Source organism: Ammodytes marinus (genome assembly GCF_949987685.1).
Source record: "Ammodytes marinus genome assembly, chromosome: 13".
NCBI lineage: Eukaryota > Metazoa > Chordata > Actinopteri > Uranoscopiformes > Ammodytidae > Ammodytes > Ammodytes marinus.
In genome coordinates this window covers 28487425-28628127 of record NC_137217.1, presented here as the reverse complement: position 1 = coordinate 28628127, position 140703 = coordinate 28487425, and the positions used below count along the sequence as shown (strand labels likewise).

General features: G+C 41.0%; 14 protein-coding genes across 19 annotated transcripts in view; 7 read left to right on the top strand and 7 right to left on the bottom strand.

The window, feature by feature from the left end:
- Positions 1-4261, bottom strand: part of atg5 (ATG5 autophagy related 5 homolog) — a 40635-nt gene extending 36374 nt beyond the window's left edge. The window contains exons 1-3 of one of the 2 annotated variants that reach the window (XM_080039165.1): positions 4195-4261; positions 3001-3168; positions 1462-1589 (exon numbers count right to left, since the gene is read on the bottom strand). In XM_080039165.1, the coding sequence (XP_079895291.1) occupies positions 1462-1589; positions 3001-3108 (236 nt within the window). In that variant the 5' untranslated portion in view covers positions 3109-3168; positions 4195-4261. Of the gene's footprint in view, positions 1-1461; positions 1590-3000; positions 3169-3266; positions 3319-4194 lie in introns of those variants that run through there. The other variant, XM_080039166.1, reaches the window with a different exon arrangement.
- A 716-nt stretch (positions 4262-4977) lies between these two features.
- dctn3 (dynactin 3 (p22)) lies at positions 4978-10151 on the top strand. Its single transcript, XM_080040181.1, has 7 exons — positions 4978-5128; positions 7189-7273; positions 7956-8042; positions 8474-8557; positions 8675-8733; positions 9018-9077; positions 9510-10151. The coding sequence occupies exons 1-7, from the start codon at positions 5027-5029 to the stop codon at positions 9594-9596; spliced, it is 564 nt and encodes a 187-aa protein (XP_079896307.1). The 5' UTR covers positions 4978-5026; the 3' UTR covers positions 9597-10151.
- A 716-nt stretch (positions 10152-10867) lies between these two features.
- etsrp (ETS1-related protein) lies at positions 10868-17908 on the bottom strand. Of its 2 annotated transcripts, none has more exons than XM_080039880.1 (8): positions 17806-17908; positions 17300-17381; positions 15613-15741; positions 15408-15482; positions 14947-15099; positions 14462-14728; positions 13992-14110; positions 10868-12068 (listed from the first exon to the last, which is right to left on the bottom strand). In XM_080039880.1, the coding sequence occupies exons 2-8, from the start codon at positions 17379-17381 to the stop codon at positions 11778-11780; spliced, it is 1116 nt and encodes a 371-aa protein (XP_079896006.1). In that variant the 5' UTR covers positions 17806-17908; the 3' UTR covers positions 10868-11777. The 2 variants fall into 2 exon arrangements, with proteins under 2 accessions (XP_079896006.1, XP_079896007.1); XM_080039881.1 differs by having other exon boundaries at positions 15613-15708.
- A 4460-nt stretch (positions 17909-22368) lies between these two features.
- On the top strand, positions 22369-39626 carry fli1rs (Fli-1 proto-oncogene, ETS transcription factor-related sequence). 3 transcript variants are annotated; one of them, XM_080040299.1, is made up of 10 exons: positions 22369-22504; positions 29192-29412; positions 30642-30808; positions 34637-34840; positions 35333-35419; positions 36454-36522; positions 36659-36724; positions 37038-37085; positions 37636-37722; positions 38561-39626. In XM_080040299.1, exons 1-10 carry the CDS (start codon positions 22487-22489, stop codon positions 39085-39087), a joined length of 1494 nt encoding a protein of 497 aa, XP_079896425.1. In that variant the 5' UTR covers positions 22369-22486; the 3' UTR covers positions 39088-39626. The 3 variants fall into 3 exon arrangements, with proteins under 3 accessions (XP_079896425.1, XP_079896426.1, XP_079896427.1); XM_080040301.1 differs by lacking the exon at positions 22369-22504 and adding an exon at positions 22983-23084; XM_080040300.1 differs by lacking the exon at positions 37636-37722.
- Positions 39627-47313: 7687 nt separating this feature from the next.
- On the bottom strand, positions 47314-49566 carry LOC307259709 (uncharacterized protein; the record flags this gene model as incomplete). Its single annotated transcript, XM_080039654.1, has 4 exons — positions 47314-47448; positions 48156-48289; positions 48659-48778; positions 49515-49566. The coding sequence occupies 4 exons, from the start codon at positions 49564-49566 to the stop codon at positions 47314-47316; spliced, it is 441 nt and encodes a 146-aa protein (XP_079895780.1).
- A 177-nt stretch (positions 49567-49743) lies between these two features.
- On the bottom strand, positions 49744-57366 carry tektl1 (tektin like 1; the record flags this gene model as incomplete). Its single annotated transcript, XM_080039653.1, has 10 exons — positions 49744-49863; positions 49946-49949; positions 51691-51914; positions 52720-52833; positions 53104-53199; positions 53670-53836; positions 54522-54672; positions 55417-55521; positions 56131-56415; positions 57067-57366. The coding sequence occupies 10 exons, from the start codon at positions 57364-57366 to the stop codon at positions 49744-49746; spliced, it is 1566 nt and encodes a 521-aa protein (XP_079895779.1).
- Positions 57367-58199: 833 nt separating this feature from the next.
- LOC307259839 (uncharacterized protein) lies at positions 58200-69925 on the bottom strand. Its single transcript, XM_080039863.1, has 11 exons — positions 69736-69925; positions 68045-68251; positions 66631-67658; positions 65963-66109; positions 64525-64608; positions 63043-63159; positions 62259-62408; positions 61831-61998; positions 61030-61155; positions 60169-60360; positions 58200-59406 (listed from the first exon to the last, which is right to left on the bottom strand). Exons 2-11 carry the CDS (start codon positions 68193-68195, stop codon positions 59302-59304), a joined length of 2268 nt encoding a protein of 755 aa, XP_079895989.1. The 5' UTR covers positions 68196-68251; positions 69736-69925; the 3' UTR covers positions 58200-59301.
- A 1343-nt stretch (positions 69926-71268) lies between these two features.
- On the bottom strand, positions 71269-79375 carry LOC307259301 (lysosomal thioesterase PPT2-like). Its single transcript, XM_080039086.1, has 8 exons — positions 79141-79375; positions 76164-76317; positions 74517-74612; positions 73926-74030; positions 73721-73804; positions 73277-73361; positions 72526-72580; positions 71269-72139 (listed from the first exon to the last, which is right to left on the bottom strand). The coding sequence occupies exons 1-8, from the start codon at positions 79300-79302 to the stop codon at positions 71996-71998; spliced, it is 885 nt and encodes a 294-aa protein (XP_079895212.1). The 5' UTR covers positions 79303-79375; the 3' UTR covers positions 71269-71995.
- A 2649-nt stretch (positions 79376-82024) lies between these two features.
- LOC307259770 (lysosomal thioesterase PPT2-like) lies at positions 82025-91981 on the bottom strand. The gene is made up of 8 exons (XM_080039748.1): positions 91811-91981; positions 90577-90730; positions 87855-87950; positions 87269-87373; positions 85681-85764; positions 85248-85332; positions 84463-84517; positions 82025-83470 (listed from the first exon to the last, which is right to left on the bottom strand). Exons 1-8 carry the CDS (start codon positions 91970-91972, stop codon positions 83327-83329), a joined length of 885 nt encoding a protein of 294 aa, XP_079895874.1. The 5' UTR covers positions 91973-91981; the 3' UTR covers positions 82025-83326.
- On the top strand, positions 91897-110730 carry dhx16 (DEAH (Asp-Glu-Ala-His) box polypeptide 16). 2 transcript variants are annotated; one of them, XM_080039747.1, is made up of 21 exons: positions 91897-91993; positions 94497-94699; positions 95346-95584; positions 96884-97058; positions 97164-97220; positions 97378-97632; positions 98050-98283; positions 98489-98680; positions 99118-99228; positions 99450-99565; positions 100455-100665; positions 101058-101156; positions 102235-102387; positions 102818-102958; positions 103070-103232; positions 103368-103486; positions 105592-105659; positions 106543-106705; positions 107242-107403; positions 109017-109190; positions 109850-110730. In XM_080039747.1, the coding sequence occupies exons 2-21, from the start codon at positions 94502-94504 to the stop codon at positions 109976-109978; spliced, it is 3159 nt and encodes a 1052-aa protein (XP_079895873.1). In that variant the 5' UTR covers positions 91897-91993; positions 94497-94501; the 3' UTR covers positions 109979-110730. The 2 variants fall into 2 exon arrangements, with proteins under 2 accessions (XP_079895873.1, XP_079895872.1); XM_080039746.1 differs by lacking the exon at positions 91897-91993 and adding an exon at positions 93379-93635.
- A 1066-nt stretch (positions 110731-111796) lies between these two features.
- Positions 111797-114379, top strand: rnf183 (ring finger protein 183). Its single transcript, XM_080038930.1, has 2 exons — positions 111797-111981; positions 112785-114379. The coding sequence occupies exon 2, from the start codon at positions 112840-112842 to the stop codon at positions 113776-113778; it is 939 nt and encodes a 312-aa protein (XP_079895056.1). The 5' UTR covers positions 111797-111981; positions 112785-112839; the 3' UTR covers positions 113779-114379.
- A 1214-nt stretch (positions 114380-115593) lies between these two features.
- LOC307259964 (uncharacterized protein) lies at positions 115594-116929 on the top strand. The gene is made up of 2 exons (XM_080040059.1): positions 115594-116416; positions 116512-116929. Exons 1-2 carry the CDS (start codon positions 115667-115669, stop codon positions 116605-116607), a joined length of 846 nt encoding a protein of 281 aa, XP_079896185.1. The 5' UTR covers positions 115594-115666; the 3' UTR covers positions 116608-116929.
- A 1155-nt stretch (positions 116930-118084) lies between these two features.
- Positions 118085-121559, top strand: mgat1a (alpha-1,3-mannosyl-glycoprotein 2-beta-N-acetylglucosaminyltransferase a). Its single transcript, XM_080040070.1, has 3 exons — positions 118085-118456; positions 118840-119787; positions 120233-121559. The coding sequence occupies exons 2-3, from the start codon at positions 119149-119151 to the stop codon at positions 120929-120931; spliced, it is 1338 nt and encodes a 445-aa protein (XP_079896196.1). The 5' UTR covers positions 118085-118456; positions 118840-119148; the 3' UTR covers positions 120932-121559.
- A 1436-nt stretch (positions 121560-122995) lies between these two features.
- On the top strand, positions 122996-130414 carry sh3bp5la (SH3-binding domain protein 5-like, a). Its single transcript, XM_080039219.1, has 6 exons — positions 122996-123623; positions 124427-124489; positions 124907-125035; positions 126816-126980; positions 127725-127898; positions 128172-130414. Exons 1-6 carry the CDS (start codon positions 123384-123386, stop codon positions 128775-128777), a joined length of 1377 nt encoding a protein of 458 aa, XP_079895345.1. The 5' UTR covers positions 122996-123383; the 3' UTR covers positions 128778-130414.
- The last annotated feature ends 10289 nt before the right edge of the window (positions 130415-140703 follow it).

Genomic DNA, 140703 nt, shown 5'->3' with positions numbered 1-140703 from the left:
ATTGGCCTCGGGTGTACTGTGGAGTGGGTAAGACTGTTTTAGTAGCAGGCTGGTATCCCCCCGATGCCGTGCGCTAGCTTGGCACGAGCGCACTATGCAACTAGAAGGACTGAATTAAATGTGTTGAAAACGGTCTCCACTGATAAAGAACACCAAGGCTAACTTGGGAATAAGGCCATATGTCTAAAATCCTGAACTACCCCTTTAAGAGCCCATGGTTAACACCTGCAGAGGATTTTCTCCTGCCTGTATATTAATGCATTTCTTCAGTTAGATGTGGTATTAATACACTGCTTTGGTGTGGACATTTGTTTGGCATTTGTTGGTGAATGTTGTTTACAAGTACACATAGTAAAATAGTTTTAAAAAGTCCCTTGAAACAAATTTAAACACCTTGGGGAGATAGAAAGTACATGTATGTCCAAGAGAATAGCCAACGCAAAAATTTAAATGTATATTCACCATTAAAGGAGAATGTAGATTCTATATAAATACACTCAATTTCTTTTAGGCAAATAACACATATTTGGCAAATAGACAGAAATAAGCAGGTAAAAATCAGTTTGTTATTAGTATTTCCTGATCATTAATTCACTAACAACACTAGCCGACACCAGTTGAAGAATATGCGATTCTGATATAAATGCACAGATTTTCTTGCCGAATAACAAATATTTGGCATATACAGCCCCGGAAAAAAATAAGAGGCCACTCCAAATGTTCAGTATCTCTCGTTTGACTATTTATAGGCATCTGTTTGAGTAGAATGAACATTTTGGTTTTATATTACAAACTACTGACAACATCTCTACCAAATTCACAATAAGAATATTGTCATTAAGAGCATTTCCAAAAAGTGATGTAAAGATGAAGATTTAAGAAAAATCCAGACTGCTCTCTTAATTTTTCCAGAGCTGTATTTCCAAGCGAATAGCCAACGCAAAAATTAAAATGTATATTCACCATTAGAGGAGAATGTAGATTCTATATAAATACACTCCATTTATTCTAGGCAAATCACAAATATGTGGCATATAGACAGAAATAAAACAGGTAAGAATCAGTTTGTTATTTGTATTTCCTGGTAACCACCTGTGACATATTCATGATTTTAGGAGATTGCGATTCTGACATAAGTACACAAATGCTCTTGTCAATTAACAAATTCTGCTCCGGAAAAAAATAAGAGACCAGTCTGGATTTTTTTCTTAAATCTTTATCTCTACATTACTTATTGAAAATGCTCTAAATGACAATATTTTTATTGTGAATTTGGTAGAAATGTTGTCAGTGGTTTATATTATAAAATCAAAATGTTCATTTTAGTCAAACATATGCCTATAAATAGTAAAACAAGAGACACTGAAAATCCAGACTGGTCACTTAATTTTTTCTGGAGCTCTAGATAGACAGACATAAAATCAGGGTCTAAATCAGTTTGTTAGTGGAGGGTTCTCTCACCATTTGAGCGGCGTCCCTTCGTACTCAAACCACATCTCCTCCACGTCCTCGGCCCGCATCACTTTGTGGAAATGCTTCTTCACCTTGTCCGTCACCAGAGTCAAGTAGCTCACCCTCGGCAACAGTAGCTAAGGAAAGAGCAAGCAGCCAATCAGAAGAGAGGACGAGATCGCATCACTGGTTATTATATAAGATTCAAAGTGTTTATTGTTCTATGCACAATAAGAAACATGTTCCTCTCAGTCATACAATGAAATTATTCATTTGTTTTCCACAGACTGAATGCCACGAAGGAAACATGAAAATATGCAGTATACAAGTAAAATATACAATACAGAATATACACTTTACAAGGCTATAAGACTATACTGTTGCCCTGCCTGCAGTGGTTAAAGGTGGAGCCAGCAATTCTGGAGAACGCTTGTTGTCAAAATACGTTTTTGTCAAAATCAGTGAATATCTCCTCATGATCCCACTACCTGACTGTACTGTGTGTGCGCTGGAAAAAAAAATCCAGAGTCAATACACAGCAAAGGATCTGTAAACTGGTATGTTGCTAAAGGTAGCTGTGTATTAAGACTGGATTTATTTTTTTTCAGCACAAACACAGTACGGACAGGTAGCAGATCCTGAGGAGATATTCACTGATTTTAGGGTCTCAAAGCACTGGTAACAGGCGGAGACAGGAGATAGGTCATCGGACCTCTCGTGTTTTGAGGCAAGGTGGATTCAAAAGCCTTGTTTACACTGCCGACCCAAATTCGATTTTTGTCATTGTATCCAGATTGATTTAATTAAATCTGAACAGCAAAAACCCAAATGAAATCCGATTTTTGGCAAATCAGACTCAAACCACATGGCGAGGTGGTGGTTGAAATAATAATGTATCGGGGCGCCCGAGCAAAGCAGTGAGTAGAACACTGTGACGGTTAAAGTCACCTGGAGACCTCGCCAGTGTGAGCGAGTGAGTCGCCGTGCAGAAAAACTCTGTGTTTTGACGGCCAATATGATAGTTGGGGATATTCTGCCCGTTAACGTTGTCTAGGGGCACGGCTTCCGCGATCTGTTTGTATGTCTATAGCCTGATTACACAGAGCCATGTCACCAAACTGACTGCACTGTACAGTGAGCCACTTCCCTCCTTTACTTTCTGTTTTCAGCCAAGTGAGTTACAATCACCTCCGGCGCTTGGACAGCGTTTAATTAAAGCCTCTAATTTTTATCATCAAAAAGGCTGCAGTGTTGTTCAAAGGAAAGCACAGTTGCATCTATCAGCACTATGACTGCTAAATCGATCAATTTGTCGATTCATGCCTCCGACAGGTCGACTCACAATTAATGAGTCGTTTAACATCCCTAATTCTAAAAAAAAGGCCAAAGAGTATCTGTACACAGACAGACAGACAGACAGACAGACAGACAGACAGACAGACAGACAGACAGACAGACAGACAGATAGATAGATAGATAGATAGATAGATAGATAGATAGATAGATAGATAGACAGACAGACAGACAGACAGACAGACAGACACTCACATAGTATGGCTCTGGCTCTCTCTCGGTGACCTCATCCTGGTTGAGTGTGAAGCATGTTGGGATGCGGCCGAACCAGACGTCTCTCAACACGTCCTTGTCATCTGCCATTCTGCTGCTGCGGCTCCCAGAGGCTCATAGAAGAAACTCACACACACACAAGACGGGTCCCTGGAAACAATAGAATAGATTATATTAGATTAGATTAGCCAAACTGTTAGAAATACAATGACATTTTGCTGATGACTCTGAGAATTAGAAGCATTCACTGTTTAGTTGGGTGGATGGATGGATGGATGGATGGATGGATGGATGGATAGAACGATAGAGGGAGGGATAGATAGATGGACAGATGGATATATAGATAGATTTTGATGTTTTTTTTAATTGAAATGTACAATATTTATATACATGGATAGATAAAAGCCCCTATTTGTATTTTTTTCTAAACATTTATAGAGATGTCATAATACTGTGAATTAAATGGTTATGAAAACACATAAGGAAGTATTTTGAAAGCTCATAGAATAGCATTTTTCAACAAAGCAGCATAACTCGTGAAAACACCATCTTTTTTTATCACTTTCTCTGATGCTGCTGCAAAGAAAATGACTGAACTTTCCTCAACAGACTCGTAGAAGATAAGCAGTATCTTGATGAACACATTGAATAATCTATGCTTCCTCGTTAAGTAAAGTCTGCTCTGTTCCCTCCCTACATACAGCCTCCATGTTACATTACAAGCCCAGTCTGTTGTCCAGGCGAATGCGCAGCTATTTGTTTATATGAATTTAGACATTAGTATGTAAAAAAAAATTCAACTTAGTCTTTATTTTCCTCCCAAAATTCACAACCATCTCCCTCGTTTAATAAAACTTTAAGCAACACTAGCTCAAAACCCACACTGCTACGTAGCCTAGTAACACTTTGTAAATCAGGTTAAGGTTAAACAGATACGTCGTTATGATGTGTTAAGGGACTAGTTACTAAGTTATGGTCCAACCTGTCAAACTACGCAGATGTAAAGCAAAAACACCTGACGTTAGCTTCAGAGCTAGGTGAGCTAACATATCGAATAATTCTATTTTTACCATAAATATATAGGTTTTTTGCTTCCTGTGTTTGGCTAGTATTGTCCGCAAACATTATAAATGTCCTGTGTGAAGGTGGGGTAGTTATATGGGAGAGAAAGCTTACTTTTTGTCGATGTTTTGCAGTCGGTTTGAATGGAAGTAGCAGAAGGGCCGTGACTGTCGCTGCTGTCATTCCCCTGCTGTCACCGGAAAAACAAAACTCACTCGCAGTGGAGACAGCGCCTCCAGTAGGAATCTATTAGTACTGCATTGACCACGACAGAGATAACTTTAATCTGAAAATTTCTGAGTTTTTCCCCTATGGTTTCTCCTAAGAATATTAGTATTCCAATAAACTGTATGAATATCGCCCCCTTCCCCTGCTGTCAAATTGTTTTGTTTTTTGTTTTTTTAAACCTACAATGGTCATTATATGCCATCGTTCCATTGTACTAAAAGTAGCCTAAGTTAAATTATTTTGTTAATTTATCATTAATAAATGTTTCTTATTAAAAATATAAATGGGTAAATATATTATATATTGATGATAGCATACTATAAGAAACAAACAACAGTTTCCGCCTTGCAGGTTGCATTATGTATGATGTGACCATTTAGAAAAAACACATTTTCCCACATTTCCCAAAATGCCTGTTTTGCAAAGCACAGATCATCAGCTATAAAGATACAAACATTGTGTGTTTTGGACTACAAATTATCAAATTAATAATTAAAGTTAGTTGGTTAGTTTTATAGTTAGTGTGGTTCGGCCTGATAAAATGTTTACCCTATTCTACTGCAGTGTGTCGCTTTATAAACACTGTGGCCACACTCCAGCACGGTAGGTGGCGGTAGAGTCACTTTAGACGCTATGTGCCGGTAGATAAAAAGTAGTAGAAGAAGACGAATAGGAAGTGAAGGCTGTTGGTTTGTTGTGTCCATTAGTAGCAGCAAAAATGGATAAACAACTTCTGGCAGATGATTTGGAAATGCGTATCGCGTCGCTGGAGAGCCAAATATACGGAGACCGGAGAAACAAGGGTGGAAAGCCCGCCAAGGTTTGTCCTGAATAACCATAATAATGTCTGTTCTGGTGATGGGTGGGCTATTAGCTGCGGTTAGCTTAGAAATGCTAATGACAGCCTTTTCATATTTATTATTCACTTTTCTAATGTCTATTCTAAACTTGATGTATTTTAGTCCTGATGTATTTCATGCCCCTGTAAAGCACTTTGAATGGGCTTGTGTCGGAATTGTGCTATATAAATAAACCTGCCTTGACAAGCCCTGTCAGTGGGAGAAGAGTAAACGCCCTTTTTTATTTTAATACAAAGATTATTCAAAATTAGTTTTATTCTCTTCACTGCTGTATCAATAACATTGGTGCTGTATTCATATTTATACACCAGATAAACAGCTACGCGGTTTAGCTATTTAGCTTCAACCCGGCTATTTGTGTATACATGTTTTAATCGCATTTATTGAAAAGCTACAAAGACATTACCAGCTTCTAATAAGGATATCTCTAAAGTACTAATCTCCACAGGATCGACCAATTTAGATAGCGAACTATCATAAATAAAAACGTTCTAGATTCTAGATAAAGACCATAAACAAATAATAGAGCAATGGGCCTAAGTAGCCTAAGTTACATTTTATTCAATAATTAAATTCCATGGCGCTTTGAACCTTTGTCAAACAGTTCTGATAGATAGATAGATAGATAGATAGATAGATAGATAGATAGATAGATAGATAGATAGATAGATAGATAGATAGATAGATAGATAGATACCAATCGGTATTGGGGGTTAATATTTAAATGTTGCTGTAAATCGTATTGTTAGTGTTCAGCCAGTGAATGAGGCGTTTCATCAGAGTATCATATGATGTGATGAACCCAGTTAACTCACAAAGGACCATTTCATTGAAGTGGATTTGTGTCCTCGGGTTATGTCATATAGTAGTTGTTAGAGCCATATTTTATGTTAGTTTAAAATCTATTATTATATTGATGAATTCCTATTTGAGTTAAGGGATGTTTATGGTTTATTCTTATTTATTTAAATATTAGATTTACTTTGGATTAATCGGGGGTATAGCCTAATTAGAGGCAGCCGGTATAGAGTGGGTGGGGCCACCAAGCAGCCAGGTTAAGAAGGAGGAAAGGAGCCACTGACAGGGTGGAACAGGGGGAATCGAGACTGCTTAAACCTCACGTTCTGAAATGTTCTGTGATAAGAGAAAATAAATCATCTGAAAAGAAGCCACAAGACTCCTGCGTATAATTGAACAGAGTGTGCGAGTCCAGCGAGCGATCCCCTGTACAGTGAAAAGTTTCAAAACTAAGGTTAAAAACTGGCCACAACAGTAGTGGTGGAGAAAGTTACAGTTCTTAAGTCTCCTGCTTCTTAATAAGGTTTTTCATTATTTATTTATAATGTTTGACAGGAGTTGACTTTAAATTACAACTGTAAATGTAATGTTAACTAGTAGAAAAGCGTCTTCGTAATCCAAATGTGCTGAGAATGAGACGTAGACATTAGATATTTCTGTTATAAACTATGCGTAACTATCTACAATATAGATTTTTTTTAAATGCGTTTTAAATCTTGGCATTTTGCATCTATTTAAATTTATTTGGCTTGTTAGTGTGTAGAGCTAGACATGACAATTTGCAGTATGTAGGTCAACTACATACTGCAAAATCTCATGTCCCTGTAAATGTGCACAATTTAAGATGCCATGTTTACTGTTATTGCTGCAACCTGTAGCTCCCTTCTACACTTGATTTTGAAGTGTTGTGCTTGTGTACAACATGTGATCAGTGCCACATAGTATTACACAACATTTCTGAGATATTAATTGAGTAAGTTTCTCTGGCTTTCCTAAACCGTTGTAAGTGACTGACATTAAGTGTGAAGTTAGTGATTCTGGAGAATGATTTGTCAATTATTCTTTTTTTAAAGCAGTGAATATCTCCTCAAAGGCAGAGTATGTATGTAAACAAAGGGCCCACCGTAGCAACATGCCCGTTTACAGAGCCTAGGCTGTGTATATTAACACTAGTAACACTCTTAAGCTTTAAATCTAACCCTGGTGTTCCCCTGTCCTGCAGTGTGTGGAGTCTCTGACCAGGATTCAGGCCGGTTTGACCAACACGGCCAACAAGAGAGAACGAGTCAAAATCCTCCACAAGAAGAGTGAGTACAGCGCTGTGTTACATCAGCCCTGAAAGCCTGTGTTATTACTGCAGTATTACTTTAAAGACCTACTTCACCGGTTGGAATTTGAAGGTGTTTTGAACTCTGAGATCCTATGTAGTATACATGTGCAAACATTTTTGAAACCGGTTCATCCTAGCCTGAGAAAAGGCAGAAAGAGTGTTTTATGGTCTCACTGTCTAACCCTACATTTTACTAGTGTGACGTCACACAAGTAAAAATGTAGGGTTAGGATTAACAGGACAGATTTTATTATGATAGAACGCCAGTTCCATATGGGTGAAGTATTTCTTTAAATGTATTTATTTATCTGTGGAATTAAGGACACTATTTACAGTTATTTAAGAGTCATATTCTGCAGGGTTTGCCATGAAGCTGCAAAAATATTCATCTACAATATAGTTGTATGAATATAGAGTGATTTAACACATATATTAACGTACAAATATCACTTTCTTCTCCTTTTATCTATAAGGCTTAAAGGGCCCCCCTGGCCCCTACTACTTAAATATCTCATGAATAGTCATTCATTCCTGACATAGTGTGCCCACAATGCTGCATAGTGCAGGTGAAAAGTTCAAATTGTGCAGGATGTTTTCTGTAGTCATATGTAAGACTTTCTTTGTTGATATGTCTTGTTGTTGTTGTTGTTGTGCTGCAGTTGAGGACCTGCTGAAATACCTGGACCCGCAGTTCACTGACCACATCACGGTGCCCGACGCCATGAAGCTGGAGTTCATCCTCGCTGGTAAGACGAACACAGAGATGATCTATTTGCCATAGCTTGGTTATTTATTTTTTATTTTTTGTTAACGTGGGGTTTACCTTTTGGGTATTTTCATCTATGGTAAAAGTGTTTACCAATTAAAACCAATTGGTGTGTGTGTGTGTGTGTGTGTGTGTGTGTGTGTGTGTGTGTGTGTGTGTGTGTGTGTGTGTGTGTGTGTGTGTGTGTGTGTGTGTGTGTGTGTGTGTGTGTGTGTGTGTGTGTGTGTGTGTGTGTGTGTGTGTGTGTGTGTGTGTGTGTGTGTGTGTGTGTGTGTGTGTGTGTGTGTGTGTGTGTGTGTGTGTGTGTGTGTGTGTGTGTGTGTGTGTGTGTGTGTGTGTGTGTGTGTGTGTGTGTGTGTGTGTGTGTGTGTGTGTGTGTGTGTGTGTGTGTGTGTGTGCGTGTGTCCACAGAGGAGGACTTCCTTCTGTCCCAGGCTGCTTTGCTGGAGCAGGTCAGCACCATGCAGCCGCTGCTGGACAGCAACTACATCAGAGGTCAGTCCCCCCCCCCCCTCCCCTCCATAGAGGCTCAGTCCTCTTCACAGCAGACCCGGGTTAGAATCCAGGTCGTACTGTGTGTTCACTCTGTCTGTCTGTCTCTCTCGCTAACAGACGTTCCAGAACATGCCACCAAGCTGCAGCGCCTCTCACAGATTCACATCAAGGAACAGGTGACACTCAGCTCTGTCTGTCTGTCTGTCTGTCTGTCTGTCTGTCTGTCTGTCTGTCTGTCTGTCTGTCTCCTTCTGTCTGTCTGTCTATCTATCTATCTATCTATCTATCTATCTATCTATCTATCTATCTATCTATCTATCTATCTATCTATCTATCTATCTATCTATCTATCTATCTATCTATCTATCTATCTATCTATCTATCTATCTATCTATCTATCTATCCATCATTACATTGTATATTTTTTTCATTGACTCCTCCTTGTGTGTCTTGTTTACAGGACCAAACTGAGGCTCAGTCCCAGGAAGTCAAGAAGCTTTTCGAGGAATACAACAAAATGGTACGCTTACATTTTTCATTAATTGAAATAAAAATCACCACAAAGCAAAGTCTAGAGCTCCACCATGTTTCTACAGTAGCACAGAATGGACAAACTTAACAGCCTTACGTGTTTTTAATAAGTGGGTGTCTCGGGGGGAAAATCACCTGTTGGAAGACCAAGAAGAAGTACTATAAAATAAATTAATAGATACATCTTCACCTCATCACTTGATATTGTGGAAAGACTTGAGGCAGTGGTGGATGATGCCATCTTTAGTAACTATAGCTTCTGGTCCTTGAAGGCCACCGTAGCTTCTGTTAATTCTCATAAGTGGAGCAAGGGGGCGTGTGCAATCTAGAATCTCACCATTAGATGTCGCCAAAATACTCCAATATTACACACTGTACCTTTTAATGACATGATAACTAACCCCTGACTTGTGATTGGCAGATGTTCCTGTTGTCAAAGCAGTTCACCCAATGGGACGAGACTTTGAGGAAGCTGGAGGAGGCTAAGGGCATTCGGCCTGTGGAGTAGCTGCTGTACACACACACACACACACACACACACACACACACACACACACACACACACACACACACACACACACACACACACACACACACACACACACACACACACGAGCACACACACACACACGAGCACACACACACACACACAGACACAGATAAGCACGCGCATACACACACACACACATACCTATGAGTATGGCGACGAGATATCGCAACATTTCATGTTTTTTTTTAACAGCTATTCAAATTGTCACTGTAACTTAATTCAATCGGGATATATAACATTTATTCGCCAAATTTACCCACTCTATTGTTCGTTTTTAGAAAAAAATCTCCATTTTAAGGAAATAATCCTAAAAAACACTTGATCTGAGGTGGTTCAAATGCAAGCTCATATTTCTTGTGTGATGTATTTATTTTCTCCAGTGCTGCAAACACATGTAGTATATACAATTTGCGCCTGTAATTTCTCTATTAATATACCTGCTTATGTGTGGACTTACTGGTTAAACTGGAGGTTAAGTTCAATAAATAAAATAAATATTCATTGTGTGTGGAGTGTGGAGTGTCTGTTGTTGCTGTGGTTACAGATTGAAGATTCTACCCGTTAATAACACTGTATCATTTATTTGAAGCCATAATATGTCTGAAATATATGTTAGATAAGTGAAAAACACAACCATGTGACTCGTATTATAAACCATATAGTGTGTTCTTTTTGTATCAGTCAAACTGGAACGTTAACGGACGGTTGGAAATGGTTTCTCTGCGATTATTTATCTATTAACAAACAGTGAGGCCTACAGCTTTTCATGTGTTCATATTGACTTCACTTGTTACACATTCCAACACTGCAAACCGCTCACAAGACATAAGAGTTTTTCTTGCCCTATATATTGTTATTGCCCTCTCACATGATTTGTAAACCTAGTTTTGTCATGTCATAAAGCAGAATTAAGGTTAATACGATAAATATGACTTTTATCTTTGATTTTGCTTGTGTGTGTGTGTGTGTGTGTGTGTAGGCCTACCTCTTTGTAAGTTTTGAACATTTTCCGATTTCATTGGATTGTCACAATACTTATGATGGACAAGTATTCTAAAAAAGTTATGTTTACTTATTTAAGTTACCCCTCCCTTCTACCTTATTCTAGTTCTATGGAATCACAAACAACTTGTATAGAGTGAGTCTCTCCTCACACATCTATGCTTATGTACAGTTTATTTACACAGAACAATCCATCACAGCGGCTAAAACCTTCACAGTGAGTGCTTGAAAACAGTCTCAGTTTATGTCATTCTGATTAGCAACAGAGGTAGACATGAGTTTTGTATGATAAAAATATACATAATAATAATAATAATAAATGCACAAAACTCTACATCACTCATATTAAAACACTATTTACAGATCAAATCATTCTTACAAAAAACACCACATGAAAATAAGGACCCGGATGTTGCATAAAGTATCTAGTAGTAAGTTATAGTGCTTAAAAATGCCCGAGTTCTGCAGTTTATTTGGAAGACATTCATTGTGTAGGACCTATTATTTAAGAGAAGGCCACATATTGACCGACTTCATGATGGTTTTATGAGTTGTTTGTCGTTTTTTTTTATTCCCTGAAAAAATGCAGCAAGCAAATTGACCCTGCGTTCCAATCCCCAATACTTCTCACTATTGAGTATGCCAGAAAAAGATTTAGGATGTGCCTGACTCCCAATACATGCAGGTCAATTGTAGTATGCTGAAAATACATAGATGCCCACTAACTCCAATAGAATTTTAGATTGTTCATCTTTATTCTTGACATTTCTTGATAATATGAAAAAAAATCTTCCTTATCTGACTTTTTTTTTCGCTCCTGTGGCCCTAAAACTCTTCTGTACTTTAGTATGTATTGTAGTAAAAAGAAAAAGTATGTGATTTGGAACGCAGGGTGAGTCTTGCCTGCTACAACCCCTCCCCCACCCATGAGGAGGCTGCAGTTTAGCCAAGGGTTCGAGGCTAAACTGTGTTCACTTTGTAGGCTGTAGTACTCCTTCAAAAAAATGTGTTGGTCACTCCCCAGCCATTCAGCACCAATAGTCTCTGTCAGGCACACACACACACACACACACACACACACACACACACACACACACACAGAGAGAGAGAGTCTCTGCATGTCACCCTGTTCCCCCCTTAGTTCGAGGCCCACGTTTCACTGCTGTGCTCTGACGTTGTGGCCGCCGCCGCCGCCCCGGAGCCCTGCCACGACTCTGCTGTGTTTGTGGGCAAAACGTTCAGACTGGTGAGGACCTCCTGCGCAGTCTTCCCCAGCATGCCCTGGATGTCGCAGGCGAAGCGGTACACGTAGCGCTTGCCGGCCGTCTTGTGGATGATGTTCTTGTGGTAGTAGTAGCGCAGGCCGCGGCTCAACTTCTCGTAGTTCATCTTGGGTTTGTTCTTGCACTGGCCCCAACGCTTTGCAACCTGGGGGATCAACAACAACAAAAAAATACCAAGAGATGAAGAGTTGAACTTTTAGAACTCTATATGCATGGTGGATAGATAGGTATATACTATCTATGGGTAGAATAAGTTCTCAGATCTTTTAAGTAAGGAAACATTTCCCCCATTACAATTGCATGTATTTTAAATTTGTACTTAAATCAAAGTTCAGGCGTGGCCAACTATCAACAAAATGTGCTTTACTTAGCATGCAGTGTTTCACTGTTTTAGCTGCTCGAGGTGGCTCTAATTTAACTTCTTTGTATAGCCTACTGGTCGGTAGTTTAGTCACAATCAACTCAATCAAGGAGTCAGGCTGAATATATGTTATAAGCATATACAGTTAAAGCTATACTGTACGATCTGAGAGAGCTAGCATGATTTGAAATTAGCTTGTCCTCGGAGTTCCGTTTAACTCCTCCCTCTCCCCTCGGGACTCCCTCCCCCACCCCTCGACACACAGCCGTGCACGAGCGCTGCTGGCTGCACTTCCCAATTGCACTGTTTACCAGTGATTGTTAACATTTAACTCACACACACAAACACTCACACATAGGCTACATGCAGAAAAGGCCCCAAAGTTTATAGGTTACAGTGTTGTTATTTCTTATAGAGTGTTGAGATGAGTTTTGTTCAGTGTGGATTACAGTATAGCTGTCAGTTAGTGGCCGTGACGTCTGTCTGGTAAGTTCCTTTTCTCTTCTCTCTCGGTCAGGTGTGTGAGCGCGCATGTTGCCGCAGTAGTCGACACAGTTGAAACGTGTTTATGTGAATCACCCGTGTGTGAGTAAGTACATGCAGTCCCGATCGCTGTTATAAGTTACAGTTTATGGATGTTATTGATGGCCGCGATTCGCAGGTGGCAACAGCTGTTCTAACGTCTCCTCACGAGCGGAATGTAAGCCTGTGTCTCTTTTCCTGCGATCTATGCTGCTGTGCCTGTGAAAGAAGGAAAATAAAGAGCGGAAAAACCATACTCCTCTTCTCATGCTTATAGTCTGACGTTTTTGGCCTTAAGTGGTGTTCTGGCCGACACCTCTGAAGTGAAACCAGTGATAAGCAGATCAGCGCGGTACCGGTAAGCGACATCCACCAGTTTCCTCCGCTACACTAGGCTACATGATGAAAGATACAGAGCAGTAGCCTACTTAAAAATATAGCCTACTATTTAATCTTTGGGTTTTGGGGAAAGTAGCAAGTCTTGTCAAGTCAAAAGGCTCAAGTCACGAGTCATTGATGTTAAAGTCCAAGTCAAGTTGCAAGTCTCTTTACATTTTGTCAAGTCGAGTCTCAAGTCATCAAATTCATGACTCGAGTCTGACTCGAGTCCAAGCCATGTGACTCGAGTCCACACCTCTGGTAACTTCTGTGTAGGTTCCATTGTGTAAGCTTGTTATGCTACTTCCACTAGGTCTAGTCCACTGCCAGGTAGCCTACTACGATATGGCACGAACGCTTTCTCTGCCCTCCGTGAACGCGCTCAGGCTCGCACACAGAGGGGAGAGAACGCGCAGGATTGTGATTGGTTCTTTAGATACGGGTCCATCGTCTCCGATTGGTCAGCATTTTAACAGGTTTATAGAAGGTACAGAATTTGGGGGTTTTTCGTTTCTTTTTCATTGCCCATAAGTCATTTATTGCTGTTGGGGTGTAAAAAGCACTTTTCACAACATATTAAAAAGTGCATATTGCAGATAATCTCCTATGATGCCTTTAATGTCTTAATGAGAAATGTAAGTTGTAGCTACAGTTGTTAAAGATATGAAGTGCACTAAACCAGCACAATGGTTCCCCTATTACGAAATAGCATCAAATGGAAACACTCAAGTAAAAGTAACCCAAATTGTCCTTAGGTAGCCTACACCACTTGAGTAAATGTCTAATTATAAATGAACTGTTCCTTACCTCTGCGGGGTCCGACATCTTAAACTCCCAGCCGTCTCCCGTCCAGCAGATGAAGGTCCGGTTGGAAGAATCCAGAAGTAACTCCAGTAGAAACTGCCACAACTGGATTGGACCAGAACCTGAATGATTGCATGGACAAAAAATGATAGATTGATTAATTTGGTTGCATATGGGCAACTGGGGTTAAAATGGCAACTTATTTTTTTATAAACCTATAATTATTAGTTGTTGCAGAAGAACTTAGATCTCTTAACTTAAGTAAAAGAATAAATATCTGCATATAAATGTTGTGTTGTGTGTACAATTCTAATCTTCATTCAAAATTGTTCCTGAGTATTATCAGCTAAAAGAACTAAGGTTATCAAAAGCGTTATAGGCTGCTATTATACAACCTATGAATTCATTATTATTGCTCGCTACAGAGTTACTAGATTCAAAGGAGCAGCTTATATGACATGACAAAAACTAACCTGGATAAGTGGACATCCCCGGCATGTGTCCCTCCCGGTCTGACCTATTGGGGTGTGTGTTCTTGCGTTTGACCACACGGGGGCAGTACTGGTCTGTGGACTGAGGGCCGTGGTTGGAGGAGGGGCATGAGGCTTGGGGCTGGCCGGGCAGAGGCGCACTGAAGCCGGGAGAGGAGTATCCAGGCCAGAAGGCGGCCGGCTGCCTCTGGCCGTCTGAGTCGTACAGCTCAGCTGCAGAGTGACGTGAGTAGCTCTGGTCCGCCTCACCTGGAAACAAAGCGGTAGATTAGAACCCTGAATTCTGTGTGTGTGTGTGTGTGTGTGTGTGTGTGTGTGTGTGTGTGTGTGTGTGTGTGTGTGTGTGTGCGTGCGTGCGTGCGTGCGTGCGTGTGTGAGCGTGCGTGCGTGCGTGTATGTGTATCACAAGTCTGAGCATGTGTGTGTGCGTGTTTTTAAAATATCCAAAGGTGAGAAACGTGTCTTACTTTGCTGTGTATTTGAGCCTTTTCCAGTCAGAAAGGAGCTGTGGCTGCCCTCCATGGCGGGGCTGAACTGTGCGCTCTGGGGCACCAGGCTCTGGTAGGTCTGTGGAGGCTCCGGGTAGGCTGTCTGTGGCTGCTCTACTGTCAGTCCATCAGCTAATAAAATAAATAAATCAAAAAGACAAAAATAAAATGTTAGTCACAAAAAGAAATGCCTATAAAAGCCTATTTGGTAACACTTTACAATAAGGTACACACAATTGTGTTACCTACTACATATATACATTTGTTTGTGCTATAACACATAAAAAACACTTATGTGGCAGGTAATACTAAAACAAACTATGTTGTAGGTAACACAACAAAATAACCTATGTAGTAGATAACACATATCTATAGTAGGTACTACAATTTTGTGGAGTGTTATCGCCTATTTTTTACATAACCTTGTCCTATAGGCTTACCATGTGGATATGTGGCCCACCAGTTGAACTCTGGGTATGAATCCATGCTGAAGAGGCCAGTGTCACCAGCCGTCACTATGCCATAGAAAAAAAATATGTTAAAAGTAAGTTAAATAATAAGTTAAAAAACACAACAATATGACTCATATTATAAACCATGACAGTGTGTTCTTTGTGTATTCTTTTTTGTATTTTGAGGCTTCACCTTTGGGGTCATAGGGGTGCGAGGCCTTAGGCGGCTCTGTGTAGCTGCTACTGCTGCTCTCTGTGACGTACTGCTGTTGTCCTGGTGCTTTACTGTCTAACAGAAAAGACAGGTCTTCACCAGGGCAGTCTGGAGGTTAAACAACAGGCACAGAGGGGGGTCAGTGAGGGAGGAAGAAGCAGGATGGAGGAGGCTCAGTTCATGCTTGTAAAAGGACCACACCAATGGGTTTTTGTTTATCTCACACGCTTTACATTAGGCCTTACAATGGTTTCCATTTCTTTTCAGCATATGGTGTGAATATTCCCTTGCAGAGACAGTCGAGACAGTGATACGTAGCATTCAATATTAAGCCACCTTTATTTGTTTTTATAATAATTTGGTGTTATTTCATGATTGATGCATCTTTCCAACCTGCTAAATCACAGCTAAAGTACCATAACTTTAGCAGACAATAGGCTAAAAGCAGCTTCTCAAAAGCCTCTCAAGCACGTCTCATGTCTCTGCAAGTCAATTTTCTTACCATGCTGAAATACACTGAAACCAAAATGCCTTAAAGTAAAATTCATGTTTTAAAAAAAATGCTAAATTCATTGCTATGGTCCTTTAAGTTTTAAGTTGTTAATAACAGCTGCAGCAAAAGAGGAGGCATAAAATGATTGTGTAAGTCTCTGTTTTTTTGTTGTTTCTTTAAAAAAAAAATCTTGGATGTTGACAAAAGAAAAAGCAGTTTGTTTACTGTTGAATCAGCAACAGACACTCAAAGGCCCGTGCACCTCAATGGATGGAGCCAGTCGGGAGGAAACGGGGAGGGAGGGAGGAAGAGAGGGAGAGAGAGAGGGAGGGAGAGAGGAAGAGAGGGAGGGAGAGAGAGAGAGAGAAGGAAACGGCAGCGCAGGGAGTGTGTGACAGAGTAGTGTTGGAGGGATGGGGAGCGAGGGAGGAGGGGGCTCTAAATCTGTTGGAGGAGGAAGTCTGGAGGAAAGGATTAGGACAGACAGAGAGGGGAGTGTCTCTAACCTGACCACCCCTGATTCTGTCTGTCTTTGCCTACCTCAGCCCATTCAAGCAGTGTTCACACGCACACACACACACACACACACACACACACACACACACACACACACACACACGTTTGTATGCCTATACTTGTGAGGACATTCATTGACATAAAAAAAATCCCTAGCCCTCTACCCTTACCATAAACGAATGACCTAACCCCAACCCTTACACTCAACCTAACTTAAAACTAATTCATACCTGAACCTAAAACCTAATCTTAACCCACAAACAGCCCTTTTGCAGGCCTGTCACACACACACACACACACACACACACACACACACACACACACACACCCTCCCACCCCCCATTATCCTGATGTAGCCCATGGGTGTGAGCTAACCCCTCTGGTGTCAAGGTCTCATTGAGAAAGCTCTGACAGATGTGATGATACCGTCTGCGCAAATATTTCCTCTGGCCTTCAGCTGCTCAGGTTCAGAGGAAACACATTGTGCTAACATTTAAAAATAACAAAAAAGGAAAAGAAAAAGAAAAGAAAAGAGAAAGCCCTCTGTCTGTGCTTAGAGTCCGAACACTGTATACCGTCAAATGTCCTCATGATATTTGACATAATTGTGATGGGGGGAAAAAACTATCGGTCAGACATGCGATCATATAAACTCACCATAAGACGCAAAGTCAAAGCCAGCCGGCACTTCCTGTGTCCTGAAGTCTTCCGTGTAATATCCAGTCTGGCAAATCTCCATCTGTTTTGAGAGAGTCGTGATTGCAAACCTTTTAATCATCACCATTACAACTCTCACACTGTTGATCACTATCTCAAGGCAGAAGGCCACAGTAAAGGCTAACACTTCATATTATGTTGCAGCTAAAAACAGGTGTTTTGCTTTTGGCAGTGACAGATATAAAAGCAGAATTATCTTCATTTATTTTTGATCACTTTTCTTATAAGACAATGAATCATTTCAGATGTATAATGTCAAATGTTATCAACCCTGTATTTCACAGAACTAAACAACAATCCTCTTACATAAGCCAACTTATCCAGTGGGATCAATTATTAGAGATATTAGGCTGCATGTAATGAATGAAAGACATGACTTCCTGAATTCCTGAATTATTTGAAAACAAAACAAAAAGGCCAAAAATATAATTCCAGGGAAAACCTACCTTTCTTGTCGAGTCCTTGCTGTCTCCCGGTTGTAATGATAATCTCCCAGTACACTTCTTTCTTTCCTCCTGTCTGTCTGTGTCGCTTCTTCCCAGATGTGAATCCCCTATTACTTTGTTTTTAAATGTAGTATTTGCCGCTTCTAGCGCTGTATCAACGAGTGGTCAGTGTGTGGCCGAGACGCGCCCGTTATAAACGCAGCGGATGGTGGGAGGGGCGCGCGCCCGCTGTGTGTCGTGACCAGGTTTGTTTAATATAGAGTGACGTCAGACGCTCCCCTCCCTGACCGCCCCCATCCAGCAAACAGGCAACTAGACATTTCATTCATAAAACACTCAATGAAACCGTAAAAATAGGCTATCACAACTTCGACAACCTGCAATGGTCAAATGAGCAGGCCTATTATGAATAAGGCCAATTATTTCAAATGTTATGAGAGTAGAGGTAGACGATGGAAATACTCAAGTAAAGTATGTAGCCATATCATCAAAGGTGTAGCCTCCTTATGGTGCCTGAGTAAATGTTGTGCTTCATTAGAAATGAACTAAACACACGAGCTAAATGTTCAGTAGGATAAAAGTTAAGATTAAAAACAGAGGATATATCAACTCTATAATATATTTAAAATCTAAATCTAATTAAATACACCTCAGTGTAAAGCATAAATAAGTCATACATTTACTATTGGCCAAAGTCACCACAATAAATCTCTCATATGAATAACTCATTATTGTAGGATTAATCCTATTGAAAAAAGCACAGTCATATCACGAAGTTACGCATGAGTCCCAGTCACACATAAAACACATATCTATAGGCCTACACAATATAGGCTACTGGCAATAACACAGTAGCCTATAACTTTGCTGAAATGAAGTCGCTTTTTAAGTTGTGTAAAGCAGAAAAAGGAAGGCGATGGGATATTTAATTTTGAGAAGAAAATAATAAACTAACTATAGAAACAACACGAGGTGAGTTTACAGCCCTAAAATGGCCTTAAACATGTTTCAAAGCTGCGGTCAACTGATTGTCTTTTTGCGGCCGGACTAAAGTGAGCCGCAGTCTGGGTGGGAGTGATGAAGTGAGCGCCGTTGAAATCAGTTTCTAATGAGGTGGGAGGAAGACAAAAAAAATAAAAATCTCTGTATCTTTAGAAACCATTCGGCAAAACAATGGCCCGTAAAAACACGCGCGCGGACACACACGCACGCACGCAATCACACACACACACACACACACACACAAACAAACACACACACACACACACACACACACACACACACACACACGCAAGTGATCGCTGAAGAAAGTCCGAAATCACGGCGTGAGTGGCTGGAGCAGATAAGGCCGAGCCCAGGGCCTTATATAAACAAACATCTCTGCTATTCTCCACACACACACACACACACAAACACACACACACACACACACACACACACACACACACACACACACACACACACACACACACACACACACACACACAGGAGGGCCAACTCCATCTGGAAAAGTGGAGTTGGGTGAAATCGTGCAGAGAGACGGGAGTCGTGATTGGGAGCCCCGCCTCGAGACAAGGACACAACAGGGATGAAGTTACACAACACGAGGCGATTAACAGCCGTCTGCAGTGAGCCATAGAATATAGAATAGAATATTATACTTTATTTGTCATTGTGCAGTAGAACCATACAACGAGATTTGCTCATGCAGCCTCAAAAACAACAATGCTCACACAGTAAATAGTATAAAATACCTAAAAAAATATAATTAAAGAAATTGTCCTTTTAGTAGGCTAACTTTTAAAGTGCAACTGTGCAACTATGTCAACGCAGACTCACAGCGAGTTAAATTCAGATATTTTGCTCAAGTAAAAGTATTAATATACACTGTAAATATATTCCATAATTATATTATTATAGCACACGTGGAGAATGTTATCAATAAAGGAATAACACATTTGGACATAGGTGGTCTCCACTTGGACATGAAGGGTGAGAAATGGTTATCTGAAAAGTAGCTCCATCTGTCAGATGAATATATTGTGAGAAGAAAGGTTGACATTTTACTATGAGAGGTTTTTGAGCAGAAATAGGAAGCTGCAGAAAATGTATACTACTGAAATAAAGTAGTACTTGAGTTATTAGCCCGGCGTTCTAAATCACATACTTTTTCTTTTTACTACACTACATACTAAAGTACAGAAGAGTATTATGGCCACAGGAGAGAGAAAAAAATCAGATAAGGCAGATTTGTTTAGTTATGTCGAGAAATGTCAAGAAGAAAGACGAATACTGCAAAATGCAATTGGAGTTAGTGGGGCATAGGTATTTTTGGCATGCTGCAATTGACGTGCATGAATTGGAACATCCTAAATCTTTTTCTGGCATACTAAATACAATAGTATGGAAGTATGTTTATTGGAATGCAGGGTAATTGTTCAAAGCTAAAGTGAACTGTCATGGAGCAACACCAAAGCACCAAACCTTTTCATTCAAATCAGAAAAATATTTTAGTGGCAATGTGGTCGTGTGAACTGCCATTTGAACTGAGGACACAAAAGCAAAGGCAGTGTTAAGTCTCTATAGATTTAACACTTGAAGATGTAAACATGAGGCCGAATATGGTATTACCTATTCTGTTCACACAGGCCATTAACAGATGTATTATGGGCTTTCAATGCTTCTGATCCACACAAATGCATTCAAAAGTTGATCTTGTGCTATTGTAAGGCCTCTAGAACAATGAGTCAGTCAAAAAAAGTGGATATCGTCCAAAGTTAGGTTTTGTTTTGAGGCAGAATCTGCTCTGTGTTTCTCTGTGGAAGAATAAAACCAAAAGGAGGGAATATAAAATATCTCAGCTGGCTCCATATCTAACTCAGAAACCAAACCTTTTCCTGCTATAGCTCAAAGACCTACTTCACTAGTGGGAATATGAAGGTTTATTGAACGCGGAGATCCTATGTAGTAGGCTATAAAGGTGCAAACATTTTAGAAATCGGTTCATCCTAGCCTGAGAAAAGGCAGAGAGAGTGTTTTTATGGTCTCACTGCCTAAAACCTACATTTTCACATGTGTGACATCACATATGGTAAAATGTAGGGTTATAGGATTAATAGGACAGCTGGGCCAAGGGAAGACTGAGGAAAGACTGAGGGAAGAAAAACCTCATTCATTATATTATAATAGTGATTTTATAATGATAGAACGCCGGTTCTTTATGGATGAAGTATTCCTTTAAGAGTGGAAAAGTATATTCATGCATGTGTACTCAGTACTTGGTTTGGGCCCCTTTTGCATGAATTATTTCCTCAATTCAAATTCCTTTTCAATGATATTCTAATAATAAGAGTTTCACCTGTATAGACTATTAAACAAAAAGGGATCAAGTTAAAGTGATGAAAGTTACTTTGGACTCATTCTGCTTGGGGCCTCAGCTGAGAAGCCTTAACGCGTCCAGGTCAGGTCAGGTGTGTGTTTGTCTGATTTGGTCTGTTCTGTACACCTGACTATCTATTACATGTCTATCCATCCTGGGAGAGGGATTCCCTTCCTCTGACACTATCACTCAGGTTACTGCCTTTTTGGGGGGCATCACAAGGAAAATGAAATGGTGAAGTGATTGCAATATATTTTTGTATACTATATATAATAATCACAAATATTCCCCTAATCATCAATATATACCACATGCAACATCCTGCCAATATTCACATAAAGAAATAAGAAAAGAACAAAAAAAATCTCCCAATATCTAGTAAGCTTTATCATATTTCTTTATAGATTTTTTTTAATGAACATACACACTGAAAAAACAGCTATATCATATGTTTGACCCAACACACTGCTGAATAGAACCACATGTATTTATGAAGGTTGATTGATATACATTATGCCGGTGTCTAATTTGCATACACATCTGCAGTCCGGTGACTGGTCCTTAATGTGTCATATCATGTCTGCACATTTTGAAGATATTTTCTCAGTTTTGTGTGGATCACAAGAGCTATTTTGGTTTAGATACTTGACTAGTCTCGCAAAGCCAGACCAAACTACAGCAAGTATACTTGACATGCCTTAGTGTCCGCTTTCATTTTCACTGTGGTTAAACTATGATGCAAAAGGCCAGCAGTTGTTTCAGAAAAAGTAAATATCACTCACTCCGAGTCGGCCTACATACTAACGCCGATTTAACCAAATGTCTTCCAACGTATAGTTCAACACGTCTATATGTTAAACACGCAACTAAACATGGATTACTTTTTGTTTTTCCATCCGAGCAGCCATTGTCGGTTTCATGAGAAGCAACTTCAGTGTTAAGCAGTGACTTCACTTCCCAATTTAGAGTGTGTGTGTGTGTGTGTGTGTGTGTGTGTGTGTGTGTGTGTGTGAGAGAGAGAGAGAGAGAGAGAGAGAGAGAGAGAGAGAGAGAGAGAGAGAGAGAGGGAGAGAGAGAGAGAGAGAGAGAGAGAGAGAGAGAGAGAGAGGGGGGGGGAGAGAGAGAGACTTGCCATCCGGTTATGGTCTGTGAGCAAAAAAAAAAATTGTAACTGCAATGGTTAGCGACAAAGAGCCGATGCACCACTGCATGCATTGAAGTGAGGTTAGAAGGCTAGATTTGAGATTTTGCTATAATATTTGCAAAAAACGACTAAATGACAAAGACCGCGAGGCTGCTGCAATGGACTGTACGATAAAGGTAAGCGTTTGGCTCGTTTATTTGACCGCTTCTGGGTGAAAATGACAGGCGGGCCACCCACACTAGCGCTACTGCGTCTGTCTGAGAGAGAGAGTCGAGGCGGTGATGCGAGCTCCCCACTCTTTCCTTCTGGTACAAAATTTCCTCTTCCTTCCCGTTCGTGGTTGTATGTCGGCTCTATAATAACACAACTAACCACTACACATCTTTACGCTCAAGATATAAGCACTAATTGGTGGCCGGCCATACGCGCCAAAGAGGATTTTCCAAAACTCACGCGATTTGGGTCGTTTTTTCTCCCCCGTAATTGTTTAATCGACCTTCATCCCACACCTTACAAGGAGACACAAAACAACAACCATAGTGAACCACGGAGAGTTGAAACATCTTAACTTTTAACGGGTTCACAAATTTGCTTTTCTTTTTTGTTTACTTTAACGGGGAAAAAGTTAACGAAAGGGATGCAGGATTTCACTTGCGCGCACATTAAGGCAGGTGTCCAAGAAGGCGCCACAATGGATCGACTTGGATGCGAGACACTTTTTAACGAGCAGGAGGATCCATTTCCATCAAAAGACTGGTATTTCACACGTTTTGAATTATAACAGCTATACACCTGCTTATCTTATTCTATACGGAGGGCCCTATTTGTTTTAATTGATCATCTTTTAAATTCAAAATCAAAATGCCAATAAGTAAAAAGGCTTTCATGTCAGCAATTGTAAATCGAAGGGGAAACTTTTGGACGAAATAAACATTGAAAAATGCGTATTGCGCAATGAGAGAAAAGGGAAAGACCTAATCTCTGATGAAAGGCCCCAGAAATACACCCATGTTTTTTTTTATTCTTTAACGAATGTGCTAACAGGCCTATACCCAACACTGGCCCGCATAGGCTTTTATTTTAATTTCTGCGATAACATCTTCGTGCAACCTTTCGAACAATGTCGACACAGTATAAATACATATATTCTTTATTTCGCATTGACGATTTATGTTAACAATTCTCTTATAGTTTAAAACAAAATGTACGTCTTTTTTTTTCTCATACGATTGTTAAACTACAGCAACAATTCGTTTGGAGGAAAAAAGGCGCTTAGATAGAGGAACTAGACTAATGTATCTCTTCTTTCGTTTTTTATTTATGTTTTATATGTTTATCGATGCATTTTGGATGGTTAAAGTTGATCAAGTTACATTGTTTGATATATTCTAGAAGTGGGTCGCAATTAAAGGGCCAGTGCAGGAAAATGAGGCCACCTAGAAATACAAACTTGAATCCATCAAAGAGTATAGGCCTACATTTAGACTATATTTCATATTTAATCTATTCTTGGTTAAATGCTGTTTCACACTTACACAAACAAACAATGGTATTCTTCGTTGATGAAATACATGTTATTATTGATATAATTATTGTCTCGCATTCTGTCGCAGCAGATTGTGTGTTTGAGGTTATTTTAAGTCTAATTTATTGCTGCAAACGGGAGCACTTGTCAGGTGTCGTTATCTGAACTCAGCAGGCTTCCTGTCTCAAACCTCAGACTTTCCGCACACATTTCCGCTCCGTGGACTAGAAAAAAAAAAAAAAAAAAAAATGTCGAAAAGGCAACAAAGCCTCGAAGTGGACAAACTGGGGCGTTGCATTGTTTTAACTCGACATTGTCCGCGCTCACACACACACACACACACACACACACACACACACACACACACACACACACACACACACACACACACACACACACACACACACACACACACACACACACACACACACACACACACACACACACACACACACACATACAGGGAGGGTGGGAGAACCGGGCCTGGCCTCACCGTTAACGGCCTGCATATGAGGCCTGTAGCCAGGGCCCCGGGCTGTGTAAAAACCTTATATACTATCTATGGTGAAAACCGCATCGTTGTTTGTGAGGCTCAAAGCGCAGCTGCTCAGGCCTTTTGCAAAAATCAGCTTGCCTTCAACTTTTACTTCTGCTTTCTGCCACTTGCCTCACAGTCTCTCGGCCTCCCTCACACACACAGAGGGCTTTACACAACGGGCCTGTTATTGTAGGCAACTCCTTGTTCTGTGTGACTGTAGCCTTGATGGGAGTTGACAAACCATTTGACATGTTTATTAAACTAGTCCCTGGAGTATCCATGTGTGGTGGACCCACATGTAAACGGGCAAACTTCAAAATAATAATTTAACAATAATTAAAATGTTTGAGATGCATTAGCCTACATTATAAATCCACTGTGAATGGTGCTGCTATAGGTCTGATGTCCCTCCAGGGCAATCATGAAAAGTGTGAGGATAATTAATTGATTAATATCAAAATCTGAAAGTAATGGGGACGAGTGCAGTGCTCCTTATATGAGGGATGGTGATGGAACTAAAATATGTCATCAAATCAGCATCTTTAACACATTGAAAATGTACCGGTTTATACATGTTTCAAAACGCCTTTAATAAAACTAACTTTAAATATGAATCCTTTAACTGGTTCATGCAAAAAGTAGGAGGCCTATATAGTTAACCACATCGTTGGTTACAGTATGTAGGCCAGTGGTTTCCAAGCTTTCTGGGTTGTGACCCCTTTAAACGATGATATTGTTCTCATTTATTTTAATATTTGCAAGAAGTGTGCAGTTGTAAACAAAGTCACTTTTGCAGCAGACATATCTTATACAATACTCTAAGTTGTTATTCAAGCAAAAATGCCCCAAAAATGACATTTTGTTTACTTTTGGATCAACAAAAAACTGTTTTATTACACACCAAACCATACATCTAGAATCTAGATTTCATTATTTATTAGTGAAAAGCTGGTTTTACAACCAAGACTGCTGCCCCACCTCCATTAACATTACATCATTTGGAACAGTTAATACATATACTCCTCCTAATTGTTTTGTTTTCGTTTGTTTTTGCTGAGACATTTTCTTTTGACCAAACTGATTAAAAGTCGATGGAATCCAAAATGAGTGCCTCTGGGCTTTTACAGTACAAACACCTCCAATCTCTGAATTATAACATCACTTCCACCATTTATTATGGCACTCTGTGATGTAAGTATACCTTTTGAGATAGGCCAACTACCAAAAACCTACTTAATGGTTAGCATGTAGCTGAATAAACTGCATCTAATTTGAAAATCCAAGTTGGCCTACATCATGGTGGTATAGATTGAGCCCTTTCCTTATTTCATAGAGATATAACTATATAGGTCCATGTCGTAAACAACCAGTGATCACACTTTTGGGCAAGACTGCATGATGCAACCTGCAAAGCTGCTGACTTCAAAAAAATGCCCCCCAAAAAACTTGGATTGGATTTCTCGCTTGTGCTCTTACAGCAAGTAAAAAGGTGTGTAGCCTACTATCAACGTCAGCGTTTTAGGACATCAAGGTTGGAGGTATACAGCAGCAGCATGAAGCATCAAGAAGAAAAAAGGTCATGTTTTTTAAAGAGTTGTTTTGTGTCACTGAGCAACAAGCTGAAACACATTGAACAGGAAGTCAGTTGTGGCATCAGCGGTCAGGCCACATTATGGTATATTTGTATCAGTGTGCAGAGAGAGAGAAAGAGGGAGAGAGAGAGAGGGAGAGAGAAAGAGGGGGAGTGGGGGGAGGCAGAGAGAGAGAGGGGGAGAGAGAGACAGGGAGAGAGAGAGAGAGTGGGAGGGAGAAAGAGAGAGAGAGAGAGAGAGAGAGAGGGGGGGGGGTGAGAGAGAGATGGAGAGAGAAAGAGAGAGAGAGAAAGAGAGAGGGAGAGAGAGAGGGGGGAGTGGGGGAAGGGAGAGAGAGAGAAAGATGGGGGGAGAGAGAGACAGGGAGAGAGAGAGAAAGAGCGAGGTAGAAAGAGATGGGGGAGAGAGGGAGAGAGAGAGAGAGCGGGGTGAGAGAGAGAGAGCAAGGGGAAGATAAAGAAAGAGCGCGAGTGTGAAAGGCCTACTTGTGGTTGTGAAAGCATGAGCGCGACACTCAATGTGCAGCGTTCTAAACTGAATTTAATGACGCGATAATATCAACAGTTTGAGTTTTGAGCATACAACTACTTTACATTTAAAAAGATAAACCACGACGTATAGCTAATTCACCATCATGTCTTCTCGTAAGAACTCGCTGTCTGCAGCCGTTTGGGCAAGTGTTTCACTTCTGCACAGAGGGAAAGGGCCTCTAAAGGCGCGCTGTGTGTGCGAGGGAGAAACTGGGGGAAAGAGCACAACGCAACAGAAGTATATAGGCCCAAAACCTTTTTATATACTATCTATGCCCAAAACAAAAGCAAATCAGAAGACGGAGAAACACAGGGAGTGCGGCCGGTCTATAGAACTCTGAGCAGGATACCACCAAGTCCTGCTAAACACCTCGTTAACGTATTTTTTAGTTAGCATGAAAAATCACATATCGATCATCAAATACACATGATGCCTATTAAACTCAAGGCCCTTCCTTTACAAACATACATTGTTAACAGTATTTAACATTTAAAGGGGAACTCCACTGTTTTTACAAATCAAAGTCTGTTAACCGGTCTTTGGGAGCACTATACTCCACAAGTGAAATACAAGTTGTAGAGCTTTCTTTATGGCTCAACTGGACAAAGACTAAAAATATTGTCTCAAGTGATGTCACTAAATCCAGTTGCATGCTGGGTAATATATGCGCCAGGAAGGAAAAATAATGGAATTCGATTGACAAATATCTCTGCTTCTGCTTCATCAATTTTGACTTTTGTTTTTAAACCTTCTGTAGTTACTGTAGTTTGTCATAGTAGTACAATATGCTCTTAACATTTCATTTGTTTCTATCATCCGTGTCTTTAACTCTTGAGCTATACTAAATATCCGGTCGGCTAATATTTGTTTGGTGTTAATTTGCTAAAACCGTTTGCCTGAGCAAAAAAGAAAAAAAAAGTAAAAGACAAAAAGGGCGTATCTATTTCCAGAGCAGCAGTAGCAGGTTGCTGAATCCCACACAGTGACTTGTGTATGAGTTTTGTCTGCAGTCTGGAAGGAAATGCCAAACTGTGTGCCATGCATTAACATGTAGTTTACAATGCTCAGGCAACAATAGAGCTAAAAACACACACACACACACACACACACACACACACACAAACACAATGCAAAAGCGGCACTTCAATCACGGGTTAACTCTTCTCGCTGTCCAATGAACCCGACCCCCCCGCTCTCCCCCCACTCCTCTCCGGGCCTTTGGGGTTGTTTTCCAGCTTTATAAAATGACCCACATTTTAACACTGTGTGCCCCCCTCCTCCACCGTTTCCTCTCCCTTGGCCTGTGCCAAAAGGTTCCTCTGCACATGGCGGCCAGGTTTCCTGTAGGCCACTGAAAAAGCACGGCGCTGACGTACAAGGCCCCAAAGACAATGCTCAACTCCTCTAAACAAACACGCACTTGCACCCACTCAGACATGCAGCAGTGGTCCCAGGCAGCGCACACATGCACGCACAGCACAACAACACCTCGGCTGTTTGCCCTCCCAAGAAGTGCGTGGGATGAGAAGTGCCATCTTGGGCTGTGGGCTGTGTGTGTGTGTGTGTGTGTGTGTGTGTGTGTGTGTGTGTTTGTGTGTGTGTGTGTGTGTGTGTTTTTAAAGGCCTCGTTTGTAGGTGCTGAACACAGGAAGAAGGAATTAAATCTCGATTAGACTATACCTTGAGCTAACCCCCCCCCCCCTCCTCTCACCCCCCTGCAACCCCAATCCTAACGACAAACTAAAAAGTGTGGTTAAGCTTTCTGATGTTGTTTTAAGATAAGACAGTTTCATGACTGCGTTCACACGACTTATGCACAGTTTACATTTTTCACTCATTATCATGTTGCTAAGAATTTTTTGATGACCTCCTATCTCTCTGGGTTTTTTTTTATTAGATTAAATAGACACTGTTATAGTTTGAATAAATCACGGGACAATGCCACTGAATTTAGGAACGAGAGATCGCTGGTTTTGGATCTTGACAGAGCTTGGTTTTTTTAGAAATGGTTCCAACACTTTTAAATATTCTATTCATATAGCTCTGAGCAAGTCAAAGGGGACAGGGTGAATTCAAGAACACTGCTAGGAAGAAGTCAATGCATAACATTATAATTGAATAAAGAAAAATAAGAAAAAAACAAAACACATTTAGATTTACAAAATTAGGAAAAGTCCAAACTCCACATTATGGTTATAATATTCAATCAATTGCAAAATATAGAGCTGAAAAAAGGGTACCAAAGTTTGTTGAAGGGGGTTATTCACAACTATTCTACAAACACATAAGCTGTAGCATAAAGTGTCCATATGTTGACATAGATAACACCTCAGTCTACGTATTAAAGTCAATCTTTACATTTGATTTACCATCTTATCTGGGGACCCACTATTTAGGAACTTGAAGGTTTGTTACTGCTACAGCTCTATGGCTAATGAGCTGAGGTTCGACTTCCTTTCCTGTTCACTGAAGCATCTTTGATGGAATAAAACTGAGTGTGTGTGGAAAAAGACAGTTTTTCCAGAGGTTGTGACCCGGCACTTTGGTGGCAGACACTCACTGACCTCTGTGTGTGTGTGTGTGTGTGTGTGTGTGTGTGTGTGTGTGTGTGTGTGTGTGTGTGTGTGTGTGTGTGTGTGTGTGTCTCTCTCTCTCTCCCTCTCTCTCTGTTGGACAGGAAGCGCTGTCGGTGGTGAGTGAGGACCAGCCCATATTCGAGCCGCCCTACGCCGCAGCCCCAGCGGCCGCCGCCATGCACATGAAGGCGGAGATGACATCGACCGCCGACGGCTTCAGCCAGCAGAGCAACAGGCAGAGTCCGGAGCCCAGCGAGCCGGAGTGGGCGGGGCCAGCCGTCCAAAACCCCGGGAAGAGGGCCGAACACGTCAATGGAAGCAGGTGAGTCAGGCCGGGCCGGTGTGTGTGTGTGTGTATGTGTGTGAGTGTGTGTGTGTGTGTGTGTGTGTGTGTGTGTGTGTGTGTGTGTGTGAGGGGGGGTAGCCCACAGGGGAGCACAGGTTCCCGGATTATCTGACAGTGACTGCACCTGTGTTACGGTCCATATCAACATTCTGGGATTTTCCAGACATTAAAATTGTTCACTTACCAAATGCAACACTGTGTGATGCTGATTTTTCCAAATTCTCACAGGTGGAAATAAGGCTACATTTAGTCAACTGCAGTCCTTATGTAAACTTTTGTGTTACATTAGTTGAGTATTAACCTTTCCGGCTGCTTTATACACATACTCCACTATATCTCAGATGATATACTATTGTAGTATTATTATTGTGTGATATGTAAACACCATTCAGGCTTAGTTTGAAACAGACTTTTCTTTATCAAACTTTTTTCACTTGAATCTTGCTGCTGGGAAACAGTTTGCAAACACATTGATCTGCTACTGATATGAGTAAACACTGCAAGAGAGAGAGAGAGAGAGAGAGAGAGAGAGAGAGAGAGAGAGAGAGAGAGAGAGAAAAAAAACGTACACCAAATTGAGAATGTGAAATCTATGGTCTCACTGCCAGAGATTAGCAGCCACTGTAAGCATCTCGATATCTCTAATCATACAGTCAGTTGATTTCCATTTAGTGAGGTCTAAAAATAAATAGAGTAACATTTAAAATCATTATATTTTGTTACATTAACATTTTTGATTGATTGATTGATCAAATTTAATTCAGACTTATCAAATAAAAATTAAACATATCAAAAAATACAAAATTAAATTAAAAGCACAGCAATGCAATAAACAAAAACGATTTTCAAATTATTTCACAAAAAAAAATGTTAATGATCAAAATCACTCATCATCATCATCATCATCATCAACCTTTATTTAAACAGGCAAAAATTGCTAAGAAACAATGTCTTATTTAAGCAATGGCCCCATACACATGTCTATCCCTGTAAAGATAACCATGACTAAAATGCATTCTCCTCTTGTGTGTGTCGTAGCCGGGTAGCAAATGACACATATTGAATTGATATGCCTAAAAAAGGAGTAGGAAGAAGTAGCCTATAAACTTATTTAATCCTACCCCTTTTCCACAGCTCAAAAAATAACATTTATTATATTAGCTTCTTGTGACCACAATGCATTCTCCTCTTATTATGTGTCTTAGCCGGGAGTCTCCTGTTGACTGCAGTGTCACTAAACGTTCCAGACACATGAGTAACGATGGAGCTCCGATGCCGTACCAGGCAGCCTACCCCGAGCCCCGAGTCAGCCCACACACAGCCACCCCGCCCAGCAACGTCTCGGAGGAAAAGAGGGTCATTGTGCCAGCAGGTGAGAAAAGACATCCACATGACCTGGCACTCGCCATCAGTCACCACACATCCACACCACAGCACACCACACACACACACACACACACACACACACACACACACACACACACACACACACACACACACACACACACACACACACTCACACACACCACACCACACCACCGTCATAAGACACTTTCCCAAGAGCTGGCACACTGGGGCTTGTGCAATGTGCCAGTAGTAACTGAATCAGAGATGGGCACGGCATGTTGTTGTGCATCAAAACTCTTCTTCCCCAAACTACTGCAACTTAATCAACAACTGATCTCCAGCACTAAACAACAGCTGGTTCTATGGTTGTCTGGTGAAGCATGACTTTCAAATGAATGTCGATTTAAAGGTGTAAGGTGTAAAGTTTGAATTAAGCACTCAGGACAGTGATGTTAACAATACTTATTTATTTATTTATTTTAGGGCTGTCAAATTATCGCGTTAATTTCGATGAATTAATCACAGAAAAATTAACGCGATTAAAAAAATTAACGCAGATTAATCGCACTTCTATATTGCCCATTGACCCGGTGCAAAAGGGGTGAGACGATAGCGCAGCTGCACTTAGTTTGCGGACACGGCCCGCACGGGATTAAAGAGTAAGGAAAGAAGCATAGAGAGGGCTCTATGGACGTTTTATGGGAAGCTCCGGGCAAATAAGCATGAAGGTAGGAAATTATCTTGTGTTATTCTCCGCAGTGTCTGTGCATTATTGATGTAGTGGGTGCCTAAATAACAATGTAGGTTAAAAACTCTCAGTAGGCCTATCTCTCAATCTTCCGTCTCACTTTTGTTTGCTAGCAGCCTCGTCCCCCCCCCCCCCCCCCCCCCCCGTCACTCTTCCTAGCATATGCAGCCTGCCTTTTTGTCCTCTTTTGTGTGTGTGTCTGTGTTTGTGTGTGTGTGTGTGTGTCTGTCACTATTTTTGGCTATGAGTAGGACGATGGTTAACGAGTCGGCAGTCGAGAGAGAGAGAGAGAGAGAGAAACTGTAGGCTATACAGCTGTTTATAAACAGGCATAAAAGTGTCATATAAGTATGCGATTAATTTAGATTAATTAATCACAGAGCCTGTAATTAATTATATACTTTTTTTTAATCGCTTGACAGCCCTAATTTATTTATTTATTTATTTATTTTAATATTCCTGTAGCTACATCCAAAATCCACATTGTACTTTTTCAGGCTTTGGAAAAGAATTGTGATGAGCCATAACGGACATTAAGTTGTTAGGTTTCTCAGGGATACAACTGTTGATACTTTACTTTTATTTTTGTCAACAAATCCAGTAAAAACAATGATCTATACATGAATGATATGCTAGACGGTAGTTTATTCCTCCAGTGGCCTCATATTTGATCTTTGTTAAATGAGTCTACTGGAGAAATTGCTCTTTAAGCTTTCTGAACAGTGGTCACAGTGGATTTCCCTTCTTCCCTTAACAAAGGACAATCCCTGACGCACAACGTGGAGATAAGACAGGGATGTGTCATTACTACATCGGAGTAGTCAGAGTCAAACATTAGACAAACATTAGTGTATCATGACTAAATGCTACCTAAAAAAATACATCCTGATGACATATAGCACGTTCTCTCTCTCTCACACATGTTCCCACTCCGTTATCATCTCTTGAGACTCTCTTGAGACCACTCCAAATGTTCATTGTCTCTCGTTTTACTATTTATAGGCATATGTTTGAGTAGAATAAACATTTTGGTTTTATAATATAAACTACTGACAACATTTCTACCAAATTCCAATACATTTTTTCTCATTAAGATCATTTTCAATAAGTAATGTAGAGATGAAGATTTAAGAAAAATCCAGGCTGGTCTCTCAATTTTTTTCCGGAGCTGTATATAGGCCTTTTTTAGGGTTGCGTGTTTATGTGCACGTTTCAGTTTGTCATTCCATTGGACAGAGGTGGAGCCGTGGATAATTTAAACTTCAGAGAACGGTGGGACCCTGACCAGATTTGTCAATGAGTCACAGGCACCGAGTTATTCAACTTCATAATACACGGATGTTGCATCACAGTAGCATGTGTTAGGGACAATCAGGACGTAAGGGTGTGGCGGCCGCTCAAAGCCCCCCTTCCTAATATTACGGGCAATTTACAGTCATAGTTTTGCTGCTACTGGAAATGAGACTTTAGACCAGTGATATATTTTTAGTGCTTTACCAAGACATTGAGACCAGTCCCAACCTAAGATGAGAAGTTATTGAAAAGAGAATGTCTTTGAACACACAACTATACACAATAAGATTTGAATAATAGTAAATAATATTGTTTACTTCCTGAATCCTGTAACTACTAGGGAAATGTGTGAGGGCAGGTGGTGGTCTATTGATAAGATACAATAAAATAAGAATTATAAATATTTATTCTAAGTGACTAAAGATTGTCTATGCCAAAGTGATGTTTGAAGGTTCCACCGTGCCACAGTTCAAGAAACAAGATTTGATTTGATTTGATTTGATTTGATTTGATTTGATTTGATTTGATTTGATTTGAAAATGTTATTATTGTGTCATGCATTAGCATGCCCAGCCCACAAGGGCTTACAAGACACCATTATAAAACACAGACAGACCAAAAACCAAAAATACATGCTAAACAATACTAACATTAACGATATAAACCATCCTGACGTTTCATCCATGCTTTAGAAACAAAAGAGGCTTTAACTTATAAACATTAAAGGTAAACAAACATTCCAGAAACAAGAGGGTCCTACAGAAGTTCTTTGAAACTATAATGATTTAATTTTGTATTAGCCCCGTCCCTGGTTAGGACAGGGGTTACATTCATTATGAATGAACAGCACGCAGCATGTCTAAAAACAAAGGAGGAACTTGTAGCCATGTTCACTGTATAGTTTGACTGAGCCGGAGTTCTCCCTACTACTCATTTCACAACCGGTAACATAAAGAATCACAGCTGGTATTGTTGACACACGTTTCTTAGTTGTTTCCGGTGTTATTCAGCACTTCCATGTTCTACAAACAAATCACGTTTTGCCCACAGGCTCATCAGACTGTTTCTGAGTGATGCTCCTCCCTCAATCTATATTATTTTACTCTTCCGAAGAGGAATTTGCCAACAGATCATCATCTCTTACTGTGAAAAAGGACGATCATATTATATTTATATGTTAAAGATATGTCCAAAACGAATTTGGAGTCTTGGATTTGGTATTACAGCCGTTTACAACTGGCACATACAGTAGAGTCACCCTTCATGTTTTTAATACAACACTTCTAACTAAAACCTATGTTTGAGTGGTGGCAGACTTAAGGTGCTTTACTCTGGTGAATACATCATGCCAACTATGAAAATCTGAGTCTGTTATGATCATTTCGGAAGGCCTCCACTTCCTGTAACGTCTGCTACTTCCTATTTATGTGATTATTTTTTTTTAAACCACAACATCCATTTCAATTCAAAGTCCAGATTGTTTATACAAATTCTTTCCAGTTAACATATAGTTTACTGGTGTATTTAAGCTGTATCTGGAATATTTTATTGATAATTGGTATGCTTTTAAAAAGAGTTACGGAGAAGGGGTGGGAAAAAATAAGTGTAAACTTCTTCCCACTCCTTTTTCGAACATGTTATTCCAATCGTCAAGTGTTTGTCATTTATGTATCTAATTATGCTCTCTATTCTGTGTCACATCATTATTTTCTGTATGACTATTTCTGTTTTTTCTTTTACATGTTCGAAATTAAAATGTCAATCAATCAATCAATCAATCAATCAATCAATCAATACTGCTTGATGCCACAGATCCGGAGGTGTGGACCCAGGACCACGTGAGGCAGTGGCTGGATTGGGCCATCAAGGAGTATGTCCTGGAGGAGGTGGACGTCATGCTCTTCTCAGCGCTGGATGGAAAGGCTCTGTGCAAGATGACCAAAGACGACATGATGCGCCTCACCTCGGCCTACAACGCAGACATCCTGCTCTCTCACCTCAATTACCTCCGCCAGAGTAAGGATAGCGTCATGTATTAGATCTCATTCTGTCTGTCTGTCTGTCTGTCTGTCTGTCTGTCTGTCTGTCTGTCTGTCTGTCTGTCTGTCTGTTTGTCTGTCTGTCTGTCTGTCTGTCTGTCTGTCTGTCTGTCTGTCTGTCTGTCTGTCTGTCTGTGTCTCTCTCGCTTTCTCTCTCTCTATTACTAAATAACAGATTAAAGACAAATCCTTAATTGTAGCCCTAAAAGACCTTCTGCATTAAAATGGGGACTGACAACAAATGCTGCTAAAGAAGTCAGTCCCCATGTATTAGACAAGTTTTCAAGGTTATGACAAAAGGGGACAAGAGGACAGCAACATGATTTAATCTAACACTATCCAGTACTACAGAAACACTATATACTGAAACCTCATGAGCTTTGAATAACCACCTCTCAATATGTGTTCATGAAATTCTGATGTGAATTGTGATTGAATATTACTGACTTTTCTGTGGTCTTTGCTTCAGGTAGCCCTACATTCTCCTACCCAACAACCCCCACCAACAACACACCCCCACCACCACCTCAACAGCCCAGACTACAGGTGAAAGCAGGTGAGGTCTAAAACTCTTTCATTGACTCCTATTCATGCACAACCTTTTATCTGAATCAGCTTGTTGTTATGAGTGATGGGGTCCAAGATAGAAGTTGTGTTTATTTGTGTCTACTACTCCTTCATTGACTACTATTTGTTTAGGCTATGTTCTGCTTCATTCATTTGATCTGAATGTTTGAATTGTTTTTGTCTCTTTGTAGCTTGTGGTGTATTTTTATTGTATATCTACTGGTTATTTAACTACGAAATGCCCAACCACACTATGTAGACATATTTCAGATGTGTTTATATAAACAATTGTTTGAGATCCAAATTTTTGTTCGATCTATTTATTATTTCAGTCAAAAAAAGACGTTTGATTTTTCTTCTGTGCAAGCTCATAAATCATCCCACAACCCTCTTTCATATTTATTTTGAGATTTCCAACTAGTCATATTGTCCACATTGGTCTGACTCTTCCTGGGTGTGAATGAAAATCCAGGGTCATACTGTATTATTCAACCCATCAGAAAAAAAACGGCAAAACCACTTGAATGATTTAGCGATTTTGAAAAAATAAGGTGTTAAGTTTCAGAACATTGTAACACAGTTCCAAGAGTTTAAATGGTTGCCTTGAAACAACGACTGGCCTCAGTTGACAAAAACTTTTGACGAGTCCAAAAACTCAACAGCCAGTTTCAGACAGGACACAGCTGCACCGGTACAGGAAATGGGGGGTATATGGGTCCCTGGCTCCTGGGACACAATTCACAATCTTGTGGCGACAGAGGTGGCCCGAAACAAAAGAACAACTTGCCCAAGAAACTGTGGGTCATCTTCAGACCCTCCAAGCTCTTATTATCTCGGGTCTCCATTTACTGACTTCCTTCCCTCCAAGGCTCGAACTGTCCACTTCAAAGGCTCTTTATGCCACGTGCCTGTCAATGTCCGTCTCATCCCTGTGTGTGTGTGTGTGTGTGTGTGTGTGTGTGTGTGTGTGTGTGTGTGTGTGTGTGTGTGTGTGTGTGTGTGTGTGTGTGTGTGTGTTCACAGAGAGCAATTTTGATGAGATCAGCCGCAGGAACAGCTGGCCGGCGAACACCATGACTGCAGTGCCAAAAGGTTTGACAACAAAAGAAAAAATGAGGATGATGTGCATGAAATTGCAGAGAAATCTCTTGATCAATTGATTATTTTGTGAATGACACAGAAGGCCACGTGTTAGGATACAACTATGTGTTTTATTCTGGATATTCAGGTCCATCCATGGAGCACCAACAACACAACACAAGAGTTACAGAGCCTCCTCCAAGACATGTGCAAGGTATGTCATAATGTGTGATATATACTTTATTGATCCCGGAGGAAATTCTGACAACCAGTAGCAGCAAACATACGTAATAACAAAAAACAGAGAACCCCACACACACACACACACACACACACACACACACACACACACACACACACACACACACACACACACATTCACATACACAAACAGACAGACAGACAGACAGACAGACAGACAGACAGACAGACAGACACACACACACACAAGTCTCCAACGATCAAAAAAGGAATACTGCGATAAAGTAGATAACGATACATAACAATATGCTTTTCCTTCTTTACAGACCCGTATCAGACATTAGGGCCCATTTGCAGCCGACTAGCCAACCCAGGTAAGAATCTATAACACCCCAAAATCAACCCACAATGATGACACAAATGAGGCCTTTACACTGTCTGCTTTGGCAACATGAGAGGAGAAGCAACCAAGGGCCGGGCCACATGCACTTAACTTTCCAAAATGGAGTAAAACGTCAGGCAAAACCTGTTGTGTCAAGCAGAATTGCATCACGCTTAAAATGAGACAAGCCCTGCGTTCCAATCCCCATATTTCCTTACTATTTAGTATGCCAGAAACAGATTTAGGATGTCCCAATACATGCACTTCAATTGTAGTATGCTGAAAATACATACATGCCCCACTAAATCCAATAACATTTTGGAGTATTCGTCTTTTATTCTTGACATTTCTCGACATAATGAAAAAAAAAAACTTCCTTATCTGATTTTTTTTCCCTTCCTGTGGACCTAAAACTCTTCTGTACTTTAGTATGTAGTGTAGTAAAAAAAAAAAAAAAAAGTATGTGATTCGGAACGCAGGGATAATCTGGCTTCCCTATCACCAAAACTGACTGTTTGCCCTGCTGTGCTGTTTCCTCACAGAAGGCCAAGCCCTCAGCTCATCCAAGAACCGAACGGGCAAACAAAGTCCCTACAAGCTCCCTGACCCCAGCGCTCACAGGCCTGTGGGTAGGTTGACTGTCTATTCCTCCAAGCCACACAGTGAAAAGGTCACATTTGGTGGCAACAATTAAAATAAGATGACTGAGATGTGTTATGCGGCTCTGGAAAGAAATAAGAGACCACTCCAAATGTTCAGTGTCTCTCGTTTTACTATTTATAGGCATAATGTTCGAGTAGAATGAACATCTTGGTTTTATAATATAAACTACTGACAACATTTCTACCATATTCCAATCGATTTGTTGTCATTAAGAGCATTTTCAATAAGTTATGTAGAGATAAAGATAGAAGGAAAATCCAGACAGGTCTCTTAATTTTTTTTCCAGAGCTGTAGGTGTGTTGTAATACTAGAAAAAAAAAACTGTCATCAAACAAAACTCTTGAGTACTTAATCAAGAGAAAATAATTGAGGAGCTGTCTGAGGTCCTGGAATAACTGGATGCATCCCAAAGATCCTCCTTTATTCAAAACTCCAGCTGCTAATTTTAAAGAGGACCCACTGCTCATGATATTTACACACACACACAGACGATTAAACCCTCAAACATCTTCCAATATCACAAGTGAAAGAATCAAGGGGCTTAGACAATACAAACACTTCACACAGCTACTCATGGCAATTGTGTCTATTCTGTCCCTCATTGTGTGACCATGCAACAATACACTATCAGATTGCTTAAGATTCAAGAAAACTTTATTGTCATTGTGTGTGTTTTGAACACAACAACATTTCTGCCGACTGCTCCAGCTTAGATTTACACAGTAAAAACAAGATATAAAAATAATATACATAATAAAATACTGTGTGCTTAACCCCCTCCCTTCCCCTCTCCCCCCCCTATAGGTTCGGGTCAGATCCAGCTGTGGCAGTTCCTTCTGGAGCTTCTGTCCGACAGTGGGAACTCAGGCATCATCACGTGGGAGGGAACCAACGGAGAGTTCAAGATGACGGACCCGGACGAGGTGGCCAAGCGCTGGGGCGAGCGCAAGAGCAAGCCCAACATGAACTACGACAAGCTGAGCCGCGCCCTGCGCTACTACTACGACAAGAACATCATGACCAAGGTGCACGGCAAGCGCTACGCCTACAAGTTCGACTTCCACGGCATCTCGCAGGCGCACCAGAATCACGGGGCGGTGGACGGCGGCATGGCCAAGTACCAGACTGAGATGACTTATGTCCAGCCCTACCACAGTCACCAGCCCAAAATGAACTTCATGGGGGGCCACCCTGCACCCATGCCCGTCTCCCCCAGCAACTTTTTCGCCCCACCGTCGACCTACTGGAACTCCCCCAACAGCCCCATCTATCCCGGGTCAGCCATGGCCAGGCATCCAGCCTCCCACCCCCACTTGAGCTCGTACTACTGAGGGGCGGCAATGCGTTTCACAACCTCAATGGGATAACATGAGAGGGGATACCAAAAATGTGCACACACCCACCCCATCATCCAGAATGCACCTGAGCTGAACCCTGTCTGAAACGAAGGTGATATGACGCTACGGTCTGTTTTAATAAGGGCATTATGATGTTGTGTTTGTCCCGTTGCTTCTTAAAAATGGACAAACAGTGATGGGGAAATGAACTCTGGTGAATGGAACCGATTGGTATTATACTCTTCCCCAAGATTTTCGGGAATATACTGATGACGCACTGTATTAAATGGTTATTCAAATGTTATGAAACCAAGTTTATTTTGTAAGTATTTTGTTTGTAAAACCTGCTGTAAAGACCATAGCCTTTACTCTTCCAGTAGCATAGCGGTTTTGTAACCGTTCTTTTCACTTCATTTTGGTCAGAACTGCAGTTATCCCATTCAATGATCTGGTATTTGTAAAAGAAATTGTACAGAATGACTGTCTTGTAGCAATATAACATTTACTCATAATGTAAAGCTAATAAATGCTTGTACCGGAAGATTGACTCCTGTGTGTTTTCTCATCTACAGATTCTGTCTCTTAAGGTTTTTGTCCTTCTGTTAACTGGCAAATTTCTTTGCAAGTTTGCACTCTGTTAAGGGAAAAGTTTGATATTTTTTGAAGTGTGCTTTTTCATCTTTCTTGACTTGAGTTGGGTAAAACGTATCACTCACCTGATATCTGTCTGATTGACATCAAACTAAAGTCTACAACCTGATTTTCTTGCACCATGATTGAAACCAGGGGTAAACCGTTAGCCTGGATCCATCCAACTTATTAAACTGCCAGCACCTCTGAAGGCGCACTAATTAACATATTACATCAATTTGAATAAAATATCAATGTGGTATAATTTTTTTTGTTATCCAACTCTTGTCAAGAAAGTGAATAATGAAATCACACAAAACATGAATAGTGGACCAAAGAAACCTGATAGACTAAATGTTGCAAGTTGCAAATAAAGGCCATCCAGTTGCACAGTATCAACTGCATCTTTTTCAGAGCCTGTAATAAATCGGCATTTGGACACAAATAGAAATACGTTTACACACATAGAAAGTCATACAATAAGCACCCAGGATGGAACTACTGATCGCTTTACCAATGTCAGCTTTATTCGTCAATATCAAAGATTTCCGAAAACATTGAGCGAGATATAGTGATCACTTCCTCTTCCACAGCAGCAGAGCCCTTCACCTCCGTTTCGTCATCTTCCATCTCTATCCATCTCTCTCGTCCTCCTCCTACCAATGGCCGCGGCACCTCCTTCACTGTGCCCCACACCTTACCCACCTTACCCTTCCTACTCCATGCTCTCACGCGAGGCTTTAACACAGTCGTACATTCGGTCACGGTTTTCTGTGTCCGTGGTGGTGTTGCTGTAATTGTCGTGGCCATTTTATTCTTCGTCTTTTTCGACTTGTGGGATGCGATAGGTTTCACTGTGGGCTCTATGGGCTCTATTGTCCATGGCTTGCTGCTGATTATTTTGGCCTCTAAAAAATAAAAAAATAAAAATAACAGTAAATTTGAAACATGGGATTTGTTCACAATACAGGATTTCTCCAGCCTTATCCTTACAGCATTTGGAGGCGTTTAATTATGGAAAATGGAGGGAAGCAAGGACTCACTTTTGGATGGTGCAGAGCTGCAGCTGGCGTCACAGCAGGAGCACACAGAGGCTGGTCCATACAGCTCAACCCATCTGAGGACAGACATGAGGATAAAGTGATCACCGTCGTGTCAAGAATGTGCTCATCTGCTCATGATTTGTATTCTACTCTGAAAATTTATTTTGGGTGTCTGCCACACCCACACATGCATTTAGTTTTTTTGACTACTACGTGTTTTTTTTTTTTTGTGTTTTTATGTCAAATAAAACTAAACAAAGAACTGCACATATATTTATTTCTGTCTAAAGAAATAAAAACTTAACCTTTTTGCTTCTGTGTTGTAGTTGCAGGACTTAGCGATGTGTGTGGGGTCAGAGCTGCCGACAGCCATGTTGCAGTGCATGTACAGCTGCTGCAGGGGATCACAACACAACATTTTACATTTGAGCCACGTATTCAAAAACAAAAGTCTGAGCATTTGTGGGAAAGAAATTAGAACGGTTTCAGAAAAAAAAAAAACCTCAGTAAAATCCAAAGTTTTGACAAAACATATTTTGAATACAGCCTTTTGTTGTCACTAAAAATAATAACAAAATAAAATAAAATGGTTTTAGGGTTAACTTAATATCCTCTGACCTGGCCAGTCATTCCCTTGAACAGGAAGGCATCCACAGTGAACCTCACCGCGTTGTTTTTCTGCGGGAGGAATCTGGAGCGACCTTGCTTGCTTTCAGCCATACACCTTTATCAGATAGACAGAGAGAAAACTTTACCATTACATAATATGCTTATTTCTTTTTTTAAGATTTTTCTTTTTGCATTTTCAAGCTTTATTAGACAGTACAGAGTTGAAATGGGGAGACAGAGAGAGAGAGAGAGGGGGGGGGGATGACCTGCAGTAAAGGTCCACGGGTTGGACTTGAACCCGCGACCACTGCAACGAAGGCCGGAGCCGATATGGTACGCGCTCTATCCACTCCGCCACTGGAGCACCCCAATAACATGCTATTTTTACACACGCATCGTATTTTTCTTGAATGAATAACAATACATTTCAACACCTTTAGTAAGTGAAAGTGGCGTTTATTTTTATTTTTTACCCATAGTTGGTTACGACTGGAACCTGCGGCGTGGAGGTGTGGGACCTGTGAGGGGTCACGTAACAGAAGAGGACGTACAGCCTCTGGTTTGGAAACACGGACAGAGACTCGGCCTCAAAGTACATGGGCTCCCCCAGCACGTACTGCTCTGACGGGGGAATCATCTCCCACTGAGCTGAAAGACAGAGGGAAGCAGTCAGGCACCTATACCAGCAGCAGCTCCAAGATTTACTTTATCTCATTGACACACACCTTTTTTTTTTTTTTTTTCTTAGATTTTTCTTTGGCAATTTCAAGCTCTATTAGATAGAACAGAGTTGAAACGGGGAGACAGAGGGGAGGATGACCTGCAGTAAAGGTTAACGGGTCGGATTTGAACACGCGACCACTGCAACGAAGGCTGGAGCCAATGTGGTACACGCTCTATCCTCTATGCCACCGGAGCGGCCCATTGACACACACACTTTTACTGTAATTGGACAACTCAAAACATCTGGTAGAGACTTTATTAAACAGTTTGTCTATTAGTTAGTAGCCATTAAGGACCCATTTCAGGATTGGACATCTAGAGAGGCAAGGCCATCAATGCATTTGCTGGATGCTGGTAGGATCGCTTAAGGAGGAAAATAGGGGCCAGTAACCATGAGGTCGCTGGTTGGATCCCCAGCACCATACAGGAGGGTGTTATTTGTAAATACTATTGGTGGCTGGTATTACATCTACGGTGCCAACCATCGCTACCATTGTGTCCTTGAGCAAGACACTTAACCACATACTGCTCCAGAGGCGCTGTAGTGTGGTAACTTAAGGGGGGGGAGGAAGGGGAAAAGACAAATTTCAATGTAGCCATTGACTATTAAAGTAACTTAAGATGCATTATGTATTCAATGCTCAAAACACTAATGCTTGTCCAGACATTTGAGTTCCCCAGTCATAAACAAGACGTGTTTTGCAGGTTTTACCATTTCGTGGAGTCAGACTGAATCTCATGTTGCTCATCGGTTTGATGATCTTGTGTATCTGCATCGTTGGTTTGTAGCCAATTTTGTAGGAGTATTGGAACCTAAACGGTTAAATACAATAAACATATAATTTAAAAATATAGTTAAATATAATAATCAAGATTAAAGAAAAAAAAGTGAACATATGATATAATTTATTATAAAGAACTTGGTACAGAATACTTCCTGGTCAGCCCTACCTGTTAAAATAACATGAAACAGGCAGGGTGAAGGGCACAGCTCGCCTGATTGGCCCTTTAATCCTTGCTGGGTCAGAGTGTAACGTGTTTGAATAGACCACCTGATTATTACTGATCTGAATGGAAAACAAATACAAAACTAATTCTTCTAAACAAGACAATTGAATGAATTTGACACGTGAGAAGATTCTTTCGTATTGAACACAAGGGGAAGGGAAGGAGAAGGCACAGTCTAATAAAGAATATTTTATTCCAGCTAACAGAATGTGTTCCCCTGCCATGATAGACCAATGGGATTTACCTGTATAAATAAAAGGTTAAAAAATAAAAGACACATCTTCGGATAATGGCTAAAAATCATAGGAGTTTGCTGTTATGGGCAAGTCAGCAGCATACATTTGACATAGGCATAGGTCTAGACTAGAGCTCCCATTCATATTAAAAACACAGTGGTCAATATATCTGACGTAATAATAAATTGGGATGTAGGCCTATTATTACTCACCGTGCGCGTGGTTCCACACATGCTGAGGTCATACTCAAAATGAACGTAATCCCTGGTGGACCTGTTGGCTTCGCATGTCCCCAGTCTGACCTGGGACTGTGAGTCATCGGTGCCCAACATGCTTTTGTGCACCTGTACGTGCATCTTTTTGAACTTGCAGGACGAGGTCACCACCGAATCCTCCGACACACCGGGCGGCTTTGTGTTTTGCTCAGCCGGGATCAGGACTCTCCTCATGGGCTCAGGTAACGGCTCCTTCCCGGTGCCTCCGGTCGGGATGAAATGCTCCTTTTCCACCAGCGGCAGCCTCGAGTCCACGAACACCGGAAGATGGAGGTAGGGAGGCGGCAGGGGCGGCGAATCCTCTCCGGGGGATTTTCTCACCACCTGGGTCTGTCGATCGAAAGTCTCAGAAAACGTTGGAGTTGTTTGTTTTACATTGACCGAGCAAAACCACGTCAGCATGAGAAACAGGTGAAACATTGTACGCCCTCGATTAAGGTTTTTATTTTGTGTTTATTAGGTTTTTAAAGACTTTCCAAAAATTCCACCTTTACTCAAAGAGTCTTGTCAGTCACCGATGCGGTTCTCTTTTAGTTTGAGCCCAATTAACACACCTGGCGCTAAATAGAAAGCAGACAGAAACGAAACAGCGCCACTCACTGGCCGTGTCATGAACAAACAGGCCTTAGTTGAATTAGTTTGATGAGTTTAATAGGCAGGTGGGTTAACTTTGCTTCACTGTAGCTTATAAACCCTTAACACACATTAAATGTCAAGAGAAGCATCTGGAACTATAGTGTGTGTGTGTGTGTGTGTGTGTGTGTGTGTGTGTGTGTGTGTGTGTGTGTGTGTGTGTGTGTGTGTGTGTGTGTGTGTGTGTGTGTGTGTGTGTGTGTGTGTGTGTGTGTGTGTGTGTGTGTGTGTGTGTGCGTGCGTGTGTGGTTTTTGCCATACTTTATATGTTTACTTATTAAAAATGCATACTTCAATACAGGTTGTTAAGCCCACTGAGACCCTTTTATATAATATGACTGAGACAAGCTTGACTGATTAGTAGATAGAGGCAGGGGCGGGCCGTCCATTGAGGCAAACCAGGCAATTGCCTGGAGCCCCGGGGCCCCATAAGCCCCTTTGGGGCCCCCAAAATGCCCTCTTTATATTTTGCCCCATATCTATTGTTTTTTATAAAAAATCTCTTCACAATAGTATCATCGGGATGTCTAATTACTCGCGTGTTGACGGCCTTTCTGCCAACCGTGCACCCCCCTTCAGTCTGCACTACATGGACTATTCCATTACACATTACGCTCATGACGTGTAAATCCAAAAAAGTAAATAGCGGGAGAAGAGAGAGACGAGATAAACCTAACCTACCTATACCAAAATGAAGCGAACATACGAGAGCGGGTCACACAACAAACAGAAGAAGGACCAAAGTCAGGACTTAATATCAAAGCTGCCAAAGCTATTAAGCTTTTTTACAGCAGCGGGACCTTAGACGGAAGAACAGCTGTCTACATCATTAACCGGTAACGTTCCAGCTCCTACTGTCAATCCAACAGGTGGCTCTGGCTCAGCCAGCAGCTATGTTAATGACGTGAATGTGTGTCAACAAACTGATGGAGATAAGTAATGGTGCAACGGATCACGGTTGATCCGTGGTCCATTCGGACCAACCCTCACGGTTTGGGACCCACGTGAACCGCGGATTGGATGCATATATGCTAAAAATAAAGACGCCTGTGTGTTCACGTGATCGGCGATCGTGTATTACAGAACAGTTAGTGGTGATCGGGGCCAGCCTCTAGGTCTACTGTAGGCTACTGACAAATATCACACAACACATTGCCTGTATTTTTGTAACAATATTTAGGCCTATTAGTTTAGGCTATATTTGGCTGCTCCACTTTAAGTCAGCCCAGCCAGGCGATAGTTAAGTTTCAATTTCGTTTTCACCTCCGTGTGTAACAGCTGTTCAGAACAACAGCTAATAGGCTTGCGACAGCAGGAGTCAGTCTAAAGTCATCAATGATCAATTTAAGTAAAAAAGCAAAATAAAGCTATCTCTTCCTCCCTCTATCTGTGTATATTTCTCTCTCCCCTGCACACTTAGTCACTACTATCCATGCTTAAAGAAGGCAGGGTTATAACCTAATTTTGTTTTTTTTATATTTGAAGATTTTATTTCAAATAGGCCTAGACTCTGTGGACACAGGCTATTTTGTAATTCACTGTGTATTTAAAAAATAAAACAACACATTTAATTGAAAGCAAAGTCATATTGGTCTCTAGAATTTTATCCAGGTTAGTGGCAATCATCAACTTCCTGTCAGAGAGAAAGCTTCCTCTGCGTGGCCCCTCTGACACACTTATGGCGCTTTTCCACCGCACATGTAGCTCGACTCGACTCAACTCGACTCGACTCAACTTGGTTTGGTAGCAGCACGGGTCGTTTTCCACCGCAAATAGTACCTGCTGAACGTTGTTGCACTATTAACTGAACCAACCGCCAAAAACACGGATGAAAAATGTTTAAGAAATACCCCCCTTGTATCTGTTTGCTAAAAGAAGTAGAAGAATATTGCTACGGGCCATTAAAAGGGATGGTTGTTGTCCCGATGTGTGACTCTGCCACACAGTCAGCTGTAGGTATGCGTCACGTACATCCCTATGCACGTAAACACGGGCATGATAAAGTTGACTGTTTAGTGCTTGTTTCAGGATACATGTTTTCAAATGCAAGCCGTGTCTCAGCCTGAATATTTTATTGAGGTAATCAGTTCAGTCCGAGGCTTGTAATGTAATCGCTCGCTATCATGTCTGTCCCAGCTGGCTACTATTTAGCCTAGCTGCTAGCTGCCCTACATGTCTCCTCTCGTATGTAAGTAACTTCCCCAACAACCAACACTGGGTGAGCTTAGCGAATATATGGAAAATAAATTCGGATCTGTGATGCAAATCAAATGAAAGAGAGCCAGAGAAGGCTGCACGCGGCGTAAATACACTCAAAAGTCCCGGAGAGTTGGGGAGAATAAACAACAGAATGAAGCCGGTAGTCTCTGGCCACTGATTGGCCAGACAATAGTCTCTGGCCAATCAGTGGCCGGCCGTCTGCCGACGTCACCTTTTAGCATCGTCTCAGCTCGCTTGGAACCTAGAGCGAGGCGATACCAAAAAAGCAGCCGCTACGTGGTACCAGGTACCATGAAATTGCGGTGGAAAAGCCAAAAATGCGAGTCGAGTCGAGTCGAGTCGAGCTGATACCATGCGGTGGAAAAGCGCCATTAATGAACTAGGACTAGGCAATGGACATGTCATGGGTCAGGTTCAGTTAATGGCTCAGTTTGACCCTGTGATGTGGGATCCTCTTACTTAGACCAATCCAAGCTAAGAAAGCCTCTGACACGTACCTGAGTAGTCTCATCCAAAATTAAAAAAAGCTAGTGACTTTTGTTCATCCCTGGTATGGAGTATCTCAGTGTGCGCGAGGTACATTAGATGCAAGGGCCCCCAAATGACTGTTCGCCTGGAGCCCCAAAATGGCTAAGTTCGCCACTGGATAGAGGTAGTGTATTTGGTTAACAATAATCAGAGAAAACATATTATATTTGCATCTCACACAAGGTAAAGGGTATTTTTTAGCACATATTAATGCACGCAGTTACTATAAAGGACGTTGAGTATAATGTCAGTCCATTAGAGGTTAGCAAAGGCAACATTGGCTCTTCCACATTGCTTGAACATCTGTCTATCTATTCACCAAACTGAGTATGAAATAACGAGTGTCAGTAATGTGCCGGTCCAGACGGATGTGGCGGGTGTTGCCGCTCCGTTGCACAGGTGTGTGTCGCAGCATTGATTGGTGAAGGTGAAGTTGAGTCCATGGACATATAAAGAAATGGACACCGTATTGAAACATGGCGCCCATTCATTCCTGTGAAAGCGTATGAAAGCTGCTCATTGGCGCAAAGAAGCAACAAGGAAGCGGCCATACTGCTCTCATGTGAGCCAGGCACGCCTTTTCGTATGACGTAGCGGCACCATGGACCTATCATGGAAGAGGGGGCGGCAACCGGGCGGACTGGTAGCGGATGTAGCGGATGTAGAATCATTCTCGTTCTGTAGCATTGTAAGCTAAAGGATTTAGCCTTTAGCGGGCAGTTTCTATAAGTCACTAACCTCCCCCCGCCCCCCCGATGATTCGCTATATGTGATATTTATATTACACTCCGTTTTTGGAAAGTAATATAGTGGTTTTCGGAGACCGGGCCGAAAACCGAAACATTTGTTTCACTACGACTCTGTTCAGCTGCCCACGGCTGCCCACTCCCTCCTCCTCCCTCGAAAACCAACTGAAAGCCGTTAAAAGCCGTTGGGCTAATAAAACGCTTGAGGTGGCGTTTTGAAATGAAAAAACTTCAGTTTTATTAGTAAATGGTCTAAAGATAAGTTTGAGCCTATGATTGATATCCAGAAAAAATTTGCGGAGACACAATCTTGTTCGCCGCTTGTATTGGTGTGGACGGCGGAAATCTGCCTATAGGCTCATGGGAAAATAAGCTCCCATTCACAGCATGCAGTACTAATGGGTTGGCCACTAGTCCATGCTCGCAGCTCGGAAAAGGCAGTGTCCTGGGGCCCTGGTTGAGTCCCATGGTGTATTTTTCGCCCGTGATTCCACACAGGGCGGGCAGGATGCAGCTCTTCTCATACAGAACCACACGCAGGTCTCCTGGAAAAAAAAACAAAGTGAACGTGAATTCATTAGAAAAACATCAGCTCAGGAGAGAGCGACACTCGCACACACAAATAAACCACATTCTCTGACTTGTCATCTCCCTTCGGGCTTATAGCGCTGCCTTATTCTCGGTTCTTTTTCTCAGTTTTGATTCATTTAAATGAAAATTAAGTGTTCGTTTTTTTTGTTTTTTCTCTTTTTCAATGTGTATTCTACGCTTGGTGTATTTTAATCTTGATGTATTTCGTGACCCTGTGAAGCACTTTGAGTGGCCTGAATTGTGTCTGAATTGTGCTATAGAAATAAACCTGCCTTGCCTTGCCTTAGATTGTGCTCAGTGACAGTGACTTGAAGCGCCCTCACCTTTCTGCCCCACGGCTCGGCTGGACAGGCACACCTGGCCGGGCGCACACCTGAGAGGGAATCTGATGCAGTCCAGAGGAGAGATGGCCGGGAACACGCAGGTGAAACAGAAGAGCGGGACTGAGGGAAAGAAATACATGTTGGTTAAAAAAACTTCTTATACTTTATACAGTGACATCATGATCATTGAAAAAAAACTGACATTCATTGCTCTGAATTAAAAAAAATAGGGCGTGTCATCCGCAAGTGTTAATTGATGATCAAAAATATTGTTATACAATTAATATTGTTAATGCAAAAAGTATTTTAGCCAATGCTGAAACAATTAGAAAAAAAAATCATGATAAACCAAAACATAAAAAAAAAAATGAACATCCGTTGCTATGCATTTGAAAATTAGGCTGTCATCCTCAAGTGTAAACATTTTGTGATTGATAGTCAAAAATATTGGAATGCAATTGATATTGTTAATACAAAAAGTATATTAGCCAATGCTGAAACAATTAGGTGATTAATTGGCAAAATATTCTGATATTAAATCAATTGTTTTGGTAATTTTCCAGGCCAAACTATGCCCAAGCATTGCTGGTTACAGGCATCTCAAAAGTGAGTATTGGCTGGTTTTCCTTTCTTTACATTTTAGTAAATAGAAAATCTAGTTAAGTTAGACAAAACAAGATATAGACAAATGTTCAGTTGCAGAACTTACAGCCCTACTATTAGCCTTTTCTGCAAAAACAATTTACATATACTGTATTTCTGTTGGCAAAAGCATGCATGTTTTCTAAATATATAAAGAGACACATACTGTACACACACACACACACTCGCACACAAACACAATTTGTTCTCTTACCCACAGCTGGCAGTAAACAAAGAAGAATCAGAGGACAAACCAGCTTCGACATCACTGATTATTTATCGTCTCACAAGGAGAGAAAAAAATATTCTTGCAGCTCAATTCTTCAGCTCTTAACTTTCGGTCGCCTTTCTCTTTATCTCCTACAACCAAGCAGCTGTCTTCATCTCAAACACAAGAGATCTTCTGAAATGTTTTACAACTCAAAGTCAGATTCTCGTCCGCTTCATTCAGGCTTCTTCTGTTCCTCAGCCAGTTCTCCACTGTACAGATCCCAAGGTAAATCTCTTTCTGGTTCTCTTCTGCTCTTGATAATCAGGCAGTTAACTCCAGGAATCTCCACAACCTAATATTTATAACACAATTAAGGCTGTTAGCTTCCTGATGAGTCGTGACAGCTGGTGTTTTGGAGCGCTGCCCGGGCTCACTGTCCTGCAGAGAATAGACTCCATTCAGAAACACAGAGAATCAATAGGGCTTTGTGGAGGAAACAACACTCTAGGTTGAAATCTATATAAAATAGTTGTCCAGTCATTGTCAACATGTTATTTTTTCCTCAATTTGTTTTGGTTGAGACACTCATTACATGTTTTTTTTTTTTTCAGTGTTGTTTTACAGGATGACTGTACACAACCTGCTCCCTTTCCCAGGTTTATTAAATCATGTCTTGTCCCCTCTAATGAAAGACGTTGAGTTTGGTGGGACGGTCGTCAAGTGACCTGTAGTCTCATGACTGGGCGTCTAAAGGAGGAGGAACAGAGTGTGTTGAACTTGGGGAAAACATGTTAAATTCACGGGACATTAAAGCAGCTTTGGATCACAGAAAAGACAGTTTGTCACTTGTTAGAATAAAACTGTAATTTAATAAATGCATTGTTTTCAGTAAGGAATGTGATGTTATTAGACAAGATAATTATGTTACACACTACTCCATCTCTTTCCACTCTTTCTTTCCAGCCATAAAGAAAGCCATTGTTCATGTTATTGTAATGTTTTATTGCATTAAATATTTAGAAAAATGACCAAAATGTAATGGTTTCGGCAAATAAATCTCTGGATTTCTTTCAACGCTGACATAAAAGTTGACAGGGTTTTACTGCACCACGGAAATTAGGATATAAATACAGACTATACAAATGCATCATATATAAATGCATTTGTCCAAACTTTGCCTTCCATAAAATTGGACTTTGCTTCTTTCTTTCTTTTGACCAGGAAGTGAAATGTTTTTAATAAAGGAGTTTTGCACATTGTTTTGTAAACATCACTGTTTGACCTTTTATTTACTTTCAGAGTTTAAACATTATTGCACAAAAGGAAAATAAAGAATATGTCCTATGTGTGCAGCTCATTGCAGGAACATACTATGAGGCTTTGTGGCCAAAAGTAAATGTACACCTGAACATTACACCCATATGTGCTAGTTCAAGATTTCATTCTAAAACTATGAGCATTTGTCTGCTGCTAAAACAGCCTCCGCTTCCTCAAGCTATTTGGAAATCCTACCTACATAACACTGATGTTTGGTGATAAGGCCTGGATCACAGTCTGCATTCGAGTTCATCTCAAAAGCGTTCCGTGGGGTTAAAGTCAGTGATCTTTGTAGGCCACACACAAAAAGTGGGAAAAAAAACATTTCTTTATGGACCTGACCCTTGTACCATGGTTGGAACAGCAAGGGTCCCATCCCCAAACTGCTACTACACACTAATCTCCTAAATAACTGAGCAGAGGTGTCAACATACCACTTCATTCCATTTCATAAATCATGATCCACCATACAATTTTCACATAGCTTATCTCCACATACTGAACACTATCATATCTTTCTCATTGCTGCATCCCTACCATATACAAACTGTGTTCGAAAAGCCCTACTAACGTCCTCCCTCCTACATACTCAACATTGAAGTTTACAGAAGAAATAAAGAATTTAAAAACCTTCTGTGTGGTTTGAAAAGACGCAATTCATTGTGGGGCGGTTGAGTAGGAAAAGTAACCTATCGATCCATACACAAAATCTTCCCGGAAGTTAGTACTCATCCGGGCATTTCTTGCCTACACAAACTCACATACACAACCGTCACACACTCAAATAAAACTGAGGTCAAAATTAGTATGAGTAGGACGTTAGTAGGGCTTTTCGAACACAGCCACAGTCTATGATCCCTACTGAACACAGGAGGCGTGGATTTGGCTCTTTAGTGCCCCCTGCTGGAGGAGAGAAGGCATGGCTCTGTTGTCGACCTGCTGACGTCTCATTCTGATGACGGCCGCGTCCACCTGAGCCGCTGTCCCCTTTCCCCTCCGGTCCTCCAGCAGCTGCAGACAGGCGCGCTGCAGCCGGGCCAGCTCGCCCTCTGACGACGCTAGGCATCGCTTTAACCCCGCACTGCCCTGAGAGACACAGGACACACGTTTAAAAAGCTTATTTTAAAATGAAGAGATCTTGGCATGCACTGTGTTGGATGTTATTTTCCAATACTAAAAAGTGAATCTCCAACTATCATATCATACAAATACAACTGATCATCATCATCATCATCATCAACCTTTATTTAAACAGGCACAAATTGCTAAGAAACAATGTCTTATTTAAGCAATGGCCTGGTGATATAATAAGTTAATACATTCATTTGGGTAGGGATCCCTTGCACACATTTAACCTGTGTTGGTTTGGTTGAGACACTCAGTCAGCATGCGACAATAGGTGAGTGAATTGGTAAGCCACTTGTTTTTAAATATATGGTGTGATTATCTGACAGCCTTGATCTTGGCATGCGCTTTGTTTGCCGTTATTTTCCCCAATACTAAAAATTGAATCTCCAAATGTCATATGATACACATAAAACTGATATAATACTTGTTGTTCATACATTCATTTGGTTAATTTGGATGACTTTCAGCAGTTTTACAAATGGTAATTGAGTGGTATAACTATTGGAGGGTTCTTTTTCACTACTAACATAGCTTAAGGATCAACCAACACAGCAAGTTATAGTGAAGGAATGATGTAAACCAACCAAACGGTGTATTCACTTGTTTTATTACCGGTCTATGAAGAGTTGCGTTAATAAAGAATGTATTAGGCCATAACTCAGAACCCCTTCATTAGTAGAAGAGCCAGGTTTCTGTCACCACCATTTCTGAGTGTATTTGAACATACTGTATATGGATGTACATTTTGGGTATCAGTTCAGACCTGTATGAGATGAGCAGCCTCAGGTAGCTGTGTCCCGGGATGTCTCTGATAAACCTGCACCAGAGGCCGGTTGAGTTTCTCCCTGGACAGTACGTCACCGCTGTACTCTGGACCCTGTGCACACAATAACCAAACATCAGCTTGGGCACGTTGTCACCTAAATAAACTTGGTTTCGATCTTGTCCCACACACACACACACACACACACACACACACACACACACACACACACACACACACACACACACACACACACACACACACACACACACACACACACACACACACACACACACACACACACACACACACACACACACACACACACACACACACACACACACACACACACACACACACACACACACACACACACACACTAACCTGCACTCTGCCGTGGCTGTGACGGATACAGTTCATTTCTCTCTGTTTGCGAAACATAGCCTGTCTGGTGGCTGCAGACATCAAAGTGAGGCTTTGCTACAAAAGGTAGAATTAAATGGAAATGTTTTATTATTCATATAGTTTATTTTAGTTTATTTTTTAAAGATATTTTTTGGGCATTTTTATGCTTTATTGATAGTGTAGAGACAGAGGTGAAATGGGGCAGGGAGGGGAGTGACATGCAGAGAACGACCGCGGGCTGGAATCGAACCCGGGTCCGCTGCTGGCCAAGGCCCATGGGGGGGACGCCCTACCAACTGAGCTAAGGGCGCCCCCTTTTTTATTTTTATTTGTGCAGATAAACAAGAGTAAAATGGCAAAAAGAAACACATAGACATACATAAATGCACGGGTGGGACAAAAGAAACCCAGAAGGGCTTATAAAGGATGCCCACCTAACATTAAAATACAATAGGTAAAGAATTAAAGTAACATATATCAAAAGAGGTACTTCTGTATTGCATGCAAAAGGTGTTTAAAACTGTGTATTTGTTTGTTTTTTCTACCTGCAGACCGATTGTCTCTGCTATTTTCTTCACCAGGCCATCGTTGACGGTGCAGTGCAGAGCTCTCTGCCGGGCCATGGCACACGTCAGCTTCTGTCTGATGGTTTCCCTAAGCAGCTGGGACTGGGTGACTGTGGCAGTGGACGCCTCTAAGACCTCTTTACTCTCTGCCAGAAGACAAATTCATGCTATAGGAAACATGTTGTTTGATTTAAACCAACTATGCAGTTTGGTTGTTGTTTTTTTTCAAAATGAAGATGTCACATGAACAGTGGGTTTTTTAATTATGTAAGAGGACAACATCATGTTAGAATTGTCATTGTGAGTCATAATAGCATTAGCATTTAGCTCGAAATATTACAATGCCCCTTAGTACAGCTTCACAGAGCGGTAGACCCTAGCTTTAATACTGTAATATACAGACAATAATTCCTGTAGACATAGTGCACAGTAACATACATACTAATACTGCAGTGTTAAGTTCTGCAGGTACTGATATTCCCCTTTGGATCTTATGTAAGATATTATTTTCTGTTTGTGTGTTATTTATGTCTACACACACACACATCTACATTGGAAGTGTGTAAATGTGCTGTTTTTTAATTTGTCTGCAGTTACTTTCTGGAAGAAGACATCACTTTTGTTTGATTTAAAAAAAAACATGTAGTTTTTTTTCCCTCAAAATCAAGAGGTCACAATAAGGACAGTGACCTTTTAATTATGTTTGTGTAACTATCTTTGTGTGTTTTCATTTGTCTACACACAAACCTCTACATTGGAAGTGTGTAAATGTGCTGTTTTTGAATGTGTCTGTTAGGATGGATACAGTGTGTCTGTGTGTCATGGTTGTACCTGGTGTGTAAGCGCTGAGGGGGTCTGTTTGGTTAAAGGTCTTGTCAGCGCTGCGTTGGCCTCCAGCAGAGCCAGTGTGAGGCAGCAGCTCCAGGACTCGAGCCCTCTCACTGGCACAGTCCAGCAGCCGCCTGCTGCTCTGTCCCAGGGCCTGGGGAGACACATGGGGGGGGGGTGTAAGGTCACATTAGGGCTGAAATTTACCATTACAGTCACAGCCCGAATTTTATCATTATTATTATTCTCAATAGATTACGTTATTTTTCTTTTAGAAAATGTCAGAAAAGTTTATAATAATAATAATAATAATAATAATAATAATAATAATAATAATAATAATAATAATAATATCAACAATTTCCCTAATATGACATCAAATTTCTTGTCAAAAAACTTAAAGTGGGACAGTTAAGTCAATCAGAGCAAGATCAATCCAGATTATCTAAATTTTCCCCCGGACTTCTATTGCGAATGAGTTGTATTAACTTTGGTGATCTTCTGGCAATAATTTTCTCATAGCAATGTGCTTTAGTACAGCCTCACATGGCCGATAGCATATCTGTAGACTCTTAAGTCTTTTCACTTGCTGATTAAAATCATTCAACTTTATTTTAGATATTAACACTTAATAACATCCCTGCCAGTGCCTCAACAATACAAAGTGGTTATATAAAAAAGAAGCCTGGAGGTCATCGGTGCAGTCAGGCTTTGGCAGTGTTAGATTTCTCCCCTGTTGTTCCTGCCAGTAAATCACATGGAAGAGCAAGTGGAAAAGACAGAGAAGAAACAGAGACAGAGGGTGTGTGTGTGTGTGTGTGTGTGTGTGTGTGTGTGTGTGTGTGTGTGTGTGTGTGTCTCGGGGTTGGGGGGTTGAGGGTATGTCATTGTAAATCACCTGTAGCTGGGTCAGTGTGTTTCTCAGTGCTCCTTCCAGATCCTGTTTCAGCTGGGCCAGCTCCCTTCTCTCACACAACAACAAGTAATCAGCACCGTCTCTCTCCTGCAGCAGAGCAGACCTGGCTGTCAGCAAAATACATTTCCTCTATAGCTCCAAGTTCACAATACATAAAGAACTAAATGGATTCATCTGTTGTCTGGTGTGTATCCCTTACATCATGTGTGGTGTTGGATTCAACTGTGATGCATGTGAAAATGTAATAGGCCTATATTTCACCATTGCCATTAACGAAAAGATAAAAATAGGCTATGTGAAGTACTATGTCTGAATAAGGTGTAATAATAATACTGTGCGAAGTGCATGTGATTTAAACTAAATTTAGTGGAAGTTTCAGACCCAGCCTGCTATCGGTGTATGAATGTGTGTGTGAATGGTAACATGATGGGAATGAGAACAGGTCGCCCTTGTAAAAGAGTCTCAGGTCTCAATGGGATTTACCTGTGTAAATAAAGGTTTTTAAAAAAAATGTATAACACTACTGCTGATCTCTGTATAAAGTATCTTCTTCAAAGGAAGGTCAGACTGAAACAAAGCAGCGGCCCAGAAGCTATAAATGATTTAGAGTTTTCCTCATGGATTGTCTTGATTGTATTTATCACACCATTGTCCCAAGAACAATCACAGTACAGTGTGGAGTAGGATTAAATGTACCGTCTCAGTGGTGGCCGGCCTCCTGGTTCTCCCCTCTGAGCTCCTCCTGTTGACGGTCAGATCAGTCGTGAGGCTGTGTATCATCCTCTCCAGATGCGCCCTCTCCCTCTCCAGCGCGACGCCCTCCTGCCTCACCCTGCCTGCCTGTCTGCGCAGCCGGCCCTCCACCTCCCTCACCCGCCGCATGTACTCGGTGGCCACGGCAACGCTGGTGCCCGCACGCTGCTCACGCAAACTGCTGGCAGGGAACGGGACCACAGAGGGACGCACGGAACCGCCAGGGAACTACAGCAGAAAGTTATTATAGGCCTACTGTATGTCTGAGTCAGTGAAGTAACCAAATAAGATATACTCAGAAACGTTGGGTTACAGTACACATTTGAATGACTACACTTCACTTGAGTATGCAGAGATTACACACTATGCACCACTACATTTGGAGTAGAAGTTTAACAATTTAAAAACACATATTTAAACCTCCAAAATATGATTAGTTATAGAATAAACTTGATTTAGTAGGTTAAATTGCAACTCCTAACAAGAGTAAAATGCTTGCTCTACTATGCCCAGGCTACTTTATGAAGGCCTATATGTTTGTTTTATAAAGGATACCAACTTCTCCCAACAATTTGTCGAAAGGAATTCAGTGTTATTATCTTACAGCTTTATTTATAAGAATTTGAAATTACTTTGGAAGTGTTCAATAGGCTATAACTTCCCTAGAACTTAGATCTTCACTTTAGACTTATGGTTTGACAGTTTATTTTTTCATAGGCGGCCTACATTTTTTTATGATTGTAAAAATTATACAATAGGCCTAGGCTACTAACTGCTCCTTTGAAACATCCAACTGTATTATGCTTTCAATTGTCCTGTTTTCAGGAAGCTTAAAGGCAGCACATATTGCACCAGGTCTGTGTCAACGTGTTTCCTCACCATCGCTCCTGTAGTCTGGGGCCTCGAGATCTTATTTCTGCAGACGCAGTCACGACTCTCTCCGCATTCCTCCCCTGTGATCTTATCTTCGCTTATTTCCGCTGTGCCGTCTGTTCTCTTTGGGGTGAAACCACCTGCGGCGGCGCTGCAGCAGCTCCGGGGCCGGCTTAAAGTACCGGCCCGTCCTGCTCGAGTCTGCCGCACAAGACGCTCCGCACGCCGGATGGAAAGAACCGTCCCATCGCGCCAAGACTGCGGTCCGATGGTGACAGAGCCGAGGGGCACAGATTGGACCTGCATTCTTTCACATGCACTCTCTCGTCCTTATGAGCTGAATGTGATAAAGGAACCATCCGGGGGATAACTTAGTGTGAGGTGTTGAGGTATGAGCTCCATAGCAACGGTTCCTGAAGTAACTAAACACTCAAAGCGGTTTGGTGATTGGACGGTGAGTAGGACATGGGGGGCACTGTCATTCAACACTGGCCTTTAAGCTACTAAAAGGGCCCTCCTGGTTTCTCAGGTCAAACTGACATTTAGTTCCCCCATCAACTGTGTTACAATGTAACTCAGAGTTGAACCTGTATTGCAATTGTATCATCAGAAAATAAAATTAATAGATAAATGTGCTAAAAAACATCTGTTATTTCAATGAGAAGTCAACAAGGTTCAAGCTTGTTCTTAAGGGGAGAATATACAACTACCAGGGTGCATCTCGTCAAGAAAACATCCAATAACATCTTAGAATTCTGAATACAATATTAAGTTAAAACATTTTTTTTCTTTTACACTAAATATTAGGCTGAATGTTGCAACAATTGTTGCTGTGTTTAGCTCAGATTCAGTAAGAATGCCTTTTAAATAGTTGTGTCGGTCACCGAGTTATTTCCAATAGAAATGGCAGCAGAGGCTCATGCACAAACAATGATTTAATAATTAGAATTTGACCAAGTTTAAGATTCCTTACATTATTCGGGAGGGTCACTGAAAATGTTGTTTAAAATATTTTGAGTGTTTCCCTTTATTTCATCCCAAAGTGTGCGTGATGGTTCATGAAATATAATACTGGTACTTCTACTTCTAAAGACAGGCCTCATAATATCAATAAATATCTCTGTAGACATGAGTAATTTGCATCAGAGTGTTTAATTCTCTTGAACAAAAAAAACAAAGAAAAAATCTCCAGTTAAACATCCCAGACTAACAATACAAAGTAAAGATTGAAGGTCATTGAAAATAGTTCCAAAAAAAAAAAAAAATTGAGAAACATATGAAAGAAAATTAAAGTTGATAAAAATATATTATTTTGGTCCTTAGGATTCCCTTCCTGCCAGCGCTGTAAACAAACAAAAAATGGCAGATCTGTAGTGAGCAAGTAAAAACACAAACGCAAGAAACCACTGCAGAGCTCTTCATAGAATAAAGTCAGATTTAAAGCAACATTGTACCCGCTCCAGTCCTTTATTAGGACATAATAAAATCTCCCATCTCATACCATTCAGAAATGTTTCTATCAGCAACAACCACACTGCTTGAAATGAAATCTAATCACTGCCTTATCATTAGACCCATGACATTCCAAAAAAATAAAAAATTACAATCACCACACAGTAATCTGGTGATTCTTAAATCAAGTATTAAACATCCAGCAATAAAGAAAAGAGACCTGGCATCTCTCCATACTGAAAACAGCCCGTCTGTCTGTGTGCAACTCTCAAATGAAATGACCGATTCACTCCAGAGAGCTTTCTTAAGCCTGTTACATACTCCGCGAGAAGAAAGGACAACGTTCTCGCTGACAGAGCTGTTACCATAGTAGCGCCAGCTGATTTTCCTCATTGACTTCAGATTGACCAATCACACAATAATTCTCGGACAAGCTGCGAGAAGAAATTAAGAAGGCCCGGACGATGTTTCGAGAACAAGCTGCAAGAACAGCTTAACAAGAGCTGCAGGAAGAAAACTATGTCATTTTCTTCGCAGCTCTGTCACCGAGAACTTTGTTCTTTCTTCTCGCAGAATATGTAACAGGCTTTACTTTCTCTCGTCTTCTGGCAGAACAAGCCAGGGTCTGCAACGGCAAACCTTAAAAAGAGATACAAATAAATAAGACTTAACCTGCACCACCATACATATGCTGTAGGGGGCAGAAAGGTGCTGTGGAAAGTGCTAAAGGACTCTTCTGTCTGTGTGCAGTCAGGTTGCATCTCGTCAGTTCAGCAGTAGGCCTGTTGGTCACAGAGTGTGTTTGACGCTCAGACGAGGCTCACTCTTGTTCTGCAGGTTCTGCTGCAGCTCTCTGAACAGATGGTCTCGCTCCTCAGCATCGTACAGGATTTGCTATGTTGAAAATTAAAAAAAAGGGGCAGATTATTACATACTGTACCCTGAGAAAAGCATTGTAATAGCCGTATATAACATTATTTTGTATGCTCCTCCAACAACTAGGAGGTGCAGTAAAACCATATATAACCTTGTATGCTAAATTGTGTCCTTTTCTTTCTTTTTTTTTTAATAGTTTTGTTTTCTTGGAGACTTATTGGAAATCAATGACCAACAGTGGACAATAAAACAACGTCTGATAAACGGTAATGTAGCGAGCCGCCGGGTATTATGTGTTACACCGACTGCACATCTAAAACAGCCAGTAGCGGTTAAAGTGTGGGACTTCACTACAGGCATGTTGTTACACATGTCACACAGAATACCTGTTAGCGGGTGGAGCCTGGAGCCATGTGTTTAGTAGCATAGTAGTATTCATGTCTATTTACATATCCTATGATCCGCCGACGTACTACTGTATGCAAACCAGATTCCCCTCGGGGACAATAAAGATTTTCTAATCAAATCCAATGTGTTTAGTTGTATTAGCATTTATTCTTGCCTCAATTAAAATTAATCTTCCATGATATTCCTATAATGAGTTTCACCTGTATATGAGTGTTGAAGCAAGTTCAAATCAGTGCATTGAATAAAACACTGGTGTTAAAAGAACATGGATGATTACTTCTGGTTGACACGAATGCCCCAAACAAACAGATATTTTTGAACAAACAGTCGGTGGACAGTGAGTTGATGAAGCAGTGGTCTCCTGTTCTTTACCTCTATGAGCTTGTCTCTCTTCTCCATGCTGTCTCTCAGTTTCCTCTCCTCTCTCTCCCTGTCCGCTCTGTCGTTCAGCCAGGCTCTCTCTCCCTCCCTCTTCTGCTTCTCTCTCTCCCTCAGCTCCTGCCGAGTGTCGTGGAGTTGAGCCGTGAGAGACGACACCGTCTGACTGTGGCTCTCCTGCTGATTCTGGTGGGAAAGCAAAAAGGGACAGTTAGAAAAAAGACTGAGATCTGTGTGTCTGTGTGTGTGTGTGTTATCTTGGAAACAGGGTTGGCCTAGCTCTATTTAAATGGAAACAAAATCCACCTGCTCAGCTCGCTAATATTTTCTTTTTAAATTTGTATAAAAAAGTGTTTCTGCCTTGGTCCAAGTAAGATGTGTTTTACTTCATTCCTGCCTGGTGCCATTGTTCCATTATGATTGTATTGTATATTTTATTTTCTATTCCACACTACGACTAACTAGAAACTAACAACCATTTTAACTTCAAAATCAATAAAAAGATTAAAAAAAAATTAAATGTCAATCCAACTTCCCAGACCTCTTTAAAAAAAAACATTTTTCGCTATTTTTGATTGAAAAATTACAATAAATCAGTTATAAATATAGTTGATCATTTTACTGTTGATCGACTTATTGAATAAAATGCTTATCATTTCAGTTTCCTCCTTAACATGAAATCATGATCTTCATTAAAAATCCTTTTTAGATTTATAAAACAAAGTCTGTCATTATTTAACTTTGCTAATATAAGTATAACCTATCTATCTACAAAGTGTTTTTAAAAATCAAAACGTATGGAGTTGTAGGGTTTGTAATGCATATATATCCTTTCCATGTGCTAATATATCTCACCTGCACTATGTCCTGGTACTGCTGCAGTGCTGTGGTGAGTTTGGTGACTTCCTTACACAAGGTGGCGCTGTTTCCCTCTCTTCCCTCCAACAATGCTGCCAGCTCAGCCCTGCCTCCTCCCAAGCCCTGGACCAATCAGAGACAGGGAGAGAACGGAGTAAAAATGACATGCTGTGAGTAAAAGTTTCCCTGTGGTCACTGAAGACAGTATTTAGGCCAGAAGGACCGAGGACTGCAGAACTCATTCAATGACATGGAGAGAGTGAACGTTTCTGGATCTTCATTTTAAAAAGATAAAACTAAAGGAACAATTTCATACTGCAGCTATTAGAAAGGTCTTCTACCAAGCTGATACATTTATCATCAACAGCACAGGCTACAGCAGTATGAAAGCAAAAAGAAGATCCGCAACACTCACGATTCACCTATATGTGATACTACATGGGAGTAACTTAAATCAGATGGCCTATATTTGTGTTCCGTCAAATAAGAAAAACAATGAAAATGTATACCGATTATACCTGTGTGTAGACTGATTTGGATTTAAAAAAATTAGGGACACCCCCCCCCCCCCCCCGCCCCCCATATCCCCAGTAGAAATGACCCCCTTGTGTGCTCATTATTACCTGTACATTTTCTCTTCATTAGACAGTACAGAGTTGAAATGGGGCGAGAGAGAGAGAGGGGATGACCTGCATTAAAGGTCCACGGGTCTGATTTAAACCGGCAACCACTGCAACGAAGGCCGGAGCCAATATGGTACGCGCTCTATCCACTACGCCACCGGAGCGCCTTGATTACCTGTACATCTTTGAGCTGTCTCTCCATCTCTTCTCTGAGGTCTTGGATCAGAGCGTCTTTCTCCTGCAGGACAGCGCTGAGGGCCTGGTCCTTCTGTCTCTGCACCTCTCTCTCCTTCTCCACCTCCTTCAACAGCTGCTCCTTCTCCCCAAGAACCACACGTAGCTCCTGAACACACACACAATGCATGGTCTATTGACTGTGTGTGTACAAATAGGGGTGTGTGTGTATACATATAAACAGTGACTGAATATAGTAAGGGTGTGTTTGTGTGTGTGTGAGTGTGTGAGTGTGTGTGTCTTGGACCATAGTTCACGCTGTGAGTGAGTGAGAAAGAAAGTGTGTGTGTGTGTGTTTTGGACCATAGTTTACGCCATTCCATCCCTATTGTCTAGTGTGTGTGTGTGTGTGTGTGTGTGTGTTCTCACGTTGATAATATCCTGGTTGCACTGCAGCACAGTGTTGAGTGTGTCGAGGTCTCTCTCTCTGTCTCTCCCAGCCTTCCTCAGAGCCTCCATCTCTCTCTCCATCCCTTTCTCTTTCTCAGTCACTTCCGACCGCAGAGTCTCCAGGGCAACCTAACAGAGATCACACAACTGTTTTGTTATAATTTTCCAAGCAAAAAAAAAAACACAAAATTATTCCAGCTTTCCTGATGTTCTGCTTTTCCTTGGTTTATTATGAACGTAAAACTGAATATTTTCTAGTTTTGGATATAATGTGACTTTTAGCAAATGTATGGAAAATTTAAAACTGGCCTTTTTCACTAGTTTAAGATTTTTGGTTAATAGACCAGATGAATCAATAAAGAAAGTAATCATTGGTTGCAGGCCTACATTACTGTGCTTTCAGGTAAATCACACATATCCCATCTTTACAGGCCAAACTGTCTCCAAGATAATACAAAAAATATATATAAGAAAATAACTAATTTACTGACAAAGCAGTGTGTCATATTCAGCCACTATGTTTCCATGGAGCCAGAGGAAATCAGTGACATTCTAGTGCTAAACTAGTCAAACCTTCTAAAGTCCCGAGGTAGAAAAACACAAACAAAATAAAATCATTAGACCTACACTGCTGATAGAAAAGCCTTCAGGAGCAGGAGGTTCGAGTCTAAAGTCTGTCTGCTCATGTCGATAACTGCTATGCTTCAGTAAGAGTTGTTCAAAGCAGACCCAGCATTATGCAATGTCACTCATTTCACATCACCTTGTTGTCAGACAGGGTTTCCTTCAGATTCTCGGTCAGTTTCTCGGTCAGCTTTTTGGCCAGCTCAGACCCTGCTCCCTCCTCCACACACAGTCTCCTGATCAGCGCCATACACTCCTGGAACAGAGGAAACATCAGTCAAACACACTCGTATAAACAGTATAGTACAGCTGTGTGTGTGTGTGTGTGTGTGTGTGTGTGTGTGTGTGTGTGTGTGTGTGTGTGTGTGTTCAGTAGAGTCGTGCTTTGTAGCCAAATGTCTGTTTGTCTGTTCTGGCTGTTGTTACTAGGAAAAAAACATTTTAAATACACATCCTGATTTGGACTTTTTTTTATTTATTTGTTGCTTGAGTCAAGTAAGATTCAGAGCTTATTAAGCCATTGCAAGCACAAAATAAAATCAGCACAGGCCACGGAATAACGAGAGCCAAGTGTTCATACGCTGTGAGCCAAAAAGCTGATATCTATGCAAATGAGAACCACTGCAAACATCAGACAGCGTTGTCAGTGATCTACAGGCAGCCACATGTCTTACTTATCTACTCTGCCTTCAACTAAAATCAGTTAAAAAAAAAAAAAAAAAAAAAAAAAACTGCTGAAATCTGTGAGCAACTACAACGACTCAACCTACCAGTTCAGAAATGGCTGAGCTGTTGAAAATGTTGTTTTGACACTAATATAAGGATGTTTCAGGATATGGTATTTTTATCTTCTTTTTGCTATCTTACTCTATTTTCACTGCATATGGTGGAGGCAAGCTGCATTTTTGGAAGCTGGATGCATGCATGCTTTATAAAAAATAAAAAATAAATAAAAAAAAGATTAGTATTCCCTTACATGGCCACAATAAGATAAGATTGACACCACTTATATCTGTGCTACATTTGAAGATATAAAGAGCGAACAACTTTCTTTGTGCCTAGTAGCTTAGCTTAGCACAAAGAGCTAGCCTGGCTATGTGCAAAAGACACAGAAGAAAGAAAGCCCTCTAAAGCCCTAGATTACACGTCATGTAGTGTTGTGGGTTTTTAGTTTTTTTCTGTTATGTTTGGACAGAGTGCTACAATAGCAGTTTTTCCAGTCCAGTGTCCAGTGACGTCAGCCTTTACATCTAACTCGTGTCTCTGGTAGGACAGTCAGTGCTCTCTGCTTCAGCCCTTGAGCTATCACATTCAGCCAGTGTGACGTACAATGAGCACAGCAAAACATACCTGCTGTAAATCATCCACATAACAAGCGGCTAAAAATAAAGGGCAGTCACACGATCAAAAAAAGATTAACATACTTCAGTGTCACCACCTGTACAATGTGGTATAAGCTTGACAATAGCACAATGCAGTTAATGGCGCTGTCACTTTAAGGGCGGTGCTGTAGCTTCAAAAGACAAACAACATTCCAGTGAGCTTTGAGCCCGGGCACCAACTAACTGACTGCTGTGTGCATGAGTGAGCTCCTGTCTCCCCTCATCACCTCTCTACCCACCTGGATGAGACGCTCGCGGCTGTGCAGGGAGTGACCCAGGCTCTGAAGCACGGAACTGCTGCCACCCTCCTTCTGCTGCAGCAACTGAGAAAAGAGAAATATAATACAAATGAAAAAAGTGTAAGCTAAGAGAAGCAGAAGTGTGTTAAGTGTGGTGTTATTGAAGGATTCTGGAGTAGGGCAGAGTAAAATATACTCAAGCTACCAAGGGCTGTTTGTTTCTGAGATTGGCACCCGTCGAGATAATATTTGCGATTTTTCATTACAGAATAGTCGATCAATTGACAATTTGTTGCAACTTGGTTAGTTGGTTTAATTTGATAATTGTATTTTGAATAGCATAAATGGAGTGACATTCAGCTCCGATTCAGCAATCTTCAGTTTAGTAGTATGATAGGTCCGTTTCTAGTCAAATTTCAGTTCAGCCCAAAGAAGCCTCACCAAGCACTGCACATTATGTTCATAATAGCTCAGTCAGCACCCTATTATGTACTATCATATTCTGATCACTTGGGTCGTTTAACAAGGAAGTAACACAACTACTAATACACAATCCTGTTAATCAATAAGCTGATCGCGTACACACAATCACTAGTGTGTTGTCATTTTCGCTTTGATAATTTGTCGATAAAAATATAATCCAACATGTTCCAACACCTCTAATGCTTAAACCTGGTGCCACTCCCACATATTTCACATGACTGATATAATAATATTCAGACCTTGCTAGAACACACTGTATTCACATTACGGGCAGATCTGGTCATGTGATGGACATAGTCTCTATACAGAAAGCAGCTGAGAGGTATTTTAATGGTATTCGCTCTATCATGAGACTCCTAAACCCGGGGCAAACTCCACTGGTTAGGGAAGATTCCAGGGAGAGTACGTGTGTGTCTGTGTGTCTGTGTGCGTGTGTTTCCGTGTGTGTGTGTGTGTGTGTGTGTGTGTCTTAATCTGCACCTGTGAATGAGGAAATGGGGGCACACCCTTCTACAGGCGCAAAACACAGAACAGCCACCTTCCATTGCTTTCATAATGATTATATTTGTGCTCAGTCAACATTCACACTGTGGTGTATGGAGCCAGTTTGGACATGTGCCCATAAAAAGGAGTTGGCTAATGCAACGTTGCAATGTGTAATAAACCTGTTTTTCTTCTGTATAATAAGGTTAGAGGCTATCTTCTCTTTTTGAGCCTGGAGAAAAAAAAAAGAAAACTGTGCAGTTAAATGTCTGTTACGTCACAACTGCACTGACATCTAAATTAGCTTAGCATTGAGCTCCCTTATGAACATGTTATTTCTTGCTTGTTTTTATTTTTTTTAATCTTAAAAAAAAAAAATCTAACTAAATTATTTCAAAAGTAATTTAAAAGTAAACCCTTTTCTATTGTTTCAAATGGAGTGTGTGTGTGTGAGGATTAAGTGCATACTAACAGGGGCCCAGTCTCCTGATCCGTTGACTAGATTTGGTTTGCTACTGCCATGCTTCAGCTCAGACTCCAGGGTCCTGATTCGGGACACGGCTTGGTCAAGCTGGCCACGCAGGTGCCTGACAGCGTGGTGAATCTTCCCATTGGTGTTCTGAAAAGGACAAAAAAAACAGCGCGTGAAGTACATGAAATGTGTAGCTCAAATCTTGTTGGATTTGCTGGGGCCTCAGTTGCTCCCGGATGATCACTTATTGCAGCAGTCTGTGTCAATATTTACAGCCAGTAGCACACACACAGCATCTGGTCAGAGTTCTTCCATTGGTAAATAAATATGAGTTCCCCAATGACACACTTGAAAAGGATTTTCACATATTGTTCATCCATGTACAGTACATGCAAACTTCTTATTTATACTTATACTTGTTGATTGCTCTCTGTGGTCTTATTGCCGATTTTAGTTTGGTGTTTGAATTGTACTTTGTCAATTTTAAATTAAATTTTATGTCTATGTTTTTTTTATCTGTTTTAAGTGGCTTTTCTCTCTCATCGGGCTGCTATTGTAAATAAGAACTTGTTCCTAATGACTAGCCTGTTTAAATAAAGCTGAAATTAAAGCAATTTCAATGATCTATTAGTCAATAGTCTATGGGAGACCTGAATGTCAACACCCACCTCTCGATGAAGTGGCATAAACTCGTCTCTCAGCTCTGCTAAGACGTCCTTGTCCTCTTCATCCTTCTCGTCTCCTCCGTTCTCCACGTTTCCAAAGTCCAGCACCCTGATCACTACGGGAGACACCACCATCTCCTCAGCAACTTTCCCCAGGAACCTCCCGTCTCTTCTGCCCAGAACTGGGATCCGACTGCCTGAGGGGGAGCTGACCGGCTTCCCTTCAATGCCTCTCAGTTCCTTCAGCAAGTGGTTGGCTGGCTGAACAACACCCGAGTCAAACGGGTCGCTGCCGTCCAGAGAGTCCAGAGACTGAATGGAGTCTGTGCGGGACGGGGCTCGTAAGGACAGAGTGGAGCCGGAGAGAGAGGACGGGTTGGAGCTGAGGGATGGGACCATGTGCCAGTGGAGGGGCATGCTCTGAGACTTGTCCCGCGACAACGGCAACGTGGGGGAGAAGGCTTGGAAAGGCAGGTGGCGCGGAACCCCGCACACAGACTCGTAAGCCGAGTCGGACACCCGCAAGGAGTCGCAGCCCTCGCACCCTTTGCCCTTACTGCACCTCTTGCCGGTTCTTATGAAATGCGGACAGGCGTCCCACTTCTCGGACCAGCACTCGTACTCCGACAGCGCCATGTTGTCTCTGAGGATCTCCCTGTAGCCCTCCTTCTCCGCCTCCACGTCCTCCTCGCTGCCACAGCTCCCCCTGCCCGGGACGTCCTGTGATGGGTGTCTGTGGCAGTAGCTCTGGCGAACCCACTGTCGGATCTTGTCCCTCTCCTGCGCCAGCTTCTGCAGCCGCTCCGACGAAAGCACCTTCACCCGCTCTATCACCGAGTCGAACTTGAACACGCGCTCCAGGAGGCACACGCACTTGCCGCAGACGAACTCCCCCAGCCCGCTGCCCCGTGGTACCGACTGCCCCAGGATGTGAGTCAACACAGACAGCAGGTCCATGGCTTTGGACGGGGAGCTCAGGGACAGCTGGGACTTGGAGAGAGACTTGGAGGAACTCAGAGATAATGTGCTGCCTGTGGAGAGTTAAACAAGACTTGAGCTTATGTAAGACTATTCAACAGGCAAACAGCATGTGATGTGACCAATATCTTTACTTTCCCTGCATTCCAATACCCATACTTCCATACTATTTAGTATGCCAGAAAAAGCATTAGGATGTCTCAATAGACGCACGTCAATTATAGTATGCTGAAAATACAAAGACGCACCACTAACTCCAATAGCATTTGACTATTCGTCGACTTTATTCTTTACATTATAAAAAAAAAATCTTCATTATGAGATTTTTTTTCCTTTCCTGTGGCCCTAAAACTCTTCTGTACTTTAGTATGTAGTGCAGTAAAAAGAAACAGTATGTGATTTGGAACTAAGGGTTTATTTCTTGGTGCTCCAGACTCACCCCAGGGACTGCTCTGCGAGGACAGAGACCCTGTCGGGGTCCTAGGCTGACCACCAAGCTTATTTTGGCCCCCAAACAGCCAGCGTCTTTGGTTTCCCTGGAGAGCTCCGCCACATACCCGGCACAAGTCATTTTTACCCTTTGAAGACATCGTGGACAGGGGACGGCGAATATCCCCCTTTCTGTCCGATTGAGGCTTAAAATGATCTGTGAATTAAAGCAGACACAAGACAAGGTTGAAACATAGTATATGGCTGGACTGTGTATGGTTGATGTGATATATTGTTATTGTTAAGCGGATAGTCAGCTTCTTATGATGTTAATTCCTGAATGTTAAATGTTCATCTGCAATGTTATGTAGTGGTTTCCAAGTAACATTGATTCTTAGATCGCAGGAAATAGTTAAGCTATGGGTGGTCAAAGTAGGGGGTGGGCGACATAACCAAAATATAGCTTATTTCACGGTATTTTTTCAATTTTGGACGTTGACGGTAATGTATCATGATGATATTACTTATTTTTTGTTGTTGACCTATTCATTGTGTTTTCAAATTATTGAACAGGTGGCTTGTGTTTCTCCATTACATAACAACTACCTAACGTTAGAGCTAGCTTCCAGCTCAGCTAGCGGACAGAACTAACGTTGGTCGAGTAACGTTGAACTAGCACAGCAGAGATGTTAAGCTAGCGGCGCTAACCCGCTTCATTTTGTTTTTAGGGAAACAAAACAACCAAAAAAAGCTTTTCTTGGTCTTAAGCATCGGCAGCGTAATTACTTTCAAACTGCACGGAACATTTTATGCCAAATTGACAACTTACTGCTAGCCATCCCCTCTGCTCACTTTTTGGCGCTCCGTATATCTCGGTCGTCCACACCCACACACACTCCACGTTACGTTACGTTACGTTACGTTATACAGTCCAATACTATAATAACTAGCGTCAACATTGGAGTGGACCAAATCTAGTTTCCTATGTTGTTGCTGGAAATCATTTTCCAGCTCTTTTCCCATCAGACAGGTCAGAAGAAGGAATGTTATCTAACCCGTTTCCCTGGTATTTGGACATTTTTGTTTTGTTTTATCTGTCCCCTGCATAGATGTGTTTGGCAGCAGGTCTGTTGCGGCTCACAGCTGCTGTGTGTTTACAGTAGTTCCCTCCAGGGCGGGACACGTCTACCCAGAGCCACGCTGACAGAGAGGCCAGTCAGTCTGACATGAATGAAACTATCTCTCCATGAACCTTTCCCCACATTACGGATCGACGTCCACGAAACAACTAGGAGACGTGCTTAACACATTTAACTCTTCTAGGGACTAAACAAGTTGGCACATGTGGCTTTTTCAACGTGAAAATATGTTTTAAATGCATTACACGTGATATAACACCGTCTGTTTTAAGCTATGACTGATTGAATGCGATGTCACGTTTCGAAAGGGAAAGTCTTTATCATCCAGTGGAAAACAGTCCAACTATCGAGTAGCCTATCTGATCTGATTCTATTTAAAGCAAGTGCAGTTCAATGTGAACGTAACGCCAGCGCGTGAAAGCTGAGCTCCAGTAGTTCAACATGCAGGAAAGAATATGACAGCGAGAGCCCTCGGTTGAGTTCAGTTCGTTAAGCCTTCAGCAAAGGCTTCACAAACACACAGTTAGCTTTTCATAGACAAGGTTTTGAAGTGCAGCCTTACGTTTGGTTTGAGTCGTCCTGGACGTGTCACGCGCTGAAAAAAGTTTAAAGTAAGTCCGCCACGCGAGGAAGAATCTTCATAGTCTCGTAACAGAAGAGGTGAAAGTGTTATACTATCTATGAGTTGAACGTCATTTAGTGGAAAAGTTTGTTAGGGAAAAATCTCTCAACCGGGAACTGGGCTGTGGAGCCGCATTGCTACTCACCGGACTCGAGGACGAGAGGTGGGAGTCACCTTGCTGACGTCACCGGTCATACCTGTTTGGAGCTCTTATAATAGGTCCATGGTTTGGAGCAGCGCGCGAGCGAGTGACTAGAGTAGGGAGGAGGTGGGGTCTGCAAACACTGGTTAATTGGTTAATAGGGCTGTGTCTTTTTAAAACAAATGTATTAAAGGTGCAGGCAGTTTTGCTATTTGAAAAAAATATAGGCCTAATAATAATAATTCAAAATCACCAGCTGCCTACAACCCCTTCCACCCCAACTAACTTTTTTTCTTCACAATTATGAAAAACAAAAGCCCCCCTCAGATTACAAATGGAGCGTCTTCGTCTGGAAGTGTCCCACTGGATGACATCAATGTGTGATCCATGTCAGTGTGTGAAGATATGGGTGAGTTATTATATGGCTGAGGACTCCTCGCTCATAATCTTTAACTCTCTTGCGCCCTCTTGAGGATGATTTAGGCTCTTTCTGTTTGTACAATGTTTCATGGTGATCCATCCCAATTGTTGCTTATTTGTTACACTCTGATCCCAACCAGCTGACAGAGCTCCATCTCCAATCCTGGAGCAATATTGTTAGCACAACTACAAAAAGGAGCGGACTAAATCTGCGTTCCAAATCACATAGCCTACTTTTTCTTTTTTTTTAAGATATTTTTTTGGCATTTTTATGCTGTTATTGATAGTATAGAGACAGAGTTGAAACGGGGCAGAGAGGGGAGTGACATGCAGAGAACGACCGCAGGCTGGAATCGAACCCGGGTCCGCTGCTGGCCGAGGCCCATGAGGGGACGCCCTACCAACTGAGCTAAGTGCGCCCCTCAAATCACATACTTTTTATTTTTACTACACTACATACTAAAGTACAGGGGTTTTAGTTTTCTTTTTCATTATGTCGAGAAATGTCAAAAATAAAGCCGAATACTCAAAAATGCGACTTAGTGGGGCATTTATGTATTTTCAGCATACTACAATTGACGTGCATTTATTGGGACATCCTAAATCTTTTTTTCTGGCATACTAAATAGTAGGGAAGTACGGGTATTGGAACGCTGGGCATATCTGCAAAATGTGCTTTTATCTTCTATTTCTAAAATATAATTGATCTATTCTGCACATCTTTGCCCATGTCTATTTTTTTTTTTTTTTTATAATTCTTTTTATTTTGTTTTTTTTTGTAACAACAATCAAACAAACAAACAACACCAGACAATACATACAAACTAAGAAAAGAGAGAAAAAAAATTTACCACAATGAAAATCTCAGGTTAATACAATATAAACTGATGACAAGAATATATTATACTAGAGATAAATTACATAAGTTTTATGCTGACTCCTCTGACCAGTGTGTGAAGTGTGGCTCTCAGGACTCCCTCATACACGCCTTTTGGCATTGTATGAAAGTGAACAAAGGTTGGAATGAAATCCAAGAATGGATATCAACCATTTGTAAAACAAAAATGCAGTTCTCAGCTCAGCTGTGCATTTTTCAGAACCCCGAGGGTGTAAGGTACCCTATGGGATGGCTAATTATGCTTTCTTCCCTTGTTTACAAGAAACTAATTTTAAAATACTGGAAAGATGCAGAGGCTCCTACATTAAAGAACTGGAAAGAACTTCAGAAATATTATCTGACCATAGAAAATACATTATCCGAAGACAACAACAAAACAAATCAATTTAATGAAGTATGGAAACACATTTATGAGGCACTATGAGAAATAAAGCTTGTAGCATTGCTGAGAAGGGAGGGGGGAACTACGGTGGAGATCACAGGACATGGATTTTTCTTTTTTTGTGTCTTTAAATGTTACGCGCGTGTGTGTGTGTGTGTGTGCGTGTGTGTGTGTGTGTGTGTGTGTGTGTGTGTGTGTGTGTGTGTGTGTGTGTGTGTGTGTGTGTGTGTTAACATGCAATAATGAACAACATACACATTTGTCCTTTTTCGCATCTAGTCTATTTCAATTGAGCTACACCTTGCATGGACATCTCTCACACTCAGTGCGGCCGCGGTGGGGTGAGTTGTTGTTGTTTTCATATGAGCCACTTCTGTATGCAGGTCCTGAACACTGTGTGGTTTGAGTGCCAATGGACGTGCTCCACACCAGAGTGAACACACGTCTCCACGTCACCGCGAGCGTCAAGAATCTTCAGCCCAAACGTATCGTTCTTGTAAGACTGTCAAAGGGAGAGATAGAGAGAAAGGAGTCACCCAAAGCAACAATTTATTTTCTCCTTATATTTTCTTTGTTTGTATGTTTTATAAAAACAACGCAACAATTTATTACACAATAAAAGGAGAGATGGATGTTTCATTTGAGAAATAAAAATGAAGCAAGGCAATGCATGATTTTTTATATTTTCATCTTTTTTATATTTTTTGGCGTTTTTATGCTTTATTTGACAGTATGAAGAGACAGAGGTGAAATGGGGCAGAGAGGGGGAGTGACATGTAGAGAACGACCGCGGGCTGGAATCAAACCCGGGTCTGCTGCTGGGCCCAGCCCCGGGGGAGGGGACACCCTACCTACTGAGCTAAATGTGTACTTTAGTTTGCATCTTACCTTCTGGTTCCTCATTCCTACAATCTGTTCGTTACTGTCATAGAATCCAAAGTGGCTGTTTAGAAAAGAGAAAACAGCTGTTAATATTCTCCTAAAAAAACTATATCGAATATCAAAGATAAGACGGAAAAGGACAGAGGCAAACAATATATTTAACTAAAATAAAGTCAGAACTTAAAGAAAAAGTAGTGCTTTCAATTTCTCCTTTTTTTAATTGGAAAGCTTTACATGAAAGTTTACATGGGGAAAAAAGGCTGCATATACAGTATGCTAATATTTAAAGTGTTCCTCTCTGATTGAATTGTTCTGCCCTTATGAGCATGTTATACAAAAGTAATGAGTAACACCACTGTGTAATTAAGCTTCTTTATCACAGGCATATTGGAATGACGGAGGATCAACAGTACGGAGATGAACTGTAAGGCTGTGTTTTTTCTAAAAGCCCTACTAACATCCTCCCTCCTATACTCAACATGTATACTACTGTCTACTTAACGATCGATTGTGTATGCGAGGTTCGTCGGACAAATAAAGAATTAAAAAAAAAACTTCCGTGGCAGTTGAGTAGGAAAAGTAACCTGTCGATCCATACACAAAATCTTCCCGGAAGCAAGTACTCATCCGGGCATTTCTCGCTTACACAAACTCGCATACACAACCACAACACACTCAAATTGACGTCAAAATGAGTATGAGTAGGACGTTAGTATGGCTTTTCGAACACAGCCTAAAACTTGGACAAAAGGCTAACCTGGACTGCCACGGTGTGATGACTCCATCATCTGGTCCTCCAATCAGCACAAGCTTCTTGATGAGCAGGAAGTTCTTCCTCCATGCTGAGAGGGGTGAAGTGGAGATATGCATTATTACTGGACATTCTTACTGCATTTTTTTCATTTATTTTTTTACCTTTATTTATACAGGTAAATCCCTTTAAGACCGGAGACTCTTTTTCGAGGGAGACCTGTTCCCATTTACACGTAACCATTCACACACACATTCATACAGGCTAACTATCGACATTCACACAAGGCAAATTGGGTGAAGTGTCTTGCCCAAGGACACAACAACCATGACACAAGTGGCAGGGCGGGAATCGAACCGCCAACCCTTCGATCATTGGTCGACCCGCTCTACCACCTGAGCCACAGTCATTTACAAGTGTACAGTACAAAGCTACCATTCATTCCATTACCTTTCATGTGACTGTGGGGTATGTCTCCATTGAGTTTCGCCAGGAAGCTTTTCTGCTTCAGGTAGCGGTCCCTATGGTGAGGGTCTGAGGAGGAAAAGATAAGTATCTGTTGTTGTTGTAGCACATTTTCATTTATATCTTCAGTTAAAGATCAAATCTTTTTTTCTCTTTACAAATCACTGAAGACACCATCCATCATTCCTACCATTCCAATATTCGCAAACAGAAATTTTCTGCCCCAACCAGCTGTAGCACAACCGAAATATCTCCTTCGTCGTGTATTTAGGAAACACCCAATCGTAATCTGTGGCTGTGGAGGAAGACAGTGAGAAAAGAAGTCCAGTATTATAAAAGCAAATAAGGAATCAATAGTAATCAATACAGTTTGATATCATGGAGTATCTTAAAGGAGAAGTAAGTGATATTTTTATGTTAACATTTGTGTTAAATCACTCTATATTCATACAGCAATCACTTAAACAGTATGCACAGTTCATAATACAGGTCTCCCAGTCATTCAGCTTTGCAGTAATAGCCAGATAAAATGTCGAGTATCCCGCTCGTTTTATCCAATCAGGAGATAGAGTGCTATGAAGAGGCGGGTCTCTGTGCCCGTGAACGATGACCCGCTGCTCTCCATCGCGGCACTATCTGATGAAGACGGCTGTGTGTTCATGTGGTGGTGACGTAGGCTTGAGGGAGGGGACAGCTAACTGCAGTCACTGACAGGAAGTTACCTAAAAGGACCAACTCACTTACTGAACCTTTAATATAACACAACAAGAATCCCCCTCACCTCCATATTGTCCAGCCAGTGGGGATGACAGCGCAATGAAGCTGTGCACATTATGGTCTGGAATCACGGAGAGAAGCGCCCTACAAAGGAGACCACCTAGAGACAAAACAAGCAGAGGACAAAGTCAAGAGAGACATGCTTATAGCAGACCAAACACATAGTATATGATCTGATGCAGTGATCCCTAGTATAGTTTAATTCCTCTGTAGAGGCCCATCTGTAATGCTAAGAGTGGAGCGGATATGACTGTGGTGACAAAGTGGATGCCTCCCACTGCACAACTGACTAAAACTAATAGAAGAGTCCTGTTGTAAATCCCCCTTTCATAAAGATTATAATGCTAAGTTATTGTTGACACACAACAGGTTTGAAACACATACTTTTGCTGATTAATCCACTTGATACTATAACAGAAAACTCATAATCCTATTTTTTAAGGATGCCCATCATCAGACTAGTCATATGGTTTCAAATATGATCAAAATCGATGCAGCAGAACCAGAGATCTCATCTTATTTTATTCTACGTATTATTATTCTTTGCTAAAACAAACCTGTTGCCTCCATTACCCACAATGCAACATGCTGCAATGTTCTTCCTTTTCACAATTGACATCGCTTGAGGCCAATGTCTGTCACAAGATAATTTGTTCTATTTTTGTAGTTGTTTCGGGGCAAAGATTTGCTCTTGTGCCCCGACTCAGACACCAACCCGCGCTCATGCACTGGAATAGTACTGAGCTTTATTTAGGAATATGCACCATGTGAACCTCTATACTGTATTTGAAACAGGGCCCTTCCACAGGACTGCACCACAAGATAACATAATAATGCATGATGTTATACTCCAGTGCAGGCAATTAAAATAATAGTAATGATTATTTTTTTAAATTACATAGGCACTAAGGTGAATCTATAGGGCTTTTCGGGATCATCCCACCCCAGGGTTACTTTGCACTTTACCTGGTTGATAAGTTTTATACCCATTCTGGTCTCTTCCTAATTCAAAAAATCTTTTACTAGCAAGATATGTCGACTCTGACACTCACACCCCTCACTAATGTTTAAAATAGGTGTCGTAACACAAACTGGCCCTAGATGAGCGCCGTGGAATAACTTTTTTTTGGTGAAGAAAACTTCCCTCAAGTCCAACATGAAAAAAAATCTTTACTTAGTTTCAAAAGACAATACAGATGATGATGGTCAGACTCAGCAATCATCTATGGAGAGAAAGACCAGAGCATCCTGCTTAGAGTAATGCTGCAGGGTCTTGACTGAGATGTATACACACAAAGTGCTGTTTTATATTGACATGGTCAGATGGTAGGTAGACCAACAATGTATCAATCGAGTCTGGCTCTTGTTGACTCAATGCTAATTTGAGTCTAGGAGTTGCTCAGGATGATGACAATGATATTATGGGTTTACTTTGAATCCATTAGGAAGTTTAGAGTGTCAGCCCCATCAAGCTGATTTAATCACAGCTCAAGTCAAAGAGTAATATTAAACTAATCAATATAAAATAGCTTCCACAGCGCTCAAAGACTTCTTGTTTCATGGGTGAAATATTAAATTGGCAATGACAGGGTGTGTGTGAGAGTGAGTATATTTAGAAGTGTATCTGTGATGTGTGAATGTGAAAGAGGACCTTGTGAGAAGCACAGTAGATGGGCTCCATCGTTGGCATGTTTCATGATGGAGTTGAAAGACTTCTTGAAGCCTTCGACTTGTTTCCACAGTGGCTCAAAACTTTTCAGGCCGTCATACAGGTCAATCACGTGCACCTCAGTGCCCGGATGCTCCTGTGAAAAGGGAGTGAGTGGCAGGGGAGAAACATAGTAGAAACACTGTAATCATAGATCGAGTTAAAGACCTACTTCACCAGTGGAACTATGAAGGTGTATTGAACTCTGAAATCCTATGTCGAATAAATGTGCAAAAATGTTAAAAATCGGTTCAGCCTAGCCTGAGAAAAAGGCGGAAAGAGTGTTTTATGGTCTAACTGTCTAACCCTATATTTTCCCATGTGTGACATCACACATGTGAAAATATAGGGTTAGGATTTACAGGAGAGCTGGGCCAAGGCAAGGCAAGGCAAGGCAAGGCAAGGCAAGGCAAGGCAAGGCAAGGCAAGGCAAGGCAAGGCAAGGCAAGGCAAGGCAAGGCAAGGCAAGGCAAGGCAAGGCAAGGCAAGGCAAGGCAAGGCAAGGCAAGGCAATTTTATTTATAGAGCACATTTCAGGCACAGGGCCACTCAAGGTGCTTCACAGGGTTAAAATCAAATAAAGAATACAAATACAAAAAAGGAACAAATTTAAAACATGGATAAAAATACAACATTTAAATAAAATAATTAAAACATTTTACCAAAAAATAAAATAAAAAAATTACAGGTTAAAAGGGAAACAAGAACGTTTTGAGACCCGATTTAAAAGAGCTGAGAGTCTCAGCGGACCTCAGACTCTCTGGCAGTCCGTTCCAGACATTGGGCGCATAAACGCTGAATGCCGCCTCTCCCTGTTTAGTCCTAGCTCTGGGGACTTTTAAAAGACCAAGGGAAAACTGAGGAAAGACTGAGGGAAGAAAAACTTCATTCATTATATTATAATAGCGATTTTATAATTATAGAACGCTGGTTTCATATGTACGGAAGAGGATTAGGGCCACACATGAAAAAAAAAAAAGGTAAAAAAAAAAAAAAGTTCTGACTTTATTCTCAGAATTCTGACTTTTTTTTCATGAAATTCTGACTTTTTTTTTTGTTCATGAAATTCAGACTTTTTTTTTGTTCATGAATTCTGACTTTTTTTTTTGTTCATGAAAAAAAAAAGAGTCAGAATTCTGACTTTAAAGTCAGAACTACGGGTACTTGTAAGGACCAACCTCCGTGGGAGAGACACTTTGCTTTATGCAGTAGGAGGAAACCACATGCAGAGTAGCCGTCCATGAGAGTAGCCAGTAGCCCTAGCCTACTTGTGCTAAAATGGCTTCCATTAGCGACTTCTTGCGGGTTCGAGGGGTTCCTGAAGAAGCCATTTCGTTTATGGAAGACCAAAAGGTGCGTGAAACTATATGTGTTGTTTTGGTGCCTAGAGTTGCACATGTGTTAGCTAATATGCACACTGTCACCTCATGCACCATGGACCTATTAAAAGACATGCACCCTGTACCAAAACAACACATATTACAGTTTCACTCACCTTTTGGTCTTCCATTAACAAACAACTTCTTCTTGAACCCCTCGAACCCGCAATAAGTCGCTAAGGGAAGTCATTTTTGCACAAGTAGGCTCTCCCACGGAGGTTGGTCCTTACAAGTACCCGTAGTTCTGACTTTAAAGTCAGAATTCTGACTTTTTTTTTTCATGAAAAAAAAAAAAGTCAGAATTCCATGAACAAAAAAAAGTCAGAATTCCATGAATACAAAAAAAAGTCAGAATTTCATGAACAAAAAAAAAGTCAGAATTTCATGAACAAAAAAGTCAGAATTCTGAGAATAAAGTCAGAACTTTTTTTCTTTAATTTTTTTTTTTTTTTCATGTGTGGCCCTAATCCTCTTCCGTACATATGGATGAAGTATTCCTTTAACTGTCAAAAAAACATCAAGCTGATGACAGAGTGTATACCAGTCAATCCAGTCAGATCAGTCAGGATCTGATACTGAAGCTCTTCCAACTATGAGGAATAGAAATGAACAGGGGAACAGAAATAATTACCTGTCTGTCTGACTTTCACTTCACCTGAAATCTGAGAGTTCCTTTACAAAAATAATCTGTTTGTGAGAATCTACTTTTTCAAGAGTTTCTTTGAATAGATGCTTATCGAATGAATCATTGGGTTTATGGTTCACCAAAAACACATGCACCAAACCTTAAACATATTTGAATCAGTGTCGAAAGGTAAATAAATACTGTACGTACATTTACTCAAGTGTTAAGTACAATTTTCAGCTCTGTCCATTTTATGCTACTTTATATCATCACTCCATTACACATTGGAGAACATTGTGCTTTTTACAAAATGTAGTTAAACATTTTAGTGAGGCAACTTTGATTCAGATCATTAAAATACAATATAATCAACTGATAAATAATTATGAATCCTTATAGTTTTTCAGTGAGACCTTTTAGCTGAAACGTTAAAAGGATGCTTACACCAAATGCATCACTATTCATAACGCAATAATAACATTATTCCGAAATAAGCCATTCTGGACTTACTTTTGTTACTTAAAAAAGTTGTACTCTTACCAAAAAAAAAAATATTTTTATATAGTGTGATATTATTACCGTTACTTATCTTTCATTTCATTTTAATTTTTTATTTTATTTCAGACATATCAAAAACAATACAAAACTAAATGAAAAGCACAAAAATACAACAAACTAAATTTATGTTTAAAAGACTTCACAAAAAGAAAAAAAAAAAGAAAACAAATGATCTGTATTGATGTGACATGCCCGAAAAGGAGCAGGAAGAAGTAAACACTTATTTAATCCTACCCCTTTTCCATAGTAAAAAAATAAAAATAAAAATATATAAATATAATCTTTAAGATCTGAGTGCTTCTAACAGTTTATTTACTTTACATATTTTGACATGTTCGTTTTTGAGTTGTCCTCTTACCTTGGTTATGAAGTGAGTCAGGATTTTGAACTGTTTCGGTCCATCCAACACACCGTGCACGATGATGACAGGCTTGTACCCGTCAATGCAAACTCCTGTCAGCAGCAGCAGAAGCAGCGGAGACACCGGTGATCCTCGGATGATCTGCGGGGTCTTCATCATCTTCCCCCGGGTCGGTCGCAGGTGAGAGGTCGGTCTGACTGAGAGATTAGTCCGCAACGAGGCTTTTGCCCAAGGGGCGTGAGAGAGATCTCAATGAATGCTTCCTGATTGTATTATCGTTTGTGATGTTGCGATCACATCCGTGTTTAGCGGTCAATTACGCATGGTCTTCAGCAGTGCCATCCAGGGGCGCAACTACCCACTTTCTGGGGGGTATGCAGACACTTAGCAGGCGTTTTTATGGCCTCACTAGTGTCAGGCATGCAAACTCATAAGACATGAAAAAGGTGACATATCCGAAAACAAACCCCTGAATTTTTTGTGATTTGAACATGTAAAATGGGCAATTTGGTGTACTCTGGTGAAGAGAATTAAAGACAAAGAAAACTTTTATTTCAGTTCAAATTAATAGTAAAATGAGCCAAACAAGTTAGTCAAACAACCTTCTTGACTTTACCCATACAACGTGTGTAGGTATTTACTAAGAAAAACGTTAAAAAAAACAGTTCAGAAAAACGGTTAAATTGGAAAAACCAGCTTGTTGATAAAACTTTTTTTTCAAGTGAATGAGAGAGAAAAGGCATTAAATAAGACAAAAAAACTTAGAGCCACCAGTCTATCGCACCAAATTCCCTTACAATAAACTAGTATATACTCTCTCTCTCTCTCTCTCTCTCTCTCTCTCTCTCTCTCTCTCTCTCTCTCTCTCTCTCTCTCTCTCTCTCTCTCTCTCTCAGTCAGGCAGGCAGGTACAGTATCTATAGATGCTTTCAAGCGGAGCCCCCATCCACCCTCTGCATGTAAAAGATTCCAACCCCCTTGTATGTCTGAAATGTTGCACCCGGATGCATGCTTTGCAGGTTGATCCAGTGGGTGCCCGGGATGCTTTTCATGACAGTAATGGAGTAGGCAGAAATGTGCCATTGCTTTATAGTTGCTTGTTTCCTCTAGTGTGAGATGTTACATTCCAGAGCCATTTTCCACACAGATTTTTAAAATCACTCTTTCCTGACAAAAAAAGAAAGGCTTCTTTAAAGGTATTGTTCTTCATGCTTCCTGTAATACTGTATGTGTAACTTACACACTATTCAAACCGATCCTGAATTGTAATGCTTTGGGGGATTCTGAATTGTGATGCTTTGTGGTGCCCCCGCCCCCCCCCCCCCCCCACCCTTCCTTAGCATTGTACATTATACTTAGCATTGTACAACATACTTCAAACACTATACATAAGCCCTGCAGCTCACCCGCAGAAAACATTTCCTCAGAAACATTTTTTTGTCGTTACACTCATAGCTCCAAAGAAAAACCTGCTGTTCTAGTTGGGCTTACCTGGGAATCCTATCTACTGTCTGATCAGGACCTTAAAGGCCTACTTCACCGGTTGGAATATGAAGGTGTATTAAACTCGGAGATCCTATTTAGTATAAATGTGCAAAAAAAATTGAAATCGGATCATTTTAGCCTGAGAAAAGGCAGAAAGAGTGTTTTATGGTCTCACTGTCTAACCCTACATTTCTCTTTCTGTGATGTCACAGAATTGGTCGGAATGATGCACAATCTATTTATCCTTTTTTAACAACAAGGAAATACAGGCCTGGTAGAACGAAGGCGGGAGTTTACCTGAGTCAAATGAGTCTGAGAATACTGACATACTAACATAAAAAAGGCGATAATTCGGCTGTACATTTCTTAAAAAAGTCAGATGAAAGTCCGTCTTGACCAGGAGATTTGCCTGATTGCATAGATGTTATTGCTGCAAAAATTTCTTTCTGAGTAATAGGTGCCTCAAGGCTATATCTCAGGTCCTGAGAAAGGGAAGGCATGTTCAGGCCACTGAAAAAGGTTTCCATCACCGCTGCGTCTACTGTACAATCAGAACTATACAAATTTGAATAGAATGTTTTGAACTTTTCGTTTATCAATTTCTGATCTGATGTTGTACACCCACTGTCTGTCCGAATTCCAGGGATGAGTTGCTTCGCTCTAAATCCGCGCAGTTGATTGGCCAGGAGTTTGCCAATCTTGTCACCATGTTCGTAAAAAGTACTTCTGCTCCTAAGCAACTGGTCAGCAACTTGACGAGAGGAAAGAAGGTTGAATTCTGTCTGAAGTTTTAAACGTTCTTTGTAAAGTTCAGATGAAGGAACAGAGTTGCTAGGATTTTGTGTTTCTCTGTTTTATTCTGTCACTCTGTTGTTATTGTTGTTGTTGTGTTGTGTGCGCTCGTCGGCGTTGTAAATGAGGGGAACCTCAATGCCTTTCGAGTTTGAATAAATAAAGGTTTCAATCAATCAATCAATCAATCAATCAATCAATCAATCAATCAATCAATCAAGGTGAGTTAGCATATGGTCTGTCTATGTTCAGAATCTGATCAGCTATTTCAGTTTGTTTCTGTTTTGTACACTTATTTTTGTATGCTGCAAATTATATAATTTCACCTCTCAAATAGGCTTTCAGAGCTTCCCAAATTGTTGCAAATTCCCTTTCAATAAACTATTATATACTCTCTCTCTCTCTCTCTCCTGTAATACTGTATGTGTAACTTACACACTATTCAAACCGATCCTGAATTGTAATGCTTTGGGGGATTCTGAATTGTGCATTTTGGAATGACTTAGTTTTGAATTACAGAATGGATGTAATGGTCGATTGCATGCCAATTAAATTAAGTGAATAAACCATCTTAGATATTTAGAGACTCGTGTTCGTACAAAATAGTTTAATACAGATATTAAGTACAGTACAGATATCAGATATTCTCCAAGAATCAAATACAATGTCATTCATTGCAGTGTGAATTCAAAAACCTTTACAACACTCCTAAATATAAAAAAACTTCCATCATAGGACAGCAAATGATTGATCGTGATCGTCAGCTCACTGTGTCACTACAGACTGTTACCTGATATATTAATGACCTTTTAAGAATGTTTCTATAATTTCAAAGCATAATTGATCATTAATGCAAATGAGTCCTGTTACTCCATAGTTCCCACAATGCCTCATTAAGCAATTTGCTTCAACGTTATTTCTAGCTTTGTGCCTTCAGTGGGTCTTTGAGCTGTTCTTAGGCACGGTGGTGCTTTGTGCTTAGTGCTAGAATTAGCATGGAAATGTTGCCCACAATGATAATGCTAATAGCACATGCTGATGTTAAGCAAGTGTCATGATTATAATGTTTGCAATTTTAGTTTGGCGTGTCAGAGGAAACACCGGGTATCACCAAAGCAATAGAGTTTTCCTCTAAGGGATCAGGAATGTTTGTACAATGTGTCATGGTGTTCCATCCAATTGTTGCTTATCTGTTACGGTCTGAACCCAACCAACTGACAGAGCTCCATTGCCAATCCCAGAGCAATATTGTTAGCACAACTACAAAAAGGAGAAAAGGGGGCGGTCTAAATCTGCGTTCCAAATCACATACTTTTTTTTTTTAGATATTTTTTTGGCATTTTTATGCTTTTATTTATAGTATAGAGACAGAGTTGAAATGGGGCAGAGAGGGGAGTGACATGCAGAGAACGACCGCGGGCTGGAATCGAACCTGGGTCCGCTGCTGGCCGAGGCCCATGGGGGGGACGCCCTACCAACTGAGCTAAGGGCGCCCCTCAAATCACATACTTTTTATTTTTACTACACTACATACTTAAGTACAGGAGAGTTTTAGGGCCACAGGAGCGCAAAAAAATCAGATAAGGAAGATTTTATTTTTCATTATGTCGAGAAATGTCAATAATAAAGCCGAATACTCCAAAATGCGACTTAGTGGGACATTTATGTATTTTCAGCATACTACAATTGACGTGCATTTATTGGGACATCCTAAATCTTTTTCTGGCATACTAAATAGTAGGGAAGTACGGTTATTGGAACGCTGGGCATATATATAATTGATCTATTCTGCACATCTTCGCCCATGCAGGAGCCATTGGACATCTATATAGTCTATTTCAATTGAGCTACACCTTGCATGGACATCTCTCACACTCAGTGCGGCCGCGGGTGAGTTGTTGTTTTTTCATGTGAGCCACTTCTGTATGCAGGTCCTGAACACTGTTTGGTTTAAGTGCCAATAGACGTGCTTCACACCAGAGTGAACACACGTCTCCACGTCACCGCGAGCGTCAAGAATCTTCAGCCCAAACGTATCGTTCTTGTAAAACTGTTAAAGGGAGAGATGGAGAGAAAGGAGTCACCCAAAGCAACAATTTATTTTCTCCTTATATTTTCTTTGTTTGTATGTTTTATAAAAACAACGCAACAATTTATTACACAATAAAAGGAGAGACGGCTGTTTCATTTGAGAAATAAAAATTAAGCAAGGCAATGCATGAGTTTTTTTTTTTTTTTTTTTTGGCATTTTTATGCTTTATTTGACAGTATGAAGAGACAGAGGTGAAATGGGGCAGAGAGGGGGAGTGACATGTAGAGAACGACTACGGGTGGGAATCAAACCCAGGTCTGCTGCTGGGCCCAGCCCCGGGGGAGGGGACACCCTACTTACTGAGCTAAGGGCGCCCCCTAGGCAATGCATGAGGTTTAACAGAGTTTCAATGAAATGGAGTAGGGTCCAGCTGCAGCCCCGGAGACAAACACCCTGGTGTGACAAAAACACCCTGGCGTGACGGACGTGATTTTTGACTATTTAGCTTCCATGACATGTCTGCTACGTCACTCATGTGCCCTAACCCTAACCACCCAGCTGTGATGCCTGAACCTAATCCTCAAAACAATATAAATAACACAAACTTAGTAGCCTATCGGTCTGCGGTCTTTTTTATTGTTTGACGTGACGTACTCAAGATGGCCGCCGCGGTGTTCCGTCAATGTTCTATCTATATTCTAACCTCTCCCTGTCCCCTTGCCCTAACCCTAACCACCCAGCTGTGATGCCTGAACCTAATCGCCAAAACAATATAAATAACACAAACTTAGTATCGGTCTGCTGTCTTGTTATTGTTTGACGTTGTTTACAACTTTGAAGTTTATGACGTTGCAAAAATAAAATCTACAGGTAACTTGTCACGCCTGGGTGTTGTTGTCACGCCTGGGTGTTGTTGTCACGCCAGGGTGTTGTTGTCACGCCAGGGTGTTTGTCTCCGGGGCTGCAACTGGATAGTATTGGAGAAATGTGTACTTTAGTTTGCATCTTACCTCCTGGTTCCTCATTTCTACAATCTGTTCGTTACTGTCATAGAATCCAAAGTGGCTGTTTAGAAAAGAGAAAACAGCTGTTAATAGTTCAGGTCAATATTCTCCTTAAAAAACTATATCGAATAGCAAAGATAAGACGGAAAAGGACAGAGGCAAACAATATATTTAACTAAAATAAAGTCAGAACTTAAACAAAAAGTAGTGCTTTCAATTTCTCCCTTTATTAATTGGAAAGCCTGTTCACCAATTGTATAATTGTATGTAATGTTTACATGGGGAAAAAAGGCTGCATATACAGTATGCTAATATTTAAAGTGTTCCTCTCTGATTGAATTGTTCTGCCCTTATGAGCATGTTATACAAAAGTAATGAGTAACACCACTGTGTAATTAAGCTTCTTTATCACAGGCATATTGGAATGACGGAGGATCAACAGTACAGAGATGAACTGTAAGGCTGTGTTTTTTCTAAAAGCCCTACTAACATCCTCCCTCCTACAAACTCAACATGTATGCTACTGTCTACTTAACGATCGATTGTGTATGCGAGGTTCGTCGGACCAATAAAGAATAAAAAAAAAAACTTCCGTGGCAGTTGAGTAGGAAAAGTAACCTGTCGATCCATACACAAAATCTTCCTGGAAGCATGTACTCATCCGGGCATTTCTCGCATACACAAACTTGCATACACAACCACAACACACTCAAATTGACGTCAAAATTAGTATGAGTAGGACGTTAGTAGGGCTTTTCGAACACATCCTAAAACTTGGACGAAAGGCTAACCTTGACTGCCACGGTGTGATGACTCCATCATCTGGTCCTCCAATCAGCACAAGCTTCTTGATGAGCAGGAAGTTCTCCCTCCATGCTGAGAGGGGTGAAGTGGAGATATGCATTATTACTGGACATTCTTACTGCACTTTTTTTATTTATTTTTTTACCTTTATTTATACAGGTAAATCCCATTGAGTCCAGAGACTCTTTTTCGAGGGAGACCTTCCCATTTACACGTAACCATTCACACACACACATTCATACTGGCTAACTATTGACATTCACACAAGGCAAGTTGGGTGAAGTGTCTTGCCCAAGGACACAACAACCATGACACAAGTGGCAGGGCGGGAATCGAACCACCAACCCTTCGACCCTCTCTACCACCTGAGCCACAGCCATTTACAAGTGTACAGTACAAAGCTACCATTCATTCCATTACCTTTCATGTGACTGTGGGGTATGTCTCCATTGAGGATCGCCAGGAAGCTTTTCTGCTTCAGGTAGCGGTCCCTATGGTGAGGGTCTGAGGAGGAAAAGATAAGTATCTGTTGTTGTTGTAGCACATTTTCATTTATATCTTCAGTTAAGGCGAGACACCCCAGGTGAATAGGGATTTTTTTTTAACTTATAGATATCATCATGAAACTTTGCCAGTTGATTACTGACACAAACACAATAATTTTTTGTATTACATGTTTTTCTTTAATATTTTATTAAATATGCAAATATGGCAATATTTAACCAATTATGCGTAAATTTGGGTCATTTTTCGAGAAAGATTTTGAGATGTTGGATAAAGCCAGAGTTAAAATCTCTATTTTATTTTAACCACATATTAGTTTCTAAAGTTTTTACAGAACAGATTTTGGATACAGCCTTTTTTCATTTAATAAATCAAAAAAGACTATGTACATGTCTTAGAAATGCATTTTTGGCATGTTTTTAGGAGGAAAATGTATCATAAATCAGACAATTAACAATATATTAACAAATCCTTCTGTAAAAACCTTTAAAATAGTGCTATGAATGATCATAGAAAGTTTGGTTGATGTCAGTGGTCTAGAAGTTGAGATATCTTTCGCAGAGTATTGGAAAAAGCTCATTTTGAGAAAACGGCCGTTAAAGATAAAAACGTGAATTCTGCTGATAATAGCTAGAGTAATTTATTGAATTAGGCCCTACACCCTTCAATGCCATATAGGCCTACCACTGCTTAACATATATAAACCATAGCATAGTAACATTTACATCCACATGCTAATTTAAACGTGGTTAATTCATTATTAGCCACTGTCTGTCAACCTGCTCCTGTCGGCACAGACGCTCTCTCTCCCCACCATCTCCCCTCTGATCGTCTGACAGTCTGTGTCTCTCCGACGTGATCGGCGTGATTTACATGTCTTTAACACTTCTCCCCTTCAAATGGCGATCATGTAGTGTCCGTAGCCAATTGATTAAGTATTTTTTTTGTCTTGGTTTGGCATATTTTCGACGTTTTTCCCATTTTATTTTGTGATTTTCGAGCTACCCGGGGCTAGCATCACGTGATGCCTTTTAGCGAATCACATCGTCAGAAATGTGCATTAGCCAATGAGGTCGCTTTCCTAGCATTGAATCCCTCCTCACACTTTCACGATTGGTTACTGATACAAAGGAAATGACCATATTTGGATCAGATAACGTTGTTCTTGAGATTCAGAGCTTTCCAACAGTACCATGGTTATTATGATTCATACAGCGGTCGCGGTGCTGTATGTTACGTTAGAATGCTCACTTTTGACGAATTTAGGAGCAAAATACAGACGCAAGCAGTCAAAGTTTAGTAAAATAAACACCTAAAACGTATATTTTGGACATTTTATCCATACTAGTATGAAAGAAGACATGTTATGGAAGCTAAATAGACACAAATCTCAAAATTGACCAGTGCTTAAAAAAACGATGTTTTTGCCTGCCGTGTCTCGCCTTAAAGATCAAATCTTTTTTTCTCTTTACAAATCACTGAAGACACCATTCATCATTCCTACCATTCCAATATTCGCAAACAGAACATTTCTGCCCCACTCTGTTGTAGCAAAACCGAAACACCTCCTTCCTCATGTATTTAGGAAACACCCTGATGTAATCTGTGTCTGTGGAGGAAGACAGTGAGAAAAGAAGTCCAGTATTATAAAAGCAAATAAGGAATCAATAGTAATCAATACAGTTTGATATCATGGAGTATCTTAAAGGAGAAGTAAGTGATATTGTTATGTTAACATTTGTGTTAAATCACTCTATATTCATACAGCAATCACTTAAACAGTGTGCACAGTTCATAGGTCTCCCAGTCATTCAGCTTTGCAGTACTAGCCAGATAAAATGTCGAGTATCCCGCTCGTTTTATCCAATCAGGAGATAGAGCACTATGAAGAGGCGGGTCTCTGTGCCCGTGAACGATGACCCGCTGCTCTCCATCGCGGCACTATCTGATGAAGACGGTTGTGTGTTCATGTGGTGGTGACGTAGGCTTGAGAGAGGGGACAGCTAACTGCAGTCACTGACAGGAAGTTACCTAAAAGGACCAACTCACTTACTGAACCTTTAATATAACATAACAAGAATCCCCCTCACCTCCATATTGCCCAGCCAGTGGGGATGACAGCGCAATGAAGCTGTGCACATTATGGTCAGGAGTCATGGAGAGAAGCGCCCGACAAAGGAGACCACCTAGAGACAAAACAAGGAGAGGGCAAAGTCAAGAGACATACTTCTATCTATAAACACATTGTATATTATCTGTTGCAGTGAAATCTAAAATAGTTTAATTCCTCTGTTCAGAGGCCCATCTGTTATGCTAAGAGTGGAGCGGATATGACTGTGGAGACGAAGTGGATGCCTCCCACTGCACGTGTTGCATCAAATTTGTAGCATGGCTAATGAAAAATATCATCAATGTTTTTTCAGAAGCAATCATTTGTTTGTTTTCTTGACCCCCAAGCATGTATGTTTAATTTCCAAAAAGCAAGTTGTTTGTGTGTTGTAGGGGATAGAATTTACAGGAAATATACAGTAGTTCATAAAGATTTTTTTTCTTTCTGATGAAAGTTGTAAAAATTAAAATCAGTGCACAGCTGCATGCCCGATCTAAGGTGTAAAAGTTTGACATTTGCGTTTGGTTATTACATTTTTGCTTCTTAATCTTTTGGTACATAAAAACATCCATAAGAAAGAAGAACAAAAAATGCAAAATGGCGAGAGTTGTGAGCTACTTGGTTTAAAAAAAAAAAACTATCTCGCTATGCCAGTAAAGGGGAAGTGAAAGTTAAAGGCTGGTGGTAGGCCTATATAGATTGTACCTCTACTTTAATGTGTGTGTGCCTGAAAGAGGGTGTGTATGTGTGTGTTATTTAACATGCGGGTAACATATTTCCATTGCGTTGTGCAGCTATGTGTGAGTTCAGGCTTTATTAGCAGATAAATGTTTGGCCACATTTGTATCTCTATTAATATGCACGGTATTAACTGTATATGAAGGTGTGTGTGTGTGTGTGTGCATGTGTGCGTGCGTGCGTGCGTGCGTGCGTGCTCGCGCGCGCGTGTGTGTGTGTGTGTACAGTGAGCAGGCGATACCTTGTGAAAGTCATATGTGGAGTCATGACATTAACATCCTTCCCACTGCCCTGTTCTATGCAGCACGGTACACTGTATATTCCAACATATAATCATGGTGTTTATTTTGTTAATTTGACCATCATTAAATAGACACTCCGTCCCCTTTTGCTCTGTGTGATCTCCTGCTGTCCTTGAAGGCAGTGTATGCACCGATATACACACCACACCCATTTCTTCTAACATTATCTCACTGTAAGACTTTATCTCAGTCTCTGACGGACTTACTGACGCCTCTCTTCTCAGTCACCAACTCTCTTAAAGACAAACTTTAAAAATACACTCAGTTTGTTTTAGGTTCAACTGACTAAAACTAATAGAAGAGTCCTGTAATAAATCCTCCCTTCATAAAGATTATAATGCCAAGTTATTGTTGAAACACAACAGGTTTGAAACACATACTTTTGCTGATTAATCAACTTGATACTATAACAGAAAACTCACAATCCTATTTTTTAAGGATGCCCATCATCAGAATAGTCATACGGTTTCAAATATGATCAAAATCGATGCAGCAGAACCAGAGATCTTATTTTATTCTATGTATTATTATTCTTTGCTAAAGCAAACCTGGTGCCTACATTACCCACAATGCAACATGCTTCAATGTTCTTAATTTTCACAATTGACATCGCTTGAGGCAAATGTCTGTCACAAGATAATTTGTTCTATTTTTGTAGTTGTTTCGGGGCAAAGAGTTGCTCTTGTGCCCCGACTCAGACTCCAACCTGTGCTCATACACTGGAATAGTACTGAGCTTTATTTAGGAATATGCACCATGTGAAACTCAGCTACTGTATCTGAAACAAGGCCCTTCCACAGGACAGCACCACAAGATAACATAATAATGCAGGATGTTATACTCCAGTGCAAGCAATTAAAATAATAGTCATAATAAGAAACAAAAATGGCATATGGTGAATCTATAGGGCTTTTGGGAATCACCCCACCCAAGGGTGACTTTCTACGTTACCTGGTTGATAAGTTATAACCCAGTCTTGTCTCTTCCTAATTCAGTAGCTTTTTACTAGCAGGACATGTATATATACTCTGATGCTCACACCCCTCACTAGTGTTTAAAATAGATGTTTCATCTCAAACTGGCACTAGATGAGCACTGTGGAAGAAGTTGTTTTTAGGTGAAGAAAAACTTCACTATGGGTCCAATATGAAAACAAATCTTTACTTGGTTTCCAAAGACAATACATATGATGATGGTCAGTTTGCATGCATGGAGAGAAAGACCAGAGCATCCTGCTTAGAGTAATGCCAGGGTCTTGTCTGAGTTTCACACATAAAAATGATCTGTTTTATACCCAATGGTTGACATGGTCAGATGGTAGGTAGACTAACAATGTATCAATCGAGTCTGGCTCTTGTTGACTCAATGCTAATTTGAGTCTAGGAGTTGCTCAGGATGATGACAATGATATGATGAGTTTACTTTGAATCCCCCAGGAAGTTTAATGCGTTAGCCCTCACCTAGAGTGTCAGCCCCGATCAAGCTGATTCAATCACAGCAAAAGTCAAAGAGTAATATTAAACTAATCAATATAAAATTGCTTCCACAGCGTTCAAAGACTTCTTGTTTCATGGGAGAAATATGAAATTGGCAATGACAGGGTGTGTGTGAGAGTGAGTATATTTAGAAGTGTATCTGTGATGTGTGAATGTGAAAGAGGACCTTGTGAGAAGCACAGTAGATGGGCTCCATCTGGGGCGTGTTTCATGATGGAGTTGAAAGACTTCTTGAAGCCTTCGACTTGTTTCCACAGTGGCTTCAGACTGGCCAGGTAGTCATACAGGTCAATCACTTTCACCTCAGTGCCCGGATGCTCCTGTGAAAAGGGAATAGAGTGGCAGGGGAAAAACATAGTAGAAACACTGTAATCATAGATCGAGTTAAAGACCTATGAAGGTGTATTGAACTCTGAAATCCTATGTCGAATAAATGTGCAAACATTTTAAAAATCGGTTCAGCCTAGCCTGAGAAAAAGGCGGAAAGAGTGTTTTATGGTCTAACTGTCTAACCCTATATTTTCCCATGTGTGACATCACACATGTGAAAATATAGGGTTAGGATTTACAGGAGAGCTGGGCCAAGGGAAAACTGAGGAAAGACTGAGGGAAGAAAAACCTCATTCATTATATTATAATAGCGATTTTATAATTATAGAACGCTGGTTTCGGGTGAAGTATTCCTTTAACTGTCAAAAAAACATCAAGCTGATGACTGAGTGTATACCAGTCAATCCAGTCAGATCAGTCACGATCTGATACTGAAGCTCTTCCAACTATGAGGAATAGAAATGAACAGGGGAACAGAAATCATTACCTTGAAACTGTCTGTCTGACTTTCACTTCACCTGAAATCTGAGAGTTCCTTTGCAAAAATAATCTGTTTGTGAGAATCTACTTTTTCAAGAGTTTCTTTGAATAGATGCATAACTAATGCATTATTGGGTTTATGGTTCACCAAAAACACATGCACCAAACCTTAAACATATTTGAATCAGTGTCGAAAGGTAAATACTGTACGTACATTTACTCAAGTGTTAAGTACAATTTTCAGCTATGTCCATTTTATGCTACTTTATATCATCACTCCATTACACATCATAGGAGAACATTGTGCTTTTTACAAAATGTAGTTAAACATTTTAGTGAGGCAACTTTGATTCAGATCATTAAAATACAATATAATCAACTGATAAATAATTATGAATCCTAATAGTTTTTCAGTGGGACCTTTTAGCTGAAACGTTAAAAGGATGCTTACACCAAATGCATCACTATTCAATATTTTTTTTATAGTGTGATATTATTACCGTTACTTATCTTTAAGATCTGAGTGCTTCTACCAACAGTTTATTGACATAGCCTATTTTGACATGTTCGTTTTTGAGTTGTCCTCTTACCTTGGTTATGAAGAGAGCGAGGGTTTTGAACTGTTTGGGTCCATCCAACAGACCGTGCACGATGATGACAGGCTTGTACCCGTCAATGCAAACTCCTGTCAGCAGCAGCAGAAGCAGCGGAGACACCGGTGATCCTCGGATGATCTGCTGGGTCTTCTTCATCTTCCCCCGGGTCGGTCGCAGGTGAGAGGTCGGTCTGGCCGAGAGGACTGGAGAGGTTAGTCCGCAGCGAGGCTTTTGCCCAAGGGGCGTGAGAGAGATCTCAATGAATGCTTCCTGATTGTATTATCGTTTGTGATGTTGCGAGGTCACATCCGTGTTTAGCGGTCAATTACGCATGGTCTTCAGCAGTGCCATCCTACATAACACTGACTCAAGATCAGCTTTTAGACATGTTTTTCGGCTAATCTATGACAAAAGGCATATTTGTAATTTTGATTTCTGTGACTTTTCCGATACCGACCACATTACAGGTCTGTAGCCGAATCCCTAAAATAGTTTTTAACCACACCAGAAGAACAATGTGTAGATAACAGTCTGCATAGAAATGCCACACCTAGTATTCTTTTTGCCAAAAAGAAAAAGTAAGGTGATATAGCCTAGGCGTTGTTGTTAAGAAAATCTGGGACACTTTCAAAACAAACAAAAGACAATATTTTAACATATAGACATAACTTTGTGCATGCCCAATATTGTTTTTAATAGCCTAATTCTTCGTCCATCTTTATTGAGACATAATAAGTCATAATCATGGCTTCAGAAGTCAGAATTATGGGATGAACGCTCATAATTTTGACTTTATTAGAATCATTAATGAACTTGTATGATAATTGTGAATTTACGTCATGACTTGTTACTTCATAATTCTGACTGTTTATCTCATAATTTTGACTTCTCTCGTTATTATCCATTTTATCTCATAACAAGTGACTTTTATCTCACAATTTCGAAATTATCTCACGATTTTGATTTAGGCTATGACTCTAGTAAGACTTAATACCTACCATGGGGATATGTTTTAATAGGAAGGCTAAGTTTTTATCTTATTTACTCCTTTACTGTAAAAAAAAAAACTCCAATATGACATGATCACATTTGCTAAAGCGCATGCAATCATTGGGATTTAGATAAAACTCAACATAACATTATTATACAGGCTACTAACCATAGATATATAAAACACCATATACAGCCCCGGAAAAAAATAAGAGAACAGTCTGTATTTTTCTTAAATCTTTATCTCTACATAACTTATTGGAAGTGCTCTTAATGACAATATTTTTATTTGAAATTTGGTAGAAATGTTGTCAGTAGTTTATATTATAAAATCAAAATGTTAATTTTACTCAAACATAAGCCTCTAAAGAGTAAAACGAGAGACAGTGAACATTTGGAGTGGTCTCTTAATTTTTTCCGGAGCTGTAGTAGGCCTATATCTACGCTATTAACACCTGTGATTGTTGTTCTGCAGATGGCCTCGTGGGGGCAGTACGCGCTGCAACGACCCTGATTAATTTTGCATGACGTATTTCCGCTTTCGACTTTAGTGTGCGTGAAGCTAACGTTTGGTTAGCAAAACATGCATTGAGTATTCAATATATCTGATGGTTTTTTTTCTAAGTGAGAAAACAAAGCCACAAATAAATCGTTTTACATGGATACGGAGGGAAGTATGTATATATTACGTATCCTAAACGGGAACTTTTGAGTGAGCTAAACTCAAACGTACACCTTATTTGTAGCTGGAGTTAGCTAAGTTGGCTAACTCACAGCTCGCTACTTTAACCACAACAACAACAAGGCTATTTCAACTTTTAGAAACGCGGTAAGTGAATCGTACGATGGTCTCTTGTCTCTAAGATAGTGTAGGAGAGGCAGCTTTCAGTGTTTATGCTCCACATATCTGGAACAAACTCCCAGAAAACTTGAGGTCTGCTGCAACTCTCAGCTCTTTTAAATCAAATCTGAAGAACTATTCTGTCTCCCTTTTAACCTCAGTCTGTACATTTAATTTAAATGTGTTATTTTATTTTCATGCTTTTCATTCGCTTTTTTTAATGTCTATTCTATACTATGTATTTTAAGCCCCTGTAAAGCACCTTGATTGGCCTTGTGTCTGAATTGTGCTATATAAATACACTTGCCTTGCCTAGAAGCGCTTTTACCATACTCGTACATTAACAATTCACAATGTGAATCGTACACAATGCACAATGACAAATATTCACTGAAAAAAGTATTTGAATACATTCAATCAATATATTTTTCTTTGAATTGTATGCGTCAGAATGTGCTAGCTATGTGTTACATGTAGTGCAGGAGTTAATGGCATAGTGGATGTTATGTATTCTGCTAAATGTCTAGTTGCAAAGTAAGAAGCGCCACAGAATGCAGCAATACTGTAACCACCTCGTTCCTTGTGCTGCTGTTAAATGCTATTTTGTCCTCGATCACTTTTGATCAAAGTATTCTCTGTCTCTTGTTCTTACAGCCATGCAAAATGATCAGATCCATAAGAAACGTCTTACCATTTTTTGCATAGTCCGTAAAAATTGCAAAGAACAAAAACCATCTATGCCATATATGATACAGGGGGAAAAAGGTTCTCTAATTACCCGTCTTAAATCTACATCTGGATTATGGCTAAACCGTTTTGTTGTGTTGTTTTGTACTGCCCCCTCAACAGACACCATGGCCAATCTAGAGCAGTGGGTGAATGACCGTCTCCATGACATCCTGGGGTTGAGTGACAGATACGTGTCTCAGTTCATGATTGGCACGGCGCGGCGAGCATCGAGCCATGAGGACTTTGTGACTCGCCTCGAGGAGACGGGCACTATCGACATTGATCCGAGTGTGATTTCCTTTGCGCATGAGCTCTTTGACAAGGTACAGTGACGTGCAAAAGTGTTCATACCCCTTGAACTTTTTCCACATTTTGTCACATAACAACCACACACATACATTTATTTTATTGGGATGTTTTGTGATAGACCAATACAAAGTGGTTTGTATATTTGTATGTATACTGTATAGCTCAGGAAAAAATTAAGAGACCACTCCAAATGTTCAGTGTCTCCTGAGTAAAGGTTTTGATTTTATAATATAAACTACTGACAACATTTCTACCAAATTCACAATAAGAATATTGTCATTACGAGCATTTCCATAAAGTAATGTAGAGATGAAGATTCAAGCTAAATCCAGACTGTTCTCTTAAATTTTCCAGAGCTGTATGTATACTTTTGAGATCTCCCCAACATATTTACATAACATGTAAATGCTCTCAAACAGTACATTAGTTGCTTGCATATTTTAGGCATGGGAGGTTTTGGTGGGAATGAAACCTATATTCTAACAATATTTTGAACACTATTATGTTTCCCTTTTAACCTCAGTCTGTAATCTGTATTAAATGTAAATGTTTTATTTCTATTAATATGTTTCAGTCGCTTTTCTAATGTCTCATGTGTAATACTTTTGAGATATTACATATATATTTCTAACAATATTTTGAAACGGCTGTGTGTTATAGATTCCTCGCAAGCAGGTAGTTGAGAAGCCGGCACGGGCGTTGGAACGCGAGGCCATCGAGATGGACAAGAAGAATCGGACGTACACGATGCTGGAGGACAGCGACAGCGATGGCGACGCCGTGAAGGAGAAAGAGAAAGAGAAGAAGAAAAGCAAAGACAAGGACAGAGGGAACAAGAGGAAGCACATCAGGAAGAAGAAAGAGAGCGAGTCGTCTAGTGAGGACGAAGCAGCCAAAAGGTAATTCACTGATTCACTTTGTGTTTGTTTGGTTGTTTGTTTGTCACATACACAATTGCACAGGGCAATGCATAGTGAAATTCTTGTCTACAAGTCCGGCTGTCATTCAACTATATAAAGTGCAAGATTTGATTCTAATAATGATGGGGTGGTCACTGGGTGGTGGACTAAGTGACATTGTCAGTCTGGTTTAACAGTCTGATGGCCTTGTTTCATATTGTTCCGTGCAATAACGTGTGCTTGTGTATAACGCTAATATAACAGCAGGATAGGCTGCCTCCTGCCATTTGCTGGTAGTAGTTATAGCTATAGATATATATATAGTTATAGAGTTATTATGCTATGTTTTTTTATATTTATCTTGAAGTGTATCACATTTGAGATGCTGTTTCAGATGTCGTTTCATCTAGATTTTTGTAGCACGTTTTGTCGGGTTGGTAGTCAAAATGTGTTTAAATTGTGGGAATTGCACCCAAACTGTTCATACAGTCATAACAATTAGAAACCTTGTACCATGTTTAAACTGGTGCAGAACTTTCCTTGTGGAACTCCAACAAAACATGTTTATTTCAAAGATTACAGTACTAAAGTAGGGTTTTCCTACATGCTGCCAACATTAATATAAAGAAACAATCGGCATCTGAAATAGAGCTGCAACAATTAATCGACGAATCGATTATTAATCGATTACTAAAATAATTGCCAACTATTTTGATAATCGATTAATCGTTTTGAATAATTTTTTAATAAAAAATGTCCAAATTGTCTGATTTCAGCTTCTCAAATGTGAATATTTTCTGGTTTCTTTAATCTTCTTATGACAGTAAACTGAAATATCTGTGTGTTTTGGACATAACAATACATTTGAGGACGTCAACATGGGCTTTGGAAAATGTATTAACATTTTTCACCATTTTCTGACATTTTACGGACTAAAACACTAACCGATTAATAATCGATTAATCGAGAAAATAATCGACAGATTAATCGATGATCAAAATAATCGTTAGTTGCAGCCCTAATCTGAAATGCAGGGCCTAAATATCTTTACTACAGTTTTGGTAGAAAAACAAAACAGATTTGTGCTCTAAATGAAATAGCTTACTTGATTGTGCATTTGAATTGTTTTTGGTGCTTGATTAAGACAGCAGTTGAAAGAATATAAAGAGAGACAGTCAACCAAGTAGGCAAGAGCTGAACCACTTCAGTAATCTAGTAATGTATTTAAAAGTATATATGCGTACTTGAATGTTGTACAGAAATTGCAGTTTGATTGATGCATTTAATTTCTAATACCAGGGATAATTCCGGCCAAAAGGAGTCAGTGAAGGAAGAGGAGGAGGAGGAGGAAGAGTGGGAGAAGGAAGAGAGAGAGCGACAGGTGGACATCGAAGAGAGAGACGCGTTCGCCGAGCGAGTCAAGCTGAAAGACAAAGACAAGACTCGCAACATAGCGGAGAGGACGGACAAAAAGGTGAGAGACGAAGGAAATGCAACACAGTACAGCCATTTTTATTGAAACATGTTTTGTTCATAGATGAAAGTAAACACCTTTCCTTTTTTGTTTGTTTCCCTCCAGGCGTACGAGGAAGCACAGAAGAGGCTGAAGATGGCTGAAGATGATCAAAATAATGTTGTAGGTTATATTGCTCCTAAGTGTCCTAAAAAATAAAAATAAAATAATCATAAAAAAAAAAGTCACATAAGAATGCTGTACAATATCTATGTTTTGGGGGGGAAACAAGTCTAATAAACAGTGTAATAACGTTTGTCTTCCCGTTTTCGCCTTGTAGTTGCCAGAGTTGAGGAAGCGTTCTCGGTGGGACTACCTGAAGAAGAGAGAGGCAGAGAAGCTGGAGGACCTGGAGGCTGAGATCAAAGACGATGAGTATCTCTTCGCCACGGACGACCTGACGGAGAGAGAGAGGAAGGAGCTGCAGTACAAACGAACCCTCCGAGACCTCGCCAAAGACTACAAGAAGGCCGGGGCCAAGGAGCAGGACGAGAGGAAGAACAGATACTACATGCCCGAAGAGAAGAGAAGCAAGGTAGGGAACAAGCTATGGCCGATACAGACGCCTACTTAAAGGTGCACTATGCAGTTTCAGTGAAGGGGGGAGTTGTTAACATTTGCAGAGCCTGCAGTCAGTAAAACATATTTACATTTAATTATTAGTATTGAATAATTCTATAATCATAAACCAAACCTAAATTATTTTGAAGCACCTGGAACAAACACATAAGACTTGAATATGTTTGTAAACAAAACTCTGGGCCCTACATATACTTAACTGTTTCAGGGATCCAATTTTTCTGTGAGGAAAGTTGGTTTATTCAGTTATGAGAAAAAAAAACTACAAAATATTCACTTCTCTGACCAACCCAAAGTTACATACTGAACCTTTTTAAGTGTGCATACATAGGTTCAACTCTTTTCCATCCCCATGTGTCTGTGTTCTGACCAGGAGGTGCCCCAGAGAGACCTGGAGCTGGAGGAAACGCCCATGGAGCTGGGAGGAGAGCAGGGCCGCTGGGAGGAGGAGAGGCTGAAGACGGCTAACCTCAGCTTTGGGGCCAAGAGGGAGCGAGAGCAGGGCATGAGGCAGGAGCAGGACAGGTACCAGCTCATCCTGGAGGAAGACGAGATGATCAACTTTGTCAGCACGGCCATGACCATGAAGGGAACTCGCACGGACAAGGTGGGGTTCAATTTAGTACTTTGGACTCCTTTGTTGTTTTTAATTGTGGATCATACAAATTAACACATGAACTAAACAAACACTAAACAAAGTGTCCTGTGTTCTCGTTCTCACGGTTGTCAATCTGCAGTCAAACACTATTTCCACTATGAAATGAATAATCCAGTAAATGTCCTTTTCCTCTCTGACCCTGCATTGTGTTCAGACAGAGGAGGCCCCAGCTATCTCCATGGCGGAGCAGAACAAACAGTCCATGCAGGAGGTGCGTCGCAGCCTGCCCATCTTCCCCTACAGAGAAGACCTGCTGGCTGCCATCTCCGAGCACCAGATCCTGATCATAGAGGGGGAGACCGGCTCCGGGAAGACCACCCAGATCCCTCAGTACCTCCTGGAAGATGTGAGAATCTCATAATGGCATCGTAACGGGATTATTTTTTTTTTTTCTTCCACAATATATTTATTGCCGTTTTGTCTTTTTCTACACCACACACAAACAAACACCTGGTAACGTGCATATTAATCCTAATCATTATATCTTTCTTGATCATTTTGTTCATAGGTCAATTTTTACTCACCAATAAGTTAGTGAGACTTGAAGACAGTATGTGCAACAGATTAAATGGATAGTTCCCATTTTTGGATAATAACGCTAATTTATATTGGTTTACATGATGAGTACCAAAAATTTTATTAATAAAAAATAAAAAATGTTATTCCTGCACTGGACTCCATTGCATGCACCATAATGTATATCTACCTGCATGTCAAGATAACACTAGTAGAAACTGAAGAAAAAGTAATCTTCCCTTCAACCCTATTGTTCCTCTCTCCCAGGGCTACACCCAAGGAGGCATGAAGATTGGATGTACTCAGCCCCGCAGAGTGGCAGCCATGTCTGTGGCCTCCAGAGTGGCACAGGAGATGGGCGTCAAGCTGGGGAATGAGGTTAGCCTGCTACATTAGCATGCTTACATGATTTTATCTTCTTTAGTACAAACACAGCTTGAATCATTCTGGATTGGACAATAGGATATAATTTAAGATCTGTATAGCAATCCATTATGTTTTATTCTGTACACTAACATCTAACATCTATTTCATCAGATTATGGTTGACAATTTAAATGTTTTTTATATTTTTGATATTAACTTTATTGCCTCTCCCAGGTGGGTTACAGTATTCGTTTTGAGGACTGCACGTCAGAGAGAACCATTCTCAAGTACATGACCGACGGCATGCTGCTCCGAGAGTTCCTCACAGAGCCTGACTTAGCCACATACAGGTAATGCAAAGGAATTAATAACTGGTCCTCATAGGGAGATGCTCTTCAACCTGTTCAGACATGTAAATTGTATGTGAAGTAATCCATATGTGTTAGATTATTATTTATTTATTCATTTATTTTGATTAGCATCAAATTCCTTATATTCTCTTGGTAGATCAGTGGCTCTCCAGTTGTTATCTACATTTTGGTGTTCCTGCTTACTTCTAATCCCATTTTAAGAGTGTAATTTGGGTCAGATGTCTTTTAATATTGTTTGTGAATGTCGATAGTTAGTTAATGGGAACGTGTGAATGGGAACATGTCTCCCTTGAAAAAGAGTCTCCGGTCTCAATGGGATTTACCTTTTATTAATAAAGGTTACATTTTATTTTAATTTATTTTTTTTATATTCAGCTACTGCATTTATTTTTATACATTTAATACAATACATTTATTTGAACTAGGGCTGCAACTTATTATTTATTTTGATAATCGATTAATCTGTCGATTATTTTCTCGATTAATCGATTATTGTTTTGACCCGTAAAATGTCAGAAAATGGTGAAAAATGTTGATAAATTTTCCAAAGCACATGTTGACTTCCTCAAATGTATTTTTATGTCCAAAACACAAAGATATTTCAGTTTACTGTCATAATAGGATTAAAGAAACCAGAAAATATTCACATTTGAGAAGTATATGAAAATATTCACATTTGATTTTTTTTATTAAAAAATTACTTGAAACGATTAATCGATTATCAAAATAGTTGTTGATTATTTTAATAATCAATTAATAATCGATTTGTCGATTAATCGTTGCAGCTCTAATTTGAACACATAGGTATGAATGACTGTTCACTCATGCCCTCTCCCCCCATACTCTCTCCATCCCTCTCTTCCTGCAGTGTGATCATAATAGACGAGGCTCACGAGCGAACCCTTCACACAGACATCCTGTTTGGTCTGATCAAAGACATCGCTCGGTTCAGACCGGACCTGAAGGTTCTGGTGGCCAGCGCCACTCTGGACACAGAGCGATTCTCCTGCTTCTTTGATGACGCGCCCGTCTTCAGGATCCCTGGAAGGAGGTTCCCCGTAGATATCTTCTACACTAAGGTAGGAACTGGCCTGTTGTTTAAATGCACATTACATCTATTTTTATTGGTGAATTATAAGGTTTATGGTTCATGCCTAATAGAAAAAGGACAGAAATGTAAAACGCTGATTAAAAAATTGCAGTCTTTTTGTCCTTGCCTCTTAAATCTTAATGATTACCAAATGATGTCTTGTGTTTTCTCAGTTATTAATGGAAATTTGTATTTGAACAAATATGAATAAATGTAAAATTTTAGGAGTAGGGACATAATCCTTTAATAAGAGAGAGGTTTGTGGCCTCTGTCTGTGTTGGCCAAAACATAGCTTTTTAAAATGTGAAGAATTTTAGAAAATGTTCAAGGTCAAATTTGTCTGGACCAAAAATGTTAACTTTGTTTCTTTGTGTTGTGAAGGCTCCAGAGGCGGACTACCTGGAAGCTTGTGTGGTGTCAGTGCTACAGATCCACGTCACACAGTCTCCTGGAGATTGTTTGGTTTTCCTCACTGGACAGGTATTTGTATATCAAGCCTGGGATTTAATTTTTTTCAAGATTTATACATGATTTTTTACACATTACCATTAACACACACACATTCATACACCGATAGCAGGCTAACTATCGACATTCACACGAGGCAAGGTGGGTGAAGTTAGCCTGGAAATCCAGACCCTGATATCTTGAACGATAGAGGGTCTGGCCACGATCAATAGTAATTTCCAACTCAAGGGGCGGCTCCTACTCGTGCATTTCAAATGCCACTGCACGCAGTTGGATAGCACTACAACCAATCAGAGCGATGCACAAGGTGACGTATTAAGCCCCGTTCGTTTAGCGAACAGCTGTTAAACTGTTAAATTAAACGTTTGCCATGGTCGGTCGGCAAAACAGAACATTCCACTTACTTGCTAATGAAAGATTTGAGTGCCGTCTTCCAAATCGTAAAGGGTCGAGGCCAAAGCAGTCTCAGACTCACACAACATATCCGCAGCCATCTTTGATGTTTACTATCACGGCTTCGACGTCGCATGCACGTCACTGTCTTCATCCGGTTACGTCCGCCCCAGAGTACCATACAAATGGCACTGGCGCGCCCATATTAGATAGAACCAATTGAAACGTGAGTCTGGATTTCTGGACTTTCTGAAAAAGCTTCAATGGAGAGTATCCAGACCAACAGGCGCAGCAAATTTAATTTGCCAGTGCCTAGTGGCAGGTCTGGGAATGCCAGGCTAGGGTGAAGTGTCTTGCCCAAGGACACAACAACCATGACACAAGTGGCAGGGCGGGGATCGAACAGCCAACCCTTCGATCATTGGCCGACCCGCTCTACCACCTGAGCCACAGTGGGGTAGGCAACCAATACTTGGAGACTGGCTGCCTACCCCTCCTTATTCTGTGTGTACTTTTGTGTCCAAATATGTTCCATATATTTTGGGTGAAATAGTTTTAAGATACATTTATACACCTCACAAATTTTTTTTTTTTTTTTTAAGTAAGAGAAAGATTAGACACCAGAGAACATAACATGGCCTGCTGTCATTGTGTACTTGTGGAGTGTTTGACCTCTTTGCCTGTGTGTGTCTTGCAGGAGGAGATTGAAGCGTGTTGCGAGATGCTGCAGGAGAGATGCAGACGTCTTGGCTCCAAGATAGCAGAGCTGATGGTCCTTCCCATCTACGCCAACCTGCCCTCTGACATGCAGGCCAAGATCTTCAACCCTACGCCACCTGGAGCCCGCAAGGTCAGACCACGTCTTGTGGGATAAAATACCTGAGAAGCTCTTACTGTTTCCTTATAAAAATTCCCCTGGATGTAGTAGGCCACTGTAGGTGTAATGTGTCAGGAAGTAGACTGAGCAAAAACCGCGCAAGTTTATTTCTTTTGAAGGAATTTCAAAGGATACAATAGCTCCAGTAATAAGGAAGGAATTCCTGTATTTTTCCCAGATTACATTTCCAATATCATATCATCCACCAATAGAGGCTGCTGTAGCACAATGAGAAATAGAGAGACTTGTTATGGTAATTCTACACACCGTTCAACAAGCATTTGAAATTTGTATCACGTCTTGTGTCCCATTTGTTTGGATTTAATCTTCATTCTGCTTTGTTTGGGCTGTACGTTCTGTACTTTATCTTATCACATGTTCCTTCACTCCTTCCAATTCCTAGGTGGTGGTGGCCACCAATATCGCAGAGACCTCGCTGACCATAGATGGCATCATCTACGTCATTGACCCCGGCTTCTGCAAACAGAAGAGTTACAACGCCCGCACCGGCATGGAGTCACTCATCGTCACGCCTTGCTCAAGGGTAACTGCCCACTGTTTGTCTTTAATGTTTAACAAGCAAATATTTCAGTGTCCAAGTGGTGTTGAATCTTATCTAGGAGTGTAATGAAACATTCTTCTCTTTCGAAATCAGGCTTCGGCCAACCAGAGGGCCGGCCGTGCGGGCAGAGTGGCTGCTGGGAAGTGTTTCAGGCTTTACACGGCGTGGGCCTTTAAACATGAAATGGAGGAATCGACCGTGCCGGAGATTCAGAGGACCAACTTGGGAAATGTAGTCCTGCTGTTGAAGAGTCTAGGTGAGGGCACAAGGAAGCACTTACAGGGGCTGGATATAGTTACCATTAAAATGATGGCATTCAGTTGCATCAGATTAAATGACTGTCTGCTGGCTCTGACTGAATATGAAGCTTATTATTTTGTGTTGCTTGCAGGCATCAACGACCTGATTCACTTTGACTTCATGGACCCGCCTCCTCATGAGACGCTGGTGTTAGCTCTGGAGCAGCTCTACGCATTGGGAGCGCTCAACCACCTGGGAGAGCTCACCAAGGTACTAAGCAGGGCCGGGATTTTTTTTTAAACTTCCGATTACACTGTAAAGACCTACTTCACCGGTGGAAATATGAAGGTGTTTTGAACTCTGAGATCCTATGTAGTATAAATCTGCAAAAAAAAATTAGAAGCCGGTTCATGGTAGCCTGAGAAAAGGCAGAAAGAGTGTTTTATGGTCTCACTGTCTAACCCTAGATTAGGATTAACAGGACAGCTTGGCCAAGGAAAGACTGAGGGAAGAAAAACCTCATTCATTATATTATAATAGCGATTTTATAATGATAAAACGCCGGTTCCGTATGGGCGAAGTATTCCTTTAATTAGCTATAATTTATATTTTTATATCAAAAATGTATCAACTGAGAATTTTGCAAACAATGTGAAAATAATCATGTGTAGTGATGAACAGAATAGTGTCTGTTTCCACCACAGCTGGCAGCCATCTTCATCTTAAAAGCTCTTAAATCCCTCTCTTCACTATCTGCCCAGCACCAGATGGGGGACAGACATAGTTAGTGGCTAGTTCAAGATTCCAAGTGTTTATTGTCATATGCACAATAAGAAACATGTTCTCAGTCATACAATGCAATTCTTCCTTTGTTTTGTTGGGGAACATAGTGAAGCATTTAGAAGATGGAATAGTGTGATATATTCCCCCAGGGGTTTGTTAGTGGAGACTAAAACAAAGGTGAAAGAAGAGCTGTTACATGGCTTGTATAGACAGCTGTGAAAATATAGACACTGTGTTCTTTCAGACACACAACTTGTGATGGCTGATAAGGAGATATCAGAGACATCAGCCAAATATGTAGTTAAAAGAGAATCTAAGATAATGGTCCAATGATCATATTGATACAAACAATGCTTTAATAAATAAATACCTGAAAAGTGACAGAGCATTATTAATCATACTTCATGTAACATTAGTAAATATAAGGGCTGCATCTTACAATTATTTCTTACACTATAAAAAATCGAATTGTTATTTAAGAAATAAATCTGTAAAATGTCAGATTTTTTAAATTTATCTTTCATAAACGGTTTTTTAACGCACCACTGTCAAGTCAACCCTGGTTCATTAGCAAACCAAACTACTACATTTCTTTTACATCCTTATCTTTGATCACAGAAGATATATACGTAACAGAAAACAATGACATAATAGTTTATTTTGTCGGGCATTATCTATGTCCATCTTCACTCGGATCGTCTGCATATTTGCGTGACTTTATTGTACATACCTGATGCTAGTGATGCTGTGTCGCGGCCTCAAGAACTGACTTTAACTTCCTTGGCCAAAAGTAATGATACATGAGAGATGACTCATGGAGTATACAACTTAAAGCTTGGATGTCCCCACTAGTTAATCAGTGATTATCAAGGATGTGAGGATGTTTTTTCAGAGTTTGGATGACTGCATCATATTAATGGCTAATGAGTGTGTCGAGGAAAAGCCCCACAAATTATTTTCTGTTAGAGGTGGAACAAATTTGCCCTGGAAACTGTCAAAACACGTGGCTACATATGATAATATCAAACATTTTGATTTCAGATACTTATCATGCCTTCATTGGATAATTTAAAGTTAAGCGTATTTTAAAAATGAGGAGGAAAAAATCACAAGAATTTAGTTCAACATTAATTTGATATGCTTACTATCAAATTCACACTGGATCAAAGCACACATTGAAATTGATGCTGTAGTCCAAGTTACTGTTTCTTCAATGACTTAACTCAATCTTTCGACAAAGAGGAAAAGGTGGCCGACCAGTAACCATGAGGTCGCTGGTTCGATCCCCGGCACCGGACAGGAGGGTGTTAGTTGTAAAACTAGCAGAGGCTGGTATTGCGTCTACGGTGCCCACCATCTCTACCATTGTGTCCTTGAGCAAGACACTTAACCCCAAAACTGCTCCAGGGGCACTGTACTGCGGCTGACCCTGCGCTCTGACCCCCTCCGAAGTGTGGTAACTTGAGAGGGGATATGCGAAAAGACAAATTTCAATGTGCCTCGTGTACAACTGACAAATAAAGATAACTTAACTTAACTTTCGTTGGTTAACCATCATCATTAACCGTTCCCTCTTGTTTGTCATGGTGCAGCTTGGGCGCAGGATGGCTGAGCTGCCCGTGGACCCCATGCTGAGCAAGATGATTCTGGCCTCTGAGCAGTAAGTATCCAGTGCAATCCAAATTATATGTTCATTTCACAGGAACCCAATACTGTATTTGTTTTCATCCATATACCAAACTCTCTCAGCCTAGTGGTTGCACAGTTGACTCTTGCTTATGTAGCTGAGGTTTAGGGTCATGATAATATTCATAATAGCGTCGTCCAAGATAAAGTATTTCTGATTATGATTATGAAGATGCTCCAACTTTAGCAATAAGAAGAGAATACTGGATGGGACATTTGCAAAGTTCAGTGGAAGATTTGTATCGGCTGGTTATGTAAAAGGTTAATCGATATGGACACAAATACAAAATATGCCCAAGATAAGATTGACACAAGTCGGTGCACTTGCAATGAGACAAATCTGTCAAGTGTGATTATCCAGAATGATTTGCAGCCTTTTAAATGTGCTCACATGACAAAGTAGACCAACACAATAGCTCTGCTGCGTCATTCAAGTTCTGGGAAGAAGAAAATTGACTCTTTCCTAGAGGTGGAGACATTATCAACTCACTGCTCTTTAGACAGACATATCTGATCTGAAATCAGTGGTGCCCTTTGGCCTAAATAAGGAACTGAATCTGTGATATTTCCTCCAATTGATGAAACTTGTTATTCTATATGAGCTATGTTTGTGTTCGCACCCTGTCTAGTTCCCTTTTGGACAATAGGAATTCAAACCTTATATAGGTAATGGGTAGATTAATACCTTTTAACTCTGTATCTTTCTCTATTCATATTTTTCATTCCCTTTTCTAATGTGTATTCTATACTTGATGCATTTTAAACTTGCCCCTGTAAAGCACTTTGAATGGCATTGTGTCTGAATTGTGCAATATAAATAAACTTGCCCTTTCTCACATTTCTTTTCCTCCTTCCAGGTACAAGTGTTCAGAGGAAGTGTTGACGATAGCGGCCATGTTGTCTGTGAACAACTCCATCTTCTACCGGCCCAAAGACAAGGTGGTGCACGCAGACAACGCCCGGCAGAACTTTGTGGTTCCAGGGGGAGACCACCTGGTGCTGCTCAACGTCTACACACAGGTAGACAGACAGTCGCTCTGACAGCAAGTCAAGTCAATGGGTATTTATATGGCACATTTTGAAACAACCTCAGTTTACCAATGTGTTCAAAAACATATTTTTTATTTTGTTTTTCCCCATTTTACTCGTCCTGCATTGACATAAAGTTGTTTTATGAAATTATTTCTCAATGAATTATACACAAATATATATATGTTATATTTAATAATACAAATCAATCATTAATCACTGAGAAATAATTTCATGATAAACTTTATAGCAATGCAGGACACGTGGAATGGGGAACTCCAATAAACTACTGCAAGCTTTTCGGAGGGGGCCACAATAACGTTGAACATATAACAGAACGTATAAGAGAATACAACAAGACATTAAGCACATTTCACAATAGACATTAAGGATTGACAAATGTATTGCACTTAATGGAAGTCACTTTGGATTAAAGCGTCAGCTAAATAAAATGTAATATGATGTAACGTTATATTGGTCACAACTGTTCAGTCTAACCCAGTCCCCTCTTTGTCTCTGTCCCCCAGTGGATGGAGAGCGATTACTCCACACAGTGGTGCTACGAGAACTTCATCCAGTTCCGCTCCATGAGGCGAGCGCGGGACGTCCGAGACCAGCTAGAGGGACTGATGGAGCGCATTGAGGTGGAGGTGGTCAGCTCCCAGGGAGACAGCTTGCCCATCAGAAAGGTTAGTTCACTTCAATCAATTGAATATACTGTAGCTCTCTTTTTCTTTTTGTGAAATAATTTGAACATCGTTTTTGTTTTATTGTATTTTTGTGCTTTTTTCATTTTGTTTTGCATTTTTGATATGTTTCATTTGTATTTGATTTGTCTGAAATAAATTCATTCAATCAATCAATGTCGATAGTTAGCCTGCTTTCGGTGTGTGAATGGTAACGTGTAAATGGGAACAGGTCTCCCTTGCAAAAGAGTCTTCGGACTCAATGGGATATACCTGTATAAATAAAGGTTAAAAAAAAATTATAATAAATAAAAATTAATGATACTGAGAAAAATCCATTGTTTGCTGACCAAGAAAACGTGGGATCTCAACATTAGTTCTTGATATTTATAGACTCTGGGAAGTACACTATATCTTCTCTGTTTGTTGTTCTGTGTGAACATGGTAAATATTTGGTTTGGCCAAGTCTGATGTTATGTACATGCAGGCAGTGGAAAGTTGGGCTGTGACTGTGTGAAAATAGTTTGGAAGGCATAGCGACTAAAACAATAGAAAACAACTACTAATACAACACTGAAAAATGTAAGGAACATTGAATGTTTGCTCATCTTTCAAATGTTGTTGACTTTCGGCTTTCAGCTCAACTACTGTATCAGGACGCAAAAGACGAATGACAAGTGTTATATACTTGACATAGTAGAGGGCAGCACTAATAATACATGGACGACCGCAATAGGAAAAACTGCTTAATTTAGCTTTACCAGGCTACTGTCAACATGGCCCTTTTCCCCCTAGTTTTTGTTCCTTTAATTTGATTAATTTACATCATTTATCAAGATATCGTGCAATGGAAAAAGTATATAGTTCTGCAAATCTTTATATCTAAGAGGGAACCTGTGTGAATAGCCCTCTCATATCAGGGTCCGTGTGAGTTGTGAACGCACCCCTAAAGCACTCAAGATAAGTAAGGGCGTTTGTTTTACTAGTTGGGTTACACCTTTTTTCCTTCGCATGCTGCCTTTACCTGTGCCCTGCAGCCAGAGTGCCGTAACCTATGTTTTGTCAATTAAACGTTCAGTAAAACATAATAATATAGAGCTATTATAATTCTTAGAATCTAAGGAAATGTTTTCATTTGTTCTTTTTATTTTATTTTTTGGACAATTTTCAAAATAATGTATTAGTCTGTAGGCGTTATCCTTAAAGTGGCTTCACTGGAATAAGACACTGATTTCTCACAGTACCAGATTAAAAAATAAAATATTGTCTGTGTCTGTGTGAGTGACATTACTTTTGGTGTACGAATGTGTATGAGCATAACTGAAAAAGAACATTTTAAAATTCTAGAAAGACTTTTTTCCTAGCTCGTTAAAAGATGACATAACAGAGACACATGGTTTCACAGGACAGCGACATAGCCATTCTCCAAAGCTTTCATCTTTAAATAAAAAAAATCTCTCCGTAATTTGTATCGCACATAATTAGTAATTACTTTTGACAGCCTTCCGTAGGGACGAATAAAGGGCCCTATTACTGGCATAATGAGTGTATTACTCCACAAAGACATCCCATGTCCTTTAATGACCTTATTACCTCTCTTGTTCCTCTCTCCCAAGGCGGTGACGGCAGGATATTTCTATCACACGGCGCGGCTGAGCAAAGGCGGCTACAAGACGGTGAAGCACCAGCAGACGGTGTACGTCCATCCCAACAGCTGTCTGTTTGAGGAGCAGCCGCGCTGGATGATCTACCACGAGCTGGTCTTCACCACCAAGGAGTTCATGAGACAGGTCAGCCCCGCCCCAGATGTGATGCTAGGTTTATTATGTAAATGGTCTCCACTTATATAGCACTTTTCACTGGTTTTTCACAGACTCAAAAGCGCTTTACATTGTTTTGTTCAGGAGCAAGTTAGGGTTCAGTCAGTGTCTTTCCCAGGGACACTTCGACATGTGGCGGAGAGGCGGGGTATCGAACCACCGACCCCCGCACTCCAGTGGACGACCTCCCTACCCGCTTCACCACAGCCGCTCTTGTCTGTTATATCATGTGCTGTGTTGTAGTCCGTTTCTCAGAGGCTTGTTTGATAATGTGGGAAACAATCACTTAACACAGAAAAGGCTTTTGTTTAAAAGTGTGAATAGAAATGGTTTCCACAGAATAACTCATAATTAAAGGTGGAGTCAGTGATTCACGAGATTTGAGTTTATTTTCAAAATCACTTTTTGTCTAAAAAGTGAATATTTCCTCCCTTTCCGCTACCTGTCCGTACTGTGAGTCATACACCGCCTAGGCTCTGTAAACAGGCATGATGCTAGCTACAGGTGGGCCCTCCCTTTGTTTACCCATAGTTTAAATACCGGTTTACAGAGCCTGTTGCAACATTGAACTGCATCCACACCTGTTTTAAAGACATTGATTAAACTTTTTCCATCCCCTATCCTCGCAGGTGATTGAGATAGACAGTGGCTGGCTGCTGGAAGTGGCTCCTCACTACTACAAGAGCAAAGAGCTGGAGGACAGCAGCAGCAAGAAGATGCCTCGCAAGCAGGGCAAAGCTAAAGAGGAGCTGGGCTGAAGAGGAGAGAGACCCAGGGCTGAAGAGGAGAGACCCAGGGCTGAAGTAAGACCCACGGCTCAGGTGACACATGGCACAGAGCAGCACTTCCTTCCTCTCTCTCTTGGGTCAGACAAAAAGAGACTTTGAAAGTTTGAAAAATGACAGAAAAATAAGAGGGAAAAGTGTGAAAAATGTAGTTGTTTGGTACCAAATTGGTCCATAAACAACTATAAGGACCCACCAACCTAGACCCGTCATCAAATGTGTAAATGTTTTTTCTGCTGTAGTGTAATGTGGAATTGTCGGCGGTGCCCACACAGTATCAGAAATCAACATGGACTGGATTATTTTGCTGCAGAAAATAGCCTGAAGCATACATAATGGAGCAGAGAGAGAGAGAGGGTCACAAACATACTGACTGGTTAAATCACAAACCAGCCATGTCATCTGGGCCACAACAACAAGGAAATGCTCATGCACCTGGACGTGAGTTTCCTGCATCGACAGCAGCACTGTGGAATCACTGGGTGGGGTTTGTTCAGCTCATAAATGAATGAGTGTTGTTGTTTTTTCCAGGTGCATTTGTTGACTTTCCGCCTTGACAAGAGAGGCTTTGTTGAATATTTTGCATTTGTAAAAAGCGGGGGAATGGACTAAAACTGTGGAGCCTCCACCTAGATTGATTTCCGAATCTCACTCTCTTGGCGGGCTCCCCTTCCTTGTTTCTTTTGTTAATTTTCTACAGAAATAAAGTTTTTACAACCACTTGATTTGCTCATCACATTACTTTTTACCACCTGTTAAGCAAAACCCATTCTTGTTTTATAGCTTTAATCGCACAAGGAAGTTCACTAATACATATCATGTTATGTTTAGACGCAGTATTTGAATAGGCTACTATCAGCCTCTTGTCATGCTGGTGAAGCTGCTCTGCAAAGGCATTGTACATTCAGAGCAAAACATCCACTTTTTTTTTCTTTATATATACACATTACTAAATCTTTAATGGATTTTTCTAGTTTGGGGAGAACTGCCTGACATAGTAAACACAACTCTTTTGAATGCTGTAGTCAGTTCTGGCCCTTAACGTACATTTTACTTTCATGAGGTGTCATCTCAGTCAAGGGTGTAGCCTCGGAAAAAATGTAAAAAGGCCCAGGTGTAAAGGGAACAAGGCGGGCGGGTGAGAAAAGGTTACGATAAAGTAGCTGATCTGGTTTGGGTGGTAAACTGACAAAGTGACAGGAGAGGTATGACAGGTATGAGGCGCTGATATGTGCCGTGCTGACAGTAATGTGCTCCCCTGTGTCCTTATCATAGCCAGTATATTAAAGGTCCTTATGCGGTAACACATGGCTTTTCTTGATTCATATCGCACTTTGAGAGGACACAGATAGAACAAAGAGATTCATACATGGTACGTCTACACTGTGTCCCTTCACGGCACTGATGTGTGTGATAACGAATGCCAAGTTACACACTAATGTTAAGAAGCATTCATTTGATTCTTTAGCTGACATGAGAAAATTCCGCTGCAATCAGGCAGAGCTGTCCGTCTAGGATATGCCATGATACCAGTATGATATAGTAGCTTCTGCTGACATGAGAGGTAGCTCAGTAAACGACCTGATTGTCTACATATTCCACACACACACACACACACACACACACACACACACACACACACACACAGACACAGACACAGTTAAAAGCGCTGGCTCACTACAGCTGGTCCAACTGGTCTGACCAGAGAATGGTTAGGAGGGAGGAGTGTCCAGAGGAGGCAGTGCATTGTTACAATCAGAACACAAGACATGAGCGGAAAGGTACCAACAGACAGGGGAGGAGAACAGGAACTGCACAAGGGAGCCAGGGCTCACAGAGTAAATGTGTCACTAGTTTCTTCAGTAATGAAGTTGGCTGATGGTCAAGTCCTTACTGCTGCACTGAAACACAACAGGATTATTTCACTCGTCAGCTCCTCTTTCACGACGTGATCGGACATTCGTCTACCTCAGCAGGTAAAGTGTGTGTGTGTGTGTGTGTGTGTGTGTGTGTGTGTGTGCGTGTGTGTGTGTGTGTGTGTGTGCGTGTGTGTACAAATGAAGTCCAATTATTTACTCTCTTGTTCTTTGTAATAAGAAAAGTTATACTCTGAGCTGCAGTGAATAGATGATGGTAAATGGTAAGATGGTAGAACTTATTTAGTTTTTAAATCCTTCAACAGAAACTTGTCAATGTTTAACTACACTTGAACCTGTTGCAAATGAGAAAATGCATTCTCTCCATTAAGAAGGAAATCCTCTAAAACCCTTATTGTTTGTCTCCTACTGTGAGTTAATGACTGACTTTGTAAGACGGAAGGGTATGATGGAATGTTTGCTGTGACATTTCAAAACAATGAGGCCCTGTCGCACACCAATGTCTCCCTTGGTTTGTTTAGGTTTGGCTTAACAGGTTTCGACCCATTAAGACAGCAGGATCATAAATACCCCATTTACTTTGACCTAGTTGGCACTTCCAGCTCTGCACTGTCCACTATAAAGACATGTTTGCTGAGGTTTTTACGTGCAGGAAAGCCTGTTAAACAAATACAGCAAATCATTATCAAGGCACCAAATGCATGTTGAGGTAATGCAAATAAAAAAAATCAATAGATAATATGTTTGATACAATAGAAATGTAAACAAAAGATTTGGAATTATTGCTTCATCATCGTGAAAGGGCAATGATGACTGTGCAGGTGAATTCCCAAAGCTGTTTGTTTCCTGCTCTGCTGGTTTATTGGAGCCGCTAAACTCATTCAAAGTTTACTTCTCAACAGCTCTGTTTTGGGAAAACTGTGAATCCGATTACAGCCGAGACTTCTACCTCCCAACATGAGCGACGACGGGGAGAGACGCAGGCCCCAACGGAGCTGGAGCCTCGGCCGCGGGGCCAGGCAGGCCCCCAACGTCAAGCCCAAACTGGATCAGAAAGAGAGGAGCAGCAAGAAGGAGAAGCCGGTCAAAGTGAGGAGGTCCAGGAGCAGTGACTCAGAGCGAGGCAGGAGGAGAGAGAGGGACCGGCCCCAGGGGGAGAGGAGGCGGCTGGGCAGGAGCGAGGAGAACCGCAGGCGAGACCGCCACGAGAGTGACCACCGGCGACGGGCCACGCAGCCAGTAGACGAGGTGGGGGACACAGAGTGCGCCGTGTGCTTCTGCTCCTACGACAACGTCTTCAAGACCCCCAAGCTGCTGGTTTGTGGGCACACCTTCTGCCTGGAGTGCCTGGCCCGCATCAACGTGTCCTCTCCAGAGCTCAAGACCCTCTGCTGCCCCGTGTGTCGAGAGCTCACCAACCTGCCCCACGGCCAGGACCTGCCCCGCCTGGGCAACAACAGGGACATCATAGGCAAACTGCCCCTGGACATGCAGAGGACACAGTCCGTCCGCTTCCAGCGCAGCAAGGGCAAACTGCTCCTGAAGAACCCTCCTGCCAGCAGCCAGGCCAGGCCTCACACCCTCACCCTGCCTAAGAAGAGCCATGGAGAGCAGGTGACGGCGGGGGGAGACGTTAACTTGAATGAGCTGGAGCAGGGGACCGTCCCAGCCACCATGGTGGACGTGGGCCGGCCTCCCAACAGGGTCAGAGGTCGAATGCGCAGGTGTTTCCGCTCGGACCAGTGCTACTACGCCGTGGTGGCCACCATCATTACCATCACTGTGTCTCTCATGTTAGTGGGGATCCTGGCCTTTGTGATCATTCCCAATGTGATGATCAACAGGCCTCCTTCCGGCAACCAAACAACACTCGTCTCCCCAGGACCCAGGCCCTAATCCCTGAAGGGAGGGAGAGGTGGACGGAGGGTGGACGGAGGGTGGACGGGCTGTGGAAATAAGACTAAAGTGAAGGGAGAGAATATCACACAAAACTCTTGTTGTGATCCTCAGTGATCCTTTTCATCCAGGTGAGTGATGGTGAAGATAAAAGTAAGCACTGGAACACGTACAGGCCGGTTTGCATTCAGCTCAGTGATGAAATGAAGGAGAACAAGGACAGCAACATTTTTTTCTGAACAAAGCACACACAGACTTAAAAGTTGCACGTGAAAAGAAAACTGGGCATCTTTTGCTATTGTGATAACTGTGAAGGCCAGAGATACTGTATCATGTAAACAAAGAAAAATAAACTGTCCATAATGAATAATAAGATGTAAATGGTGTAATGCACTAAACACTGTGAGGAAAAAGATTTGAGTATCTTTTGATTGTATCTGGCTAATTTTCATAGCCAGTTCAGGGTTTTCTATATAGTTCTTACAAATGTTGTACATTGTACCATTATGTACATAGCCACAGATGATTTTTATGTTTTTGTATATTCTTCCGGATGGAGTTTTTCCCTCCTTTTTTTTTGGTCATCAAATAAAGCATTATTTAATAAACTGACAGCTCATTGCTCAATATTTCCAAAGCACCAATAGAAATTTGGATGTATATTTTGCACAACATATTTAGTGAGAATTCCTGTCAATTTTCCTCACGCATGTCAAAGAGATTAGGTTTAGATGATACTGCATGGCTTCTTTAGACACCTGATACCCTCTACTGGTGTCAACAGAGCAGTTGACAGGCCTGGCTTGAATCGTTGAATGCCTACCTGGTCTACGAGCGGACAAACCTGTTTAACAGCATAGATGTATTTATGTTCACCTTCATTTTTTTTTACTGGCTTACCCAGAGCTGTAAGTTTTGATAATGACATGTTATCCCATAAGTAATGTGCCAGCCAAGTTGTGTTGGAAAGACCAAACGTGTGACAGGGAAATCACAGAAACCCACAACAAACTGAAGGAATTACATTAGGGATAATCAGGTTTTTTTGGCCTTTATGCAACATCGCAGTCTTCAGTAGCTGCTTTTAAACCTAAATGCAAGTTCCAAATAAATAGATAATCATTTGTCAAATAAATTAATATTTTTTTAAAGGAGTCTGTAAAACTGACAACCTCAAATACTGAAGAAAATATGTTTACTCTAGTACAATTTTTTTTGTGAAATATTGTAGAATTTGATGGCAATGGATACTTATTTAAATAAACCATCTCAGGTGGATCTTCTAACAACCCATAGATATCTGAAACCAAATGCCCCAACTAGACATTTACTTTTCTGTATTGAGGTTACAAACCAAAAAGGTTTGATCTTTCACTATACATTGTATCATGTCTTATTTTAATGTTAAACCAGTGATAGAGTCACTTTGAGATGTAACTACATGAACATGGTGTCTTAATTCATAATATTATTTAAAAAAGAAAAACGTCTGTTTACACAAAAGGGTGTGCCACACCTTCTTGGAATATGATATAACCTTATTTCCTCCTCAAAAGGAGACCATGTATTCCAGAAATGTCTTACATTTTTTTGACATGTTTTTAAATTGATGGCTATTGCTATTGCTTTACCACTATTGCCTAAAGACACGCCCACCTTAGCCCCCCTCCTGGACAATCGAGGCAAATATGGTCGGGTGGCCCAGAGCAGTAAAGACCCCCCTCCCTCCTCTAATCTCTAATGTGGGCTACTTCTTGCGCATATTACCTTTAGGCTGTACGCTATAGTGACTGCTTGGATAGGGGGGTACACTGGAAACCTGGAGGGCGGAGTTCTTAAATAAGAGAAAATCTGGTCTGTAGTGTGTTTTTATCGCCTTATATAGCCTATGGCTTCCACTCCCTCTGCCTCTGCCCTGACCGCTGTTCTCCGGTGTCGCGGGAAGATCTTGGCCAGGAATCCCCCGTCCAAGCGGCCTGCCACCTCCACCTACAGCCTGGGACTGGCCGGCGTAGTGGTGGTGCTCAACCCGCCAGCTGAACGCACGGCCCGGTCACAGCACCAGGCGTCAACGTGGGAGACTTTTCTCCAAGGAGAGCGAGTGGCCGTGGGCAGAAGACTGGCTGTGTCCTATCGGTCGCCCCGGGTGAACGGAAAAGCCCTCAGGGTCGAAGATTACAGTGATATTGACACATTGCGTCATCCAAAACTTTCGCAATCCCCCAGGAACGCACACTCAGATGTCCAACACGCGCTTGTTGTGCGTCAGCTGGTGCACAGACTGACATCCAACCTACCTGAAATAGATCATTTATTTCAAATGATTAAATACGAAACATATGCTGCTACACAAATATGTAAAACAGCATTTTTGGTTCAGGAAACTAGTGCGTTCCCAGCTGGCGTTTTGAAAGTGTCCATAGCGTCCCCACGTTTGATGGAACACGCAGGACGAATACCTTCATTCGTGTTATCTGGCTGGTCGACACTGAAACGCACCTGCTTATCCTTGACTTCACTGGTGTCACAATTCATGTTTTTGAGGCTGGGGGGGATATGTAGGTCCGGCATTAGCAGCAGCCCCTATGACGCGCCACAGCATCTGGATGAGAAAAACATCACAAGCAATGCCCTGCAGGTGAGAAGACCTCATTGGATACTTGTACAATGAGAACACATCATCGTCTGTGTGAATGTGTTATGAAATCTGTTTTTTTTTTCGTCCTCTTGCAGGCAAAGGGATACATCCAAAGTCCCGCTGAGCCAATCACCTCCAACAAAGACAACTCCGCCTCTGGACAAAGGATCACAGAGGACAGACCTGACTGAGTGTCCCAAGGCCTCAGTACCAACATATACACACTGTGATCTAACCTTATTTATTGATTTTTGTCTTGCCTTGGCTTGCACTAAACACAACTCACAGTTTGGCTTCGACCCAGCGGTATGAGAACACGACGGGTTGTTCTTAATAGCACTTTGTTTTTACCTCATAAAATGTAAGCAAACCCAGTAACAATAAATACCTGGGAAACACGAAACATGTGCGCACTGTCTGAAGTCACACATTTTTACTGAAAGTGCTCCTGGCCCCCTGGTGGAGAGTTTAAATACTTGCAGTGGGCTACATTTTATTTTTGGAGTTTATGTTTTGCACAAATGGTTATTTTTGCACTGTGGAATAAGATTGAATTAGTAAAAGTACATTTCACAAAATGGAAAATATGCAAATAAAGTCTGTGGTGGAATAAAGAAAAACATTGTATTTGTTCTGTCCACTTTTGTTTTGATTGAAGATGTTTTTTTTGGACAAAAATATTTAGCATCACAAACAAACAGTGCATGTAAGGTCACTATTAATGCAGCCTTTAAGCTTCAGTCACGTTTTGTAAAGTCATGAATGCTATCACAAAAAATAGTGTTGGAAGAAGTTATTCAGATATTTTTTGTAGCAGTACAACAGTCTAAAAATGCCATGCCTTCAAACAGTACAGTAGATGTATTATACCTTTGTTACTTAAAGGAACAAAGGTTAAAATAACTTACTCATTATGCAGCAGATTGGCATCTGTCACAATTATGTTATTGGCAGTAGCCTACACTTTTGTAGTACTTTGTATTCTCATTTTCTTTTGCTATACCTTATACCTCACCTCTTCATTACAAAGGGAAATAAGCAGCAGCACAAAGTGGAAATACTCAAATAACAGCTGTAAAGTTAAAGTAGGCTAGATAAGATAAGATATTCTTGTATTTGTCACACAACGGGGACATTTATATTCTTACAGCGAATGGGAAATTGCAGCAGTGTGGAAGGCATAATGAAATAAGTGGCTGATGTCTTTATTCATTTTTCGATTTATTGTATCAAAAATAAGAAGAAAATGCCTAATTTTCTTTTCAGCACTAAGCACTTTTGTCTTCTCTTTCTTATCTTAAATTTTTTTTTACTATAATTGCCTATGTTCATTTTAAGGTGCTATACAAATAAAGTTTACAATTATTATAATTAGGCTATTATGAAATAGAGATGAGATAGTCTGGCTATATGGCCAAAAAAGAGTGTTAGGTCTATTGCACGTGGGTTTGTCATCTGGTAGACAAAAGGAAACCATAAAACACATTTTAGAAATATATTCCCTTGATAACGAGAAAACATTCCGTGCATTTCTCTGCAGCTCAAGCATACAAAAGAACAAATGTTACACAAGCTGCATCTTCAATCAATTAAAATAAAATCCCACCCCCCTTTTTTTAAGCCTCCTTGTCTTGTTGTTACCATATGTGTGTGGGGGATGAAAGCAGAGCATGTAATAAACGCACATCACAGGCTGCTGTGATAATTAGCTCAACCGTCAAAGTGTGTGGTATCATATCTCAAGGTGACAGAAGGGGCGGGACTTCCCGTGACAGCAGCAACCTAGACCAGGAAGTCGTCGTGTTACTTTTTTTCTCCTGCTGCTGGCTCCTCCAGTCTTTTGAGGAAGCGAGACACTAACTAAGGGGCACGTCAAGTTGCATGTATTAGCCGTGGAAACTAGCCAGAGAAGAGTTGGTTTTTTCACACCTGTATTCTCGCCTCCTGTCGTTCAACTTTTGGCGGTTGTCAAGGAAGAAACGGCGGAGAGGAATGGCCACAAGAGGAAGAAGGAGAAGTGCGGTAATCCCACTGCCAGCGGTAAGGGCTAATTTCTACACGCTCCTCCTCGAGAGCTACAGTATTTTTTTTACAGCCTTTCGAGTATAAAATGGGCACAGAGAGGTTAGCGAGGTATAAACGCAGTGTTTGTTTATCTGTACGTCTTATTAACGGGACGTTTGGCTCATTTGGCGAAGCTGCCACAGGTGATAAGAGAGAAGAAAAAAATCGATCAGTTACACTTTGGTGAATCATCACTCCGGTTCACATGACACAACTTCCCACGAGACAGAAATCAACACAAACTTTCACTCTGTCGTATTCTTTGATTGTTGCTAACGTGTTACTTCCACTTTTCTTTGAAGTCACTTCCATTGCAATCTTTATTTCCTTAAAAGTACATTATGTTCTTATGGTTTCAGATGGAAGACAACATTGAAAGTTAAGGGATCGGTGTCGCAACTGTAGCTCCAAGATGAGTCCTGCCCTCCATTGTAATTCAGCTGTTTTTGCCGTCGCCTCCGCTGACACTCTATGGTGCAACTCTAGTGACTGCGCAGTGAGCCTACGAGGTGTGACTCCAGCTGTCTGGATCATGCGCTTGTGATGATAGACAGGCTGCCCTCCCCACCATATCCCATTCCTGTTGTTTGTCAAAACAAGGACACCTCTCTTAGGTCAGACCCTGTCCTCCTGAACCCACGCCCCCCTTCGCTTGACTTTAGTGGGCCATGCTCCGAAAGAAAGGCTCTGTCATTCTTTGCGGCGCGTTCCTTTTCATCACCTGGAACGCCATACTGGTGCTGCTGCTGTGGGGCCGGACCCCTGCGGGCCAGTCGGGACAGCCCGGCAGAGAGCACCGAGAGCTGGCCGCGGAGCCGACCAGCAGTGACGTGGTGGGGGATGTGCTCCGGATGGCGGACACCTTTGAGGCGGAGCTGGAGAGGCAGAAGGACATCCTGCTGGAGATCCAGAAGCACCAGTCTCTGTGGGACCCCAAGGCCCAGGCCAAAGGGAAGCTGGTCACCGCCCCCCGTCAGCCCGTCATCCCCATCCTGGTGATCGCCTGCAACAGGGTCACCGTGAAGCGCTGTCTGGACAAACTGCTGCAGCTGCGTCCCTCGGCAGAGCTGCACCCCATCATCGTGAGCCAGGACTGTGGACACGCGGAGACTGCCGAGGTGATCCGCTCCTACGGGGATCAGGTGACCCATCTGAAACAGCCCGACCTGTCCAATGTCGCTGTGCATCCGGGACACAAGAAGTTCCAGGGTTACTACAAGATCTCCAGACATTACCGCTGGGCTCTCAACCAAGTGTTCAAGACCCTGGGTCACTCCTCTGTTGTGATAGTGGAGGACGACCTGGAGGTAATCAAATCATCGATAAGTGGCAGTAAAGGTGGAGTCAGTGATTCCGGAGAGTGCTTGTTGTCAAAATAATTTTTTTGGTTAAAATAAAGTGTATATGTCTTCACGATTCGCTACCTGTCCGTACTGTGTCGGCACTGAAAAAAGAATCCATCATGCATTCAAAGCCTAGGCTCTGTAAACGGGCATGTCGCTACGGTGGGCCACTTTGTTTTACGTACCCTTTGTTTACATACCAGTTTACAGAGCCTAGGCTGTGTATTAACACCAGATTCTTTTCTCCCAGTACACACACAGTAAGAACAGGTAGCGGATAACAGATTTTCACTGATTTTTGACAAAGCGATTTTGGCAACAAGCATTCTCCAGAATCGTTGACTCCACCTGTTATTGTTTGCTTACAAAAAAAAACGTCAACTGACATGTAATCCTTCTCCCTCCCTAGGTGGCGCCAGACTTCTTTGAGTACTTCGGAGGCCTGCTGCCCGTCCTGAAATCAGACCCCAGTTTGTGGTGTGTTTCAGCCTGGAATGACAACGGCAGGGAAGGCTACGTGGATCCAAGCAAGTCCAACCTGCTCTACCGGACCGACTTCTTCCCCGGCCTGGGCTGGATGCTCCTCAAGGACGTGTGGGAAGAGCTGGAGCCCAAGTGGCCCGCTGCATTCTGGGACGACTGGATGCGTCAGCCGGAGCAGCGCCGCGACCGCTCCTGTATCCGCCCCGAGATCTCACGAACTCTAACCTTCGGCCGGCAAGGCGTGAGTCTGGGCCAGTTCTTTGACAAGTACCTGCGCTACATTAAACTGAATGCCGAATTTGTGCCTTTCACCAAGATAGACCTGAGCTACTTGAAGGAGGAGACGTACAGAGAGGAGTTTATGAAGGAAGCTTACAGTGCACCTGTGGTCACATACGAGGAGGTTAAGCAGGGGCAGCTGAAAGGACAAGGGCCCTTCCGCCTTCAATACTCCACTAAGGACAGTTTCAAAATGCTGGCCAAAAACCTGGGAATCATGGATGACTTGAAGTCTGGAGTCCCGCGGACAGGATACAGAGGGGTCGTCAGTTTCATCTCAAGAGGACGGAGAATCTACTTAGCCCCTCCTCCGGGATGGACCAAGTACGATGCCTCCTGGAGCTAGTCATCCACAACAAAGCCTATGTGTGCGGGAGCCTTTTTATTAATGTCAGCTGGAGAATGCATTGAAGACCAAATACTGATGTTTTCTCTTGGATTGAATGAAATGTACTCTTGTTATGTGTCCTTGATAATTCAGAATGGACTGTCCCTCTTTCTGGTGTGGGGTTTATTGCCAATACAACTCAGGTCTTTTTTCATTGTTCCAAAACAGTTTCTTACAGCGTTAAGACAGCCTAAAACAGTGTGTTAGAGATAATACTGCTGTTATTCACCAGATGTCTATTTTTGTATAATGCTCATTTTTCCCATGGCATTTCCTTGAATGCATCCAATGCAATACACAGTTTGCCGCTATTGTTTAAATTATTTGCAGTTTGTGGTAACCAATGTGATCTGTTTATGTCTGAAAACATAATCTGTGGTATGGTTGCTTCTGGTGGTGTTGACTGGTCATGACTGCAGTATAATCTGTCATTTGACTCTGTGTTTATGTCTTCTATGAAAATCGGTTCTTCCTACTCTCATTTTCATGTCAAAAAATGTTTGTTTAATGACTCTCCAATGTAGTTGTTCTTGCAGGTGTGTCACCTTGCAAACTGCAACATGTGTGATTGTATATTTTTGGAATAAAAAACAATACACATTATTGCTTTTCAATGAGTTGCTTACTTACCTTAGCTTTACAGAAGGGATACAATGTTCTCACTTCATATTATTTTATGCATTCCAGTTTTACCAGTCTCAATTGTCTGCTTTAGTAAATTCCTTACAAACTGAATCTGTGCAACTTAAAGCTCCCATATTATACACTTTTCGGTTCTATTATAGACCATATTATATGGTCTTAGTGGTCCCTAATACGGTTTTCTTTAATTGTTTGCTGAAAAAAACTTTCAGATAATTTATTGTACTATGCTGATGTTCAGCTAATCTCACAATGGCCTATTTTTTAAAAAAGAGCTGCAGCTCCCCTCGTAAATATACAATCTTTGAGCTCCCCCCGCCCCCTGTCCGGAAGTGAAGCCAGATACGCCTCGCCCTCTGTCTGTCAGGGCCGTGGACCAATAAGAAATAGGGGTGTGGGCTGCACAGTGGAAGCTTCTGGCTTTCCAGTTTGTGAGGTCAGAAAAGGGGAGAATTCTGACTGGAGTATATTGGGTGGGGGAGGGGTGGTGGTTTCAGAAAGGGGGAGAGTGAGAAAAGGAGAGTGTTATTTTTTTTTATATTTTGGCAGTCTCTAGGCACACCGTGGACCCATGGATATGTTAGAACACATTGAAAAAGTGCATTTAGCATAATATGGGACCTTTAACATGATTGAAACCCACAGAACATTATTTTAAATTTTAGAAGACGTCCCAAATTTTCCACACAAAATATGTAAGGCTGAATTTTGGTGAGCTAATTTTAAAAATGTAGCTTTAAAAATATAAAGATGTTGGTTTGTGTATCCATATAGCTACAATTAAGGGTTGGAACAACCAGATGCAATACATGAAACTGTCCACAATGTGGAATGAGACGATTTTAATGCGACATACAGAAAACGATATGGGAAAACTAGTGCTAAAAATGAGCTGTACAAGTTAAAACTACTGGCCCATAACAGGAAATGGGTTGTGACATGCATCGTATAGCATTCTCTCAAAATAACATTGTTTATGGTCTCATGAGTAATAGCAAATATATGACTTGATACTTGGAAAATCAAAGGAAGTTCAACTTAACGTTTTGTGCATTTAATAGTGAGTTTATTCCTTATAAAAAAGCCTGCAAAGTAATTAAAAATAAAATGCATTGGGACTTTTTAATATAATAGAAATAATGACTATCAAAAAAAAACAATAAACTTTTACAATATTTAAATCTCCGTTTTTTCAATCTTTCTTTACTATTGACCGGATCATATTTGTTGATAGATAGCTAGCGATAAATACAAATAAAATTATATAAAATATCTGTGACGGGTTTGGTTTTGTCTACGGCAGCCGCCCAGGGCCAAACGTTGTAGCACCTAGCGCGTCCACACTTCTCTGTTTACTTCAGATGCAATGATGATGTGAGACCGAGACCGTTAGCTAGCTAGCCTAGCTAAAGTAATGAAGAAAAGTCAGATATGGTAAGAGGTGGAGGTAGAAACACACGCGATGGGGGGGACATGGTGATGGGCCTCCTCTGCACTTTTCCTCTCATAAAAGCTTTTTGTTTTCACTCGTTTGCTGTAACGCGACCGTTACCTTCTCACTGAAGGCGCTAACCTGTTAGCTTCCGAGGCTGCAGGCGAGACAGCTAGCTTCAGTGGACTCTCGGTGATTTGATATGGCAGATTTATTATCACTAAATGAAGCCTACTGAATATACTGTATAGCTGCGTACATGACGAGGTGTGTAGGCTAATTAGCCACAAAGCAACCGTAACTAACGCTGCTGCTAGCGGAGCTGTCTGGCCTGGAATGGAGCCAGGTGACTTGCGAGAGAGTCCCGCCGGGTCTGGGGAGTCGGACACGGGGGAGTGGAGGGAGGATGGTCCCGGTGGAGGCGAGGAGGAGATGAAAGCTGCCGAAACTAATGACAGCGCAGTAGTGACGGCGCTCAGGGACACCTGCGAGGAAGAAGGCCAAAGTGAAAAACCAAACAGTGTGGGAGAGCAGTTACACAGTCCCTACGAAGAGGAACTGGACCCCAGGATCCAGGTATGATACTCTGATGGTTGTTTACCATGTTTTGGTCATGTAACCTTCATTGAGATAGGATGATATGTCACCCAGTCGGGTTGTCATTGCTAACACTATCTGGGTGGGTAACTTTGGTTTGCTTTTTTGGTTCAGGCTAAGGGAGAGGGAGGCTTATCGTACAGTGTGTCTCTGTGTGATGTGTGTATCTATTTGTTGGATTCTTGTGTGTGTGTGTGTGTGTGTGTGTGTAACTGTTTGGACCTGTTTGTACCTGTTTTTTGTGTGTGGTGTGTGCAATGACTGGTTTTTGTCTATGGTGGACACAAACATTTTCATTGAAAATCCTACTTTTTAGTTAACATTTGATTATTATTTGCTACAAAAGTATCTATCTATCTATCTATCTATCTATCTATCTATCTATCTATCTATCTATCTATCTATCTATCTATCTACACTTGATATTATAGTGTCTTGTGGTAATTACTGTAATCTGCTCAAATCCGGTTTCAGATAAAAAGTGATTTCTCGTCAGTTGACACACACATTTGCACCAACATGCCCATTGCGCCATAGTTGCATACCTGTGGTTTACATTTCAAATTCATTCCAGCCTCAGCTTGGGCCTCTCTTGTATTAGCATTATAATCAAACAATTGCTATTGTCTGTGCTATTGTTATTACCTTTAAATGCAATCATAATATTGTAGATATATTACAAACTTAGGCTCGTTTTACTCAGACTGTGTTTGAAGAATATCCCTTTTATTTTTGTATGGATGTCAACAAGGGCCTAAAGAAATGCATTATTGTTCCCACAGGAAGAGTTGGAGCATCTCAATGAAGCCAGTGCCGAAATCAACAGGCTAGAACTGCAGTTGGATGTAAGTGAAAATACGCTTTCCACCCAATAAGATGCATTTGTTCTGTCACACCAAATAAAACTGAAAAATATGCAGGAACAGATTGAATTAAAAACCCTTTGATTTTGACAAAAGAAAACTCATGAGAGTGTGGAAAGAAAAAATTTCCCTACCACCCTGGGAATGTCTTGAGAGACTCTCTGTTGTTTAATATTTCAGTGGTCTACCCAGAAGGTTCTAATCAATATGATAATTTACTTTCCACTATCTCTAAGCATACGGTCTGGGGAAAGTCCTCTTTAAAAATGGAAAATGTATTTATGCTGATGGGTTGGACGCTCACTTGCAGCCATTACTCCTGCGTGAAATCCGATCAGTCATTCCATTATACAGGTAAATCTAATCCTGTCCTTTTTTTATGCATTGTTCCAAAACCAGGATGCCAGATCAGGGTACCGGAAGATCCTCACAGAGTCTGCCAGGAAGCTGAATGCTCAGAGCTCTCAGCTTGGTGGCTGCATAGAGAAAGCAAGACCCTACTATGAAGCAAGACGTCTTGCCAAAGAGGTACACCCAAACAATATGTGTTTCTTGAAATGTGATGTCCCTCACTTGCTCAAAATAGTGTTGTTTAGAAGAGAAAAAGGAGTATATAACATTTGTCAGACATACAGGTTACTAGACTGAGAGTTGAGAGCTTACAATACTTGAGTGAATTAAGTGCCTTGACACTTGGTTGCTACCTGTATGTACAGTTTGGACAAACAGCAAAACCTCACTCCATGGCTGGGCGATATGGGCTAAAAATAATATCTCAGTTTAGATAACACAATATACTGCTCCGGGAAAAAATTAAGAGACTAGTCTGGATTTTTCTTAAATCTTCATCTCTACATAACTCGTTGAAAATGCTCTTAATGACAAAAAATGTAATGGAATTTGGTAGAAATGTTGTCTGTAGCTTATAATATAAAACCAAAATGTTTATTCTACTCAAACATATGCCTAAAACGAGAGACACTGAACATTTGGAGTGGTCTCTTAATTTCAAGTCTCCTCTAGAGCACATCATAAATTCTCAATTTACCCTTTTTTATGCATAACATCACACAAGTTATGGGATTTTAATAGTCTGTAAAATGTTTCTGTGTGAACAATACATTACATGAAACAACATCTTGTTTAAACTCATTTCTGTTTTCTATTGGAATAATTTCAATCTTGCAAATGACAAAGGTTTTGCACATACTTTATTGTTTGTTCTACTCTATCAGGCCATAGCCAAACTACACCCATACAATGGATCCAGCGCTATTTTTCTCTGTGAAGAAATTTGTCCTTTTCCATTTTCTTCACAAGTGGCACGCTCTACAGGAGTAGCTGCCAAGATACACTGTAGCAAACATTTTGGAACTGATTCTTCAGACAGCATTGCTCCACACATGTAGTGTTACTGCAAATGCATTACGGACTGCACTGAAAGGGGGTTCATAGTCGTTTTTCAGTGTGCATAATCCTTTCTAATCTCCTAAACAGTGTTATTTACCTATGCCAAGTAACATAGACACTATTTTAAACATCACCACTACTATATATTACAGTTATTTCAGTTTTCAACATCTCAGAGTAAATCTAAGCAGGGTAGGGAACTCATTTGATGTGCACGTGAGATTAATTCTAATGCCAGTTGAACTGCAATCCCGTCTTAATTGGATGTAAACCCTAAACACAATCTGGACACAAGATGCTTTTGTTCCTACAGGAGCGCTAGCTGTGTCCGGTTTGCCTCATGCTGAACAGGCAGATAATATAAAGATAAGAATAAAGATTTAAATGAAAGCCTACTGATTATTGTTGTCCTTCTTACCTGACGTATTTGTACATTTATTGGCCTGATGGACTTTATTTCATCAAACTTTAATAATTTAAAGGTTGAATCAGAGATTCTAGAGAACACTTTTTGTTGAAATCAGTGAATATCCTCTCACGATCCACTACCTGTATGTTCTGTGTGTGCGCTGCATAAAAAAAAAGTCAGTGTTAATACACAGCCTAAGCTCTGTAAACTGATATACAAAGGGTATGTATACAAAGGGGCCCACCGTAGCTACCAAAAATGCCTGTTTACAGAGTCTGTGTATTATTAATGTTTGTTTGTTTTCAGCGTGCACACACTATGGACAGTGATTGGCTGATTGTGAGGAGATATTTATTTTTATTTATTTTTAAAGAGGCAAAAAACATTTTCCAGAATTGCCAACACAATAAAATAATAATAAAACTATTATTTACAAATATATCATCTTCTCCTTCTGTAGGCTGAAACAGTTGTGTGTGCTTCCTTTAGGCCCAGCAGGAGACCCAGAAGGCAGCGTTGAGCTATGAGAGAGCGGTGTCTATGCACACAGCAGCCAGGGAGATGGTCTATGTGGCAGAGCAGGGCCTCATGGCTGATGGAAAGAACACCCTGGACCCCACCTGGCAGGAGATGCTCAACCACGCTACCTCCAAGGTAACGCAAAGCAGAAGGTACACATGCTATAAAACAATTAGATGAAAGGAAACCAGGCCTGGCTTGCGTGGGTCATGTATTATTTATTTATTTATTCATTCATTCATTCATTCATTAAGCAAGTTAAAAAATACAAGCACAACATTCAACTTATAAGCAATACAAAGAAAAACAAAAGGGATCTTCAGGAACATATATGCAACAAATAAACAACTCAAATAATAATGTTCCTGTTCAAAAATGGTTAAGAAGAAGTTAAAAACTACCTGGTCATATTAATCATAAAAAATAAAAGTTAAATTTACAGCCACAAAAAACGGACACAGAAAGAGGATGAAAATCAATGCAGTATGACCGGAGATATCTTTAATTTATTTTCATCCCACACGTTCCTCTTCCTTGTCAAAACTTACCGCCTACATTACCCACAATGCAACTCAACCACTGACAGTCGGAGATTCAAGTGTGTTTTTTCATTGGCCACTTACATATCCTTGATCTTTTTCTCGTATGCACTGATACTCCCCAAGACCTGCAAACAGACTTTTTGATGAGTAATATTGATGGAGTTCCCCTTTAACTTCAACTGTGTGAGAGAGAGGTGACATGGAACTAAGAAGTCTGACTCACTGTTCAAACATCAGTGGAGTCAATAAATACTTATCAACCACTTCGCCTCGGCTTTGTGTGTGTGTGTGTGTGTGTGTGTGTGTGTATTAACCCCTGCTCTCGTGTCTTTCACAGGTGAACGAAGCAGAGGAGGAGCGGCTCCGTAGCGAGAGGGAGCACATGCGCGTGACACACGCCTGCCAGGAGGCTGAAGCTCGGGTTCAGATGCTGCAGAAGTCCCTCAAAAGGACCATCGTCAAATCCAAACCTTACTTTGAGCTCAAGGCCCAGTTCAACCACATACTGGAGGTAATGCAGACACACTGAGCCCAGAAATACATCTTCTTTGGGGAAACCTAAAGCACATAATGGGTGGTCCGTGCAGTATACATAACAAACACTCAGCTCTGTTTGTGTAATTGTTAATATGCTGCTGGGTTATTGATAAATACTGTAAAATATTCTGTATCGTATGGATTTTTTTTTTTTTACTAGAGGCCAATTGTAGGTCATGGCGTTAAAAAAAAATCAATGTTGAAATGGATGCTTGTGTTGCTTGGTTGCCCCTCTGTGTGACTCCAGGAGAACAAGTCCAAAGTGATGCAGCTGGAGCAGCACGTTGCCAAGGTGAAGGCCCGCTACTCCATCGCCCTGCGCAACCTGGAGCAGATCAGCGAGCAGATCCACGCTCAGAGGGGCAGCAGGGACCAGGCCGAGGGAGGCTGCACCACCGTCTGCCACGGCCGCAGTCCTCCGGTGGGGGCCGAGGCAGAGGTGGACAGCGAGGGCGCGGCGGCCTGCAGCAGTAGCTCCGTTGGGGGGTTGACATCGTCGGTGGCGGCGGGGATGGTTGGAGCGGTTCGAGCGGACGCAACCATCGACCTGCTGGAGAAATACAAGGAGAATGAGAAGGAGAGGGAGAGAGACAGGGAGAGAGCAGGGTCCGATTCCCTCTCCGTCTTCAGCCTGCAGACCATCGCTTCCGACCTGGAGAAATACGACTCCATCGAGCACCTGGGGGACCTGAGCGACGTGGGCAGTGTGACGGGGGACGAGGGGGAGAGGGAGAAGGGCGCGGTGGTGGGGGCTGTAGTGATGGAGAGGAGAGAGAGGCTCATGATGGAAGCCGCCGCCAAAGAGCGCCAGCAGCAGTTCTACAAGCAGCACCACCGCAGCTTCAGTTTGTGAGGCTGTCGTGAGATGTAACACGCTATAAACATTGCAAAACAATATTAAAATGTGAGTTATTTAAAAAAAAAAAAAAAAAAAAAAGGGACAAATTCGGGTGATCATCCCCTTCCAAACAGGTACCAACCAAAGTATAAGACGGTGAGTTAGCCACAAATGTAAAAACTGGAATGATGCTGCTGTAAGTGTAATACTTGGTGTAAATAAGCACACTGTACTGTACGTTGACTGACATTATTTTAGAGCTGAAACTGATCCTTAGGTAACATTGCGCGGGGAGGTTAGAACACTAGTGGAATCTAAAGAGCGTTCAACCCTCCAGGACATTTAACCTGTATATATATATCCGCTCCCTGTGAGGGATTCTTCTGGGTAGAATTTGTTCCTTGAGCATGGAGGAACATCAAAAGAAAGATCAAAAAGCCCCGTTTCAAAAGGCACTTATTTTCCCAGGCTAATCCTTGGATCTAATTGGACGAGACAGGTTGAATACAAAGCCCTCCGTTTGTTTGCCCTCCAGTCGCGTCGAGTCTTATCAGCGAATGCTTCAAGGTAGAGAGGGGCGGCGGGTAGGCTCTCTCTCTGCACTCACATCCACCCCCATCCAAGTTAGTGTGTCAGAGGGGAAAATATGACAAAAAGCGTTCTCTGTTGGTGCAGAGTGAAAGCATGTTTGAATGCACATTTCATATATTTATTTCCAGTAACATGCTGCAAGTAGTGCTTCGTTATGTTTGGCAGGAGGGGAATGCGTTTTTTGAAAATTCCCCTGAAATGATGAATGACGCAGTCTGACGACTATAAATCCCCGTATGACTCTTTTCCACTCCGACAGCATGCACTTCGAGTTGGCTATTTAAACTGACATTAAAGACATGTATTCAGAGCTATATGCTGAAAAGAAACACTGACACCCTGGAAGCTAAGATAATGACCCTCAGCCAGGCACTATTTATGTCATTAAAAAAGCTTTGTTCCAAATGTTTATGATTTGGATATTGTTTACATTTGTTAAAGTGGAATTTATTTTGCAGCAAATATTTTCTCCTCCTCCGTTTGTTTCCTTTTTTAAACACGTTTTTCCCTTGTTGTAGTCTGAGGTGTGCCTTGACGCAAAACAAGTAACACATTTTATAGCAGTAGATCTACTTAACTCCTCTGTTTCGAACCATTTAAGGAACTAGTGTGCGCCCTTTGATGGTTTAAAAAAAAAAAACGTTTTAATAATCGGAGTCATTCGTACACCGTTTCCAATGAGTTATTTTTTTTTCTCTGCATTTTTTTCTTTTATGCTATTGTACTTTGATTGTCAAAGTGTAAGATGCAAACCAACAAAGTCAAGAAATGACTTGTAAAAGTATGTAATTATTACAAAGCTGGATAACATTGACATGTACAGTTACATGTGTTGCTGACTTGAGTATTTTTGTCAGGTTGTTGTTGTACAGATGTCGATGGAGACCCACACAGGTTGTCGTCTTATGTATGTAAGTCATTATTGTCACAGTTTACCTGGAACACCTCAACTTCACTTATGTCTTAAACCTTAGGCGTCACCCTTTTAATGGCATTTGTGAATTATTCATAAATGTCACTCACTGTTTTCCAACTTATGCACTGTCATACCTATAACCAATAAACCAGATCATACTTATCGGGCTTTTGCGGTTCCCATCTTTCCCTATTTGATTTGTATTGTGTAGTAAATGTGTGTGTCAAGAGGCAGACTAGGATGTGATGTTAATGTGCTGTTTTGCAGATACAGGAAGAGGGATGGTGAGAGACTGAAGGAGAGGTTATGTCTTTCCCAGCCTTCCTTCAATTATTCAGCAGAAGTATAAATATGAAGCAGCATGCTGATCTCAGAATAGACGGCAGGAGAGAGGAGCAGAGGAGAACGCTGGGGCGGACACAAAATGGGAGTCGTTGGGGCCTTGATTTAATAGATGACCAGTGTTGTAGAAATGACTGACTGCTGCTTCGTTGACTTAATTCCAAAGGGATTTAGAAAAAAAGGGGGGCTTAAAGTAGTCGCTTAATACCACGGCGCCATATCTGCACCTCCATCCGTGTCTAGTCTCCCTGTCGTGAGATAATTATTCACAGTGAGATACAGCCACTATCGTAAACCCCAAAGCCTGCTCGTAAGAATTATACTGATATTTTGCGTTAGTGGGCCCCAGCCCTTAGCGTGTTTCATCTCGGGAGGGAGGAGGGGAGGAGGGAGGGGGGATCAGACAAACGCGTGAGAGGGACTGTTACGCACGGTGCGTCTCCATCATGACGTCGTGAACTAGCTCAAGATCGTAGAGGGAGAGAGAGAGAGAGAGGTAGAAAAAAAGGAGGGGTGTGTGGTGAATCGGTGTTTCGTCGTTTATGTGGATGCGTTTGTATATAGTGCATGTATATTTTTTTGTATGGATTTTTTCTCATTTCTTACCTTTGCCATGCGTAACTGCAATACACGGAACGAACCCGAATAAGATACGTTTCGGTTTTTTGTAACGTCCTGTTTACGAACGGAGAAGCTTGCACATTTACAGCCATATTACCGTAATACAGCCATAAGAAACCGAATCGTTGCAAAGAAGATGCATATTCCTACCAAATAATCCGACACTGGGCTTTCCCTGACGGGTCCCATCCGGAGGACGCACTGTTATCTGGACCGAGCGCATCCAAACTATAGTAAGTACACATGCTACCAATTTGCTTCAAGGGGGGCTAGATGCTACTATTACTGTGGGTCGCTATGTTGGACTACATTAATCCAGAAAACGCTCATTTTTGCCGTGTAGATAGGCTTATAGACGTATTGCTTGCCACATCGGCTCTTCATTTTGTATGCAAAGGCCATACATTTTCGCTATATGCACAGGCCAGATTTGTTTTGAGTCCCTTCCTACATGGAGCCCATCTCCATCATGTCTGCCTTATACCTTTGCATGCAGAATCACAGGAGAGCAAGATGAGAATTGACAAATTTTTGCCAACACGCAGCTAGTTTAAGCAGGTGACATGTTTTTTTTGCTTTCTGGACGCAACATTTGACAACCCAGCCAAATACGATTAACTACACGGGCTTGTGTTAATATGGTCGGCCTTCCCCTTCCTCTTAATACCGGCCATCACGGATTCCCTTGTCAACAGCCGACAAGTAACTACCGACAGTATACGGTTGGTGGCACCCTCACTGTGTGACCCTCACGTCTCAGTAGTTCATGCTCAGCCATGCACAGAATACAGCATCTGAGTCTATGGACATTTACTACCCCGGTGTGGACCAGCTTCAGAGCCTGCACATAGCCTCTATAGGCGGCTGTGTGAGCTGCATCTGGTGGCGAAATGGACCGGATCATGCCTTTATCATTTTCCATTGCAGCTTCACACACTAAACACAAGGAATTCTGGGTGGTGTCTGTGCAATAGTAAAAGGTGGATGGGCTGTCTTCTCTTTCTATCGTGAGAAGGTGTTTCTCAAGGCTGCAATGTTTTGGAGCAGCAGAGGCGCTGTCCGGGGTGCTGAAGCCTTAATTGCATTTAAAGCTTGAGGCTAGTATCCCCCTCCTGTCTGCTCAGTGTAGTGCGACCGATGCGACCAACCACAGCGCCGACGCCAGTTAGCTGGTTTCATGCTGCCTAGGGCCGCCTCATCTGTGCTACACACACTCACTCACATAGTTTGCTTTCATCCGGCTCAGTGTGTGATCGCTGATATTAATCAATCCTGCTGGGCTGTCCTTCTTCCTGCACCCCTCCCTCCCCTTTTCTCTCTCTACTTCCTCCCCTCCCTCCTTCCCACACAGGACGAAACACACACCCACACACACCCACACCCACACACACACTCTACGCTCTCTGGTGGTGTCTACGTCCTGCATGCTTCTTGTCAGTGAACACTGATTAATGCTAATGAAAGTGGAGTTAGTCTGTCTTCCACAATCAGGCCTTACTGCCATCTGTCTCTCTGTACTACTGTACCTGCACACTGTAATTCACCACACACGCACGCACACACGCACACACACACACACACACACACACACACACACCCTCCCCCTGCTTTTTGCCTTAAGAGTGATTGAGTTGGAGAGGGTATGGATGTTTTTTTATGTTGTCAGTGTGTGTGTGTTTGTGTGTGTGTGTTTATATGTCCCTTCCTGCCAGCAGTCGAGGTGCTGTGGCTCACAGGACTCAATGGTCTTTTGACTTTCTGCTGGTTACCACAGCACACTCATTCTGTGCTCATGAGAACTGCACATTAGCCAGTCAGTGTCAGGCTTTTTCCTTTCACCATAATTGTAGGGCAGATGGAGTCTTTGTACTCAAGTGAATTTATTAGTTTGATCTATTTGTTATTCGCTGATGTGACAGATATTATTTATTGAATTAATTGTACTCTCGCAGTTCATTATGAACATGAAAGTTTGTTTACAGGCGGAGTGATGCTGCATATGTGAAGGAAAGTTGTGAATAAGTGGCTCTGGAGGGAAAAGTGTCAAGCCTGATACGTTTCCTCAAGTGATGTCACTATAGGTAGTGTCGGTTGATGCTGAAGATTACAAGTTTTAAATCCAGGGTTCCTCCAGATATCCAAGTTAAATTTAACACTTCATTTTAATCTTTTATAATGTCATTATAAATTAAATGTAATGCCAACGTCAAGGCCATACTGGCAACAGTAGGAAAGATATAATGGAGATTTGGAACATTTATTATAAAATCACATTAACATACTCACATTGATATACTTTAACAGCACCTTTGTCAAGTGTGCATACTCTCAAAATGATTTGTCACTAAACGACCCCTCTCAAAGTATTTATTTTATCATACAAAAAGGGCAATCAAAAAATGTAAGACCTTTTGTAAAGGAAGTTCCCTGAAATCACCAGCCACACTTGAAACACCGGATGCAATTATAAATCGGATTCTTTATAAAACTGCCCATCATGAGTCTGACAATGTTACAAGAGTGCAGTGCTAAAGTGGTGGAGTGCTTTTGCCATTGAATAGCTTGGAGGTTGGGTGGGTCAGTGTTCCTTGAAAAGCTGTCAACTCAGCTAAAAAAAAAAGCACCTTTCAGCCGTGCAATGGAGACCTTTTTGTAACAATAGCTTATACGAGCCGCTTCAAAGACTGGTCAAGCCTGCCATGAAGGAAAAACTCTAGAGTCTATTAAAGTCTTGCATTGGTGTGAAATGTTGCCAATGGCAGCCACTTTGCAATAGTAACAGTATATCAGCCATCAGAACCCTCAGCTGAAACCCTCGTATACAGGGGCTTTGAAATTAAGCCAAGCTGGCTCTCAACTGAGCCTGGGCTGTCTGCACTGTAAACACAAACAGAAGAGAAAAGTGGACTCATCATGCGGCTCATCCACTCCGTCACAGTCAGGCTGAAATAGGAGCTTTTTTTGGCAAAAAGTTGATGCATCCCTTTTTTTTAGGATAGGCATCAGTGGACGGCAATTGGCTGTAGGCCTATCCAATGGACTAAGCGTGAAGCATTAGTACTGTAAGAATATTTTCACTGTGACCGTTTTTTTCCCCCTTTCTGTATTCTATTCTGTCTTTCTCCAAAACCCTCAATTTCTCTGCCACTCTTCCATACTTTCTTTTAAAAACCTGTCTCTTCCTTCCATTTCAGATCCAGAGATGGCGCGGCTATTGTTCCTGATTATTCTCTACGCGCTTCCGACTTTCGTTGTGCCCATACATAATTCATCAACTGGAGGTAATTTGTTTGTTTGTTTGTGTCTGTGTGTGTGTGTGTGTGTGTGTGTGTGTGTGTGTGTGTGTGTGTGTGTGTTTGTTTGTGTGTGCATTAATGAACGGAAGCGTCTCCGCAGAGATTGCTGAGTGACCTGAATCAAGCACTGTAATCGGTGCAGCGAGGAAAGGCATCAGTTAAACTGACAATAGATCATGTTGCTGTAATACGTCTACATCATCTGGAGCTTATTGAGAGCTTCCCCTCCCCTGCTCTTGTCCTCCTTCTCATTTCTCTTCCTCTTTTTTTCATCTCTTTCCCCAGGCTGTGCCATCATCCGTCCTCCCAGGGATGGGGGGATCCGCTACCGAGGCCTGACACAAGAACAGGTACAGAGAGAAGAAATGCTGATGCTTGCGCTGCTTGGCTCTAAATTAAAAAGACTTCAGCTGTGGCTTGAAGATTTTTTTTCTCCCAAATGAATGACACAGAACTGGAAGTATGAAGCTGCTGGTACATTGTATCCGCAAACTGTGACCGCAATCTATTTGAACTGAGCTGAAAGTAGAACACATTATGTAAGCCTGAGTTAGGGGTGCCATTTTATTAGTTTCAAATTAGCTCAATACTGCATGTGATGAGGCATATTTTAGATTATGACTGTAGGGATTTTGACCAATTATGTAACAATGACTTTGATTAATTTGAGTTGTCACAATATAAGCAGACACTGTCATTACACCATCAATCAAGAGTAAGTTGCATCAGCGCATTTTAAAGGGGAAGTGAGCAATTCTGGAGTATGCTTGTTGACAAAATAACTTTTTGTCAAATCAGTGAATATCTCCTCACAATACGCTACCTGTCCGTGCGCTGAATTTTATTTTTCTGTTGTTATTACACGGCCTAGGCTCTGTCAGTGGGCATGTAAACAAATGGTACGTCAACAAAGGGGCCCACTGTAGCTAGAAACATACCAGTTTACAGAGTCTAAACTGTGGATTAACATTAGATTTTTTTCAACGCACACGCAGTAAATATTCATATTCACTTATAAACAGTCAGTTTGGAGTGAGCGCTCTCCTGCCTCATGTGCTCATACTGAAGCCATGTCCCGGGAACTGCTCCGAACTTTGACCTTTGTGACATGACATTCAGCTCTGCCTCTGATCTCTCTCTGTCTCATTCAGCTGTGACCTGTTCATTAAAGCAGACATATCAAACACAATGATTAAAGCACCACAGGAGAGAGACTCACTAAAATATGAACATGTCTGCCTGCTGAGTATTTAATTAAGGAGTGTGTGCAGAGTTCAACAGAGAAAGGTCAGGGAGCATCTACTGAGGAGCCACTACCCAAGTGCATTATGGGAATTGTAGGATCTAGAGGTTCTGTAGCTTGACTCATATTCTGGACAAAACAAAATCTGATTATCCTGGCATGAACTGCATTGATTTTTACTTTGCTTTATAACTGTGTGGATATGAGTGTGTGTGCATTATTTTTGTAGACATCTTAACATATAGTTTGTACATTTTACTCCCCTTAAATCGTTTAAAGAGCGCCATACACATCTTATGCCAGTACACACACACACACACACACACACACACACACACACACACACACACACACACCCTCCTCTCCTAGAGAGAAGGTGTAACTCAGACTGTTACAACATGTCGACTTTGACAGTTTCACTATAACATGTTTTTTTCCTTGTAGACCTTTCTTATCAGCCATATGGCACCAGGGTCGACTAACACACAATGCAGAGGGTGCAGGAGTGTGAAAGAGAAAAACTGGTGCAAAAGAGAGCCTCAATCATCATGCTTTAAGTACTGTCTCTCTGTCCATGTCTCTGTCACAGATCCGCAGTGTGCAGATCCTGCCTGTTGATTACGAGATAGAATACATCTGTAGGGGAAACCGAGTGATCGTGGGACCCAAGGTCAGGAAGTGCTTGCCCAACGGCACATGGACGGACATAGCGCAGCACAGCAGATGCCGTAAGTCCTAATTCTAAGCCTCCTTTTTATATATCTAACCCTATATACTGTATATACAGCTCTGGAAAAAATTAAGAGACCACTCCAAATGCTCAGTGTCTTTTGTTGACTATTTATAGGCATATGTTTGAGTAGAATGAACATTTTGGTTTTATAATATAAACTACTGACAACATGTCTACCAAATTCCATTACATTTTGTGTCATTAAGATCATTTGCAATAAGTTATGTAGAGATGAAGATTTAAGAAAAATCCAGACTGGTCTCATAATTATTTCCGGAGCTGTATTATGTAAACAAATGTATTTTTTCCCGTACTATTCTTTCTTACATTAATCAGTTCTTAATCAGTGTATCTGTCTGGATAATAATCATCAAAATAGAGTCACGGTTAATTAAGTAATATCTCAGTTGTTTTGACAGCGCGTTACCACCCTTCCTCATTAACACTGCACATAGAGGCAGGTGTGAAATACGGTGCAACCTTCACTCTAGCTTTTTTTTATGGACTGGGATAGGAGTTATTTTTATTTTTATTCTACAGTACTAACAGGACAAATCCGCCGTGATGCAATCTGTCATAGAGCTTACATGAAATCCGACCACATCCTTTTATTGTTGTGGTTTCCTGAATTATCCCCCCCCCTCCCCCCCATAGTTTTCAACCTTAAAACCTTTTTTTTTGGCTATTTTAAGGGTAAAAAACAAGTCACATTGACATATCATTACCTTTTAATGGTGGAGTCAGAGATACTGGAGAACGCTTGTTTTCAAAATCTATTTTTGTCCGGATCAGTGAATATCTCCTCAGGGCAAGCTACCTATCTGTAATGTGTGTGTGTGTGTGTGCGCTGAAAACAAAGCTGGTGTTAATACACAGCCTAGGCTTTATAAACTGGTGTGTAAACAAATGGAAAGTAAACAAAGGAGGCCCACAACATGCCTGTGTACAGAGCTTAGGCTGTGTATTAACACTGGATTTTTATTTTCCGCACACAAGCGGTACAGACAGATATTCACTGATTTTGACAACAAGCGTTCTCCAGAATCGCTGACTAATTCTCAGACTCCTTTAGGTTGATATGGCAAACTAAATTTAAGTATAATATTCACTCTCTTCTAGCTCTATTCTTTGGCCGCTACGAAACCCTGACGAAAATATCTGGCTCATTAGCTGTTGCATGCTCCACTAGTTTCACCTGCTATAGTCACCAACTGTGCCCCGTCTGATATTAAAGGCTGAGCAGGTAGTGTACAGAGGTTTTTAAGAGGTTTTCTGCTGAAAAGAGCTGCGTGCTGTGGAAAATAAATGAGCTATTACACTGAGAGAGTAAACCAATTCAAATATATATATTTTTTTAGTGGGAGTTTTTCCTCAGTCGAGATAAGGGTCTAAGGGCAGAGAGTGTTATACTGTGTACGGACTGTAAAGCCCACTGACGCAAATGACTACTTGTGATTTTGGGCTATAAATACAAACTGAGTTGATTTGATTTAAGAGTAAAGTTGCAGCCGTTCAGCTAAACGACGAGCTGAAAACCGCTATAATGCTCCTGAGGTTCACTGCTACCATTGACACCTTTCACATTGTAGGCCCAAATCATCATTTGATGGATTGTTCTTGTTAAAATGTTGATCATAATCCCTTTAAATAACTGCTGTTGTACTTGAATTAAAGTTAATCTTTTGGGAATATTTCTGGCATTATCAGGCTATTTTATCAATAGAAAAAAAAGCTACAATTAGGAGGATGTTACCAAAATCTTTCAACTTTATTCTTAAACTTGGAAACAGTATGGGTGACAAAAAATTTCTCAGCTCAAATTCACAAACATGGGGATTGTCATTGTCCCTGAAAAGTGACAACTTCAGTAGTCTAAGAAAAACAATAAAAACCCAGTCATAAAGTCAACTGGAGGTGTCTATTTGCGCGGGAGTCCATTCCTGGCCAGAGATAGACCAAGGAGGCTGTTTTCACCCCTCCCAATATACGACCTCCTGTTTTCATCTGAACCATTTGCTGATGAAGACTGTGGGATGCAGTTTAAAGCTTGAAAAAAAAAAGCTTGACCTTTGAGCTGGGATTATTTTGTGGCACACTTAGGTTGAATGGTTCCAAAATAATGTAATTTCAGTGCTGCTGCCCTCCTGTTACTGTAAAGGTGCATGTCCCAAAAACAGAACTTCCCAACTTGTTTTTTGTTGAATTCTGATCTATGAATAGGTTTGTTATTCTGCTCGATAGCTGATTGGTTATGCATACTCTGAGATGTGTGTGCCAGATGAAAGGCTAAATACATTTAAAACTATGTAAATGTGAACTTATCTTTGACACCCCCCATAGAGTAGGGTGCTGATTCACACTTCTTGATTTATTTTGGAGTCCTTACATTTAGATTATGCTTAAACCTGCAGTGTGTAGAATTTTGTGTTTTATTTCCTAGCAGATTTTATAGAAAATAATTATAATATCCATAAGTACGTTTAATTTAGTGCATTATAGCTGAATTTCTTTTTTAGAATTATTATTATTTTCCTTAGAAAGGGTCTCATATATGTACATATTTCTACATACTTTGGACCAAGGCCTTGTCACCGCCATTTTGGAAGTGTCATAGTTGGAATGTCATCAGGTGCATTGTTTAAAATTTAGAATTGTTCTTGTCCTTGAAGGCCACTGTAGCTTCTGTTATTATTCAAAAGGGGTGGGGTTACCTAGGGAGCGTTTAATTCTACAACTTTCTAGAACTTACTTGATGATGTCATATTACACACTGCACCTTTAATTATTACATGGCACTTTGAAAATCCTATGTAAATCACGGCATTCTACAGGTCTGTTATTTCCTGCTTCAGCTTGTCGGTCTTTTTTTTTCTAGCAAGTGACGCGTTCGCTATACATTAGGAGGATGTGCTGTAGCTGTGTACGATATAAAAGTACATTTTGTATTTTTTTTTGTAGTATTTCATTTTTTTTTCTTTTCTTTTCCTGCTTCTACATGGTTTAACACTGTTCCTGCTGCCAACTATAGCCTGAAATCCATTTTCTTGTAGCACAGTGAGCCCTGAACATAATTCATACTCAGATCACATCTACAGTGCCTCTGCAAATACTGAGAGTGAGACAGACGATCCAATCAAATCCCTGTTATATATCTCTCTTTTTGTTCTCTTCGCTTCACATTTTAACATCAGTAGAATTTTTACTTTTCCCGAGAGAACACTCTCTTTTTTGTTTCCTTTCGGCTTATGTAAGAGCGCAGGCTGCAGATTGGACCTTTATTATGTGCTCACACGCTGGAAGGAAGACTCAACAAATTCGGCAGCTTAATGAATTATAATCAAGAGCTCAAACATTATCGGAAATCAAACCTAGAAGACTGCTAACTCATAAGGAGGCTGTAGCATTGCAAGCTAACATCACACATGTGGGTTAAAGTGTAGCCTAATATAATGTATTTCTTACTATACACTAACACAGAAAATGTCTTTATTTGGGTCAAAATGGTTCCAAGAGCAGTAAAGTTGACATTTCCTTTACGACTTTCTAACTGCATCATATGTATATGATATTATCTGAACAATGTTAAGTCTATTACCTATGAATAGTATGCATTTTCAGATGTTGGAGAAGTATGTTAGGCAGTGTCTGGGGCTGGATTCAAGCCTTGGGCCTTTTGCTGCATGTCTTCCCCTTCTCTACCATGTTTCTTACACATCTCTCTGTCTTATCTTATAAGCACATACGTAAATGCCTAATAAATCATCTTAAAAAAAATTAATGGGGTGAAAATAGGTAGCATGTAGGTAATATAATATTGTGTTTACATATACAGCAGTTCTGCTGGGTCGCTAGCTAGCCAATCAGCTTAACTGTGTTCACTCTTTTGCTATAGAGCCTTGAGACAAGCAATAACTAATTTCTCTTCAAAAGCACATTTGACTCTGATAAATGTTTGTGTAACTGCGACTCCTCTTCCCGGTTGTTATGACCTTTCTATAACTTTCTCTGTCTCTGTCTCTGCTGTAAAGTTACATGTCCCAAAAAACAGAACTTCTGAACTTGGTTTAGTCATGTTTAGCTTCCACATGCATTTAGTCCTCTGCTCAGTTGTTATTACCTTTCTATAACTGTCTCCATCTCTGTCTCCTCCTTGTTTCCTTGTCCCTGGTCCCTGTGGTCTCAGTGCTGCTGTGTGCGCG

What these genes read in the sequence shown, in the direction of transcription:
- LOC307259964 (XM_080040059.1), top strand. Translation starts at nt 115,667, where the DNA reads ATGGCTTCCACTCCCTCTGCCTCTGCCCTGACCGCTGTTCTCCGGTGT. An exon ending in TCACAAGCAATGCCCTGCAG is followed by an intron (nt 116,417 to 116,511) that starts GTGAGAAGACCT and finishes GTCCTCTTGCAG; the next exon opens with GCAAAGGGATACATCCAAAG.
- sh3bp5la (XM_080039219.1), top strand. Translation starts at nt 123,384, where the DNA reads ATGGAGCCAGGTGACTTGCGAGAGAGTCCCGCCGGGTCTGGGGAGTCG. An exon ending in GGCTAGAACTGCAGTTGGAT is followed by an intron (nt 124,490 to 124,906) that starts GTAAGTGAAAAT and finishes TTCCAAAACCAG; the next exon opens with GATGCCAGATCAGGGTACCG. An exon ending in TCAACCACGCTACCTCCAAG is followed by an intron (nt 126,981 to 127,724) that starts GTAACGCAAAGC and finishes TGTCTTTCACAG; the next exon opens with GTGAACGAAGCAGAGGAGGA.
- LOC307259770 (XM_080039748.1), bottom strand. Translation starts at nt 91,972, where the DNA reads ATGAAGAAGACCCAGCAGATCATCCGAGGATCACCGGTGTCTCCGCTG. An exon ending in TCGCTCTCTTCATAACCAAG is followed by an intron (nt 90,731 to 91,810) that starts GTAAGAGGACAA and finishes CCCTTTTCACAG; the next exon opens with GAGCATCCGGGCACTGAGGT. An exon ending in TAGAAATGAGGAACCAGGAG is followed by an intron (nt 83,471 to 84,462) that starts GTAAGATGCAAA and finishes TCCCTTTAACAG; the next exon opens with TTTTACAAGAACGATACGTT.
- rnf183 (XM_080038930.1), top strand. Translation starts at nt 112,840, where the DNA reads ATGAGCGACGACGGGGAGAGACGCAGGCCCCAACGGAGCTGGAGCCTC.
- etsrp (XM_080039880.1), bottom strand. Translation starts at nt 17,381, where the DNA reads ATGGAGATTTGCCAGACTGGATATTACACGGAAGACTTCAGGACACAG. An exon ending in AGGCTCAAATACACAGCAAA is followed by an intron (nt 14,729 to 14,946) that starts GTAAGACACGTT and finishes CTTTGTTTCCAG; the next exon opens with GTGAGGCGGACCAGAGCTAC. An exon ending in AGATGTCGGACCCCGCAGAG is followed by an intron (nt 12,069 to 13,991) that starts GTAAGGAACAGT and finishes TTGATCCCCCAG; the next exon opens with GTTGCAAAGCGTTGGGGCCA.
- fli1rs (XM_080040299.1), top strand. An exon ending in GAGGGTCATTGTGCCAGCAG is followed by an intron (nt 30,809 to 34,636) that starts GTGAGAAAAGAC and finishes TTGATGCCACAG; the next exon opens with ATCCGGAGGTGTGGACCCAG. An exon ending in CCTCAATTACCTCCGCCAGA is followed by an intron (nt 34,841 to 35,332) that starts GTAAGGATAGCG and finishes TCTTTGCTTCAG; the next exon opens with GTAGCCCTACATTCTCCTAC.
- dctn3 (XM_080040181.1), top strand. Translation starts at nt 5,027, where the DNA reads ATGGATAAACAACTTCTGGCAGATGATTTGGAAATGCGTATCGCGTCG. An exon ending in AGGGTGGAAAGCCCGCCAAG is followed by an intron (nt 5,129 to 7,188) that starts GTTTGTCCTGAA and finishes CCTGTCCTGCAG; the next exon opens with TGTGTGGAGTCTCTGACCAG. An exon ending in CAAAATCCTCCACAAGAAGA is followed by an intron (nt 7,274 to 7,955) that starts GTGAGTACAGCG and finishes GTTGTGCTGCAG; the next exon opens with TTGAGGACCTGCTGAAATAC.
- LOC307259839 (XM_080039863.1), bottom strand. Translation starts at nt 68,195, where the DNA reads ATGTCTTCAAAGGGTAAAAATGACTTGTGCCGGGTATGTGGCGGAGCT. An exon ending in CTCGCAGAGCAGTCCCTGGG is followed by an intron (nt 67,659 to 68,044) that starts GTGAGTCTGGAG and finishes AACTCTCCACAG; the next exon opens with GCAGCACATTATCTCTGAGT. An exon ending in GCCGCGAGCGTCTCATCCAG is followed by an intron (nt 63,160 to 64,524) that starts GTGGGTAGAGAG and finishes CCTCTGTTCCAG; the next exon opens with GAGTGTATGGCGCTGATCAG.
- mgat1a (XM_080040070.1), top strand. Translation starts at nt 119,149, where the DNA reads ATGCTCCGAAAGAAAGGCTCTGTCATTCTTTGCGGCGCGTTCCTTTTC. An exon ending in TAGTGGAGGACGACCTGGAG is followed by an intron (nt 119,788 to 120,232) that starts GTAATCAAATCA and finishes CTCCCTCCCTAG; the next exon opens with GTGGCGCCAGACTTCTTTGA.
- LOC307259301 (XM_080039086.1), bottom strand. Translation starts at nt 79,302, where the DNA reads ATGATGAAGACCCCGCAGATCATCCGAGGATCACCGGTGTCTCCGCTG. An exon ending in TGACTCACTTCATAACCAAG is followed by an intron (nt 76,318 to 79,140) that starts GTAAGAGGACAA and finishes CCCTTTTCACAG; the next exon opens with GAGCATCCGGGCACTGAGGT. An exon ending in ACTGGCTGGACAATATGGAG is followed by an intron (nt 74,031 to 74,516) that starts GTGAGGGGGATT and finishes CTTCCTCCACAG; the next exon opens with CCACAGATTACGATTGGGTG.
- dhx16 (XM_080039747.1), top strand. Translation starts at nt 94,502, where the DNA reads ATGGCCAATCTAGAGCAGTGGGTGAATGACCGTCTCCATGACATCCTG. An exon ending in AGGGAACTCGCACGGACAAG is followed by an intron (nt 98,284 to 98,488) that starts GTGGGGTTCAAT and finishes CATTGTGTTCAG; the next exon opens with ACAGAGGAGGCCCCAGCTAT. An exon ending in GCGTCAAGCTGGGGAATGAG is followed by an intron (nt 99,229 to 99,449) that starts GTTAGCCTGCTA and finishes TGCCTCTCCCAG; the next exon opens with GTGGGTTACAGTATTCGTTT.